This window comes from Bombus bifarius, unplaced genomic scaffold (genome assembly GCF_011952205.1).
Source record: "Bombus bifarius isolate JDL3187 unplaced genomic scaffold, Bbif_JDL3187 scf7180000010271, whole genome shotgun sequence".
NCBI classification, from domain to species: Eukaryota; Metazoa; Arthropoda; class Insecta; order Hymenoptera; family Apidae; genus Bombus; species Bombus bifarius.
Window position 1 is genome coordinate 59,040 of NW_022885586.1, and position 121,896 is coordinate 180,935.

Consider the following 121,896-nt stretch of genomic DNA (forward strand, 5'->3'; position numbering starts at 1 on the left):
TTGTCAACCACCTCCTCTAGATTCTCCTAACAGCCTCCAATCGTCTTTTGTCTCTACTGAGACCTGGACGCCCTCTGACGCTTACACACACATTCACGTGTACAGTGTAAATGTATCATCTACCTAACAAGATCATCAACGTAAAATCCTACCGTCCTCCCGAACATCATAAAACCGAAATAAATAAACAGATGACTGAAATGTTAAACAAAGAGATTATAGAACCCTCCGACTCTCCCTATAACTCTCCTGTCTGGGTCGTTCCAAAGAATATCGACGCATCAGGGAAACAAAAGTGGCGAGTAGTGATTGACTTTAGGAAGTTAAACGAACTAACAGACCAAGACGCGTATCCACTACCTGACATTGACGATATACTATCACAGCTAGGAAATGAGAAATATTTCTCCTCTTTAGACTTATCCTCAGGGTTCCATCAAATACCCATGGACGAGAATTCAAAGAAATACACTACATTTAGCACACCACAAGAACACTTCCACTATAATAGAATGCCATTCGGGCTCAAGAACGCACCTGCTACCTTTCAAAGAATGATGGATACCACGTTAAGAGGTTTGATTAACAATCATTGTTTCGTTTATCTCGATGATATCATTATATTCGGGCAATCGATAGAAGAACATACTAAAAACTTAGTCATTATATTCCAAAGACTCGGGAAAGTAGGCCTAAGAATACAACCAGATAAATGTGAATTCTTAAAGCCCGAATTAGAATATCTAGGACATGTAGTGACAGCAGATGGAGTAAAACCTAACCCTAAAAAGATAGAAGCAGTAAAGAATTTCAAACTACCAAAAAATCCTACAGATGTAAAATCATTCCTTGGGCTAGCTGGATACTATAGAAAATTTATTAGAAACTTCTCTAAAATTGCCAAACCTCAATCTATTTTTAAAGAAGGACATTTAGTATTAATTCATAACGATCATAAAGAACACAAGATAGATACTGAATGGCCAGGGCCATACACCATTGAAAAAGTGAAAAACCCCTTATTATGAAATAATAGTAAATCACTCGATTAGGAAAATACATGGTAACCGTATTAAACCTTACTTTCCAGGACGATCTTCACCTTCTTCATAGTTAGCTAAGCTAAACGTTATACCCCTTAATGGTAGTTCTATATATCAAGAAAAATTAGCTCATGCATACTTATATAGCGAATCTGTAAACGTAATTATAGGTTTAGACATTAAGGATATATATGCAAAACTCAGCGAAATTAAAAGATTTAGACTAATGTTAACAGAACATTTTATGTGAATGCCCGTATTCCAATGAAATGATTACACGCGCTCGCAAAAGAAATTTAGACAATGTAATCATGCATATTAAATTTATGACACACACTTGTTACCGAAGAGGGTCATTGAATTTTGTTGGATCCATTTCTAGAAGTCTATTTGTAACTCTGGATAACGATAATTTAGAATTAATGAATAAAAATATAGATAAATTTTTTGATGAAAACAATAACTTAAAAACCAATATAACTTACAAAACAAATTTCAAAACTATAGCTTTACCCTTAACTGACAGTCTAGAAGAAATCCTAACAAAAATTGAAAACGCTCCAAAAATCATTAATAATGTATAATCGTATAGAATGCACCTCAATCAAATTTCCAACGAAGTAAACTCTCTTAATTATGAACATAGAATTAGAAGTCTTAAGAAATAGGAACTAAGTGTCTTATAAATTATTAGTTATATTGATCTAGCATTACTAGGAACATATGTATATTTAACAAAATAGGATTATTCGATATTATAAGCAAATGCCTACCTTCCAAATTATGTATTCGCGTATTATGTTGTAAAACCAAAGAAAAAAAAAGACACAGGTATAAGCAATATCTCTAGACCAATAGAGACACCTAGCGCACCTTTAAACACATATTCCACACCTGAAATACAACCATTACGAGAATTACCTGAAGACACCAATTCAGTCATCCTCGAAGCAAGGCATGTAAGATTCCAAAAGGGCATACAAAAGGAGGCACTACACCGAAAATAAGAGTCTGGAGGACCAGCCGCACTCTAACACTGGGGGAATGTAACGTCAACAAATATCTCCAACCGACTCAGGAAACCTGAACCGCCTTGCACACGACACCGACTCCCAAAATAAAGGATTATGAATTCGGCACGTAGGCATAAGATAAACGAACATCTAGAAGGGCTGGTTCTTGATCGAGGCTTCAGTCTTTCGGTAACAGTTTAATCGCACACTTGTAATCCTATTATAGAATAGAGGTATCTCGAACTCTGGTTCAAGAACCCAACATTTTTTTATTATTATTTTCCCATTACTTTTACGTGACAAGCAAAGCGTAACGATAAACAAACTCCGGGCAAAACAATGTTGCCGCTACGTGCAATCGTCAACCGAGGTTGAATTTAAAGTTTTCGATACTCCCCCGAGTATAAATAAAAGAACACGATCGTTAAGACAGTTAGTATCGAACATTCTTATAGCGAATTAATATCGAACGAACGTAAGCATTACCTTGTATACACATATCGAGCAACACTAAGCGAACGACGACTAATTCTGTACTGCAAATAATTTTAAATACATTTGACTACACTAAGTATCAACTCGTCTGGTCATTAATCAACAACGCGTTTAATCGTCCTCCACATACATGTTGTATAAGCTACTATGTGTATATTTATTTATGTTTCCCATAGTACAGACGTATTCCTTATTTTATTGTAGCTGTGTAATTTCAGTAGTCTTGCATAAAGGACATCTGTTTTGTTGCAATTGTATCAGCTATTAATTGCAATACTGGAAGCGTTTGTATCTAATCGTCATGCATCTGTGGTGGCACTCGACCATGGAACTTTCCAACGGCTTCGCGACACAAAGCGCTATACCTTCAAAGCGTAAGGCCGACACGCCTAATGTACCATTGATATCCCTACAGTTCTTTCGCCGAATATTCGGAAGAATGCATACGCGGCAACCGTTGCGGACATCTAATAAACGCGTGCGTAGTGGAGATATCGAGGGGCAACAAAGAAAAGAATCCATTTGGTTTCGAATCAAAGATTCATTCTGCCCCGAGCTGCGGAGTGCGAAAGGTTAAGCGTCATAGCGAAGCAAACACAATTAGAGATACGTGATTATTGACTCTTGATAGTTAATCGTTAATCGTTAATCGTTAATTGTTTTTGATCGTTCATCGTTAACCGTTAATTGTTGTTGACAGTTAATCGTTAGTCGTTAATTGTTGATCATAAATTGTTGACTGTTGATTGTTAATAATTTAATTAACTTTTTTGTTGAACATCAAGAGTATTTCTTGTGGGCACCTTCACCCACTATCCACCTCACATCGTTATTCTACATACGGAAGGCAAGATTGATATCAAGTTCGAAGGACAGACCGCAGAAGTCTGGTCTCTGCTATTACCACGAGACCTTTCGAGACCGCGCAAGGTAGTGCCGGGCCCCTTGCAACTGGACCCAGTGAAACGAGACCAGCCGTCTGTAAACACGGCATGTGGCGATGGCTTTAGTATCCCGTCGCATTTTCGTGACGGACAGGGCATCAAGGATCTCTTTCCTTGTGAACACCGGTGTCAATATAAGCGTATACCCGTGCAACAAACTACGCGGATCCGCGAACAAAGATACGTACGAGCTGTTCGCGGCGAATCGAGTGGTCGAAGCAAACCGAAAACGCCTTTCGCGAGTCAAAACGCATCGTCTCTGACGCCACAATGTTAGTGTCACGACCGGCATACTTCAAATCCGATGGACTGACGATGGAGATAAAGATGTGGCGGCACTCGGCGACAATCGGCGGCAATATCGCTGAAGTGTCTAATGAACCATCAACATCCCAACGGTCCTTCCGCCGAAGGTTCTAGAAGAAACAGCACGTGGCAACGGTCGCGGACGCCTAGCAAATGCAAATGCATGGTGGGGATGTTGAGGGATGACAAAAGAAAGTAATCGGATTCGATCGAAAGTCAAATCATAAGAGCTTCAGTCTTGGAAAGTCACGCCTAGGGTTTGGAAGTGGATTGTAAAGTGAATTGTTGTTAGAAAAAAAATAAAGTTTCTTTTTTTTATTTACACCTCAAATTTCTTTTTTTATTTTGTTATTTTACGTGACATTAGCGCATCCGGTATCGGCAACAGCGCGTGAACGACAAATGGCAGCCGCTAGGATTTGTTACAAAATCTTTGTCTCCCGTGCGATTAATTCTGTATTTAGAATAATTTTAAATATATTTGACAATATCAAGTATCAACTCGTCACGTCATTATTTAAATCATCCACCACAAATCCAAAAACAGAATAAGGAAAACAGAGAAACGAACAAATAGAAAATTAAGTTGCTAACATGTTTTTCTATAATAATATTTTAACATCAATATTGTAATACGCAATGTGTTACGCCGCCTAAAACATCTGCACGCCAGCCCGCGCGACCGGACAACAACCGACCTGCGTAACGTCACTTCGACCCTCAATAAACCTAAGGACCCACCATAACTTTCACTTCCCTGTATTGTTTCGCCATGTGTCTTCAATCCGTTTGTCTTGAAGAATTTCTAAAGCTTAAAAATATTCTCGAAACACAGTCGGTTTTTAGAGAGGTCCTTGGGTTTATTAGTCGCACTTAAAACACGGAGAAAGCGGGTATGCACCCATTAGGAAAATCCGAATAGCCCTGTAATAAAACAAGCTAGGTTTTTCTCACGCACACAGTCATCTATCCACCACGATGGTAGGAGACTCCCTACTCATCCCTTCGAGCAGTAGTGCAAGTCATGACCAATCGACACCGCGGTTCGTTGCCCTCACTTTTCCTAACGAAAGTGGGAACAACGAATCCGCGTTCTTTAGGCACAGGGGCACACCCACACCGAACTTTTCTTCCGTATTAGAAAAAGAGCGACAGACAGTCTAAAAACTAACGCCTAACGCGGCAGTCTACACATAGCGCGAGAGTCGCATACTTCACGCAAATCTTTTGTCGGTTCTCGGTGTTGTCGAACACACATCTTCTCTCCTAAATATATTATAGTGCTAAGTCCATTAATACATTAATTTCCATTATAAGAGCCCTGCTCTAGCGTACATATCTATCGCATCTTCGTGCGACAAGTTGTTAACTATTTATTTCTCTACGTCAGTGTAAACTAAGTGTTGGAAATATATAATTTATAATTCTGTGAATCACAATGTTATACAAACTCAATCACCCCTATTATCTCAACGGAAATCAGGGAATCGATCAATTCGTGGTGTCGATTGCTATAATCGTAACGGGGATTTACGACCCCCGTTGACGTCTCTCCTCGCGATTACGTCACCCCGCAATTGGTCGAAATTTACACAATGTGAAAATGAAAAAATTGGAAGCAACCGAACTACGGATGAAACTAAATCACTTCGCTGCTTGTAAAGATAACTTTTAGTGTTATAAACATAAGTCAAGTAGCAAAGAGCATAAATTGAATTTACCCAAACTCTTCTTGAAATCTGACAAAATGATTCTTTATTTTGTCAAAAAAATCTTTACGTATTTTCCATTCCCATTCGTCGCTTTTTTCAGTGGCGTGTTTATCGCTACGTCGAAACTCCGTCGGGTAGCAGTTAATTTCATTTAAAGTAGAAAACTATTCAGAAACGTGTATACGTTACACAGCAACAAACCAGTCGCCCTGTTATTACCTCGTTCTCAACAGTTCAAATTTCAGAGACAACCGACTACTTAGTATCGACCCAGTACGTCATATTTACTCGCCAAAAGTATTGTAAACGAAAATTGTAACCAGACGTGCCGTTAGTAACTACCATTTTTCGCGAAACTTCTTTTTCATTTGGCGGAAATTTAAACAAACCCCGAAACACCGTGGCGTTTTGCAACTGTCTTTAATCCTTTAAGATAAAAAAGATTGACGCAAAATTTTGACGGGATGAAATTTCACGATATATTCAGGTGAAACGATGCGAAATTAGAGCGAAGCTTATAATGGGAATATAGTTTGCTTGTCTGTTGTCATAAAATGAGATATGCAGAATATATTAAAAAATAGAGTATATGTAATACGAAACTTTATATTATTCATGTTATTATGGACAATATATCACAATATGTTCATATATTTAAATCTCATCTGAAAAAGATTATTGTATGTAGAACACAGTTTAACTGTATTTTGAATTCTTGTTTATCAGATCACAATTGATAAGTTGATATTAGGATGATTATCCTCATTTGAAACAATTTTGTGACTGTTACTTGTCAATATACTTTATATCTTATGTACATTTTAAATATAGTACGCAAACTCGAAGTTGCAAGGAACATTAATAAAAATTCAATATTTCAATAACGCCTTTCATGATTATAATTAAATATTTTTTCAAAATGTCGCATCAGTGTTACATCTAGCACCCCCTCCCCCACACACAAAAGTTTACCAATTTATAATATATGTACTAGTAGATTGACAAGTTACGATTTACAGGTTATATTTACGGTTATATTTATATTTACGGTTTACAGAATTCTATTTTATGATTTTATAATTTTTCGTTAAATAGAATAATCAAATAACTTGCAATTAGTAAAATTTCATTTGTTTTATCGTCAAACTTGTGCAAGGGAACATATTAATGCTGGTAACTTTAGTGACTTGCAAAATTTCAATAGTGCAAGACAGGCCAGATATTCAATTGCAATTGGTTGCTATCCATATTTTCATCGGTCTTACAATAACCTTATATTATCAATTATGAATTAAAAAGTTAATGAAATCACAACTCACCCAAGGCCAATGGGTATGACTTCTTTTCGAAGATCGATTGAAATCTCGAGTTTGTTGTTTGAGACGTTCAGTTACCACAAGACAAAAACATCACTCCATTACAGCCGACGTAAACAAAACATGACAGATTCTTCCAATTCTCGGACAACAAACATAGGCTTACATACTTACTGTTTTAAAGTCACAGGCTGTCGTTGAACTTTCGCCAAGTAACTTGATACGTACATATACACGTCCCTCGAAATCAGTTTTCGACGAAAATACATACGTGACATGTTATGTTGCAACCGAACGTGAATTTCTCGCGGGAAATAGCCTGATATCGTTTATTTATGCGTCTCTCAAATACGAATTTTACTATACACTTCGTTTAAGGCACGCCATTTTGCAAAACGATTATCGAAAGATTACTGCTTACATCGAGATCGAGAATAGATTCGCAGGAAGCTGGATGCCGCGATTTCTTCCCGCGCTTTACTTTCTTCCGAAGTTGTGATTGGTTGATTTCCTGCTGCCATATTCGGTTTCGCCGAGAATCGTGAACACGTACGCTGGAAGCAATGCGGGGTAATTATTTAATTTATTTCATAATATTATTTAACATATATCGTGAAAAGTTCTGAATATTCGGATTCTTCTGTTATCGTTTCATCGTATGTTAGCATTATTAGCTCTCGATATCGAATTGACAAACAGAATTTTTCTCATACAAAGTAAGTCACATTAAGTATATGTATATGTATAGTCGAAGCAATGCAATTAAAAATTTTTCCATTTTAATTGGTATTATTTATCACAGACATTTTACCGAGCATTCATTTTATAAATCTTATATATATGTCGGAGCGGACATTAGAATTAGGGTTAGGGGCGTGAAACGAATCTTCGTTTGGGTTACACGTTGTCGTTATGCAATAGAGAAGACATTGACTAGTGCAAATACGATTATTATAGAGCCGGACAAGTAACCGTGGTAGTTAGGCACTTGAGAAACTAATGACAATGATCCTAGGTTCAATAACGAATCCGCGGTCGGCGGGATGATAGATGAACGTACTCACGAAATCTAAGTCGGATGCGTGATATTCGCTGGTCGTAAAGGGTTACTCCTTTCATCAGTGAGATCGCGAACGAGAATGCCTTTCCCGTCCCGATGATGCCACAGAGGAAAACTATAATGGGGTGTGTCTAAGGATACGAGATCATCGGATTCGTCGAGAAAAGCCTTCGTTCAGAAAGTAAGGGAAATTGACGTTGCTGCTAATTGGTCAATCTCCATATCGGTGGTTAGAAAAAGATGCTAGCCGCCTTCGAGGGAAAGTTGCTAGTGGGAGACGCCGCTCGTTGAAAAATATGTCTCCCCTATCTTCCCGTAGTTGGGACAAAGACTGTTTGTCTGTTTGAAGGACTTAGTTAACTAAACCTTAAGATTTATAACGGGCCCTCGGGCTAGCCGAACATGTACTGCGGAGACGCATCGACATCTGGCAATCATCTTACTTGAAGAATAGGGTCTGCGTGTGGCGAGCCACGGGACAGAAACCGTTGGAATGTTTACTGTCGAGTGTTACAACTATTTCCTTTTTAAGGAGAGCTATAGAATTATTCCATGCCTTTGTTAGACAAAGCGTTCATCCCGTGACCGCGGCTACGTTCGGCGACTGACTGTCGTCTCGAGCCCAAGCTCATTATCACAACTCTCGAACAATTACAATCGGATTGAATAACTACAATTGTTCAATTACAGCTATAGTAGACTCTAGGTTACAATGTTGCGGGATTATCCAAAATTCCAAAGGCTCCGGTGTTCTTTCATCTCCGACATATAAATAAGCGTAGCAACATAGAAGAGAGAGAGGTAATTCCTTAGTTCAGAGTTCCTCAGTTCCCCAGTTCTTGTTAGTCTTGTTAATCGACGTGTTTGCATTTGTCAATTTGTAAATTATTGCAAATCTATCAAATTAAAATCTTGTAATTAATAAGAGTGAAAACGTATTGCGAACGATTCGAGTAACTTCGAGTATTTGAAATTTCAACGAGAATTCTGCCAATATCCAATTAAAATATGAATAAACATTTTTTTGTGAAGAATATTTGTCTAATAATATAATAGGATTAAGCGAACATTTATTTTCACCAACTTTGATCTTCTCCCGTGCCAGTACTCCTGCGCGTAGCAGGTTAGCCGAAACGTGGAGTTTAATTGTCAATCGCATTAAATAACAGACAACACTACAATTTAATCTTAGTTCAAAAATTAACGGCAACACAACCAAAACGAGCCAAACAAAACGTAACACAAGACAACCAAGAAAACGAAACCTCAGCTTAACAACAATTGTAGTTGGATGAGTGTATGATTCTCTAGAGGAGCAGACTTTCGATTAAAATTTATTTCGATTAAAAATTCCAAAATATGGAACACTTGTAAGAGTGCTATGTGAAGCTCTTACAGGATGCTCTTACGTATGCAACTTTTACGTGTATATTGTTGAAAGAAGAAAAATAGAAGACACTGTTCTAAGGATTACTGAACCTTACAAGAACATATGGCAACATATTTATCACAATAACTACTATAACAATATCGATATGGATAAAACACTTCTGAAAAACAAATTGTGAGTATGTGAAACAACTAAAAAATATAAAGGTCTAACTCCATCACTCCAAACAATAAAACTTTCAAGATGTTAACATGCATTTTATGGAAACCACCATATTTTGTTAGAAGTATGGAATATGTTACGTCCGGTGACTCTCTACGGTCGAGGTGTCCATCAACTGTGCATATATATGTCGGGTTATCATTAGAATTTAAGGCGCGTAACGATTCTTCGTTTGAATTAGCCATTGTTTTACGAAACAGAGATTATATTTACGCGAATATACAAGATTTTACAAAATATTATGAATAATGAGTTTAATGAATGATAAGATTAACAAACGATAAGTTTAACTAATGATTAGATTAAAGAATAATAAGTTTAACGAATAATAAGGGGAACAAATAATATGTCTTACGAACAATAAATTTCACGAATAATGAGATTAACGATTAATAGATTTTACGAATAATGAATTTAATTAACGCTACTAACAATGTTCCTGGGTTCAAACGAATCCACGGTCAACGGGATAACTCTTTACTATGCGTAGAATAATTTTAAATACAAAAGATACGATTGCTGAGACACTCGGTAAATCGCTCGATGTATCACTTTCCAAGGCGATCACACGAATGAATATCTGATGAAAATCTTTTTCGCTATACGACTGCATTTGTTTGTTATATGCTCGCTGGAGGCATCGAGAAGGTTCCAATCGCCTTTGCTAGGCAGTTTCTGTCAAAAGTTTGTTGTATACTCTTTGGAAGCATCGAGAAAGATCCAAACGCCGTTGCTAGGCAGTTTCTGTCTGGAGTTTGATTCCTAATACAACGTGTGTCCCATTATATCGACATCTCCAAAGTACAGTTCTATGTGATTTCTAGGGAGAACAATATAACCGATCCACACCTTCGTCAGGCAAAACGTTTATCCCGTGACCCTGGCTACGTTCGGCGACCAATTGTCACCTCGAACCCACTTTCGCAATCACAAATATCAAACAATTACAAATGACAACAATTGCTTAATTACAGCTATGATAAAATCTAGGCTAAAGCATTAGAAAACTTTCCCAAAAGTTGCAAAGGGAAGGCTCCGGTTTTCCTTTCATCTCCGACATATAATTATACGGGTCGCAATAATCCTAAGGAACGGTCATAAAACGAGGCTTCTGGATTTACCGCTAAAGCCGTTAAGTGGCCTAAAACACCTTCAAATCGAGACATTCCTTATGGTTATTGTTCCATCAGGTAGAAATTGGGGAGTACTTGCTTCGGCATTACATATACTAAAATTGGAACGATATATAGAAGATTAGCATGACCCCTGCGCAAGTATGACACGCAAAATCGTGAAGCGATCCACACTTTCGGGGAACACGAGGCGGGTATGGGTTTTCAGGGCGTAGGACTATGCCCTGGGAAAGTGGTTCGTCGGTGCCTTTGGCACCCGCCAGTTTGCAGATCCGGTGCAGAGAATTTTGCAGAGGATGGATATGGCAGACAAGAAAGGCAGTAACGTTTACGGCGCAGGGAGAAGATACCTCAGTACCGGTGCAGCCGCGGGTTGTAAAGCGAGCCCCGCTGCGTCGCCATCGAGCAATCGTGGCCGTCCGGGGGTGGACCATCAGGCCCCCGGGCGTGTTCATGCGTCTGGTGAAGAGGACGTGCAACCAGAGGAGTCTCGGGGAAGGTCAGAGGGTCCGGATGTAACTATCAGCGGCCCGGGATCTTCGTCGGATGGGCTGCTTTCGCGGTACTGTGGCGGCGGCAGGGTGAGATTCGACGACGAAATGTCATCGTGTCCTTCCTCTACGACCGTTGTGAACGCGCTCGGCAAGCGATCATACCGGAAAATTACCCGGTCATGGTTGGCCTCACGGAGGGCGAGAGCGTCTAACGCTGAACTCCAACGGCGCACGTGGTCACCACCTCCGCCGTCGCCTCAACAATCGCCGATCTCTGTCGTCTCTGCATCCGCGACAGTGCCGTTGGCGACGACGACGTGCGGAAAGAGGATATAAAGATGGAATCGGATGAAAGAGAAGGGACCGAGAAGGACAGCTAACCGATTCACGGACATGCACACGCGGACAGCGCATATCTGCGGAGGAGGGTGCGCTTTCTGGAGAGTGAGGTCAGTCGTCTCCAGAAGACGGTGGAACGGCTGACCAAGGAATGTGTACTAAGAGGGCAGTAACAGAAGGAAGTGTAGCGACACTCGACAGCAAACTTTCCAACGGTTTCTGTCCCATGGCTCGTTACACAAAGACCCTATCCTTCGGACAAGATGATTGTCAGATGCCTATACATTATTACAGAATATTTTCAATTAACCTAAGGACCTGCTACAAATCTTAGGATTAATTTAGCTAAGGTCCTCCAAAGGGACAAATGGTCTTTGTCTTAACAGCCCCTATACCTACCGCCCACTACAGGAAGATACGGGAAATCTGCTTTTCTCACGTACGACGCTTCCTACTAGCATCTTTCTCTCAAGGATGGTTAGTATCCTTTTCCAACCACCAACTCAAAATTTAGTCCATTAACAACGACACCCACTTCCCTCACTTTCCGAACCAACGCTTTCCTAAACGAATCCGATGATCTCGTATCCTTAGACACACCCCATCATAGTTTTTCCTATCCAGCATCATCGTGACGGAAAGTCAGTCGCGAGACGCCTGTCCGAATTGATAGTTGATAGTTGGCAGCAATCACTGATCCGAGTTGCTCGACATCTCAGGCAATCATCGTCCGAACTCGTAGCGCATATCGAATCGTATCTACCCGAATCTACCCGAGTTCGAACTTGTAATCGCGAACCGCGAACCGCGAACCACGAACCGAAATTAATAACCGCGAGTTTTACGTCAAGTATACTCACCGAATATATTTTGTTAATAAATATTTATTGTTAAACATATTCGAGTGTTCCTTCAATACCTATCACGCCCATTACCTCAGAAGTAACGACGGTGAAGGGCAAGCGGTGGGGATCACCACTACGAGGGGACGAAAGGAGATGCTCCCGGGGCCCCAACGGGAATGATTATGGGCCATAGAATAAGAATATATATAAAAAATTTCCTGCAAAAAGTGATAATTTCGTGGATAGAAGATTGTGGATCAAAGGAAAACGACGAAGAAATATCTAGTACAGCAAACACTTATGAGCTGACAAGCAGATCATCCAGACTAGATCACCCACAAAGACTATCAAATTACGGAAAACATAAACTTATAAACATAGTGTCTAGTCGTCGGAGTAAAAAAGCCCCAAAACACCAATGTAGAATTTGCACAATTAAAAAAGAAAAGAAGTAGAATATGTTTTGTCTGTAAATTTTGCAATGTTCCATTACACAGAAGCGATTGTTTTGGACGATATCACATTTTAATTTTAAAAAAATATTAAATTATTATTTGCTTGAGGAAAATCATTGTATGGATTATGGAATATTATATAAATATTAATCTAAAAACGATTCTAATAGATCAAATAAATATCAATATAAATATTATAAGTAATTTCGCCAAATTTGAGTTAACATTTCTATAGGTATGAGAAAAAGCGCGTATATTCCCGCGCGATATCCTAGAGTCTAAACAGAGCTAGAGTCTAAACTGGCTTCAACGATGTATCTGCGACCGAGTGAGAGGTAGACAGTACATAGGATTTTCAACCGCTACTGGTCGGTAAAATGATACGATAGTAGACAACAAGTGTATAAGGTGAAACCGTGAATGTGCGTGCGTGCGTGCGTGCGTGCGTGCGTACGTGGATAACGATAAGGCGAAGCGAATAATATGCATAGTGAATCTTTTCTGTCTTTTGTGAAGAAAGGTTTCATTTTTCATTCTTTTGGTCTCTTCCCTCTCGTTTCTTTTTTCTTTTCTTCTCTCCAGCGTCACATGAAGCGCACAAATGTCCAAATCTTTCCACGGTTCTTTCTTGGTTCGCTATATTTTGCGAATGAAATTGTACTTCAAATCCACTATATCCAAACGTCTTCCCCTATCCTTTCCTATTTCTCTACCTATATGTCGGAGATGAAAGGAAAGCCGAAGCCTTTCCTTGGAAATTTTCGGAACATCCTCTAGTACTTTAGCCTAGATTTTATTATAGGTGACAATTGGTCGCCGAACGTAGCCACGGTCACGAGATAAACGCTTTGCCTAACGGAGGTCTGACGAGTGGTTGTATGGGTTTTCCGAGAAGTGTGATTGTGGCGGCATGCGGCCTCGAGAGCGGGCCTAGCCACGTGTGAGGTTACCTCGGAGGTGCCGATACAATGGGACATACATTGGCTAGTCCACGCGAAGAGTTGTCACGCGCCCAAAATTCCCATCTTAACCCGACATATATTTTAAATAACCCAGAGCGGTCGGAGCCTATATCGAATCGATAAAGTTTGGACCCACGTAAAAATAAGTATAAAGCTCAGGAGTTTGTCGTTTGGGTATTCAATTGTGTGTTCACTATCGTTACTACTCGCACTCCGCACTCGTACTACAAATCGACAAATTTTTACAATTTGTTAATTTATCAACCACGGTTGATCATTTTACAATCCACAGGAAAATGATAACATGCTCGATATTCTAGTTCGTGTTTGAAGATACATAAAAAATATATATTTATGCACTTCCTATACTACATATCTCATTGAGCATGCGAAAACTCGCTAGTAGAACGCTAGTAGTAGGTTATGAAAATACATCTAATTCATAAATATATTGTGAAAATTATGTAAAGAAATATAAATAGAAGATAAATTTGAGATAACAAAATGATAGCACGCGCCATACAAAATATATTTTAGAAAAAATAAATGATTTCTTATACTTTTTTACTTATATTTATTTACCTATATTTTTACTTCCCTTGTAAAATATCTATTATATTTCGATGTACTCAGTTTTTTAATATTTTCATGTTAAATTATATTATTCTTTCAGAGTTATATAATTTTGCTCTTTCACTATTTGAAACTATTTCCTTCCACGAAACGATTTCCTTCGACGAAAACCATGCCATACTTTGAAATACAACTTTTCAAAACATTTAATATAAAAAAAAGGCAGGTCATGATCCATACTGATATATACATATTTTCTCATTTGGAGTTAACATCGCAAAAAGTTCCTTCTTGCTTAAATTTCATTTACGATAAGTATCTTCTGTTTGTTCCTCAGTCATAATCACGGAAATAAATGGTCGAAGAGGTAATGTGCATCGAAATATAAATATAATATGCTCAAATATACTAGAACTGCTAAAATATTCAACAAGGGCGGTGGTATAGGCAATCGTCATCGAGAACAAATGACTAGCAATCGTGTTATCGTAAGTAGCTTGTTTTTTCTTGTTCTTTATTTTGAGATTCAGCTTCCACTCCTTACATTCATCAACTATTTGTATTCTCCTTATTTCCCCTTCCCTTTTCACCCTTTTCCACTTGCGGCTCATTTCTTCACCCGGAACAGAGTATGTAGCTGATTTTCATCGAACAAACCTGTTCGAACGTCTCACACCACTTTACGGATACTTGCATATAACTATAATACGCATCTTCATTCGTCTCTTATTCATTGAATGGATTTGAGAGACAGCGATTCTGGCGTGCTTTCCTCTAAGCATTATCGTGTTAGGAATGTTCCTACTAGAGTATATATGTTTCGTAACGGTGATAAATAGACCGAGTTCGATGGACTTTCAAATGGACGGAGCAAATTTCTGATGCCCAGATTTACTACTATAAAAATAAATCAATGCATCATTTGATTAAGCAGTTTCAGAAAACAGTCTGAATTTAATTTGGTAGGACCGTCATTTTAAAGATATCTTCAGGATACGCGGGACAGCGTACTCTATATATTTAGTATAGTTTAAAATGATATCTTATAGGATTCTCAAATCCGAGTCGAAATTGAATTCATGAGCAGTTGCAGTTTTCATACAGGCATGTATGTATGTTTTCACTTAAAGCCTTTTTGACAGCATTTCACAGATGAGGCATCAAAGTTTTCTCTGCACGTTGTCTATTGACAGTCTTGAGCGCAGTGAGATCATATTGGAAGCTCTCGAAAAATTAGTGAATAAAATTATTGCTAAACAGATCGAGAGAAAAGGAGCGTTAGGTGCTCCTCTTATTAAATTATCAGAGAATTAAAAGTTGTTTCCTTTTCATTTTTACTATTTATATCATTTCTAAAATAATACTAACATTGACAATAAAATTCGATTGGGTTAGACATCTTCGCTTTAGTGATAAATAGTTGTTACGCGATACATTTGTTCAGTTGAGATGTACTGTTGAATACAAATACAATATACAAATTGTATTATAATTTATAGCGTAACTATGGATAGATTTCAATGGTAAGAAGATTATTTTAAACTCGTACAAGCATATGCCTCTGCTCAAAGTGATGAATCTTTATGCTCTTGTTCAGCAACTGGCCTAATAACATTTATGTGACAAAAAAACATATACATCTAGAAAAATTGTATAATACACAACTCACTTCTCGATAAATGTGCGAACATGTGTAAGATGTTCGAATTTCGAATATTTTTCAGATATTCATCCACTTATGTGAAGAACGATTTTTCGCATGAGTCATCTGATTATTTTATTTTTTCTCCGAATGTCCGTACGTTATGTGTGTATTCTGTACATCCTCTGTGAACGCTTTCAGTCCTTCCGGCTTCAGTCCTTCGTCGTTTCCACGATTAGGTCGGTGTCGCTTATTTTTTTTTCAACTGCTGTGACTTGTATTCCCCCTTTACGGGGGATTACTAGCGTGAATAGCGCGTCGCGCGCTTCTCCGCTGGTTCTTATTTCACCATCCTCAACTTCCGACCGGATTATAACCACATTTCTCGGTGGTTTTACCGCCATTTGTCCGCTTTATTGCTGGCCATCTTCACTTTTTCCGCGTACGAGAGCTGTTTTGGCTCGGCCTTCGTTGTTTTCTTAACGGCCGTTTTAAGCCGCTTGCTGGCTTCCAGCGACTTACTCACAGCGCTTAATATCGCAGTTTCCTTATTCTTAGCTTTTAGCTTGTTCTAGCCTTCCGGCTAGATGACAGTTGTGGAGCAGGAGATTCTCCACAAATCCTCTCATATCCTTAAAGTAACGCATTATCGTTGCGGTTTGCCCTTGTTAACTTTGTTGCTCGGGTCGTGGCAGAATGGTAGGACCCTCTTTTCCATATCGCTAGCTCGTTCCCTTATGTCGGGTATTGGCCGCGATTCTTCTTTAGTATCCTCCTTCTCTTCATCAGACCGCTTCTTGATTTCTGGGCTGTTTTGCTTTATCGGTGTAGCGCTTATATTAATATCTTTAGGGGTTGACCACTCTGCCCCTTTTTCAGGCTTTTGCGTTTTCAAGGGTTGCAAAACCATGCTTGCATTCGTGGCGGGTGGCGGGTGGCGGGTGGCGTCTGCCCACGTGAAGACATCTGGATTACATTCGTGGCGTACTGTTTGTACACACGGACAGTGTACGAAGCGACGCGAACACAACCTATCTGCATGCCGTCATCTTGGGTCAACGCATGCTGTCAGGAGATCTTTAAAATGTGTCCAAGGATGTTGGCCGATGTAATTGTTAACAATGACTTGGCTTACTTAGAACCAGGCAGGCAACCGCCAGAGGCAATGGAGGTGAAGAGGCTCTACAAGCATTTCTGGGGTAGAGCTGCACTTCCAAATCCTATAATCCTAGGAAGTAGAGCCTCGGAGTTGTCATTATGTGAATACTTTCTTGTTTCACATGATCTAATAAACCAACACTTCTTTCAACTTTTTTTAAGAAACTGTTTTGAATCGTGCAACATTTTCGATCGATTGCGATATCTCTGGTAATTGCATAGTTTTATTTGTGAATATTACACAAGTAAATATTTCGTTTTTTCGTTCAGATAAACTGCAACGTGATATTATTTTATATCACTGTTGCTTGATCATATTGCACAATTTTTATGCCAAGAGAAACATGCTAAAATTCTACATGCAATTTCTTTAGAGACGGTTGTACATTCAAATCATACAAATATTTTTTTTAGGCCTTTTTTTTAAAAGGAGTTTATTGGGCCCAGAAAATACAGATTTTAAGTGCATATATTCACAATAAACATGAATTTTTGTAATGGTATGTTAGGCAAAGGTACCGATACGCGGCGGTACGACGTAGCCATGCTGTATTATGTGTCGGCGCTTTACATTTTTTGTTGTATGATGCGGTTTTTGGCTTTAAGCCTCTGGGGAGCGGAGCTTTGTTTTTATTTTTTTTTCTGTCCTGAAAAACTTGGTCGCAAAACAGGACGCTTCGGTAGTTTGCTTTTTGGGTGCTGTGTAACTTTGGGGAAGGGTGGGATGAGAGGGATGGTGCGGGTGGGGGGGGGACAAATAGGATTATTTACAAATATTTACAAATATTTACAAATATTTACAGTGTTTACATTTTACACCTGTGTTATGCGGTGTCAGAATTGAGTTCTGTCGGTTTAATGTTCTCTCTTACTTTGTTATGGGTTCTGTATCCACCAGTATTTTTTTGTGTTTCTTCTGTGTTTGTCTTTGGTGTCTTTCCGGGGGAGGGCAATGTTGTATCTCCATCTCGGGTCAGCGGTCTGTCCATTTATGTTTTCTTCGTAGAGTATGGTTTTGATCCCTGTTTTTCTTTTTATGTGATATATTATTGGGATGTTGTTTTGGTCCTGGAGGTAGTTTTTTTCGTCTAGGTATAGGAAGGCTTCTGGGGGGATGTGGCCTGTTTCAGAGTGTTTTTGTAATATGCGTTGTTAGGAAATAGGCAGCTGAAAACTAAGCTGTTTTCTTTTATTTTTGCTGCTTGCGCGAAGTGGTTTCTTATTAGCTTTAGGATGTGGCAGTCGATGCGGTGAATGTTGGCTAGGTCGTATATTGTTTTGTTTTTTACATATTTTTTGAATCCGCTGTGTTCGGATCTGTATGTGCTCAGGCAAGCCCTGATGCATTTTCTTTCGAATATGCGGATTTTTTCCATCTGGGAGGCTGATATGTTGTACCAGATTGGGCTGCCGTAGGTAATGATTGGTCTGATTAGTGCTTGGTAGCATAGTATTTTCACTTTGCTGTCGAGATGTTTGAAGTAAAATAGTCTTTTTATTCGCCAGAATGCTTTATTGGCCTTAGCAAGTTGGGTTTCGGTGTGCTGCTTGTAGTTTAATTTGTCGTCTATGTTTATTCCTAAGTATTTTACGCAGTTTTTGTGTGGTATGAGTGCCCCTTTGTTTGCTTTTTCTCTTACTTGGAATTCTCTGCGGTGTTCTCTTTCTGTTGGGCCGATTTCACTTAACTTGGGTCCGAACAGCATGGTTTCGCATTTGCTTGTGTTGATTTTTAGTTTCCATGCGTGGTAATAGTCGTTTATTTTTTCAAAGAGTTCTTGCAGTTCAGTTTTTATTGTCTTCGTTTTGCGGCCTGTTACGTAGATGATTAGGTCATCTGCGAAGGCTATGGAGCGTTTGTGGGTGGATGTATTGAGATTAAAGAGGTTCAGTAAGTCACTATTGTAAATACTGAAAAGTAGCGGGGAATTTACTGTACCTTGTTGCAGACCGTTTGTTATGGACAATTATTTGCTTGATGTGTTTGCACCTTCGGTCATTACGAATGTTCTGCTCGTGATCATGTCCCAGACTATTTTAATTAGGTGTTTAGGAAGGTTTATCTTGATCAATTTGTATATGAGACCTGGGATCCAGACTGTGTCAAAAGCTTTCTCGAGGTCTGTTAAGCAGGCGGCTACTCGCTGTTTTGCGTTTAGGGCCCAGCAGATGTCCGACGTAAGTTTGTTTATTGCGTGGATTGTAGAGTGGTTGTGCCTGAAGCCAAATTGATTTTCTGGGATTATGTCATTTTTTGTGCAGAAGGAGGTTAGGGGGTTATTTATGATTATTTCAAATACTTTGTTTATGTTGGGGAGGAGACTTATGGGTCGTAGGTTTGCGGGTGATGAGCCGTCTTTATCTTTTTTTGTTATAGCTATCAATTTGGCTTTTTTCCATTTTATGGGGAAATATGTGTTGTTTAGAGCATTGTTGAAGGGTACTGCGTAGTACCATTTTATTTTGTTCGGTAGACGCTTGAGTAAAATGTTTGGGATACCGTCGAAGTCGGAGGATTTTTTGTTGTTTAGTTTGGAGAAGATTGTGTTTAGTTGATTGTAATTTGTGAAGTAGTTTATTTCTGGATCTGGTTGTTTGGGGTTGTCTGCGGTGTTTTCGTTTGAGAATGTGCAGACTGTTTTGTTTAGCGTTTTGTCTTGTTCCATTTCATTTTTGAGTTTGTTTGTTTCGGCGATGATAATTCTGTTTAGTTTTTCTCGGCCCATGTGTTCGTTTTGTGTATGTATTTTGGAAAAGTGGGTGCCGATAATGTCTAGTTTTTCTATTGTTTTAGATATTATGAAGGTACCCTCGGTGTCTTTGATGGTGTTGTGTATCGTTATACCTGCTTCTTGGATGAGGGAGGCATTTTCTGGGGGCAATTTGAGAGGTGGGATGGGGTTTTGTTCTTTTGGTCTAAAGATTTGATTTATTTGTGGGAACATGTTTGCTGAGTCATTTTTGGAGATGTTTTTTATTTTGTTTGTCCAGTAATGGTTTATAGAATTTGCGAATTCTTGTTTCATTTGCGCTTTTATTTTGTATAGTAGGTACTTTAGGAATTCTAATTCTTCTCTTTTGTCGTAAGAATAGTTAAGTTTTATGTTGTTTATCTTGCAGATTATGTAGCTTTTGTCTCAATGTAGCTCTTTTAGTTTGTTGTTGATATAGGGCTTGCATGAGTTTTTATGTTTTATGTTTGGCACTGTTAGAATTTAATCTTGGAATTAGGATTAATAATCTGTGGAAGACACAATGTTTGTGTTGAAATAATACAATGTGATATTTATTAAACAATTATTACAGGAATTATAAGTGTGTGTGTTCTGGAATGTAGACAGTTGGCTAGTTATTCACAGACTGGCTTAGTGATCCATGGCCCTTGAAAAGGTTTAGAGCCCCACTCTCTATGCAGTAATGAGTGTGACTTGTGTGGGTGTCTGTGTGGCGTCACATGTGGCACAGAACCTTCTAGTAGCTTCTTGACGTGCCCATCTAGAATGTTCCATCCATATCCTCGCGTTTCTTCCGGCGTTTTTTATAAAAGCATGCACGTGCTAACTGCCGTGGTGCATCTCACGAACGCACGCTAGTGGGGCTGGCGCTGGGCAACGAACGGAAGAATCCGTATGATCAAACACTCTATCAGCATGCGACTGATATCGTTGTATTCCAACAGGCACAGATTTTTGGAGAGCGGTTTGTGTATGTTTTTCTATTTCGTCTATGAATGCGTCGATTTGTCTGTTTGTTAGGTTGACGTTGTTGCAGATCTTTAGGTCGCAGTTTTGTTCGAGTATGTTTTGGAACTTTTTCCAGTCTGTCTTTTTGTAGTTGTACCTGGGTATCTCGGTCTGTGTTTCGAGTGTTAGGAGGTCAGATGTTTCCTTGCTTACGTGAAATATTAGGGCGTTATGGTCACTGTCATAGGCTAAGGTTTTGAGGGTGTTATTTGGACGTAGGTTTTAAAATTTTAGTCGCGCATCTGATAGGCATATGTCCAGGTATGAGCGCCCTTTTGGGTAAGAGGGTAGCTCGGAACTGTACAAGTTTGTTTTGTAATGGATGCTTTTATTGTCTAGCCAGTTTCTAATGAAGTTGCCTCTCGTGTTGTTTATTTCGTTTTTCCAGCTTGTATGTTTTGCGTTAAGGTCTCCTGCTATTATATAGTAGTTTTCCGGTTTGTTGAGCTGTAAGAGTTCGAAAAGATTATTGAATTCGTAGTTAAATTCTTTCTGGTTTCCGTTGGTTGCGTAGGCTGCAGTGATGAATAAATTTTCCTTATTGCTTATTTTTATTTTTATGATCGTTGTTTCTAAGGTTTTGAAACTTGTTATTTTGTCAATTAGAATTGTTTTGTATTTTATAGGGTTTTTTCATGAGGATCGCTGTTCTTCTTCCTTGGCTGGCGTTCGGTCTGTCGTGTCTTATCATGGAGTAGTTTTTGAAGTGTACATTGTGTCTTTTGTTTAGTTTTGTTTCTGAGATGAGTACCATATCGGGGGTTTCTTTATTTATTAGGGTTAGCATACTGTATCTTTTTTGGTTTGAAATTAAAGAGTTAGCATTTATTGCAATTATTTTCAGATGCTTTAGGTTAAATTTATGTGTTTTTTGCTGTAATTGTTGGTTCAGTGGATTCTGGTTATTCTTCATCTGTACTATTGAAAGTGCTGAAGATGGCGTCGAACCTTTCTTCGTGCGTTGATAGTGTATTTTTTATTTCATTTAATTCCATTTGTTGTTCTTTTAACGCTTGGAGAATACCTTTTTTAAAGTCTTCAATAACGTTTATAATGTTTAGATAGGGGGAGTTATCGATTGTAATTGAGCTTTGGCTTGAGCGCGGATCTAAGTTTGTTAATTGTGATGTGTTTTCGATTATTTGATTTAATTTTGTTTGTTGTTTCACTACGTCAGAGAACTTTATTTCTGGGACGTATTTACGGCTTATTTGGGCAATTCGTTTTATCTTTGTTTCCTTGTCTTTTTTCTGTTTTTCAGCTAGCTTTTTGCGCAGCTCCACGAGTTTTGGACACCCCTTGTAAGAGGCGAGGTGTCCGTAGTTTTTGCAGTTAACGCAGAATATTTTCTCCTTGGTTACTGCTTCTTCTTTTTTGATTTTGCATTCGCCTGGGCCGTGGGGCTCGGTGCATTTTTCACAGCGGTAGTTTAGGTTACAGTTTTGTGCTGTGTGACCTAGTCGCTGGCATTTGTTGCATTGGGTTATATCGTTATTTTTTTTTATTATTTTTTCCCATTTTATTTTGTAGTAGTTAAAATGGTTTATTCTTAGGAGTTTGCTTATGTTGCTGTCGGGGGATACTTGTATTATGTAAATTGGGAGCAATATATTGATCTCCCTTGATCTTTTTGTCGTGAATCGTGTGTCTTTTGTGAATTTTACGTCGTCTATTTGCAAGGCTTGTAGGTCCGTGAGTATTTCCATTTCGGTGTAGCTATTGTCTAAGCCTTTTAGCAAGTATCTGTGGTGTTTCTCTGCTTTGGGTGTATACGTGTAGAAGGTTGTGTTGGCTGCCCGAAGCGTTTCTTTCGCTGTGTGGAAATCGGATAGATTTCGGAGGTAGAGAGCATGCTTACCCCAGTGTATCCTTTTGATATAAAACTGGTTGATCTTGGCTACTTTCTCTATGAGCGTTACTGTGTCCTTAGGGTCTTGTAACGTTATGTTGATAGGCGGCGGTTTGTATTCTCTTGTAGTGGATGGGGCTTTCGTGCGCTCCTCTGCAGCGTGTCTTGTGGGGTATCCGTCTGGGGTGGGATTGTGTTTTCCCATTTTGTCGCGTAGTATTTGGTTTTTTTGTTTAATTCGCTCTAGCGTTGTGTTTGGCGTTGGGTAGTTTGCTGGTCCCGGCTGTGACTGTAGGTGTGGTTCTGATTCTAGCAAGCTGAATCGGTTATGTGTTGCGATCGCTGGGGGCAAGGCAGCTTTTACGGGTCTCATGTTTCTGTCTTCTTTGGTACTTTCGTCCTGGGCGGAGGGGAACTCTTGTTTTGTGTTTTTTAGTATTTTTTCTAATCCTTTGGTTCTGGCATCTAGGTTTGGTTGGGGGTTGAGTTTACGCGTCTTTTGCGCGGACAGTCTTAAGATGTTGATTTCCTTCGCCGCTTTTTGCGGATTTAGTTTTCTTGTGGTGGGTTTTCTTGTTAGTTCTAAGGTGGGTTTCGTTGCCTTGCTTTTTGCATCATTCTCGGTAACTTCCATTTTTTTATATACTTTTATTTTGTCTTATTTTTTTTCTTTTTTTTTAATTTATATCACGATGATGTCACTGCAGTATTTTTCACTCTTTGTCGCTTTTTCTTTTAGGGCCTAAGCCTGCTGTCCCTTTTTAGGCTGAGGGGTCCGTCCCGTTCGGAGGTTTACCGTCAACTGTTGAATCATACTAATATATTCGTCTATAAAGTGATGAAAATTTCCATAATTAGGAGGTTGGTGTATGCTGCGTTTTATATCGCGCAGGAATAATTAACTCCATTTCTTCCAATGACGTCATTACAGAAATTCATACTAACCACATGGTCACCTGATTTAAGTGCACGAACGAAGGAATCTATCCGTTATTATTTTTCTCCTTCTATATAGCTATAAGTGTCATTTCTCCACTACTCAACATGTGCATATTCTAAACGTATCATGCGCATCTTCTTTCCGTTTCCGTCTCAAAGTTCGCAACACAAGTATATCATTTCTAATCTTTCCACTTTTCTTCTTCTTTCCTTTTATCTCAATAATCGTTAAGTACTACATGATTCTTAGGAACTTCGTGGATACTCTACAATGTCGCTCATCTAACGCATTGGAGTCAAATTATTTTCCATCACTAAATACATCCTTTCTTCAATACTTCCTACACTGCATACGTACTTTCGTAGTTTCTATAATTTTCCTCTACGGCGAGAGGCGAGTAATATCCAGTGTTTCAGTGTTGGATGAATGTTTCAAATGTTTACATCGTTGCAAAAAACGTTGATCGTTTAATAAAAGATTGTTTAATAAGACCTACTATTTTGGCATATCCTTTGACATTCGTTGATACCGGCGATTGCTCTCTGCTCACCCTTGTGTTATATTTTACAGATCTTTTTAAGGATTATGTTACCATGTTTCAATATCTATTAATGAATTTTGTAATTTTTAGGACGTTACAGTTATTTGCAATGTATATGTAGTCCTACTTTGATTGATTAATTGGTTTACTTGCAAAATTTAGTGAGAAGTAAAACAATAAAATATTGTGTAGAGCTGTATGTTATCATATTGCTTTCAAAATACTTTAATAGTAATCAATAAAAAATATGACAAGATTCTATTTAGATTTCCTTCTATAACTTTCATATCTTTTCTGAATGTATATAATTTATAAAATATAACATTTAAAAAATATAAACTCGTAAAACATATAATATTGAAAATGTTCTCATTTCCCCTTGTACCGTACATCAAACGTAGTGTCGAATTATACTACAATCAATAAAAATATAGCAGCAGAAATGGAAAATGTAAATAACCCATGGGAGAAAGCAGGATATCTCTTGTGAAGACACCACAACTCCCATGATCTATCTCAGGATATGCATATAACACCTGGTCATGCGATAGCAGTGAGAATAGACAGTAGCCGGATTCCCACCCGTGAGATATGTGAATCATAGTGAGGAGGTAAAGATCCCAGTCCTTTAGTCAGTAAGTCAGTCTGTATTTTGCTATTGAAGTATAACTTCGCCTTGTGAATAAAGTATACGAACGGGATATTGTTCATTCGCCTTTTTTTATATGTCAGAGAAACGTCGAGGATGGGGTTGGGAGCGTTAGATGATTCCTCATTGAAATTAGCCATTGTCGCGGTATAGTAACATTACGGTTTATTAACACAAGTATGGGTAACACAGGTTCAAACACGGCAATTAAGCGCTTGGGGCACTAGTGACAATGATCTCAGGTTCGATAACGAATCCGCGGTCAACGGGATGATAGATGAACGTTCTCACGAAATCTAAGTCTGAATAGTTGCTGATTGTAAAGACTTTACTCTTGATGAGGTCGCCAGAAAGAATGCCTTTCCCGTTCCGATGATGCCACAGAGGAAAACTATCACGGGGTGTGTCTAAGGACACGAGATCATCGGATTCGTCGAGAAAAGCCTTCGTTCAGAAAGTAAGGGAAATTGGCGTTGCTGCTAATTGGTCAATCTCCATATCGGTGGTTAGAATAAGATGCTAGTTGCCCTTGAGAGAAAGTTGCTAGTGGGAGACGCCGCTCGTTGAAAAATATGTCTCCCCTATCTTCCCGTAGTTGGGACAAAGACTGTTTGAAGGACTTTAGTCAACTAATAGTCTGACTAATAGTCTAATAACTGAAATTACTGTTACTCAACTAATCCTACGATTTAATGACGGGCCCTCAGGCTAGCTGAACATGTACTGCGGAGACGCATCGACATCTGGCAATTATCTTGCTCGAAGAATAAGGTCTGCGTGTGACGAGCCACGGGAAACATTCCAAACCGTTGGAATGTTTACTGTCGCGTGCCGCCACAAATATTTCTTTTAAGGAGAGCTATAGAATTACTCCATTACTTTTGTTAGATAAAGCGTTGATCCCGTGACCGCGGCTACGTTCGGCGACTGGCTGTCGCTTCGAGCCCAAGCTCATTATCACAACTCGCGAACAATTACAATTAGATTAAATAACTACAATTGTTTAATTACAGCTATAGTAGACTCTAGATTACAATGTTGCGGGATTATCCAAAATTCCAAAGGCTCCGGTGTTCTTTCATCTCCGACATATATATATATATATATAATAATAATGAATGATATAGGATTATTTATTCAGAAGTATTAGAAATTAGGATTTCCAATGATTTCTATCCTATGTGATAAATTTATTGATAGATGGATCTATTTACAGTGGATTAAACAGGTAACGATGGTCATATAACGTGAACTAAATACGGTAATGTGATATAACTAAGACAAATAAATTGACAACTCAGAGCCCACAACTAATAGTTTACAACTCATAACAATTCGGTAACTTTCTTTCGGCTCGCAAGTAATTAACTCCTCACAACTCGACTCTCAATTAACGATTCCTCGCAACTTCGACTCTCAGTTAACGACTGCCGCATAATTCGTCTTTCTCCCTTAAGCATCCCTTTGTCTCTTCTCGTATATCCAATACGTATGATGTCGATGGGTCATTGAAGTTTGCAGATATTAACTTGATACTCCGGACGAGAATTATGCTCATCTTCCGAATATGCCCACAGAGCTTCAAGTTGCTCTGTCAAGTAGTTTCCAACATACAGTGGGGTTCTCCTTGTCGCGGCTAATACGGAAACGAAACTGTTCGAATAGTGGTATTTCCAGATAATAAAATAATTTTTCTGACATGAAATTTCACTTATTCAAATACCAATTAATCGACAATTTCTTGAAATATTTATGGATGCCGTATCTTTTTGACTGTTAAGTTGTAATTCTTTTAATAAAAATAACTGCACGGAGTTACATTCTTTTTGTATATCAAACCATCGAAGCTGCCACGAATGTTGTTACAATTTGTTACAAGTTACAATTTTCCTTCGCAGTTTCCATTTTTGTAAAAACGCCATTATCATCGTATCTTTGTCGCAATAGAAGCATTTTATAACGTTAATGTGATAAGTGCTTTTCTATCGTCGCTATTCTCAGAATAATCTACGCGATTTACATAATTCTCATCATGCTTTTTACTTACTATGTTTACGTACAATGTCTGCGATTGTCGTTTTTCTAATAGCACGTCTTTTTTTGCGGTAATTAGACAAATTTCTTGAACGAGTTTGAAATATGTTATCATGGTTAACATTCTGAACAAATCTTTCCAATACACGTAATCGTCGCTCGGCTTTCTTTTACGAGATATTCGTAAAAATCATCAATTAAATTTAGTTTCTATTACACTTCACTCTGGTACATAGATGATACGCATTTTTACATAGATATAAATCGAAGTGAACTCTGAAAATATCTGGGAAACTATGGCCGAGCGGCGATAATACGTTTAAGAAAAGATCATACAACATACTGACAATTGAGATTTTTCAAGTTCATCAAAATCGATATCACCTGCGACTTCTCTAATCATGTCGTATTTTCTTTTGATAGTTGGAACGCTATTAGGTTCATATTAAGCTCTTACGATCATTATTCGCTCGATCGATTAAAGGAAATAACAAATAAACAGAAAAGGGTATCTGTTATTGGAAAAAAACTATGTTCCGATAATAGAACATTCGGATATTAAGATTTGCGTATTAAGATACGGATAATGAGTATTCGGGCCTAAAATACAGAAAACGGATAAATAAAACTCTACTATATGGCAACTGTCAATTACAAAAATATCATTTTGAGGGAATTTAGAGTTTAGAGTTTAGAGAGGGGATTTGGAGTTTAGTCTATTGAATAAGAGGTAAGTAAAATATGAAAAATCATACTTACATTTAATTAGTTATTCCTCTTCCTCTTCCTTAACACCTTCCTCTTTTTCGTACAGTCGCAAAGTAATTCTAGTCTCTTTGAATGTTACACTAATGTATGCGAAACATTACTTTTACTCTGCGATACAGCAATTTCCTTTAAATCTGTTTCTCCTCACTGATTTTGTTAGCATCTATTTGTCGCGAAGATTAGAAACGTACTTGCATGCTATTCGCGAGGCACTGCAGTTCTACTATAAGCTTATAGGCTTATTTAACGGCCTTGACAAGTTCTAAACTATAAAAAGAAATATTGGGATGCTTGGATTTTTATCAGCGCGTTGCTTCGTACCAAAGCTGATAACTCCATTGATATTGACAAATTAGGGCTTTAAAACGTTAAAACTCTACAAAAAATGCGACAAAAAGATATCGACACGCTATACAGGCCACTTAAACTGTAACTGTTTCCTTATTCATCTAGAGAAGAAGCAGTAATACGGTAACTACAATCTCGCGAGAATCTAGCTTCCGTCATCTTTTATCTTAAAAGCTAGAAACAAAGACACTTGAGAGTAAATTAAGCTCTCTGCCGCGTATACTGAGTCGTGCGTTAGCGGATGCAACAATTTTGCAACTGGAACGTCTAGTCCAGTGCAGTTTCAACGCCAGTCGGTACAGTTTCAGACGGGCAAAAAATTCTGGTGATACGAGGGAACAAAGTTGAAATCCGAAGACGCGTGCTATTCAAGAAACATATTAATTAAAATGAAGCGGGGAAAGGACGCTTGTAATAGGAGTTTAGCCTCCTCGTAAACTACAGAATCATACATGTTATTTAGTGCTTATAGTTAATTGTTCAGTTCCGAAACTTCTCCTTCCTTAAGATGCGCAATTATTACTTCATAAACGCACCGTTGCACACCGATTTCTTTATGTTCAGAAAGCCTAATATCTTTCCGTATGGGCAATGATTGAACGGCGCTGAGCTAGGATATTCCATCTGAATCAGTCACACAAGTCTCGAAAAAGAACAAATTCAACATTAGATATCTATTATCTTCCATGTATTATTTATTGATAAAATAACAATCCTATTTTTCTTAATGTTATATTCTTAACTACTTAACATTTTGTACAATTTTTTCCTATATACAAGGGGTGGACTACCGATACTACCGATAACAAGGATTACATGAGTTTACAAGCCCCGTGCGTGTATACACGAAGATACAAGAACTATCTATTTGATATAGGTAGTCCTTTTAATTCGGCAGTCAGGAGACAACCGGCAACGCTACGATAACAAGTTATATAAACATCAACAATGTTTTAATTTGACTATATTGATATATGTAATGAAAACATGAACTACTTGTTTCTATGAGTAAAATATTTGAACTACTAGTAAAATACATAAAAACAATATTCAACAGAACGTGTACCGCGCCTCGATATTATATTGAATTTCATTTGTCACACTCCGACAAACGTTCGTCGCATTAAATAATACGTCTATAAATTAAACAATTTTATAAATGCCGAAGTATACGTTAATAAAAAATTTTATTTGTGACAAATGAATGTTAAAATTGTGTTAGTCCTCTACCCTGGTTATCGTCAAATACAAACCGGTTGTAGGTGTCAGAACGAATGAAAGTGGATTATATTTATAAGGAATTAGAGTTTTGGAACAAACGCCAACCTTGTTTTTATGCAGGATTTTTATTAATCCAATTTTCGTTTGGTAGATTGCAAAACGTGCACCTGAAATAAATTATCGAATGTCAGATGTAAGTAAGTTCATTAGTTGTATTTTTTAATATATGTATTATGATACTATATATACTACACGCAACTTTACTAATCGTAATTCTATCAATTCTAAGTCTAATTCTCCGATGGCAGGTTTCTTGCGTTATGTTCGTCTAAAGTCACGCCTACTTTTTTTTCTACATCTCGATCTTAATCGCACGATCTTTCCGCTTGCATACTCGACGTTTAAAACTCCGCAATTCGTAATAATTCTTAGAATTTTCATTTCCAGAAATATATGTTTTTACCCATCCTCGTTCGAAGGATAAAATTATTTAAAGATATATTTCGTTTCATATCGCCAATGTCGATCAATTATTTGAATTATTTATCAAGAAAAAACCGATCGATATTTTGCTAAATACGTACCGACACAATTTCTCGGTCCATGTCCAAAAGGTAAATAATACATAGGATTCCTTTCTTTCATCTTATCCTCGGAAAATCTTTCGGGGTCAAATTTTTCTGGATCAGGATAAATCTCCGGGTCCCTGTGAATGGGAAAAACTGGCACCCATATCAACGTTTCTTTGGGAATTGTTACTTTCGTATTTTCGAACGTATAATCTTCGACTGACTCTCTGCTTAAAAATGGCAAAGCTGGATACTTCCTTAGTGTCTCTGTATATGAAATAAGAATGATAATTACTGGTATAAATGTAGGAAGTAGAAGATAAGCAGGTAACAGCAATAATGAGAATTAATAGTATGATCATGCTATATAGTAACTCTGAGCTAATGCATCTAATCTACACATATGAATAAACGATCAAGTTCGATCTTAGATGCAAGCGATTATAATATTTACCTTGAAACACTTTGTCCAAGTATTGCATTTGCTTTATAGTTTCGTACTTCCACTCTCCGTCATTTTTCTCCGCGAACTGTATGATTTCTTCGCGCAATTTGTCCTGAATGTCATGATTCAAAGCCAATTCGTAGAGAGCATTGCTGATCGTAGTCGATGAGGTCTCGAAACCAGCCGCGAAGAAAATAAATGTTTGTGCGGCTAACAAATCGTCCGTCAATTCTACAAGCGAAAAGATATACATATTACGATATTTGAAGCGTGTATTTCACTCAGCAGCGATATAAGGATAAATTCTTAGAGATATCCTTATCGCACCGAAGCTTTCTTGCAAATTATTTACGCTAGTGTACTAACTAATATCGGCGACTCTTTCAGGATGTCTTTTCAGTTCCATGAGTATATTCATAAAATCAGGCCTGACGATTTTATTCTTCTCTCTGTATTCGATCGTCTCTCTAGTGATTCCCATAATCATTTTCGTTTCCTCGTTATACGGCAGTACACGAGCGAGAAAAACGTGCAACGGTGGCAGGATCTGCCGTATTCTTATACGCAATATTTTCCAGAAATCGGTAGAAAAAATTTTTTTACCGATTCGACGGAAGTCGCTCTCGTTTTCCGAAAGCGAATTCATCTCGATGCCAAAGGCGCAGCTACCGATTACGTCAGTGGTGAATCTGGCGGCAAGTTCTCGCACATCGATAGGATCTCCTTTCTCTATCATCGTGTTCAAATAACTTTCAAGGTGATTAGAACACTCTAAAATTAAGGAAAAAGTTCCTCTAAGCTTGCCAGAGGTAAACACCGGAGAGAGTTGAGTCCTCAAAGGTCGCCATCTCTTGGCTTCCAGGGAAAATAGGTGATTAGATAATGGAACTGCCTGTATTCGTTAAAAACATGATACGATACGTCACGGTTACTTAAAAGTGATTCATAGATTACACAAGACTAAAATTCATTTGTTTTTCTCTCTATGATTCTATTTCTTTCGATTTAAATTACTCGCATTCTTTTATATTTACGCATACTTACCGGTTCGCTTTTTATGAATCCTCGATTCGCGAATTTGGAAAAGTCTTTAATCAGGATGTCTTTGATGAGATCAGGATCTTTGACTATTAAGACGGGTACTGTTCTTAAAAATATTCCAACCATTGGTTCGTTCTTAAAATCATTGTAGTTTCTCGTTAGCAATTGTGGAAGCGATTCCTTTCCAAACATTGACTTCATAATATTGCCGAAGAGGAGCGTGGGCTTTGGTCCGGGTACTCCACGGCTCGTCCAAAAATTGTAACGTATCGTTAAATAGCAGTAGAGCACAATGAGCGCTAATGCGAGCCCGCACAGTATTTCCAAGGTGATAAACATTGTATATTATACGTTGATAAGAAGTTATTTGCTACAGAATATAAATAACTTTTAACGAGGCGCGAAATAGGAATCAAACTTCATAAAATATACAGAAAATAGAATTTATACATACTGAAATTTTTGACTTCAGATAAACCGGGCAGCTGATATACCAACCGGATTTCGCGGGGCGTTCTAGTTCACGAACAGCTCAAATATTTTTCAAACTGAAATGGCATCGAACTTGATAGAACTGAAAAAATCTATAAAAAGTTCAATACAAACATATAAAAAGTCCCAGATTAATTAATATCGTAATTCCTCTAATTAAAAATTTCCAAAAAGGCGATATTATTTATGTAAAAAAAAAGAAGATAAACTCTCCCCTTAACTTTAATTAAAAAATAAAATCTGGCTGAAGAATAACGAACATTCACAGTTTAAAGTTTAAAGTTGAAAATTCACCTGTATCACTATCAGCGGTCTAATAGGTACTGTTCCAGTCTTTTGTTTACTAAAAGATATACATTTAATCGCAGTGCGCATGATCTACTGAGTCATGTTGGCAAATAATAATTCCTTAGATTTACATGATATCATTTCTGCGAGCTCACCACAGTCTTTGTTTCTCTCTTTTCGTTTTTCGTTTAAATATGCATGGCCCGAACGAATAGCACGTAATTTAATATTTGATAAGATAAATTTAATAGCGTGTAATAGCATGAAATTTATCATACACACGTACTAGACCGATTCTTAACTAAATTGTGTTCAAACCCTATTTTCTTGAAAATAGAGTCTTAAATAGAAAAATGTATTGTACGTTTTCAGCTTATTTTCATGCGTAGAATGATACCCTGTCGATCGATTATTTAGTCTTGTCCAGTCTGAAATTAGCCACGTTTAAGTATACTCAAGATACAGATCATAACGTGCTAAAATTGAACTTCGCGTGGATTAAAAACTTCACCTTCGTCCGTAAACTGTAAACGATTCATATAGCAACGATAAACGATGTGAACGCTGACTTATAACGTGATTTATAACACTTCATCATTCCTTTAGATTTTCCAAAGTTTCAACTTTTCTTCGACTGTTTAGTCTGTTATAAAGTATTATTCTTTAGTGATGTGATATATCGAGAAAAGACGTTCGCGCAATAAACAATCGTAATTGTTTCCCGAAAATATTCGTTGACAAATTTTGAATAAGAAAGGAAAACAGATGAAAATCTCGGTACTGATTGAATTACGAAACGAACGCTATTCGATACGTGTGAAACTGTAAAGCTGTTTATATACAAGTTAGTAGATTCAGATTCCTTTCCCCTCCTTTTCCTACACCTCTCAAACCGGTCTCACAGTTAAAATTCGTTGAAAAGAACATAGTGAGATGTTACTTGCCAACGCCCTGGCCACGCTGAGTACACTCGTTCCCGTCAGATCACGACGAAAGTTAAACAGCGCTGGGCACGGATAATACTTAGATGGGCGATCGCCTGGGACTCCGTGTGGCGTTGGCGAAGCGCGCTGGGCCCGCCCCCCCCCCCCGCCCCGTGGTGGGGTTCGGGCTTTGGGCGCTTGGCGGCTCAGCTCCTCGGGGCCGCCAAGCAGTCCGGTAGGGGAACCGGGCACGACCCTGGTGTATGACAATGGTGACACACCGCTCCATCAGCGGTGGTATTAAGCGCGCGGGGCAGGCCCCGTTGCGACGCTCACAGCGGTTTCCGGGCTTCTCTCGATCGCAGCCGGGACGGTTATTGTGGATGTTTTAGTCGGTTGGAGTCCGACACTACCTCGCCGCTTTCTCCAGAAGCGGCCTGGCGTCCGTGCGGATTTCCTCCACGTAAAATATAAAAAAAAAAGTGAGATGTTACTTTTAATATTTCATTGATATTACTTTACTTTACTTTATGGCCTTCGTTAGACTACAAATAAATTAATAATTAATTTAATTCGATTAATACATTAAACATACGTATAAAAAATTATTTATTTCATAAAATAATCTTATAACAAAAATACATTCCTCTTTTCCCCTAGTACATCATCAGAAAATATTTACAATAAGTTTACCTAGCCTGGTAATAATTTCCAAAGGAAACAAAATGATATATTACGTTGAATGTGATAATAATTACAAATAAATTATGAGAATATCATTAAATATCTTCTTTTGGCTTTCCGCTATTTTACTGCCATTAATAACTGATTCTTCATAATTGATTTCTTTAAAAATCAATCATAAAAATGAAGCTTTAAGCGAAAGAAAATTGCTATTGCGTACAGATTGCGTGATTTTCGTGGATTTTATCGGAGAGACATAGTCTTATGTTTACAACAGCTAACTTGAATATCGAAAGGGTTATAAAGTATTTTATTAACTTTCAACTTTCGTAATTTTTAGATCGAGTCCGTGTTTGGGTGCTAGCGTGAACGTACGTGGTTCATTTATATACGGAATTTGTGTTCGTTCACAAACATCAACCTTATAAGTACGGAGGATTTTTATCAGTCCAATTTTAGTCTGGAAGATTGCAAAACGTGCACCTACGAAAAAAACATGATACAATATTAATATATCGTAGTATCTTACAATTGATAACCAATTTCAATAATATGCCTTATATAGTAGGTTTATCGATTTGTAAATAATTTGCTTTCGCACGAACAACTGCACGAACAACAAGGTGATACTACATACCAACACAATTCCTTGGGCCATCGCCAAAAGGTAGATAATGCATCGGATGCCTTGCAGCTACTGCATCCTCTTTAAACCGATCGATGTCGAACACGTCAGGATTCGGATAAATCTCTGGATCGCGGTGGATACCGTATGCAGAAATAAAGATCCTAGTGTCCTTTGGAATTGTGAGCTTTATATCTTCAAAGGTATACTTCTCCGTATTTTTTCTCATTATGACGGTCACCGGTGGGTATTTTCTTAACGTTTCTAAAGATAAAGAACCTCTGTTAAAACTTGCAATTTTCTGCAATTCTATTAGCTTATTTTATTATTAACGCATCATTTTAGTCTACGAGCATTTATAAGAAATGTAAACATTCAACATATCCAAAAATATCCAACAAACCTTTAAACACGGCATCCAAGATTGGCATTTTCTTAATATTTTCATATTGCCATTTCCCATCGTTCAACTCGTGATGTTCCTTGATCTCGGCTCGTAATTTATCCTGTACATCTTGATTTTGCGCCAATTCGTAAAGGGCATTGGCTATCGTTGACGAAGAAGTTTCAAAACCAGCCACGAAGAAAAGGAATGCTTGTGCAACTAGCAAAGGCTCGGTTAATTCTAAAACGAGAGAAACGACATTTTCATTATATCACCACCTTAAAGTAGAGAAAATCGTTCTTAAGACATCCTGAACAGTAACGTTTTGTCACCGGTCTCGATTCGTGTAGGAACGAACCATTCTAATTGCGCGCAACTGTTCCCTAATTTTCCTCGACTTTTCTCACCAATTACTCACGACCGATCACGACCAATTACAAACGATCACACCAAATTTCTACAACGTCGAAAAGCATACACACGTACTTATGCTCAACTTCTCAGGGTGATCCTGCAGATCCATAAGAGTGTTAATGAAGTCCGGTCTAACGATCTTGTTCTTCCTTCTGTGCTTTATCATATCCAAAACAGCGTTTGTGAAGAAAATAGTGGTTTCGTCTTGTGGCAGTATATAACCCAGAAGAGTGTACAATGTTGGCAAATTCTCACGAAGTCTGTTTTTTAATACCTGCTTTAAACCAGGACCGAAGAATTCCCTTCCTATATCGCGGAATTTACATTGCACGTCTGACATGGCATTCATGTCGACTCCGAAGGCGCAACTGCCAATTACGTCGGTGGTGAATCTGGCAGCCAGTTCTCGTACTTCGATGTAGCTTTTTGTCGATATCAATGATTCCAAATATTTCTCCAGAGTGTTAGAACATTCATCGATCAGAGAAAACATGTCTTTTAGCTTGCCCGATGTGAAGGTTGGCGATAGTCTTGTTCTTAGTGGTCGCCATCTTTCTGGTTCCAAGGAAAACAAATGTTGAGAAAGTGGTTCTGCCTATATTGAAAAATTCGAATAATCGAAAAATAAATAATATAGAACTTAAAAAAAATATATATATAATATATAATTAATATATATTTAAATATATTATTGTGTTATATTACATATTGTAACATATATCATTGAATTTCTAGAATTCTATATCCATATCTACATTCGATATCTATTCTTAATGATCAAACGTATCCGTTAAGTGCATTTCTAATTTTATGATATGAAACAAATTGATCAAAACATTATATTATGATTAATATCGAAGCTTATCGTTTAATATCAGTATATAACACTATCTATGAACTTGAAATTACACATTAGCGATTATACGAATTATAGATAGAGTGCACAGTGCAATAGTAACTTTCACTGAATTCACGCTAACTTTATTCGTGCAACCTTACTTCGAACTTATTTAATTCTTACATAAAATTACTCCTTCGCGTACTTACCACTTCGTTCACAGCAAGACCACGATTAGAGAATTTGGAAAAATCTTTGATAAGAACAGTCTTGATTAAATCAGGATCATTTATAGCAAGAATACGTTGCGTTCGTACGAACAATCCAAACACAGGCTCATGTTTGTATTGTTTGTAAAAAGACATCAGTCGATCACCTATGGATATCCTCCCAAATATTACGGGAAAAAAATTTCCAAACAACAGTTGTGGCTTGGGTCCAGGTATTCCGTGCTTCTCCCAATACTCATAGGGCTTTACTAGGTAATAGTAAAAAGCAAGGAAAAGCACGATAAATCCGCAAAGGATTTCGAAGGCAGCCATTTTCTCTAAATTTTCGCCAAATTCTCGCAGCAATCAAAAATCCACTGACGAGAAACTGTAAAAGATACAAAATGTGATCTACGACCATCGTTATTACAACTTTCATTTTTACTAACCAAAAAGTGTAAAAAACGTTCTCTGATCTTTAAAATCACTCACTTTGGAAAATTACAAAGAATATAAAACACTAACAATCTAACTAATAGTGTGACAAAAATATGGACGATTCGTAGCAATGACAGATTTGTAGAGCTGGCATTCTATCCCTCTAGATCGTTAGATTCATCCACGTATTATGAATAATTTCACCGAATTTTTCGCGAACAATTATACCTTGTATAAAGGAAATAAACGAGACACTTAAAATGTGGATGAAAAAGAGCAATATTGAATTACTCAGCAAACACGTAAATGATGAACAGAAAGTTAGGAGAGGGCGACGATTTCTTTCAAAAGCTCAAAGAGTGAAGTTCTAAAAGTATGTACATACATGGAACACTGTAAAATTGGGTTCTTGGATTGCCGAATGGAATCACTGCGACGATTCGAACAGAACTAATCTCCTACCATTGTCTACATGAAATTATATATTTCCCCATATATAATAAAACTATCAGATACAATTGCGTCACAACACACCGACGATGTCTATCATTCTTCCTTCGATAAAGATAATATACAAATCAATCAATATGATTGTTGAAGCCGTACGATAAGATAAAAAAATGCTATTTGATAGAAATTATATACGTGATTTGAACGGTTTTTATTGTGTGTCTATCTCTAATTTATTTAAAAATGTAATCGAACGAGTTAGAAACAGTCGCGTTTACGGTATGTTCTGTACATTTGGAAATGCTGAATTCGGGTAGTTTCACTTTGACGTTTGTTGACGATTGTATAAAGAATAACCGAGTGCATTCGACGTGGCAGTCGCGAAACCGTTGAAGCTTGCTAACCTGTACGCTAGCAAGGGAGAAGGCATAATATACGGTACCCTTAAATGACTGCTATCATTTTCTAGAACCAGAGATGATGGAACTCAGGCAATCGCTATGTGCGTTTGCAGGTCGCAATCAATCCCAATGGTATCCTTAAGCGCTGACGCTTTCTCTTTCTACAGTCCCCGTTCGAACTTCCCATTTTCTCATACCTGCGCGATAAATTAATAATTCCCTAAAGCCACATTTACATTTAGCAAGTACAGCTTAAATAACTTGTTCGTTTAATCAAAAATAAAAGAATGGGTTATTTCTAATTCTCGTCTTTGTCGGGAGCGATTGGATTGGCCATCGGGAGTTTGGGAAAAGTCCCACTAGGGACTTGGGCTCGTAGAATTTAATTTTCCTACGAAAACAGATATGAATAAAATTGCAGTTGTAAATTATTTCTAACTGTCGCAGAAATAACGAAAAAACATGTATACTAGATATTTCCGTATTGGGGCTACTCGATGTAAAGTTTAATCAATGAACTGAAAATGGAAAGCCAGTCAAAATTTATGACCCAAACCGTTCCTGATCGTAGTTCATTAACAAAGCATATGAACAATCCTCGTCAATATTTCCATATCATCTTTTTATTATCTCATGTAAGTTGTAGTTTTCACGTATGACTGACTTGTTTCTTATTTATGTATATAGAGTCTGTGATATCGACGTGCTTTTTGTGCATAAAATCCATAATATTGATAATATTAGATTAGAGTTATATGCTATAAAATATAATCTATAAATTGTTTGATTATGACGTCTATCTACGCACGTTCGAGCGAATATGACATTTTGACATTTGCTCATGATATGCAAGATTCTGCACAAGAATAGTAAAATCACGTTAATTCTCATTAAAATTATACTTAATTGAAGAAGATGTTAGTAAATAATATTAAATTAGTCGGAATTTACTTCACGCAGATTTTAATGTTCCTTTTATTATTGAGTGATTAAAAGTTCAGAACGTCTCAACGTTTTTAAAAATTAATGTATAGAAACTTAAGCGTTAAATGCATAAAATGGATGGTAGAAATGTAAAACTAACTTTTCTCTTAAAGTTATTACATGTATTTAATAAAATATATTATCTAATCAACACTGTCTCCCTTTATTATCAACATATGCATTCTTTCAAAGTGTATAGTTTTTCACCTTGATATATCATATGAAAAAACAACAACGTATTAGCGACCAGTACTTAACAATTTAATTGTATTAATAAACAATGTACTTGACTAGCTTTACTTTGATTGAAATTTAGATTACGATTTAGCTTATTCCGCCAATATTACGACATTTTCAGATAAAATTGACCTAAAAGTAACTTCTTAGGTTAACTTATCTTTTTTCTCTTCTTATTGATGTAATCAATTCAGTTATTAATGGTTCCTTCAAAATTATTGCGATCTAAACATCATTAATAGTTATTAACAAAGTGTGAATTATTGAAGTATTATAATTAAGTTTGAAAGGGAAAGAGTAATAGAGAGTAGCTAGTTTCATTATAAATATTTATTCAAAAGAAGAAGAAAAGTCTTTTTTCGAATAAACTTATTATCCTACTATTGCTCGAACCTTTAAAAATACGAATAACGATTTGAACAGAGTCATTCATTGACAGTGCAAAACCATGAATGGACGGAGACCATGTGAATTTTAGAATACGCTACTTAGTATAGTGACTACTAATATTTGGTGACGTATTAATTGTGTGTTCCAAGGTTACTATCGTACAGTATGAATTCAAATGTTTCATTAATATGATTCCTTATATACATACATATATATATATATTTTGCATAACACAATTTATGTTTGTAGTATGAAAATAGAGGTTATGTGTATTTTTCGTTCTTTCTGTAGATAAAATTAACTAAAATTTCATAATATTGTAAATATTAGGAACTATATCTTGTTAGCTTATAAAATATTTATTATTTGTATGTATATCATAAATAAACACATTTTTGTATTTTACAAAAGGGGCTGCGCTAACAAATTGATGGTATATTCAAGGAATTGTATATTAAAATCTATTATAAAATGAAAGTTACCGAAGTATGATTTAGGCATTTGAATGTTTAAAGGAAAACGAGTGACGAATAGACAATATACTTAAAATATTCGTATGGAATAATAATTTTCGGCAAACATCTAATATAGCTACATATATACATATGTATGTGTATTATTTTATATATAGACGTAATTTATCAATTTTATTCATTCTCGAAATCTTTGATCCCTATTTATAAATGAACGTACGAATCTTCATAATGTTTCAAATAGTTAATGGCCGACATCAAAGTGACAATTGTTTTTTAAAGTTTTCAATCGTACACTTGTTAATACTTTCGTACTGTCTTGTTTAAAAATTTTCAGTTTTTGTTATCCTGCTTTTTCTATGTAACAAAACAAATTCAAAAGGTGTTTAGGTAAATTATTAAATCAGTATTTTAGGCATAAAAACATAAAAAATATGCACAGTTTCATACGAATAAAGTAGAACAATCTACTTTTTTAGGTTATTGTTACTTTTTATCATATCTTGTGTTTCTGTATTATTGCTCGACTTCTAATCAATTAATAATTGCTACAAAAAAAAAACAGTATATATTGTCAATTAGATATTAAGAACATCGCAGGTATTATTGTATTTTATCTCTTTTATCTTAATGTATTTATTTATACACCATTGTTATCATATATATTGTATCTATTATATATGTAAATGTTGCTGAAAAATATATATTTTACAACAAATGATAAGATATATATGTTAGGAAAGGTTCGCATCAATCATTATATATATCATCTGTAAGAGGAAAGTAACTATTAAGATTAACCTCTTAAATTGAGGAATGGCTCTTGGTATTTTGCAGTTTGCCTACAGGAATTTAGTCAAGTGCCCATTAGTTTCCACTATGGCAACATCTGTGTCAGTTGATGAGCGTATGTTAAAAGGAATAAGAAAAATAATTCCAAATTTGAATAATACCAAATATAAAGGACAAGATGGTAGAATTGGAATATTTGGTGGTAGTATGGAATACACTGGTGCCCCGTATTATGCAGCAATGAGTGCACTTCGCACTGGATGTGACTTAGTGCACATATTTTGTGCGAAAGACGCAAGCATTCCTTTGAAATCATTTAGCCCAGAACCTATTGTTCATCCAGTTTTAGATCAATATGATGCGATTAAACAAGTAAGACCATGGCTTGATCGTTTGCATGTAATCGTTATCGGACCAGGTCTTGGTAGAGATGATAAAATATTTAAAACAATTGTTGAATTAATTTCAATTTGTCGTGATATGAAAAAGCCACTAGTAATTGACGCGGATGGATTATTTCTAATTAGCCAAAAGCCTGATATTATAAAAGAGTATCCAGGTGTAGTTCTTACTCCTAATGCAATGGAATTCAGTCGTCTTGTTAAAGGAGTACTGGACAAAAATGTTCAACCTACACCAATGATTAAAGCTAACGATGTTAAACATTTGGCAGATGCATTTGGCAAAAATGTAGTAATTTTGCACAAAGGAGCGAAGGATGTAATTGCAGATGGACATAAAGGTACAGAAGCTGTGTCATGTGGATTAGCAGGTTCTGGAAGAAGATGCGGAGGTCAAGGAGACTTACTATCTGGCGCGTTGGCTGTATTTTGGTGGTGGGCTATTTGCGCTGGAAGTAGTGAAAGTGCTTTGTCACCTCCAATAGCTGCAAGTTACGCTGCATCTAGATTAGTAAGAGAATGTAATGCATCTGCATACAAGATAAAGCAAAGGGGAATGCTAACATGTGATATATTGGAACAAATACAGCCAGTTTTTGCTAGAATTTTTGAAACTCATTGTAACAAGTGAGCTACTTAGCTAAAATGACTATAATTCTGATGTAAAATATTTTTGTATGAAACAAAATTGTTTTTTCTATAAAAGTTTTAAATATAAAATCTTTATGTATATGTTGTACAAATCGGTTAATAATAATTAATAATAATATTGATATTGATTATAGAACATCTTCATTCAATGGGAGAAGTCGAACACGAAGCACTGATTCCTGAATTATATCTATAATTCCTTAATTTTTTATAGTACATAAAAATTTAGTATATTTTTGGATCATTAAATCATGAAGTGATATCGTTAGAAAGGAAAATTATATAAATTCAGGAATGTAAAAATCACAATGAATTTATTATAACTAATGATAGATCTTTTTAATGTCATTAAATGCATTACAAAATAAATAAAACATTTTATAAGCTTTCATAGACTTACTTCTACTAATTGTTCTTTTTTTAGTTATCTTCATATTTACAAATGGTGCATTTCAGTAATATCTTACTGTGAAAAAGTTTTCATTTACAAGTTTATACAGAAAGATTATCGAATTTATGTTTACAAAATGAATCGTTGATTTAATTCAGAAATTAATTAATTTAGAAATTAAAGAATGAAGTATAATAATAACTTGTTCAGTACTGAAAATTGTTTACGTTATTTTAGTGTTAATTAAATAATCTATGAGGCGTGATTTAAAACAATTCACAATTAAGCTTTGTTCTGTACTTTGTTTATACGTAACTAAAAGTTATATGAAACCAAAAAGAATATTTCCTATTCGAGCATCAGTAATAACGATAATAATTAATGATCAATAATAGTTAAGTACTGTATTATTAAGTATCGTATTATTTAAAATAGAAAATACTTTTGTAAAAATAAGTGAATCATATCTTTAAGCATTTATATAAGTTTTTTATGCAATCGGAATTTCAGTAACAAGAATTTTCTTAAGTAGGTACACAGCTCTATAATGAAAAAATATATTACTGATGGGAAGTAAGAAATATCTCGTCCTTCGTTGCTTAAGTATAATACTATACATTTAGATCAGTTAAAAAGACGTTAACATATAAAGTACGTCATACTATTATTAAATTATTTAGTTATACGTCATTAACTTCAATGCGTATTTAATGAAAATTTAAATTCTACTTTATCTGTCTATTGTACTATATGTCGTATTAATAGTATATGTTAAAGATAATCGTGTGTATTATCATATAAAAGTCATTGATCGCTAACTAAATAAAACATCTCCACGCTTCAAAGTACAATACATTCTAAGAATAGTTGTAGTGTATATTTCATCATTAACGCGTCCTAGAGTCCTATAAGTATCAAAGTTATGAGGCTATTACTTATTGATAGTCCCATATATTGTTGTCTTTCATTTCTACGTTAAAATAATCTCGTCAGCAAGTACCACCGGGCTTGACGTTTAATGAATACTGTATAAAAACGAAAACAAATCATAGTATCTATATAACTTTTGGCATGAATATACCGAATACTGTCTGTCCACATCAGAAGATGTCTTTGCTAATTGCGTAGACGTTTTCGTGATGTTATTCAACGTAAATTCATCTAGATACTAAAATTATATTATTGTTTAAGAATAATGTCGGTGAACTACGAGTAAAACGTTAAGACAGAAGTATGATTTCCGCGTATCAAGAGTGTTGGTGGCATATCTTTAGTTAAAGCTTCCAGCCACGCCATGTACAGTGGCGCTGAAACCGCTCCTTTCCTTGGCATTGGCAACGACCTGCAATTTAACAAAATCATTTGTAAATAACTGCTTGTTTGTTCGTTTATTAATTTCATAAGTCGTCTAGTAAAATATGCACTTACATTACAACCAACGTGGATTGACTGGAATTCTCCAATAATAATTCTCGCAGTCTGAGTTGCCGGTACGTCTTATCTTTTAAAGACTGAAGTTCAATTTCTGTTACACAACATTCTGCAACGAGATATTGAAATTATCATTTCAAGTAGCCTGATAATTATTGACGTTTGAAATGATCATACTGATATATTTCCTTTGAAATAAATAAATGATCTTTTTTCAATAGATATGTATATGTAATCTGGTAAAATACCTGTGTTGTCAGGCTCGTTTTTTCGGAAGTCAGATATAAGTTTATCGAAGAAATCTAGCGTTTCTTGCTTTGGTTGAACGCTTATGTCGTCTACCATTTTCAAACTGGTGTATCTTATCCTGAATTTTGCCATTATCTCGGTCATTCTGTAAATTATTAATATACATGATCGATGATCACATGGATTATTTCCAATTAAAGCTATTTTTAATTAAGGAATTCTTTTGTCGAAGATACGAACAAAAAATCACTTGTATTTAATCTACTCGATTATACGATTATTTATAAGTATATAAAATCTAAATCGAATCATACTTTTTTTGGACATTTAACTTACTCCTTCTCCTGGGCCACTATATCTTGTTTGTGATTGGCCAAAGCGAAAATTCGCATTTTACAATGCTCCCAATTCGAGCGTGTGCTGATTATATAAGGAAGAAGAATCGTCAAACCTGTTGAATAAAAATGTCTACCACTTAAAAATGAGTACACCTAATTGAGAAATTATTGAAATTATTGAAAGATTATTCTTCGAAAATTAATATTAATCTCATTCAGTTATCTGCTGGAATACGTCAAAGGTACATTGTTGATTAAATCATTTAGATGAAATAGAAAGACATCTATATCATATAGATTAATTAAATATAGATTAATTGAATACGACCAGATAAATATATCGATTAGTGATATTGATTGTAGACACCTGTAAACATTTTATGAATTACCTCCATCGTCGTACAACCACCACACGTCGATCGTACCATTCTTGTGCTTTCTTTGGAAAATCGCTAAGCGTTCAGGAACCGGTGTCATCGCATGCCGTTTCTCCCTGTAGAGATAATTTAAAATATAAAATAACATTTTCTGATTAACACAATTACCAAAAATACAGATGTAACGCTTAACGTCTGTAGATGCTCATTGAAATTAATCTTCACCTACATTAATTTTTCTATCGCGTGTTTTCGTTTGTTCTTCAAATGGTCACGAGCACTTCCGTGAGTAGGCGAATCTCTAACAATTTGTGGAGCGTCTACCGGCACGAATTGCGTTCCTGAAACAAAATTATATCGATCGGTATAATGAATTTCAAATGAAGAATTCCAGGTGGAGTTCGAACGCTGCTGAACATCACGATAAAGGTAGCTAAGGTAAAGGAAAAGAGATTTTTTAACGAATCTAATCATAACCTGATCAATCGAACTCATAGATACCTATTGTTGGCACGCTTTGCACCCTTGGAATTTGGCTGGACATTGACAAATTGCTATCCACGTGCATCAAAGTGCTTCCAGTCAAATCGTAGCTACTTTGCGCTAAAACACCATGTTCGTCATCCCCATTGGCGGTTGCAACTTCCGAACAATCTAAGCCCTCCGCGATTCGTAACATCGCTACCGCTAACTTCTGATCGAATGCGTTACTAGAAACGGTACAAAGTTTCGTTATATTCTCATTATCGCGGACACCGTGATAAACGCTAATTGACTTACTGAAGAACATTGAAATATTCTTGCAGATCCTTGTGGTTACACGTTGACCAGTGTGTTTTGTAACCCATTAAAACAACGTTCGGTGCCAACTTGCCGACACCTGTTGCTTGCATCAAAGCTGATGCACCACGTTCGAAGCTTAAATCCTCCACTACATGGTAGAACGACTTTATACGTTGTTGATGTAACCATGCATAACCGTTTCTCAGTCGCATCGATCGTAAACGGTACGACAAACGAGTCTGGAAAGAGACGAAAGTCGTTTTTGTTAATCTTGGGTGTTTGAAAATCCAATTTAGATTCTCGATACGAGAGGATTCACGATACTAGCATGACAGTGGAAGATAAAAATATCATCAGAAAATAACTGGTTGAAAAAATGTGGCTACAGCGACTAATCGGAAACGCAGTATTTTAGGAATGTTTAAAAGTTAAAGTGTCTAAATCCACTTATCTAAACCACGTACTGGGTGTATTTCACCGGAAATCAGTAGCGAATGGTTTTTCGTGATGAGATTTGCCAGATGCAGTAACGCTGGTCTGGCGCCAGGAGCTCCGCTCAGTGCCAAAATTTGTGGAGCATAATTTTTGACATGTTCGTCGATAGAATTCAATCTGCAACATTTAATTTGAACATACATTTGAGAATTATGTTATATCGCGAGGCAGTTGAAAATAGAAAGTACGACGTCAGATAAAATAAATTGGTAAATAGCGCGCTTTAAACGTGTCTATACGAAATGGTAACATCGCGTACATGGTACATATTTGAATTTGACCAACTTAAGAAAAATAATGGAATTATAATAATATTCTTACCGATAAACGATAGAAAGTGCTGTCTTGTAGGTTTGTGCTTGCGTGCTGCTACCCCAATTCACGTCTGGTTTCCGATACACCACTATCAGATACAATGCGAAGATGATGACGAACGTGACCAGCGAAGTCACCCAATCAATGAGGAACATTATGGACACGCACGTAATAAAACCGAACAAAGACAACCAGGTGTTGTAATACTGTAAAAAAGAAGCTTCACTGAATTTCCCTCCTTGTTTGATAGCCACTGATTATTCAAGATGTGCTCTTAAAATATCTGTTTACTTTGGTTACTCACTCTGAATGTGGGTCGCCATCCAAGCGGCCGAATAAGCGCCGCGTGAAAGGTGCAAAAATTAATTAACGCGTACGATGCCAGATAAAAGTTTGAGATTAGAGGCGCGACCACGTTCAAGTTTGCTGAAAAGTGAGATGATTTGTATTATTTCGCTATTTTAATTTAAACGCTAGAAGTCTAATATCGGCAGTTGCAAATTTCTCGATACCTATCAAGAGGAACAACGCTGCTACGAAGAACGTGAGCACGTAACCACGATAAGGTTCACCGTGTTTCCCGTAACTTTTGCTGAAGTAAATCAAACCGGGATAAATTCTGTCTTGTCCCAGCGCCTGTATCAATCGTGGTACCGATAGCAAGTTTGTCAACGCTGTAGAGAGGGTTGCCGCGAAACAGCCGGCGTAGATCAACGGACCCCATACCGACATAAGTTGCATCACCTACGAGCAAAGAATATAAAACCACACTGTAAATCTATTCGCTGGAAGTTCTTAGAAAAATAATAATCGGCTCGCCCTGCGATCTATTTAAGAAATACGAAACTTAAAACTAAAGTCAGCCGAGTGATAAGTTCGTAACTTAACGTAGATAGACGATAGCAATTTTTCCAACTTTCGCTTTAATTTCATTTTATTTTCTTCATTGTAATTTCTTTCTCCGTATAGTTTTGATTTTAATATTCGATAACGTTTTAATGTTAATGTGTTTTAAATAGTGTCACAGGAATTCCGTACCGAGTAACTGTTGTGTAATCCGTAAGTGCAGTTGACGTTCGGAATGCAGCTTACGATCGTATCATTTGCACCGACAAGCCCACTGGCATCCCTTAGGGCCGCTCCACCAGCGAAGAAGACAAAAGTGACATAACTCAGCATCGAGATTAGCAACGCAAGAAGTGTTCCGATCGGTATGCTGCTCGCTGGATCCTTTAAATCGCCGGAGATATTGGCGCCAGCTTGAATTCCCGTTACAGATGGAAAGAAAATGGCGAACACGGAGAAAAACGTTTGGTTGCTGTTCTCGGAAAAACGATAATCGGGGCCCAGGTTGTCCATGAATACTTCAGCTGAGAATTTAAGAAACGATTCGTTCAGAGATAATAGCGTATAAATAGGTTTTTGTGTAATACACTCCTATAAAGTAATCGTATTTGACGTACAGGAAAATCCAAGAAATCCATATGCTTCTTGCGTCGTATTCTTAGGTCCTATGATAGTACCAATCAGAAAATCGAAAATAGCTGCGACGATGATGGCTATAAGGAAGTTTTGAGCCTGAAAGAACTCGTTTTATCAAACATCTTAAAAAAAAAAGAAAATATTTGGAAGTTAGAAGCATCAAATTATTTACATATACAGCAGAGCAAAACACGGACTTGTACGACACACGAAAACGATTAATTTTTCTATCGAAATACATAAAATAAATACCTTTGACTCCCATTCCATTCCAATCGCGCAAATCATGATCATAACGATCAACGCGATTATTCCGACGATTCGAACGTCGTTTACCCCATTGTCAATGATTTGCATGTTATGCTCTCGTAACAAATCGTTCAGGGAGTCGCAGAAACCAATGGTATTCATCGATGCCGAAACTGCATTTGCAAATGCAAAAACGATCCCTACCGAGGCTCCAAATTCCGCTCCCAGAGTCCGTGATATGATGAAATATATACCACCTATAGAAATTTCAACTTATACGTCATTGGACTTAACGACTTATTTAGAAATATAGTAATACGATTTTCTTTCGTTTCTATGGAAGTAAATAGGGGGGGAAATGAAATTCGTGAGGAGGAAAGAAGTTTCTCCCGAGAGCTTTTACGCGAAGATCATCGAATTAAGATTTACAGCGTGTTACATACGAAAAATTTCGACATTAATTGAAATATTCAAAATCCAGTCTCTTTGAACATATAGTTTGAAAATGATGGCTCGTATTAGAATTCTGTCAGTTTTAATAAGATCGAAACGATATTCCATAAAAGTGGATAAGACAAATATTAGAATAGAAAGAGATCTATCAGTGGGAAATTTCTCATAATGTACATATTTGCATTTTTTTTATAGGCAAATCGTTGCAGCTGGGATATCGCGCGGTTATTTTTCAAGGACGACTTTCCACTTCGTGGAAAAACCAATTGTCAATGTTCGACTCTGGCGAGGCGAATGTAACGACTACAAAGTACATGGCACCACTCCTTGGAAAAAGGAAAAAAGAGGACGAGAAAGAACGGGGGACCCGTAACACACCTCCCTTTACTTCCCCATTAGTACTAATTGCGCTCAGGCTAAGCGTTGTGATGACGCAGACAGCTGCCGATATTCCGATTATGATGATGCTCTGCAGTATGCCCGCCTGTGCTACTACCCATGACAGCCGCAGGAAAAGCATTACACCCCATATATTGAGCAGACATGGTATGAGGACACCCTGGATCCATCCTAATTTTATTCCCGTGTGTCCTTGCTGAGTTACTCCGATCTGACCAGCCTCTATATTTGGGTCCTGAAATTTCCAAATTTATCTCTCTATTGCCCTCTGTTAAATCGGTGTATACGAGGTGTCATTCTTTTCTATAAAATTCTAATCGCGCATAGTTTCATCGAGATTTCGTATTCAACGAAATTCGATGAATTTTTCCAAATATTAACTAATTAACTAATTTATAATTGGAACATTTTAGGACTTCCATGTTACTTCTCTCAAATTTAGTATCTTTCACAGAAGCTTCAGTTAAAGAGGGATTCTCGTGCAACAAGACTGAAAAATCGATTTTTTTTTTTTTGATAAATCAATGATACAACACTTGGAAAATATGTTCCTAAAATGTTGCAGTCGAATTCGAAGAATTACGAATAAATAAACGTAGTTGACACCTTGTTTACACAAGTCGAATTTACGTCGTTTCACTTTGGAGGAACGGTGTAAATTCGGCTTTAGTAACACAATAATATGCCCGTGATGTTCGTGCAATGCAATATTGAGATGGATGGACAATGTGATAATCCGTACGTATGTGATCGTTGTTTATCTTTGAAGATTGCAACGTATGCGATAGTTTTCGCCAGAGGATTTGGAAATACAGAGTCCGATCTTCGTATTGTTTCGAGAGTTCAGAGAGTTCAGAGAGTTGAGAGTAGTTTTACATGGACGAAGAGGATACCAACAATTGCGTACAATTCGATATAACATTTAAAAGAGATAAATAAGACAAATTTTGTTAGTCTGTGAATGTATCTTTGTACCCGAAAAATGACAATCTCTTAACGTGAATAATTTACCGAAGAAAAATATGGATAAATAATAATCGGATAAACGCATTATGTCGCGTTTCATTATCAAACCTATTACAATGACCTTCGAGAACGACGGGGATTTCAAAATTGATATCTTTTCTAATTTCTCTCGCAGCTGGTATTTACTGCTGTGTAAACTTAATATACTGTCTCCCTCACGTCTCTCGTTATAAGTTCGATCGTCCTTGCCGAGGGAGGCAGCTCCTCCGGGTGTTATTTCACTCTACGACGAGACGAGTCGAGATTAGCTTTATCACTTCTAATGCACGCGTTATGCAACGTTCACTTCATTTCCTCGAAAACAGTACGTCAATCAAAGAATTTGGAGTATCTCGTATAATATTTGGCAATTAACTCTCTTCGTGTTGAAAGAGTTTATCCTGTTCGTTAGAGAGCACTCGACAGGAATTTTATCTTAAATGTACAATGGAAATGCAAATGAGAAGCGGAGAAAATAGTTCACCTGTTCGAGTCTTTTAAGGAACGCGACGATTCTTTAAACCGATTGTGAGTCATCGATGAAAAATACTCGGTTTCTACGAACAATTGCACGTATATATATATATCTAATGAATGTTGTTGCATTTGCATTTCTAATCCCTTCTCTGTCGCGCGTTTCATTCTCACATTTGCAAATGGGATACGTGACCTATATTCCTACACGCGTCGTTAACACTTCACCGACGTGTATAAATTTACGTATTTCCGATTATGTCGAAACACGAAGCCGACCATACTATTTCATCCCCTTTATTCACATTGCGCTAAAGCGTTTTCTGTTATAATATTTGAAGCAACCGTCGTTAATAACTATGACGTGTATGCGATTTAATAATGTAGCGTTTTACGTTACTTGGAGACAAACACGATGGAAATATATCACAAAGGATAATTATGACGTAAAAGTGAAAGGGAGAAATTGGCGAATCTGTCGCGAGATCAAATTTATAGAATTTTATGTTCACGTTTAACGGTGACTCCCGTTATACCCTCTACCCGTTATAATACTTTGGAAACTGCAGATTTTTTTGCCACGGAATTCTCGCGCGATCGATGAGACACATTATCATCGAACGTATTCTATTCAACGAATGAAAAATAATTAACGCACGGATGCGAGAACCTCGACGATTACGAGATATTTTTCGATGCATTCGATGATATTAGAAACAAGGGGTAGTACGACAAATGTCTACAGGGTGTGGCAATCTTACCTTTATAAGATTTCCTTCGTGCAGGGTGCTCAGCGATGGCCTCTTAGCACGACGACTCAATCTACAAACAGAAACGTGCCTGTGAATTTCGGTAATGGTATTAGTGAGCCTACAGCGGCTAATTAAGTTAGGATAAACTATCGAACGATTTGAGGAATGGACAATTAGATAATGTTCGGCAGGAGAATTTTTCACGAAATTGGGAACAGTATCCCTAAAATCATGGAATAATTAACAAGATCTTCCATGTAACGTTAGATGTGAAATGTACTTTTATCTCTTGCGTTTTATTATAATACCAATGGTTCAAATAATAGTTCAAACGAGATGATTTATTTCCAGAAGCATATCCATTGCTTTATCGCAAGCGTTTAAGATTTAATTTAATAAGAGTTACAAATTGTAGTTCTAGTGACAAGACTGTAGTTACATAGTTGCAGTTACATGGAAAGAAATTACAGAACATCCGAGATATCCACTACTCGGTGGTCGTATACTTTCTGTCAACTTTCAAAGACATTAAGGACAAATGCTACGCGAGAAAATCGATCTCAGGGAAAAAATTTGTCGCAACTGAGAAGGAAAGCACGTAGGAGGCAAGTACGTAGTAAGTGATACTGAAATAGACGTCGAGAGTTTCAACCTTGTTGAAAGCATATTATTGTTTAATTTTTGAAGATGAACATTTGATAGGAAGAACGACATACTTTAATTTGTTACAGAAATAATCTCAATTATAGAATCTTTGTTCGAACGAGATTTTACTCCGTAGAAAATAACGGCGAGACCTTTGAGAACTGTGAATTAAATATGTCTAATGATTTTTATTAACTGTGAAAGAAACAATTTAACGATCGATGTATAACCAAGTAATTTTATTGTGTCGCTAAAAGAAAAAAAAAGCAAATTATTTCCTCGTTTAGAGGAAACGGGTTTTTAAATAACGTTGCAAAAAATAGCTAATTAGATAGGAGATACGTCCCTCCGACCGATATTGAGAAATTAACTGTTTCGTTTCGTCAACAAAGTATCGGAAGATCATTAATCTCTTAAACGTAAAACAGAAAAGATACGTACACGTTATTGTGAAACATAGAAATAGCTTTTCTCGCTGGGACAATAATAATGGTAAAATTACAATAAATCGTCGTCTGTCGGACGAAGAACGCTCGCGCTGTATCCTTTAATTTAAAGTCGATTCTAAACGCGTAGCGTTATTTTCAACGAGTCACTGTGCATCTTTTCGGAATTTTTGAGGATTTATTTTTATATTCGATGTTATAACCTTCGAATAAACGCATACAGGTATTATTTTTACGGTATAGTTTCGCACGCCCCTACACACACACATACACATACACATACCTATAATGATCTAATCGTGGCACCACGTCCCACAAGCCGCTAACGTTTAGGGTCATTGGTGATCTCTTGTTATTTTGGCCTCCACTAATCACCTCATCATCCATAGTTTTAAGTACAAATCAACAGCGTCTCGTTGAATCTGCAATGATAAGGAAAAAGCGCTTTTAGTTTCAATTATAAGCCTTTACAACGAGATACTTGTATCACACAATAGACGCAGATAAAGGCGAGAAAGATGTTTGACAAATTGACCGAGATCGTGATCATTTTACGTTACGTAATTTACGCCGTTGATGTACATTCTGTAGAAATCTAATAAAAGATTTGTCAGATTGCTGGGACAATGCCAGTAGAATTGTAACCGAGTGCGTGTCGTTCGAGTGACGAAAATATGATCACCTGTGAAATCTAAAATATTTGGCAAACTGTCGCGATAAATGTGCCAAAGTGTGAGCGTGCGACGATAAGTTTATTATCATTCCCGGAAATAGGAAATTAGTAAAATCGAAATGTTCCTGTAATATCGCGTAGCGCGTGCACTTAGCGAATCGACTTAATCGTTTGAAAGGAATTCGCGTTTCGTCGAATCGCCAAATTTAACCCTTACTCGCCGCCGTGAACGTATCAATCGAGTTTCCAGGACGCGTGAAAAATCAAAAGAGTCTTTTATTCTACGGCGTAGACTCGCTACGCGCAAATTCATGTAATACATGAATACCGTGTAAAATATTCTCTAATTAGCAACACTCTTTGAGAAAATCCTCGCATTATCGTACTTCCTGTTTAACATTCGACGAGTATTAACGCGAAAATTTGCAAGATTATAGCTCTGTGAAAATCTACGTATCTATATCAAACGAAGAACAATCGTTTCAACGTTATATACCACGGTCATTTTTATCTTTCTGAAGGAGAAAAATGTGAAAGAGTCGAAGAACAGCGTTCCAAGCGTCGCCATCGATCAACCAGAAAAACGTATCAGTCAGAGTCGAAGAACTCATGATTCACCGTCCTTCCTCTTTCGATTATTCAAATCTGCCAGCTGACTTCTCGCCTAAGATAATGAGAGAGATGAAAAAACAGAAACAGGACGGTGCGCGCATACTCGCGCTGATTCCACCGCCTGTTCACCCGCTCATCCTTGTAGCCTTCGCGTATTTTTGAAGATCGTCAAGTCAGAGAGGCAGAAAGTGGAGTCGCGTGTGCGCGGAGGTCGACGGAAAAATAGATTTTCGAAGAAAGCCGCATCCGTTGCCTGCAAGTTCGAGCGAAAGCGTTCGAGCCCTCGCGAAATACTTCGCCTCTTCCGTTCGTCGTTGCGTCGTCGCGAGAAATTCTCTCGAAACTATTTGGCCATGATCCCGGAATTCGTAACGCCTGGCGAATGGCTAAACTCGAGTTTCATTCATCCTGACCCTACCGAGAATATTGACACTACGTTTTCAGAAAACTGTCCTGAGAACAGAAGGCTGGCGCCAATAAACGCCAGCACGCGTTTCTAAGTCCTCTTTAGACGAGGTGTGGTCGAATCGTTAAAATCTAATCTGATAATCTTTTATAGTAATTTATTGACGCGTACAAAGATTATTATAAATAGGACAATGTTCCTTTATTTCAATATTTCCAAGCTTCGTTCACAGTTTTAAGCGATTTTCGATATAGAAGCAAGGGGATGAAAATCGATTACCACGTTCGAATGCAAGTTAGTCGCGCGAACCGAAGGATCGAGGTAAAATCGACATTGGAAAATAATTAACCGCTATCAAACGACACGGTACTCGAGTTTTTGAAAAGTTAATGCTCAAAGAGCGTCCGTAATTAGTTCAGTTATTTGAAACAGCATGCAGCCTGTTGTATATATTGAAACGCAAGTGTCGCAGGCGAATAATTAAGCAACATTATCGCTACTTTTAACGCATATCTTTGCGCGTCATTTGCACATTTTTATTCATTACGATAGCGAACTCAAAATATGATGACGCATACGGTGAGTCATTTGAAATTACCATGGATAATTTTTGAATTGGATAATACTGGAAGAATTACCGTATCGAGTGCCAGTTACTCGTCTCGATACGAGATATTTATCACGCAGGTTTCGTCCGTGAGAAATTTTTAAGAACGCTATATCCTTAATATCGAGTTGATCTTCCATTTAAAAACATCTATTAATTTTGTTACTTCGCTTAGTTATAACTGCACGATATCATATGGTTTCTGTATCTCCGTATATTCGGTAAGCTTCTTTTACATCTACCTTGAATCGTGTGATGCGTTGCGGTGCGATGCCAAAGCAAATAAATTTTCGACACATTTTTCCTACCGGTTTCCAGCTTGGTATCTAGAATTTTGCCAAACAGCCCATGCCCATGACCGTGATCGTGAACGCGAACGTCAAATATAAATAGAGAAATAGAACATATTTCAAAATAAGGATAATTTGTATGTATCTTTGGCCAGTTGCGTTAAATTTATATTTGAGTGCCGTTGTTCCTTTATGTTCCATAAAATATATCTCTATACTACTCCAACGCAATTAAAGTTCAATTCAATGTTTATGAAATGCAACAGATAATCGCGAATTATCTTCAAACCTAATCTCTAAGGATTATTATTTGATTAATCTTCCAACACACTGTTACGCTATTGTTTTTGTACTTTACAAAATTTTTTCGATCGACAACTCGACGTTGCTTATCGTTTCAACTTTTCAATTGTGCTTCTCTTTGTACTGCAAATGAAACACGAGAACAATCGGTATCGTCGCGTCGTAATTCACTTTCTTTGTACGATCTTCCCTTCGTACATCTTCTGTACCATAAATATTAATAATTGTTACAAGTTTGATGGAACGATAGCATCGACTGATCGATTCAAATTCATTCGCAGCAGTCGAACTGAATAATCGAATAAAATCAGTAAGCGTGAACGAAAATAACGTAACGTTAAATGATGTTGACCGAAGAAACTTTATCATCCCTTTCTATGATGTTTTCACAATCCTTATCAAAACAATGGAATGCTGAGCCCGAACGTCTGGAAAGGAATGCGATCTAATCAATCGAAATAATAGTGCAATGACTATTTTTTAGGATTTTTAATAAGTGTGTCATTTATAGGAAATTTCTAATGGACGACATTGATGCGATCAATTCGAACTTGGAAGAAACAAGATTTCTTATGCGCCAATCTAATGATTCGATCGGCTCCTTAATGAAATTTGAAAAAGAATGAAAAAGAGAAAAGCTCGGCGACGTAACATCGATAATTAATCATCGATACGATCGACCATACGTGAAAATAATATTGGAAAAACAGTGCAAGGTCTTCTCGAAGAAATTGTAATTTACCATATCGTTGGTAAACTCGCAAACTGTTGGTGATTACTAGCACGACAGATAAAAATAGCGTTGTACTGTTCAAAAGCATTATTTAACAAGTCAGAAATTCAAGGCAAACTTCGGCTGTAGCAACGATATCATTTACGGTTTGCTGCATATTTCTACGTGAAAATGCCGGCAAGTTTCTCACTGAAAAATATCTAAACTCGATCTTCTATCCGCGTTATTATTTTCGTCGATATTCTAATCTATCAAAATTTTCAAGTTTCAAATTTACGTACGAAGACGTTTGTTTCGATGAATACAAATGCTGGAGTTTCTTGGCTTCCGAATGTCAAGCATCGAGTCGAATAGAAATAAGCGAGTCTGAACCAAAACCGATCGGAAATTTGGCCGATTCGGGTAGATGGAACTGATAGAAAATCGTGGTATTCTTAAAATTTGTCTGGTCTTCTTCGAATTTCATCGGAATATAGTTGCAGAGATAAGAATTTAAAAGTATAGAAGAAATCGAAGAGAACGTGGAAACAGTAATAATATAAAAGAGATATAATTACGGTAACATAAAGACACGAACGACTGGAATTAAAATTTGAAGAAGCTGGAGTTAAAATGTGGGTTAAAATTCACGGATACCGTGGCAAGGAAAAAGTTCGCGAGATTTCTTATTCGAAAGCATAACTCTGCGTTTAGCAACACGCAGATAACAGTTTACGCTAAAAAATTCTTGATTACGTTACGTTCTCTATGTATGTACGACCTTGTATACATTGTATACAGACACGTTGGAGGGTTTATAGTGGACTCAACTAGTTTCGAGTCTCGGTTTAAGTGCGTACGCCTGCAACTCAACTTCAAAGTTGTATACGAAACGTCGTGAAATAAGAATTAACACTGTAACATGCACTTATTTTTCTTTGGTAAATCGTTCTATTTTCGTTTCCGCCATAATTTTCGTTCTACTTCGGTATCGCTGATCGCGTGGGCGTATAAGGATTCTGTTCGAACTAACCCCGTGTAAATTCGCATGAACTAGTATATTCGTTTTAGCAGCGTTGCTCATTTTATTACATTTTCATTGTTATTACTAGAATATTAATTATAAATTGCTATTATCAATTTTATAGAATAATAATTAGAATATAAGATAAGTAGAGTTACGATTTGATAATGAAGAATTGTATTCCAACGAACGTGACGATTCTTCTCGCTATAATATTTCAAATGAAATCAAATATAATAATGTGTGATAGCGAGTTTAAAAATATTCGCGACAAACAGAGGCAAGACTTTCATTTAGAACATATCCACGTTGTTACAGTGTACAGTTATTGAGAATCAATCCGCGTACATAAATGGCTCAAATTAGCATCACAAAGTTACCTTGTCCCACAGTATGAACATCTAATATGTAAACCTCTTCGTTGTGAAAGTAATCCAAAATTACACTTTACGCAATGTGTAGCATCGTTTGATCGTAACAAGAGATAAGATTTAGGCTGAGTTGATAAATCAATCAACGTAAAAAAAATTTCAATATTTATTAGGAATCGCAAACTAACTTGTAAAATGGCATTAACCCAAATATCATACGTAAGTTTCTTTTCTATGTTTTTCAAAATAACGTAACTTTTCTCTACTCGGGATTAAGACCAAACGTATTCACTGGATTTTCCTCTTACGCTCGATTATTCTTTTATTCGCGTTGTACTTTACGATCCTAAAAAGACATTGCGCACGTTTGGATTAATTCTAAAAGTCTAATTACGTAGACGATTCTTGTTTCAAACGTAAACCTCGAGACACGCTCTCAGACGAACAACGCCATTTTACTTATCGATAAATTACGTCAAACTGTCGCGATAGAAAATCACCATACACCTGTCCACGTAGCCATAAGAGATTTGCACGTGTATAAAAAACGAATAAAGAACAACGCGTATCTCTTACATGCTTTCCACGCAATTTTCACCCTGTTGCGAGGCACTATATCGGGTATCTCTCAAATATCTTAATAACGTTAGATCTACGATGGATTATGTCAAAATTAGAAAAAAACTGCGATATCCCTTTCACTCGACGATGTTCTATCAAGCCGCAATTCGCGAGAGAGAAAAAAACGAAGCATTTCGGCGTTCAAACTTCCACCATTCCTCCATGCACTATGAAAAAATTGAACGTACACGTTCCAAACGGTTTACGAAACGAACAAAAGAGCACAGCACACTCGTCGATCTATCCGATCATGCAAAAGCACGGTGCACAAGATCTATGGCAGAAACGCGTGGAAAAAGAAGAAAAAAGAGAGCAGAACGCGAGAAGAAAAAAAAAAAAGAGAGAAAGGACATCCTTTCGAAAACGGATCGCAAAACGGAATTGTCACTCACGGGATGCCGAGGCTGGCAATCGAAACGGGAGCCTGGGAACACGATCGACCGATTCACGGATCGCACGCGATCCACTCGGCGACGGTAAGACCGATCAGCGGAGATCCAACGCGAGCCACTGAACACACCGTGCAACACTCGAATCCCTCGAGCCGGCCGACATTAAGGAAGGAAGCATGCGTCGTGCTTCCCTTTCCCCATAAAACTCTTTCAAACACACGCGTGCACATCTACTTAAATACACACGCGGTTGTATGCGCGCGCGCGTATATCACCGCCACCACAACGCTGTGTAACACACGTCATACGCGTGTCCGCACGCGGGGGCTTCGGCTTCGCAAACGCGCGAAAGAATAACGCGCCCGCAGAAAGAAGAAGGAGAAACTTGGTTTATTGGCGAACGAGTCAAAGACCCGATACCTCGAAATCGATTCCGTATCAATTAGTAACGTTGTATCGGCGTCGCCCAACTTTCCTAGGATCTCGAGATGAAGACAGGAAGGACGAGGCTCGTGTCACATCCGATCAAGGATAAAGCAGAAGGGGATGGAAGTGGAGAGTCGGGATTCGATTTACCGCGTAGAGGGTTCTTTTTTCCCTGGCAGCTTAGGGTTGTTTGGGCATTGCGGAGTGATTGACATTTTTCGAGGGTGCTACCGAAGTACTTCTTCGTGAGCCGAATGTCTTCGTCGAGCCGAATGTCTTCGTCGATCCGACCCTTTCACCCCGCTCCTTTTTTCTAGGCTTGTTCCTTATATACGGTACTATCGTAGGGTCGGATTTATTAAGGTCAGAGAAAGATCGTCAGTTCTTATATTTGAAGTTCGTTTTAGGACGCGGGAGACCAGTTATCGGTGAGGTGCGGATTTTTATGCGTTTAAGGTTAATTAAAACATATACACAGTTACATACAGAGATATAAAGAAAATATTCGAGGCAAAGTACCTGTTTCAACATTTTATTGGGCGAAATAAATCTTTTATTTATGCTAATAAAGATATTGAATTACATAAAAGTACAGTTGTCGAATATGTTTTTGTTTGCTTCGAATGTTGTCGTATTCGCGGAACGTTATCCATTTTATTTTGTTATCAAGCTAGAGAAATTATTAGCTAGCTAGTAAACTGTGTTTCGCAAACCTCCACTGGCAATATAAAATATATCGATTGGACTGCGTAAAAAAATTTTGGATATTAATTGGATATCAACGGAGAAGCAGGAAACGAAAGTTCGATAAACACGTTGTTGTCGGCGCGTTGTTTAAAACACGTGCATCGTTTCGTGATACGCGTTTCGAACGTAGGTGAGATACGCGATGAAAGTAATATTGTTTGTGAAATTTATGGGGGTTCATTTTCAAATATCGTACGATGTTATTTGAACGTAAAAACGACATTTCAAGCTTTCGAGGTTATCGCGTGTTGGCGTTGATAGTGGCATAACTTAAAACAGAGTAAAGGTCTTAAACATTTTCGAATAAACCTTTTATAGTTTACATCTATCGGTTTTCTACGTGTACCGTGAATGATATTCGAGGCGCGAACGATGGAAAGGATGACGTATCTAAAACGCGTATCTTTCATCCCCTGTTCGTTTTGAACAATATTTTGATACAAAGCAGTAGGACACGGAATTTATTTGTCGAATAAAGATGTTTACCCATAAAACACCTGGTTCTACTTTCGATCGATAAATTTCTACACATCCTAGACGGAGGATGGAGCATTATGAACGCAAATTGTGACGTTGCGCCTTAACAGGAGACACACCCACGCTTCTAAGCAGACCTTGAAGCGATACGTTATCGAACCATAGTAGAAACACGAACGTAATAGAATTATTTATCATGGCAGAAGACCGATCGTTGATCATCTTTCCACGAGTTTTTTAGTTTATCCTGGCGCACAGTTTCCCTGATGTAGATTTCTAAATTGTTCGGGCTACTTAAACGGAAACCGTTGTTTGGGCAACACATCCGGCCTAGCGGAGGGCAATCTCGCGAATTTCGGGAGCGTTAAACGTCTACTAAACTAGACTTATCGCGATGTGTTTCGTGATATGTCTGACTGATAGCGATGCAATTCGTTTTCGTTCGATAACGCCTTATTTTGTTTTCACATGCTAATCGTTTGATAGCGTCGATTTACTTTCTTCTATGACAATACATAGTCTCGTATGTCACGCTTTGTTATCGTTTATTCCAATGTATGTTTACAAATGAAAGAATTTTTTATTAAGTGGTCGGTATGAAACGTAATTCTGTATATCTGGTGTCTCTTTAAATCTCAGGTTCCTATAGGTTCCGTCTGCGAAATTTTCAGGAACGTCGAACGATTCTTGACAAAATCGCCCTCCACGAGAATGAATTTTCCGCGGGCAATGTTTCAAGTATAGAAGCTAGTGTTTAATATTTTACGACCGTTTAACCGTTTCGAACATGGCCATAACGTTGGAATGTTACTCTTCCAATCAATTACGCAACGTCTCGGTTTTCTTTGAAACTGATAGACAGAAAGTCTGTCAAAACTAACCAATCGTGTAGTGTTCGATCGATGATTTTCTTAATAAGCTGTTTTTTTCATCTTTGATTCTACGTAACGACTACTTTTATGTAACCGTTTCATCGCTTTCATTTCCCAACGATGGGAATCCCAATTGTCTATCGTCTTAGGAAATTCATTGACTAATAAAACGCAAATTGATTGCCTGACGCAGAATTTGCGAAGTCTTCGGCGGCCATCATCTTCCTCGTACTCCGATATTCTTACACAAAAGAAACGAATAAAGAATCGAATGATTTTTTACTATAAAAGTGGTGATCTTCCAGCAACGGTTGCTAATAGAATTAAAGAATTCTTTTTGGAAATTGCATGCGCGTCGATCATACCACGTGACTATGAAATAATCAAAATTAACCGCACATCGACCACTTAGCTGATTAAATTTCTGTCTTCTTCCGATTTTTAGTTGCACAGCCTGTCGGTCCTTCGAATTGTAGTTATTTATCATCTACGTTTGTTATATTCGTGTTACAAAGCTTTCGCTTATAAAGGAATTAAGTTCGAATCGATAAAAATCGACGGTAAGAAATCAACGGTCTATCGATCGTTGCAGTTAAACATAGAATTTTATTTCAACGATCGTTGCGTTTCACGACGATCCTCGCCTCTTGCAAGTATCGCACAGTTACTTCAGAGGATACGATTAACTGCGTACGGAGAACGAATGCCACTAATTGGCATATTTTTGATACTTTTGGCCACGTTCCCTTTTTCCTGAAAACGTAACGTACCGTCGTAAAGGATGTTTTAGCTACAGAGATCAAGTAAAATTCGTGCAAGCATCGATATAGACGCGTTCGCACGATACGTTTCAAGTACGTACAGCCGTACAACTAACACGATGGAAGATGGACGAGAACGTTAGAGCGTGGCTCGAAGCAGAAAGAAAATAACCGAATATTTCCGGTCAGAACCGATTTCTGCACAAAGATGCACATGCCAGTAACTTTTTTTTTTTATTAGCAAAGCGATTCGCATATACTAGCCGTGACTTCATCACTTAAGTCGTTAACGACGATATTTATGACGTCTGCATTCGTTGCCTTGCTTAAAACTATTGCCAGAAATGAGAATAAATTGCGAGAATGCTAGACCGTTGCTTCGAGTGATTAAACATAGTGGCGTACGAAGAATTATTCACGCGACGACGAAGCGACGATAGAATCGCGGTAAAGCAAAACACTCGTTGAGATGAAATTTTACTCGGCGCCGCGATTTATTGAACTTTTGCCGACCCCTTGTCATCCGAGCTAATGCGGTTATACAAACGTACACGAGTCATTTCGATAAACATAGACGTTTACAATCTTTTTTGAAAGAACGGAATAATTCCATTAAAAAATTACGGATAGAGAGACGAACAGACGGCCATGGAAACCTGGCTGTGAGGAATATTATGGTTTATGACAGGTCACTGCTATTTTTGTATAAAATAATGTAAAAATAACGTCGTTACAAAAAATGCTGGTCCGCCATACGTAATGTCGTTCTTTGAACAAATCTTCCTTCCGTGATTATTTAATTCGTACGTCATAAATGAGATAGGACAGATTATCCTAAATCGATAAAGAGATTATCGTTGTTAGATGCGAGAAACGATAAGAACATCGGGTATACGAAAGACAGTCTAAGCCTTTTAGTAAACAATTGAGATTTATAGTCTATCGTCTGCGCAAGAAAGTGACAAGTGTTGCGTTTGGTCGCTAATTTATTCCGTCGTTCATTCATAAACTTTTAATAACATCCGTGTGCCGTCGCTATAGTTCAACGAATTTGAATATTTACAAATTGCTACTTGCGCGTTACTACTGCTTGCTGCGTTCGAATTTAATTAGCCGAGTGCAAAGTGAAAGGAAAATCCGATGAAATTCTATTGCTATAAACGATACGATAATTCAAACTGTTTCGTCTTTATCTCTTTACTCGTCATTTTACACATCTATGGAAAAGAACGTTGCATTTAGAAAATTAACAAAAATCGTTTCGAAGCAACATCTGTTCACACAGAAATTAAGTGGAAAATTCACCTGAAACGAACACCGATCCATTGATAATCACCGTCGATTCAACTGCTGCCAAATAGTCAGCCGTAAATTATCGTATTTGTCAATGGGTAGACTCATTTCAAACCTCGTAGAGTTCAATCGTCGCTACGCGCGTCACCAATTAAAAACCAGTTGTCTGATTCCATCGGTCGCCACGAATACATTTACCGGACAACGAGAGATGTCGTAAGTTAGAACGGTCGATTGTTTTACCGGTTAAAACTGATACGTACTAGTCCATTATCGTTTGAAAGTCAAAAGTATTGTCCTCGATCGTACTCGACGATAACTGTTCTTTTTTTTTTTTTTTTTTTTAACACAAGTTCTCCGGTCAATTCCTCTTTGTCTTTGTCATACGATCCTCGTTAATCCTTTATGTTCGTTTCTCACGAGTTGACGATACGTATCTTTGGTGGCGTGTCTCCGGTCGGTTGCGATCTCGCTCATTAAACTTATTCATCGTTGCAATTGCACGTAATTAATCCGCGGTAACGCAATTCAGAGTATAATTATTTAACGCTAACATCGCGCATGCAAGTTGCCGCCCAGGCCGATGGATTCGTTCGGTAACTATTACGTTACTTACAACGAACAGACTCGATCGTGGGTTGTGTAATGGAAAATTATTTGATCATTGCACTGTTTACTTGGAAACATGAACGGCAATTAGGTTACAGCGTAGGATCTCGCACCTCCTTTTCGTCCGAGATAATAATTACTGGCTTGTTATGCGGTAAATAACGCGAAAGAGTATGTATATCGTACGACCAAAGAGGCTAACATTACGCAAGTCGACGTCGATATAGGAAATTCCGCGTTACAGGCAAGATTTCTATGCAACGATCGGATGAAACGAATATCGACGATCGACTGTTCCTTTCTCGATAAAGTAGAATCGTCGTTTCTATCTAACGATTCGTTATCCTTTAAATCGATGTTAATAAAACACAGCGTTGTTTCTCTCCGCTTCTTCGTACAGGTTATTCGATAAAGTAACTCTGACATAATAACAACAGCGTGCAAAAATAACCGCGTCTATTACGAGTGACATTCTCGTTCTCGTGTCGTCGGTTAATCTGGACATTAGAGTCCAAGTTTTGTTCGATGACGCGATTTAATCGAGATTAAATTTCCTAGAAACCTCCAACCCTGGTCATATAATGGAGATCATGAGCACACGTTTGTAGACAAGCCAGAAATACTCGTTCGATCAGGCCGAGTGGTAATATCCGGAAAATGTTAAGCGCGCGGAGGGTAGGTACCGCGAAGGCCGGATATGCGGAAGTTTGACGCGTTGCCAGTAACGCGAAATTGCCCGCTGGAGGAATCCTTAGGATTTGCGAGTGCTCATTAAAATTAGCTGCTCCGGAAATAGGAAGTCCACTGGTCGCGTTCTTTGTCACCGAGTAGTTTCGTCAATGATTCATAACGCACGCGAGGTCACTATGCCAAAAATTTGCCTCTCTGGCGCTCGTGCCTTAGGAAACGATGGATAGACAGATAGATGTCCGTTTCCCTTCGACGCGCTCCATATTTGCCTCGGTTCTTCGCATTCGAGATGTTTCAGGTGGGGCGATATCGAGAGGAGGAGATTTTCGAGTTCGGACAATCCTCTCGTCGAAGCTGACACATTTTCGGAAATCCTTCGAATAGGATCTTTTCTGCGTGGTATTTTTATCGAACGAACGGTAATCGACAGCTTTGACGAATATACAGAAAAAGATAGACGCATACGTAAAGCGAGACGACTGGTTATTTTTTGTGATGTCAGAGAATGTTAATAAGGCAAAGTTGAAATTCGTATTTCGATGGAACAACTTTCTCGTTAATCTAATCTTTTACACGTTTACAGAGGAAAATATTGCAGTATTTCGAAATCGTTAACGTCTTTCGTAAATGGGATTCGTGAATGTAAATGCGAGTCTATAAATTTAATTGACTACGAATTTAATATTTATGGTTGTAAAAGGCCAACGAAGGTGCTGGTTGATGGGAACACAGTTCTATCGGTTCAATAGCCGAGAAAACGATTCGGATCTCGTTCTTCGTTTCACATACGTTTCGCAATTAGCCTTTTTTCTTCGCTATGTCCTTCTTACGTTTTAAATGGTAGCTAGAGTTTCTTCTATTATTTTTTCTTTGCCTCTTTCAACGATCTTGCATAGTTACAGTCGTTGAATCCGTCGGAATGCGAAGGTTCGATTGGAAGGCAAAGACCTGTTCGCGTAGAAAAAGCAAACCGAATAAAAGAGATGGTTCACTTAAACGCTTCGAGATCGCCGGTTAACGTTTGTTCAACGTCGAAGAAGCGTTAATCGCGTGGATGGAAGAACTCGTTGCGGATATGTATTCCAGATTAATTAATAATAATCGGACGAGAAATTTCTGTCGCAAATATTTTCGTTCGGAGGGATGCGCTCGACGAGCGATTGCAACGCGACAAGCTTGCAGATAAATGTTTAAGCCTCTTCAACTTTATGCTTGGTTACGCGTTTAAAGTTTCTATGTACACATGGCCAAGCGCTATGCTCGTTTTATGCGTTTTCGAGGGGATTCTAAATAAAGCAGAAGGAATTTGGTATAGCGAGTTTAGGTTGTTCTTTCATAAAAGACGGACACGCGGCGTTCGTCGTGTTTACCAGCGCGCGTCTTGATCCGCTTGAAAGTATTGCTACATCACAGTCAGGCATTTGTCATATCCGGGAAAAACCTCTCGATGGAAAATTTTTCCGTGCAAACGTCGATCATTTTTACGATATCTCGTTGCGCTTGTTGCTTTAATTAACGTATTAATTTCGTAAACGTGTGCATTTAGTCACTGTACGTACATACTAATTTCATAGGCGAATATATTCGCGAACAAAAGATGATAATTTCTTTATAATGCTAATCCTGATTACGTGAAAACACGCGCTTTTGCAAGTTTTTAGATATGACTTTTAAATCAATCGGCCGAGTCGAAAGAAAGTTAGAAAGTTTATAAAATATATACTTTACGTGAACGTATATAATTCCAGACTGGACAGGACAAAGTAGACGGCAGGAGGTCACACTACGCGTGAAAATAAGTCGAGAACGTGGAATAACGTATTTCGCAAGACGCTTTGTTTCCGAGAGAGACAATTTGGAAATTTATCATACGCGTATACTAGACTCGACTAAACGCCTTCAACCGGGATTTTCTCGAAGACGAAGCCTTAAACGTAACGTTACGTTGCTCTATATTTTCGATTCGGAATTTGTTACTCGACCGGACCTTTTATCATATAGAACAAACATATGTACATATGTGTGCGCGTGCGTATTTACGAGAAGGTAGGAAAATCTGTTTTGAAAATTTCAGAAAAGCAACGTTGAAAACAGAGAACGCTCGTGTGAATCGACAGGCTCGAATTTGTTCAAACGTTTGTAAAACGATAATTTATAGAGATAAGAAAGCGGCTGTTGTAACCTAAGAACGTATTTGCCCGTACGCGTGACAATACGATCGATTTAACAAACGGTTTCACAAATAGATGAGATAATGGCACGCATTTTGAGCATCTTAACGCGCGTTTAAATTAAACTCAATTTGGAACTGGCAGAAACCTACTCGATCTAGAACTGATTCGAGTTTCATCTGGAACTTGATGCTCCGTAATGAAACCGTATTTAACTGCGTCGTGGATGCCAGTAAAATATAATAAAACGCATTTTCTCGCCTCGGCTCGACACATTTTGCACGATAAAACTGTTTCAACGATATTGTTAGAAGGTTTAATAGATTCGTGTTTTCATATTACGGATAGTTTAAATTCGTATCGCAACGAGCGTTGCATCGACACAGTCCTCGGCTACGTTTATAAATAATGTTTAGCGTAGCGGTCACTTGAGAAACGGTTCGATATTAAATCTCACCTGTCGGGACTGGTTTCAGAATTAGTCGAAACTGGCCCATATTGGCAACGATAGTTCTCGAGAAACGATCACTTTGAGCAAAACTGAAGAAAACTGAGTTACAACGTGACGTCCCGTAGCACATAAGACGCGTTATAGCGTTGCGAAGATCCGTGGAGGAAGAAAGGATTAAAGTTTGAGTTTGCCTTGCTATAAAAGCGTCAGTATAAAATAACACGTGTCGCGAGGATCGACCGTCTTTGCTTTCGTACCAGATGTCAATCACGATTGCCAGTTTTCTTATTTATTTTACAAAATATCCTGCGAAATATTTCGAAACGTTGGAAATCTACTTGAATCAAGCAACGTTCTCAATACGTAGATGGCATATGCTTAAAGTTACCATATTCTTCTTCGTTTCTATCGATAATTAATCAGTTTTTTCAATACTACGAGAAATGGAATTACGTATTTGGTTCATGGAAAAGTGAACAGTTAGCGTAAAGATGTTAATTAATCGAGCGATTTTGAGTAACGCGTTACGTTATCCGCTCGGTATTCGTAAAGTAACGTTTCAGTTTCGATAGAATTTCCGCAGAATTTTCACGCTATGTAGTACGAAGGGTTGTAATCCGCATGGATAAGTATCGAATCTCGATCTATTTAAAGAATGCTGAAAAAAGATTTGCATCGCGTAACGTACAAGCAGATACCGCTTGGGTCATGGTATGGCGCGTATAAACGATACTAATAATTGCAGAAACACAGGCATCGGTTGGCGTAAAAATGCGTCAGAAGTTTAACATTTACAATTTGACGAAAAGAATTGGCAGCAACCGACGTCCGAGCCGTAGCTTCTGCGTAAACGATTATTTCGCGAATACGCGCGGATCAATTTGCGAGTATATATTTCCTTCTACGACCGAGCAAAGTAACCCGGACATCTCGAGATCCAACAGCCCCAATCCAGTTCGAGCCAGTCCGATCCAGCAAACGATCTTGTAGACCACCTGGATAAGAGAGGGCTCCGGCTACGATAAAACTTCGATGGACTCTTCTCTGATAAATCAAACGCGTGACTATAACGAGCGGAACTAGTGGAGCACTACGACGATGCGACACGATGCCAACAATACGATATCGTACATCGTTGATCGTTGTACGATAGGCAGTCGATATAGCACGATGGAAAGAGCGAGAAAGATGGCGAAAGAAATGAAAGGAAAGAGACACGCACTTGGGATACTTTCGTCGTAGGCGAGACGAGAAATAAATACAGAGGAGAATTAAGAAATTTCTTTAGCGTACTTGTATTCACGGTACACGCGGGAAAATTAGAATTTTGGTTGATCGTTCGAACGATAGATTTAAATCGGTTCATTTATTTTCGGTCGTATTATTCAACGATGATATACCGTATGCGTGGACGTGTTACAATGGGAACGGTTATACGAATGATATTGCGATATTTTACATATTACGTTACATGTGGTGGTGGGAGGAAAATTTCAAGCGGAAAAGCTTTGTTACAGACAACGTATTGGCTTAGAGATTTAGATTATTGCTCCGCGTTTATGACAGATTTTCAGCCAGTTCGCATTACGAAGTCGATTTTATTTCTTTGAAAATGACACGCGTGTTATAATTTCGCGATACGAGATATCGCAAGGTCGAATGTGCAAGTAGCGTGTAATTTAAGAATTTCGTAACGCTTTTTACTGGATATTGTTCAGAGAAGATGAAATTGCGCGAAGCGCGTTCGATAGTTCGTTTGACGTTACTCGCTAACTTTGTAGCGTATTATACAAATCGTAAATAATTTTTTCCAACGTTTGTTGCATCGTATCTGTTGCTTTACTCGCGACTTATTCGATTCGTACGATCTAAGAGATAACTTACTAATCTCTCTAATCAAACTTTGCATACAATTATTAGAAAATTATACCTGGCAATATTAAACATATATTTCCTCGTTTCTTAAACTTGTATCTCGCGAGATTTTTATTCGCAGATAGTTCTCTATCGAAAGGTGGAAGTCCTACGTACTTTCAAATAAGCTATTTGGCATTCAAAGGTCAACGAATGCTTAAATAAACTAACACGTAAAACGATGGAAGAACCATAAATTCTCTTAACTTTTTATCGTATTTCTTTTTACGTATTCGTTAAGAATAATTGTCGTCGTATCGGTGCGGGTAGCGGAGACGGATGAGCGATGAAAGTTAAATTAAAAAAAAAAACTGTTGCAAGTTAAAGGACACAGCCGACGTTTACATGGTCAAATGTAAATCCAACATTTAAGATATCTAATTTGAATATTATGTAACTACAAGAAAATTGTGTCACGGCGAGAATAATGTCTCGACGAGAACGAAGGTTGCAGATTCAAAGACTTCCACGAGTTTCGTAAGAAGTATTTACAATCGCTTATTCTAAACAATTTCACGTATATTTTATACCTTTGTGTTAATTTATGTCTACAGGGTCATCCTTTTAGCTGCAAGTGTTTACGAATAGCGTATTATATAATTAATGCTTACGTATCAGCGACTTTTATCGTACCAACATCTTCAAACAATATTTGCATAGTAAATCCGCTACAACGAAAGCTTCGACTGGTCAATTAACCGACAAAGCACTTACCCAAACTCTGCTCTATCTTCGTGTTCTTCCATTTCAACGTAGCATTCATTTACTTCGATAAATCGTGAATTCCATTGTGATCTCTTTCATCCTACGATAAAGCTTTGGATCGGATCGAGAAGAACGAGAACGACTATGAAAAAATAGATTGCAAATGTATTTCAGGCATAATCGTTAACTTTTTCATGTTGTGGATACTTTTCGGTGTCTGATAAACGTCGTATTTGGGGCATAGTCTGTCTTGGTTAAAAATAACGCGTAAAAAAGCGCAGCTTTCAACGTACTGTAAACAGTACTTCTAGTTACAGCCCCGAACTTTCCTGTATCGATTAACGGATTTTCGGTATATTTACTGCTCGACTTTTTGTTAGTTTTGCGAGTCTTCTTGGAAAGAATAAGTGCACCGAGATTTTTGCAAACATTCGCCTGTTTTTCCAGTTCAGTTGATACGCGAAAGAACGTTTCTGCTGTTTCCGAGATTTGAGACATCATCTAGATTTCTACGTTACCTGGGACAAGATAGAACTATACAAGAGCGTCTCTAGTAGCCGGGACAAGCTATGAATTCGTTCCAAGCGAAGTTGGAGAAAAACCATTTGTACTGTTTCTTCTACAGCTTCCTTCGCGGATGCAGCGGTTCGGCTACAAAGCGCAAACGCGCTCTTTCTTTTTTTTTTACTGTAACTCTATATTTTTTTTCATAAACCGCCTGATGAATTTTTTCGTTCTCTGCAAAAATGTCTCGAGATAGTCGAGTCGAGAAATGATTGATTTAAGAGACGTTTCGTACGTCGCAGTTTTGCAAAATTTGACAAAGAAGGAAAAGTTTGCCTGTCTTTCGTGCGCTAAACTTAGCGAAATTAAAATTGAAATATCTTTTAAACTAAGCGCTTTCCGACCCCAGTATCTTACCGTTTCTCCCGCGGAGGATTAAAACATCCATTTGAAAGGAAACAGTGCGATCGAGCTTTGCAACCGCACCGATGAACTTGCGAGGAAACTAGTACGATGACGCGATAGAGCGTGCGAAACAACGCAGAATTTATCTCTGCGCTTTTTCGCTGCTTTCGCTGTAGCCTGACCCATTTACTAGAAACACCCTGTGTACGAAATCGACGTAATTTACACATTTTTGCTGACTATTTGTGCGTTTAACGTCTTTCTTCTCGCCCTCGACAACGATTGATGTACCATAAATTCGTGAAATCTTGTACTCAGCAATCTCGATAGACACGTAACCCTTCGAAGTCCCTTACATGGTTGTTCGTTCCGCATAGCAAACTCGGAGGGTGTGTGTACTGCGAGAAGGGAAAAAGTTACAACACGAGGATCTTTCTTCTTGCGTTAAACATTCTATATTTTCCGCTTTAACCCGGCGAGGCCAACGATTTCTCACTAAATTGCGGATAAAATATGAAAGGTTTATCTTATCTGTGGAATTTACATGTATACGAATTGATTTTCATTATAGATCTGCTTTTATCGTATAGAAAAACGAAATTATTTATCAGTTTCTCCTTAGAATGTGATTGGCATACGAAGCTTAAAATGTATTTTCTGGCTAGAAATTGTATATACACGAAGCTCGCCGGAAGTTTGTATATTTGCAGCGTAAACGAAAAAGGAGATTGTATATAGATTAATTTTCATTAGAGGTCTATTTTTATCGTATAGAAAAAAGAAAATAGTACGCGAATTTCCCATTAGAGTTAGGCGTTTCGTTCGAACGTGAAAAAGAACGTGAGATTTATTTTATTTCCTTAGAAGTCGTACACGAACGAAGTTTCGTAAGTTCATGTACGCGTATCAGCGACGAAAAGAATCTGTCGTACACGAATATTGTACGCTGATTCTTCGTTTCTACGTGAAATAAGGCAGTTGAAAGAACAAAACGAGCGTCGAACAATTACATTTATTTTGTTGGTCCAGCTATGCAGGTGCAATCGACACAGCTGTCGCGATAACTACGCGACCGAACACCATTATTTATCGTGTTTCGTTCATCAGCTTTCGATCTCTGTGATATTATTACACGTATAGTTTTATATCGACACATGCACGTTCGGTTTTCATTGGTTTTCCTATTAATTCTACACGCTCATTCGTCATTCTCGAAGGTATCGTTACGCGGCCACATTTTTCTCTAACTTCCTCTAAACGGTCTAAACATACATATTCCTCTTATAGCATCGATACTGAACATTTATATTATAATCGAACATTTAAATTCTTTTTTATTTTTTTTTTCTTTTTTTTTTTGGTACGTTGGTTTCACGCATTGCATTGTGCTGTAAATCTTGTCCACTTAGTTTCTTAAATAACTGTATTAACTTATTCGAGATATTATCTCTCTCTAATACTTTTCTATTATATTATATTAATTGAAGTAACGATTAAACTTTGGCAAAGAGATATCCGTAATAGAGTTAGCTTAAAATATTTCTGGACGAAATCCCCTTATAACGCGTAAGGTAAGTGTGTTGGGGATATGTACGTCATTCGTAACCGATAAGATATACGATATTGAGGGAAAAAGAAAATATTTTAACCGTGATCGACTACGTTTTAAACGTTATAAAATCCTTCCATCTTCCGTAAACTTTGCAAACTTTAAAAAGCAGTTCTTTGAATTTCAGGAATCGAAACTTCCAACGAGGTTGTCGTCGTTAAATCGAAAGAAGAAGTGGACGATATACTTGTAAAGAAGAATTCGATACGAAATCTTGATATATCCAACCATTGATATAATTAAATAAGATGTATATTTGGCGCGTTAACTGGTTTTGTGTAAGTCGGATATATCCTTAATCTGTTGGAATTTTCAAGTGGACACTTCCTTCGGCTTTCACAATTCGATATTACATAAAACGATATCACACACAGAGTCTTCTATACGATTACGACGAATGCGAGTTATTAGTTAGCGGTTATAACATTAAGTATGACAGAAATCCTAACGTATATCGATTACGTGATATATATTTTGCTCCATTATATAATACTATTCAGGAAACAGGGACCCACGTCTTTCCAACGCTCGAATACAATCGCATCGTTCACGCGGCAAATAACTTTGATAAGAACCATTCTCGTAATTAATAATGGCGTGGCGCATGAAATTTCTCCTTCGCTCGCATCGAAGAACTATCAATCGAGAATTCACTTCGTTCCAAGCATCGGCAAATGAGATCATTGCGCTTAATATTCCTACTTTCTCTTCGACTATGTCGAATTTTTAATCTCTAGACGCCTAACCGTCTTAATCCTTTGTAAAGGTCCTCTAAATGTAATTAATCCGAACGTTTCTAATCTTTTATCCTATGGCAAATGTTTATGCATTGTTACACCGACGTACAGTATCGTGCGAGAGGCTCAGGCTGTTTCTGTGAAAAAATTGTATTTCGCTTTTCATTTCGCAGAGACGACAACTAAAATTGATTAAGCGGCGTTGCTTCGAAATTTCCAGAGGAGGAGGCGAATGCTTCGGAGACAGTCGACTAAAGATCAAAGGTGGCACGAATCTTTCGCACGAAACTGTACGAAATTTTTCTTTTTATTTTTTTTTTTTTTTTGTTTTTTTATATCGACGGGCATCTCTGTGCTCTTAGACGTGTAAATTGTCATTGTCGTTTAATTCCATAAATGTGTATGTTCGATGTTCGTCGCGTTCCTCGCTGAAGCGTATTAGATTTACAATTTGAAAAATTTCTATCGTCTCTGTTCGATGATATTCTGGAAAGATGATGTACCATGAGTTACGTACTCTGTAGCCTCGACTATACGTCGACTCGTTTACCATATTACAGTACTATTACAAAGTTAGTTATTATGGATGTACTATACGTATGTGCTTAAATAGCGGGCTCGATAGAAGCTACGAAATAACCCTGTATTCCTGGTTTTGTTTTCTCACACGCAGCTTAATTTCAGCTCTTCGTTCCAGTTCTTTACGTGACGTTTCATACAAGTTGGCGAAATCGCTCAATCTCGACTGTCGGTTGGGGGAGTAGGGGGGCAATTTTCGTATAAAATATTCTTTCATACGGTTCATGACACTGGATAGTATTATACCAAAAATTTTGTCGATTTAACACTCATCTCGCGATGATTTCTAACGAATAAAAAGCCAGTATAGACGGCTGGTTTTGATTCTCTTTGATTTGATCTTGAAATTATTTGATCATTTTACAAGTTTATTAGCCTTTACGTTTAGAGAGATGGTAAACATAACAAACGGTACATTGCGTATATTTACATAATATTAATACGAAAAATTGGAAAAGTAGAATAGAAATAAATAATTATTTTGGTTAACAATTCGCTGACGTTAGAGGATATTCTATACAAATAAAAGACGAAACATTTAATTTCAACAAAAGCCGCAGTTACTCCTGTACATGTATAATTGCCATACAAATTGGTTTAAAAGATACACGGGATGACGGAAAATGTATAATTCGCGTGTTTCGCAAAAGTAAATTAATCCTTGACGAAAGAACCTATTTCTTAAGGCACACTCAGAGAAAGATCGTCGGTCAAAAATAACCGGTCGAAATGAATCATTAATACGATTGTTTACGTTCGTCGCATCATCTGATTGTTTTCAAATGCTGAAACGAAAATGCCTGATGGTTCACAGAAGCTAACTTTAACAGGGTTTAACGAAACCGACAAAATTTATGGGACAATTCGATGCGCTCCTGAAACGTGTTCGAAGTCTCTGAGAAAAATGGCGTGCGACTACGAACACGCTCGTGTAATTCCACGAGAATTCACGACACTTCCGCGTACGAAACGAACGAAAAATCTAACGGAATCCAACGATACAATTAATTTCTCCGTGTATTATTCGGGTTGGTTTCTATGTACAATTATAGAGAGCAACCTGCTACGAATCAAAGTATCTGTACAATGACAACAACAACAATAACAATAACAACAATAATACGGTAATATATATGTATATATATATATATTATGTATACACATATCTATAGCTGGGAAAAGAAGAGAGAAAAAAGAAGAAGTCGATCGTGCGATCTCTCTGAATTCTTACAAATGTAACGTCGTAAACGATTGCAATACTAAATAATAATTAACATATTTTGTATACATACATATATTTCTTTTTACATCGTTAAGACGACACTAAATACACACACAGAATTCTCCGAGAAAGGTATCTCTCGCTTGTTTTCCTTTTTTACTCTCGTTTGGCCATACAATGCCGGTTGCGGAATATTTTATCGTAAGAAATAATTCTTCCGCGATTGCCATATTCCGGGATAACGCTATTGACTACGAAGTATGACGCATCAATATTAAATATTCAACTATACCTAATCGTCATCTTATTTATAAATATATGTACGCAATACGTGTAATATATATACATATGTATATTAAAATATTGACAAAAAGAGACGAAATCCACGGTAAAAAAAGCTTTACGAAATTGAATAGGCCTAAGAAATACGAAGTTGAATACCGTTGACGGATGGTCCGGATATCACAAATTAATTTTCGCCTCTTCGTCCTTCGCTTGAACACGTTACCATCCAATTTGTCTCCTCTTCTCAGTCAAGACGTATTTAGAATAAAATATCGATTTTAGTAATACTCGACTGGTAGCGTTGGATCATCGGTGATTGCTTCGCGTCTCATTCCGATTGAGTTACTCGAATTAAGAATTTCCTACTTGTAATTAAGTTCTATCGTTGTTTGCACACTTTGAAAAATTCTGCTTTCATACGTGGACGAAATACCACGCAAAATTTCGTTACAAATTGACGTAGATCTGTTTGATAACTTAGTATTTGATGGCAACGTTCTCTTAAGAAATACCGAAACGTCGATCGAGAGGGCTAGACGAACGGATGGTAAGAAATGCTTTGAATTTTCTTGGCGAGATTGTCGGACGTCGAGAGGACGAAACAAAGGTCTCGAGCGAGATACAACCGTCGCTATGGTCCACGTATCACAAGTTAACTTCCTCCGTTCGATTTTCATTAGCTTCCTGTCCAGATAAAACTGGCATATCGTACGTCGTACAATCTCGCGGTTTCTTATCGTCTTCGGTGATGTTTATCGTTCACAGATAAAGCAGTTTTCTGCTACGACTTAGACTCGACGTCTGAACAGACGTTTCTTCGAAATCTCGAGCTGTTCACGTAGATTCCAGCACACCGCCGGCAAGTTTGGTCGCGTACAAATTTAATGCCTGAAAAAGTAAGATTCGCATTTATCTGACAAAATACCTCCTCCCACCTATCTCCGAACGGTACGGAATAATCATCTTGATAGATGATTCGTTTTTAAATATATCTCATTAAACAAACGAATCGTACGTAAATATCTTTCGCGCGCAGTTGTCACAGGGTTTCTTAATGAAAAATCGAGTATCCTTATGATCCCTTACGCGCGATCAAATACACGAAACGACACATTTTCTCGGAGTAAGCAAACTCGAAGGCAAGGTACAGGCAAGGGAGTTTAAAAAGCAAATTACCTTGTAAATGAAAGCGTATTGTTCTTTCGTCTTGACAGCTCCAGCACGGTCCCGTCTGATAGTGTAAACGACCCTTGGCACGTCCACAGTCCTCGTAATCTCATATTGTCTAATTCCTAGGTCAAGAGCTATTAACGTTCCCGTACGTCCAGTGCCAGGACTACAGTGGACCACAATGGGTCCAGGGCCACCTCTTTGGAGTGCCCTCGCCTCGAGAAGCACAGCTATTAACCCGGCACCGTCCGACTGCACTCCGTTCACCGGCCACAGATACCAAATATGATACACTTCTCGGAACGTGTTCTTCTCCAAATTCTGTAAAAGTCACGTTTCGTATTAGCTTCGCCTCTAATTTTTACTTGTAGCAGTTGCATCTTTAAATGGTCGACTTGGCGACAACGATGGATCCACCGATTGACGAGTGCATACACTACGTTAGAATAGTTGAGCGAAAAAGTGCTACAAAGCGTTACATTCGAGAACTGTCAACGACCAAAGCATAAATCTTGTAAGAAGAAAATCAAAAGGAGAAGAACGTGGGAAAGCATAATTTTTATAAGTTCGTAACGGTCCTTGATGTTCCTTACGTTTAAATGAAGCGTGGAAATGGCATATTTCTCTTTGGTTTCTCTCTTTTTCAGAGTAACTTGGAAGTCACCGTATAGCCGGCGACAGTCGGTAACTTCGGAGGGTGGGATGTACTCGGTGCATTTTTCCACCCCGTTCTCCACGAGATCGGTCAGCATGATGATCACTTTGCACTGTTGCTCCCAGATCATTCTCCAGAAGTCGGTAACGGTCGACTCCATCGGTGCTTGGCAAGCGACGTAATATTTCGTTGCGTTCTTCGGTCCCTGAAAATCATTTTCGTGACTTGGTTACAACGAACAGTTATGGTCTGCTGGCTGACAAAGAAATTACAATATTTATATCCGTTTCGATCTTTATCGTTTCGTGTCTACTTTAGCGTCGTTCGTCTGAAAAGGAAACTCGTAACTGTAACGCAGAATAATTACATAGGATTGGGATTAATTAGCGAGATGTTGATCAACGTTAGTTTGAAATTAGTTCTGGGATAGAATTCGCTTATTTCGAGCCGAATCGATCGCAGTTAGAATCAATTAACGGGCGCAATAATTGCGTTGCGCCTAGGATACGATATCGATCGATATTATCGATGGGGAAGGAACAGTCCGGCGCTAATTGCAAGTCCGAGAACGTTGCCCTCGGTACGTTCGATGTTCGTCAATGGCAGCATGCTGTGTAATTGCAACACGCGCAAAGTGGAAACGTTGAAAACGTCGGATCGTCTGCATCCGTTGGTTAAAGCAATTCTAATCAACTGCTTGTTATTTCTCGAAGGACCGTAAACGGTCTTTGAACGGGACGTTATGGGGTAGGATGACGAGACGACGGTGAGATTTTAAGTTGCTTATAAATGGAAATCGGCTGTTTAAACGTGAAACGTTGGAATAGCCGATGAACACAGTGTCTGTACTGTTATGTAACAGTACTAACTTCTGGAAAATGATAAATAAGCAACACAATGAGCAATAGGTGAAATAATCATAGGCAAGAGCGCGGACAACATACGTATGCGAGTACATGTGTCTGGCAATATGAAATCTCATTGTGTTTTCATTCCATCTTTCGAGAACCAGTGGACTAATTGATTTAATTAGCAATATTACATTTAGAAAAATCGCCTACTTATTCTCAGAGCAACGATTAACCATCGCTTTTGTCGGTACAGTGCATTTATTTAAATGCTCTGGTAGTTCGATGGAAACAGGTGTTGACGTTCGTCCTGCTTCCGCGTATTGCCGTGCTTCCAGCTTACGCAATAGTCATTCGTGTTCTTTGTAATGCATTATGCAACATCCTTTTTCTCACGCAGACAAAACGCTGCTTTAACCCTTACTCACGTACGATCAGATCGCTCGAGATACGCAACCAAGTGTTTTTATTAAGCTGATTTTCCGAGATCGCGCGGATGATTTGTTCGCTGGAACGAGAATGAATGAACCGGGCGCGTCGAGTACTCGCTCGAATGAAACGTAAGAGTAGAATGAAAAGAAACGTTTCGTTGCAACGAGATTACCATTATTTCCTTCTCACCTTTACTCGATATACCATAGAGTCTCGTGGGCAATTGGTCTCTTTCGATCGTAAGCATTAAAATCTACTTGGGAATCGAAGCAATATCGGAACTTGTGTTAAGGCAGCTTACCCGAACGTAACTGGCGTTGATGTACTCCGTAAGAGGATCGTTGTTGATTTTTTGTAGGAGCACTCTGGTCTCCGGAAGCGGTATCACGTTCGCGTATCTGTTCTTCACTTCCGCCCCAGCAGGCAATTCGTCTATCTTCGCTGAAACTTGTGGAATACCGGAGAATTCCTCGTTGATTGCGTTAACGTCGTTACAGAAGGATGAAAGGGCCGCGAAGTTCAACGGGTGAGACGGAATGGCGCTCTGCAACGAGGACACGCGTTTTGTAGAAACATGATTTTCCTGTATTTCACTGCAACGTTAACCGAGTTCAGCGGAGTTTCGTCCGAGCTTTCGGATCTTCTAACTACCATTCGTTTTCATGCCCCATCTCCTCGTCAATTCCAGCGAAATTAATTCCCTTCGTTGGTTTAATCGTTTCGTCCCATTAAAAGACGAATATGCGGAAGAAAATTTAGTAATCGGAAACTAACGATTTAAGAGACACTCTCCCTTCAACTCGATTAACGTTAAATGCTTGACCAGACTTATTTTATCTCTCACAGCGCTACTACACAGACTTTTATCCTTCGAAAGGTTTAAACGTTTGTCAAAGATTACCTGGGATAACGTACAGTGCATTACTTTTCCCTTACAGTTTTCTAATTGCAACGTCTAAAATAATGCCACGTTATTTTATGATAATTCGGTGGGAAAGTACTACGGGGAGACAATTTTCTACGTGGTACCTGAAGAGTTAATTTCTATTTACAAGAACGTGTTAAACGTATGCTACGAAGAAAGGAAGACACGTTTGGCCAGGACACGTTAGAAAGCAAAATGCTTTTGTGTGTAAGACGATACAAGATTAGATAATCAATTTATTCTGCTTGGATAAAAATGACTAAATTGTTTCGTTTTGACGATTTTGAACGATGAAATTCCATTTATCCGGAAGTTTTTTAAGGAAAAAAATGGCGGAAAAAGCACGCGCGAGTAAAATATTCTCAATTTGTTCCTGTCCTACATTTCGAGTTACGACACGAGCATAAGTCTGTCTTCGTTCTGGTTGATCTACCTAATAGAAAGTTGAGTTGTAAGAAAACAAACCAGTTCGTTTTTTAGCACTTTAGCGTGGGTAAGTAATTGTACCATTGGTTTCCTGTATTTGCTCTTTTATGAAAGGAAAACAAAACGTTTTAAACGGAACCATTCGCATCGATATTTTTATCCGTTTGCCGTTTCGTGCGATATGTACTCTATTTCTTAGGAAACACGTTCCACTCTTTAGCAAAAAGTCGTAAAAAAAAAAAAAAAAAAAAATGAAACTTACCGAATCCTCGAAAGTTGGATTCCCATAGCTTCTTTTCGAAGATCTCGTCACGCCTTTGCGTCTGACGCTGTTGTAAGCGGAAACACTGTCAAGGCTGTAAGCGTCTAAAGACACGGGACGACATCGTTCGCCATAGTTAAACCTCGTTTGCCTCTTCCTCATGATAAACTGCAAATAATTTTCCACCGAATTAGCACATCTGCTCTCTGAGCTTTCCTGAGAAACATGATTCTATCATTTTGCAAACTAACCACTCGTGGAACAAAGCGTTCGAAAGAAGGTGATTTTAGCGGCAGTATGAAATGCACTCGAAATTTCTCGCAAGTTTCTAGCGTTAGAATATGAAAATTTGTATTCTCCGATTGTAAGCTCGCGGTCACGGAGTTTACAGTAGCCGTTGTTCTCTACCAACGAATATTACGTACACTTCGAACGAATATCATCGAAACAGTTTCCAGGGAAATTCATAGAAAGTGCAACAAAGAAATATCTCCGTTTATTAACAAGTCTCGTTTTCGTTGCAGTGGCGAGTGCCGCTAGTCTCGTAATTTCAACGTTCATCAAGGATATCGGCAAGGATCGTGCTTCGTCTTAACATTAGACACAATCCTGTCATATCTTAAAAGCAATCATCGAGAAGAACAATCTGCTGTTTTAAATTGTCCTTATTTTGAACGAGACATAGAAAACTGAGGAATAATATCTGCCGATTCCTCGATGGACCTTTCTAATGTTAATTCGCATTGTTCTTCACGTGAGAAGCAAACAATCTTGAAACATCGTGCAGCAAGCTGTGTGTTTCTTCTGTCGAAACACGTTCCGACGATCAGTTTCGACATGGAAACACGCGTGAATGAAATACACGAGGCGAAAACCAATGAAGCGTTGATGGTTGCTCGGTCTAATAGCCGATTCAAGGACGAGCATCGTGTCTTTTGTAGCGAACAAACGACGAGGTGCATCGTGTTTTTCTCGCGGTTGGAACCGCAAATGATTTTGTCCATTTTTTTTTTTTTTTTTTTTTTAAGAAAGAATTTCACGCCCGACCGGAAACGAGTCTTTTAAATAGGAAATTGAAACGCGTTTTCGCGATTTCTTTCCCCTTCCTTTGATCTTGAGCGATCGTTACATCGTAACCGATCAGTGGCAGAGTTAGATTGATATGCAATTTTCTTGTACTATTAACGAAAGTAGCACAGTTAGCCTTATTTGCCAAGACAAGATAAATTATCCTCGTCTTCGTTACGCTCTCATTGCTTTTTGTATTTTTACTTTCCCGATAATTTCATTGTGAAAAATGATTTATTGCAATTTATCTCAAAATCGTGATTCCATCTTTCGTACACATAATTCTAATACTAATGACGATGCTACTAACTGACAGACGATGCACAAATGTAATTCGCTGTAGAAAGGAATATATCTCTGTCTTCGATGGCAAAGATTTCTAACAAACTTCACGTATCTGTAGTCATCCAGTTCGGTCTACGCGTTCAAACTTGAAATGCGTCGCAGTGGATGCATCGACGTGTAAGATTCGCGAAATTTGCATCGATACCAACGTCGAAACGCGTGTTTCAAAATGTCCGATGTTTCCAACTCCGCTATTATTATCGTTATCAGAGGAATTATAAAGAGCAAAAAATCAAAGACTAGAGAGAAATGGGCGAAAAGGTGATTAATGGAGAGAAACTGATTTATCGAGGAAATTTATTTCCCAACAAATTCTGTTCGATATTCTGACGTCTGCATCGATGCAAATTAATTTTGATGCCGATTCGCCGATACGGATCTACGTACATTGCCACATGACCTTTTTAAACAATTAAAAAAACGCTGTATCTTTGCGTGAAAAAACGGGACGAACACGGACGTAAAAGTGCAAACACTCACACGCACACGCACATGTATTTATCATTAGATGTTACGTACACTGGAAGTAAATCACAAGTATGGACGGATGAATACGTAACACGATGCGAAATGAGCTTAATGCAAGCAGGAGGAGGCCTTTTTCAGAGAGTATAGATCTTTGCTGACCTGCGTAACTGGGAATCTCGTTTCATTAGTCTTGAATGATACTTTTTCGTGCGAGTGGTGCCAGCCGATAAGCGTGCGACGAATGATAACATAGTTTCGCGTTCTTTGACTCGCGAACGTATCGACGAGATAATCATCGATTCGACGTGAATGTAAAGGAATGAGTTGATTTTGGGTGAACAGGATATTCATCCGTCCGAAAGTGACGGCAGATCGTACGGTACGAACGAGAGTGTTTAACAAGCAAAATGAAAAAAGCCACTTGTTCGTTAATTATCGTTAATTATCTCGAGTTAGAAAAAATTTAAGAAACAAATGAGATTTGACCGTATCGTGATCGACAAGGCGTGAATATCTCCATAGGATTCGAATATATAATATTATCGAATGTTCAAATGAAAAGCAGAGTGCGTTTTATTTATCTTGGACGAAAGTAGAAAGTATTGATTAATAAAAAAGAAATCGTTACCAGAAGACCGGTGAGAAGAACCAGGCAAATCAAGGCAACCGAGGAGACCACGACGACCGCTATCGCGTTTCCGGAATCTGGACCCTTTTCCTGTACCAGAAGAAATCTGTGTATCTGAAAAGAGTGGGTCAATCGGCGGAACACGTTAACTAAATTGTATTATGGACATCGGTTAATTATCTACAATGTGATGCTCGACACTGAACTCAAGTTTTGTTCGCTTTCGACCAAGAAGACAAGTAGAAATAAAATTACGGCGTTCAAATATAGCATCACAAAGCTCAGAATCGTTTTTGTGAGAAAATATTAAGATTTTGACTCTGTATAAATTATCAACGACAGATATATATGCAAATACACGTTGTAAAATTTCGTCGACAGATCTCTTATGGCTATAAATTACGATAAACTTACGGTAATCGGGAACTTGACGTGGTCCCGCGAATCCTCGTACAAACTGGGCAACATTTTCGTCATAGTGCTGTCGAACTTGCCAACTTCGTCGACGACGTAAATCAAGATGGTCATTATGGGCATGTCGGACGACGATGGCGTAGTATTCGGTGGCTCCTGACACGGATTTTGATGGAAAATAATTTGTTTGTCGGATACCGGCCTGTAACGGGAGACGACGAAGATACTATCTGTTAAACGTTAAACATATACCAGCGACGTCGAGAGGAAATTATAACGTGTATTAACCTGAAAGCAACGCACGATTCCGGAAACTCTCGGCTACGTGCCGCTGGTTATCGCGAGATTTGCTTTAGACCCACGATACTGCCAGTTTCTTTATAAATAAATTTATTCTATATCGAGATGAAAATCGACTAGGTCAGGTACTTTCTAACCTCCGAGTCTCCCTATTCCACAAATTTATTTACTCCGCGTGCACTCGATTCGTTGCTTCGTGACAGTTTCGTGCGTAATTTTTCCTTGCGATAATAAAAAATTGACAAATTTATTCGACAGTGGGAGAGTTCTTTACTTACGGAATAACTAAGGAGGAAGAAATTGCGACACTCACTTGTCCATCCCGGACGTCAAAATGTTCGCCAGGGTGTGCCTCAATTTGTCCATTTGTGGGCACACGTCGAGCGAGGTGCCTTCCACGTCGATTCGAACTAGCGACGTAATCTCCTCCTGGTCGGGTAACACCGTCGCGTCGTGCGCCGTGACCGACGGTATGTCGGAAACGGTTGCCGGGCTCGTGCTACTCGAAACCGGGGTCCTTGGCTCGAGACCGATCGGGACAAAGGGGCTGGAAGTAGCCACTCGCGTGGCATCTGTCGTGTAAACGTTCGGTATCGACGTGAATTCCACGGGGGACTCGGTAACGTTCGCCATGAAATAGGAATCCTTGGAATCCTTTGAAATCGTCTGTTCCGTTCTAATCGTGGTCGTCGCGACATTCTCTTCGCTCGTGGTGCTCCAAGAATCCGTCACGTCTATCGTTTTCTCAACTTCATCCAGGCTGGTCGAGCTGCTGTCGGTTTCCTCGTCGACGAAACTCGGCCGAGTCGTAAACTCGTCCTTGGACTGTATCGTTTGGCTCGGTATCGACGTAGGAACGATCGTCCGGTCCGTCATTGGATTACTCGTGGCAGGAATTTCGGTCTCGCTGATCGACGACGTATTCTCCGTGGTCGATTCGTTGCTCGCTGTCGTGGTGCCTTCGTTGGGCGTATTTTTTGCGAGTAGATCCTTAACCGTAGGCACGACGGAAGTTTCGTTTGGCAAATCGCGTCCCTTGGGTGGTTCCTCGGTAACGTTCCGCCAGGGAAAAGTGGTCGAATCGGACAGGCCAACGAACTCGAACTCGACGTTGGTAGTGGTAGGTACGAAAGTTTCCTCGGGGCTGAGAGTGCCACTTACACCGGAAGGGATTTCGTTGGTTCCGTTAGCGTCCGAGACAGTTGGTGGTTCGGTGACGTTCCCTACGGAAGTTTGTTCGATGGTGGTCGTGGGCAAGACGGTGGCACTGTCCGTTGCTACTTTGACGGTGCTCGTGTCCGTGGGTGTAGTGGGGAATATCGGCAACTTCTCGTCGGAAAAATTCCCTTTGATCAGTGGATACTCGGTGGAGAGCTCGGTGGCGTTGAGCGTGGATCGTATCAGCAGAGAACCAGCTACGTTCGTCTGCACGTCCGCGTTCGAGAGCATTCCGAGGTCCGTTTGCGGTTCGACGGGTTCCGTTGTTAAAGGTGTGGGCGTTGTCCGAACCGTAATCTCCTGCAAGGAGGCCTCGTAGGTTCGTTTATCGCCACTCTCGGGCTTCGCGCTGACTTCCGTTATCCCGTTTCCAGTCACATCGACGTTCCCCATCCCAGAGGTCTCGCGGCTCTCAGCCCACCGAGAAACGTCATTTCCCGCGCTCGTCGATTTTTCTCCGCTCTCGTCGATGCCCTTCTGTTCGCTTGATTTCTCGACCACGGTCTGATTCGTCGGTCTAGTTTCCTCTAATCTAAGCAAAGGCGCGGTCGTTATTTGAACGGACGGGCGTACCTCGGTGCTCGAGATGGTCGATGATTCGTTGCTTACTTTCTCGTAATAGGTCGGCTTAAACTGCTGGATGCTATTCTCCAACACGTCCGAACCTTCGGTTACGACGAACTTTTCTTCCGACTGTCCCTTGCCGATCGTGTTCTCCAAAGCAGAAGCTTCTTCCGTGGTGACGTCCAGCTGGTTACTGGCGTTACGAACTGGCGACTCTTTAGGCAATTTCGTGTAAGGATAGGGTTTCTGGTCCGCGAATCTGTCTGTGGCGTTCTTCTTCGCGACGATCGTTCTCTTCGAGCTTGCAGACTCGAACGCTATAGTTCTTCCTCTGGGAACCGGACTGGAAATTCCTTGAATCGTGGAAGATTCTTCGCTCGTCCTTTCGGTGGTAAGCCGCGCCAATTTCTCCTGATTTTTTTCCTCTATTTCCTGCTGTTTCTCGTGACTGGTCTCGTTAGCGTTCGCAGAATCGCGCAAAAAGTCCTTGTCCCGATTCGACGTTCGATTTAATTCGTTGGCAAGGCCAGCGTCCTTTGACGTCGAGTTTTGGGATTGTCGATCGATAAACCGCTGGATCACGGGCTGAGTCACGTTCCCGACGACCTCCACCTCCTCCTTCGGATGGTGCGACTCGTGAGTCACCGGAATCTCCTCGGTGATAAAATTTGTCGCGTTTTCGAGAGGCGTCCATTTGTCAGCCGAGTCGGTCTCCACGCTCTTCTCCGTCGAGATTTTCGAACGGTGGCTGTAGTTGACGTACGTGTCATTGATCAACGAGACGGACACGTCCTCCTCTTTTCTCTCGTCGGCCTCCTTTAAGTCCGGAACTTCCGAGTTCTTCACCGGACCCTCCGCCTTTTTCTTCCTTTGCTGAAACTCTCCGAGGAAACGAACTTTTTCCGGAGCTGACTCGTTCTCAGGGTTAAACGTTTCTGATTTTAGCCCGGAATCCGTGCTCGCCTCTTTCGAGGAACTCGCCGCTTCTTCCTTCGCGTCTGTCGCGCGTTCCTCTTTCACCTCCAAGCCATCTTCCGAGGATTTCTTAGCTTCTCTTGGTTCCTGCCTCGAGGTATCGTTGAAGCGTTCGACGAACCCGGTTTTGTTCTTCGTCTCGTCGACTTTTGATTCCTCCAGCGCCGGTTTCGCGGTTACCGTGGTCAAACCGTTGGTTCCGGATAGCCTGTAAGCGTCCGCGGATATCGTTTTCGTGCTAGAACTCTTCCCGGAAGTTCCATAGACGATTTCCTCGAGCTTGGATCCGCTGTTGGCTGAATCTACGGTCGATAATCTGTCGACTTGATCGCGCGACCTGATTCCTTGCAACTCGGTATCCTCGTCGATCGGCATTGGCACTTTCTCCTTGTCCACCGTTTTGGCATCTTTTACGAGCTTATCGTCTACCGTTTCGAAACCTCTTTTAGTCGAGTTGTACGGTCCGACGGCTTCGTTTTTCGACTCTGCTAAGGGAAACTCCGACTCGTCTCTCGATGGTATTTTGTTTAAGATCGTCTTGTTCTGTTCGAATATCGATGTTTCCGATACGTCGGGGGTGAGCAGCTTCTCCGAACTCGACGATGGGTCTTTCGTCGCGTCCACGGCGACCGTGCTGAAGAGCAGCACGAAAACACCTGAAACATATCGGTTAATACCGGACAATCAGTTTTAAATTGTTCGGAAATTGTCGAGAATGTTTGTTTGTAACTTTGAAATATGTAAATCGCGCTTTAAAATTGAAACGATTGATTTAGACAGCGTTAGGTATCGAGGTTACAAACGAAATAATACCAAAATAAAAAAAGAATTACACCAGATCAAATATTCTGCCACTGCATCGTCTATCGAGATTTCCAAATATTCGCGTAAATCGGACTATTTTGTTATTAACCAACGCCAGTGGTATTTGATTTTCATATTTGTGTTATCTACAGCAATTACGTAAATCAAACTAGTAGCGTGCTGCAGTGTATATGTACGCATATGTGTGACTGTGATTACAATCACGCTTATGGTTACTGTAGTTGAATTAGACGGGATAAACAGGAATTACAGTAAAATAATAACAAACTGAATGGAACTGGAAGATAAGAGCTCGCGCGTATATTTCGTGTAAACCTTCGCTTAAACTGTCTTAAATGTTCGCAGTAGACATATTTAAGCGATTAGTAACGTCGCTAAGTATTCTTCAACAAAACGTGTTTCTCTGTTAAGTGGTTCGAACGTGTCTGCAAGGTATATCGAAATTTACGCCAACATTGTACGTAGATTATATTATCTTCTTTCTTAAACGAAATACCGTTTGTTACGATAAAGACCAGATGTTTTAATAACAATATCAGGAACAGAATGAGAATGCGTATTTTTAGCTTCCTCGGAGTTATTCATGATGTTGCTATTACCTTATTTTTAGATTTACGAACATTTGGAAAATTGCTGGAAAAAACATAAACTCTACGTTCCACGCAGTCAGACGTTTAACGGATAAATTATTTTTTAAAGAGAAGAGAATTTTATAAACGAAGGCATTGCCACGAGTTCGTTTCAAAAGCGACTGGATTCTACAACCGATAATTCTAGTTAAGTATACGTCGAGTTAATTGCTATAAAATTATCGACCGTTAAGGGTTAATCGCTACTTTATCTTGAATCCAGTAAACGAGGGGCTGATCGTTGAATCGGTGAACCGTGAACAGTGTCGCGGACGATCGACGTATCAGCGATGAACACGTGCAAACGCCGAGCCAGGCGATGGATATTGACAACGGTGACTGGTTCTCACAGTGAGTTGAAATAAAAATGACCGTGGAGAGCGTGGACGAAGCTCTTAATGGATCTAAAAACCGGTTGGCCGGGAATTGCTCAGCCAGCCATCGAGAAACGATTCATGAACCTCTATGATGTAGTTTGCCGCGCATTCTACGCTACGGCGGATGGAAAAATGTGTATGCAACGCGGTGTGTATGTTCGCGTGCCTCTGAATGTTAAACAGACCACGGGATTATGCAGAAGATTTAAGTATGCGCACCTGATCTCTACCGATGTGGACAGGTTACGTGAAAATGTGTACATGGGCGGGTACGATTACGAGGTTTCTGTCGCGGGTTTCGATCGTGTTCGACGACGTTCTTTCAGCATCCCTTTCAGCAAGACGATCGAGTGTTGCGCAGTTACAGTCGTAGAAGTAATTCTATCGCTTCTGCGAATTCCGGCTTGAAACTTGCTTCTAACAGAGGAGCGAATAACGAATGAAGTGTGAAATAGCAATGAAACTAGAAAATGTTGACGCATATTCTACGGTAGTTGGCTAGTTCGATGCTTTGGAAACTGGCGATTAACAAGCAATGAGACGGAATAAAGTAAAGTAAATTAGAGGTTACTCGCACAGAGATAATTGTATTCCAATTATACGTACAACACTGGTGAATTAGTTATCTCGCGATTGGATTAAATCGCTTTTGGCAATTAGAAACTAGAATATTTGGGAATTAGAAATGTTGCCTTTGTCGGTGAACGTTCTTTGAAACGGTCCAAAAATCGTTCCAACGTAAGCATCGAACCACGCGCTTTCTAATTCTTTAACCGATTCGATTCTCGTTTTGCATTCTTCGCAGAGTCATCAGTTCGGAACGGATCATCCGGTAATAATACGGATTCGGCTGGAAACGCCGAAAGGAAACTTTCGATTTCGATTTGTACACAATGAACGGATATAGGAGACTTTCGATTTCGACGCCATTATTTCTTTTTCACATCGATCCCGCGGTCAACTTATTAATCGGTAATTACGTTCCTGTAACGTTCCTGTAACTGATAGCCAGCCACGTTTCCAAAAATTGTTCGTTTCGATCTTTGAGAACGCGAAATGAACTCACCGGAGACCCGGAGGAAAGTTGAACGACGTGGCTTGGTTCGAGCGCAACGGTAAATTCGTATTGTCAAGGCAAGTGTTACGGTTTCAGCCTGCAGTCCGGCACGGCATGGCGATTCTAACAGTACTTGATGGCCGAGCAGCGTGGTTCGTGTAGTCGCCCTCGATTGCCAGCCTTTACGCGATGCAACAGGATGCATTCGAGCGATTCGATTCTCGGTCCAACGGAAACGCGGATCGTGCAGTTACGCGCGCGTGAAAGTTATGACGAAATCCTTGCTGCGCGACCATTTATTTCTCAATCGTGACAGATACGCTCTCGCGGAGCTCCGTAGAAAGCGCTAGATTAAGAAAAATCACCGAGGTTAATGAAATCTTGATATTGCAGGAGAATCGTTTCGGATAGAACGCGTGCGTGCTTAGCTGTGGTTCGATCGCATAGAAATAATAATCTCAAATCGATAATACAGGTAAATTACCTGTGTAGTCTGTGTACGTTTCTGTTCGCTTATATTCTATCGCACTCCACGCGAATTAGATTTCGTACAGCGTGTCGATGATTTTTAGTATCAGAACTATCGACAACTGTAGCGTAAAACTTAAAATAAAAGATATTAAAATGGCAGGTAATGGGAAAAGTACGTAATGCAAGTACACGTTATGCGTTTACCGGTTAATGAATTGCGCAAATCGACCGATCGATTCAGCTTTGTTACGTATCCTTACCTGTGCATACTCTTAACACGAGTGGCACTCTTCTTCTTCCAGTCATCTCCACCGTTCGTTAGACCTCCTCGCGGAATCTGCAACGAAAATTACAATTCGATTTACACCTACTCGCAAACGACGTTTTACCTTCTGTATTATTTATTCTAGCAATTAGAGGATAGCGTGTTACCCGTTACATACTCATTTTCGATAACGCGTCGAGTAAGAAGCTGAGAAGCGTTTAAAATCCTACATCGAAATTTTACTGAATGTTACTTAATGATAGGAAACGATCCAAGTGGAAACATTATATCGCGAAGAACGATTAAATTCTTCGTTCGCTTCAGCTCAAAATGCCTCGCAGTTTATAGTTTAGTCGATAGCTATCCAATCAATGGTAACGAAGATGAACGCTTTGTGGTTTCTCGTATCGGTAGCTCCGTGGTTTCCGGCAAAAGTGGCGCGATTTCAATCTCGCAGAATGCTTACTGCAACAAATTGAATTCCGAACGTTCTACAGAAATAAAAAGATTCGTGTGAATGACTAGCGAATGCGTGCTCTAGAGGTAACGATCGATAAGAGCGATTCGCGAGATAAAGCGTGAAATAAAATATTCGACAGACCCAAAATCAGCAGCGATGCAAATTTTCCTCACGATTTCCATGAAAATCGTCGGGGGAAAAAAGAGAATAGTCGCAGTGGAATGCAATGTCGGAAGTAAAATTCGAGCGGAACTTTTATCTCGTGTTTCGCATCGACCGTGTCTCGTTCATTGAAGTTCCAAAGCTTCTATGGTCGAACCTTCTCTAATTTGACGTCGGAATTAGAATAACCAGACGTCGTTGTATTCGTTACATAAATCCGATGTCCCTCCGACTATCGATTTATAAATCGTCGTGTCCGTGTCACTGCCACTTATTGTCATTGACCAAATGATTGCCAGACCCTCCTACCGACGGCGCGTGCGGCCGCTCCGGGCTGATCACGCCGTCACTTTCTACTTGCACGCTATCGTTTCTGACGCTCGTACTGCATTTTCGTTTGCAAAGATTCATTTTTAAGCGCTGCACATGGTGAGGCGGTAATCGTAATACAACCGGGCAGTGACTGATTTCACCTAAAAAAATAAGTCGAAAATATGGAATACAATTTTTCAACGACGCTTCGTTTCTGAAAAAGTCCGGCTTGAAAATTTGTCAAGTATACTTCAACTTGGCTAGATGCCGGTTAGGTGAGAAAAAACGATAATGAAGCATTTTACGAAAAAATGTTACTCTACGTTTTCGATTTATTCTCAAACGTAGTTTAAAACTGGATTGACAAAATCTCAGTATACTTGTCAAATATTCAAAGTCGATTTCCTCGAAAACGAAATCCCTGCCTGATCGTGCTACGATAACCGCCTCGCTTTGCGTGCAAAGAAATCTGCGCTGTTCCTTTGCCTCGGTATCTTTTCTACGAAAGAAGATAAGTTAAATGACAGTTATAGTTATAGCTTAGGGACATACCTCAGAGACGAGAATGTTCGTACGACTTCGGCAATCTATTGTCTCTTTGAAGATAAAGCTCGAGCGAAATGTGGGAGGAAAAAGAGAAGGAACGCGGATACGTGTGACCTGGTTCGCGACACGATTCACCTCGCTGGCTTTAATCTATATACAGTTGAAGAACCAGCTGGAATGTTTTATAGAAGCATCTGGCGATCGTACGACGAGTTTCCGCCCGATTTCGGCTTTACATTCCGGCGCATAAACCTTGCTAAAAGAAATTTTAGTTAAAGGCTTATACTTGGCAACGTTAGTGGATTAGAGATTGAACTCGAACAGATCTGAGAGTATTTCGTGGTAGCTCGAACGGAGGTAAAGTTTCGAAGCGACGCTGATTAGGCAGGAAATGCGGAATCATGCGGAGAAACGTCGTGAAAATTGTCCGCTTCCTACGTTTGATTTTATTTATTCGCCGTATGTTTCGAAGGCATCAAGACCGTTCGCGTCATAAGCCTTGACTTTCTTTTTCTTCCTAGTTCGTTCCAGCACTTGACACTAGGTACTCGTCTCAACACCGGAGCTTGTTTTAATTCTGAACGCGGACATTTTGACTTTCCTTCGTTTTTTCCCCTCATTATTTTCCTACTTTTAGTCCTAAGACTTTTATGCTCGATGACTTTCTCGTATTTTCGTTGGGATGCAGTATACGCTGCTCTGTTTACTGTAAATATCAAGCAAAATTTTTCGATCACAAGCGAACGATATATGCGATAAGACTACGTAAACGTAAATTTCCAGCTTCGTTTTTGTAACGTCGTATGAAAAACGCCTGCCTGAAGTACGGTTAATTGACATTACAAGACACATGCATACTACCGTACGTGAATGAAGCGGCACACACGTGGACGTGTACTATACACGAACAATCCAGTTTCTTTGCCCTCGCCGACCCGTATCTGTCCTCCCACGCACGAGATTGTTACTAATTAAGAATTCGTGAATTCAGCCATGCCACGACGACCGACAATAAGGACACTGTGAATTTAAAAGAAAAAATGATGTCAGTCTAAAAAGCTAATTACATTCGATGGTCGTCAGCTACTTAAAGCTATGGACGATTTTGTCGCAAATAAATATCCCATCAAATACGACTACGCATACACATATGCAATTGCAAAATGTCGTTTCTTGAAATATAGGTATAGTACTTTAATCTCGATATTTTACACCTATAGTTTGCACCTGACACGACATTCCGCTGAATTGTGATAGATAAGGTTGGCTATCGAGATCATAGGGTTTATGACACGGACGCCAAACTAGGCTATTTTCTAGGAAAACGTTAATCGATACTTTACAGAAGACTGTTCGAGCCAGATGTCAGGGCCTAGAAACGGCTTTATGGTCGCAGAGTGTCAGCATTTCTGGGTACTATACGAACGACTGGGCTGGTCTTGGCGTTTGAACCCTCGGTAACGATGCACGTGTCATAAACCCTTGAAACCGCGCACCAGTTCGCAAACACTAAAGTCGTTTCTCCTTCGACCTAGTCACTCCATTCATTTGTGCTACCATCTTACTAAATTTTCAGTCGTTCCGTAAGAACCTAGTCAAACGCGAATCGTTCATTTCTGGTAGATTTGTTCTTTAGCGTGGATAACGATTGGTTGGTAATAGAAAATTTAGCAAATAGTATCGGCCCGTCGAGTTCGGACATGGAAGAAACGACGTTTCATACGCAGATCTTTCCTTGAGACGAACAACGATCGTCTAAAATATGAATTATTTTCAAACTAAACGATTTTGAACATTTCCTGGGGCAATGAATGATTCTCGATGCAAATATTTAAACAGCGAGTACACGATGGAATGCAATTAAGAGTCGGTTAATTATAGAGTACATTTACAGACAGTGAACGCAATGGGAGCACGTGTATACGTCGATACGGTGTATGTGTTGAAAGCTTTCGCACCGTCGTCCGTATCGTTTATACTTGATGACACGATACTAAATGGAATGCGAACCATTCGACGTTTCGTCATTCCACATTTGTCACGCTCTTCTTTTTCTTTTCCCTTTTCCTTATTTCGTTGGATTCTGCGTTTCTTTTGTCGCTCTGTGGGGACAATCGAGTTTTACCAAGTGTCAGGAATGCTACGAATTCCTGATATTTGAACGTTTTCACTGACATCGAGAGGTTCTTATAAGATTTAACTTCGTAAGATTTCCATCTTTTCAATGTGTCTAGATATATAGCGTTAATCCTTGGATCCTTTCGTTTCCAAAATTACAGCAAAATAAAAGTTGCTGGTGTTTTCTACCATATTTTGTAGCAGGCAATGATTCATACGCACACAAGCTACATCCTCAATGTACCTCGTAGGAATCATTTAGACGGTCGTTCAAAGGAGGTCGACCTCGAGATATGTCAATTAAATTAATACAAGTTAGACCGGCCGGGGAACGAGCTCTCATTTCGTGCGACGTTCTCTCGTACGAAGAATTTTATTTGCCTTCTTGATCTGACAAACAAGATCACTTTTCATTTGGACACATTTCTTCATTACGCTACGCGACGTATATTTCACAATTTGTGACCCGTGTATCTCGGCGCTCGTTCCACTCTTAAATTGGTTGATTATGCTACGCCTAAGTAACGCAGACGCCAAATTTATTTGTTATTTTATGCTCATCTCATTTCATTTCATTCGAAGAACATACGAAAGCCAGGCCCGAGTAATTTATGATACGGTTATAAAACGAAATGAAAGCAGCAGGACTGCTAATAAAGCACGATTATCTTTTATTCCTTTTCTTTCGATGCATTGAAAATACTCGCTACCTGCTACGGTATATCTTTTTATCGTTTTCGTTTGAAATTCAAACTCTCGTTACGTTATTACGTTATTATATTATATCTTCATAATTAAATTTTTATTATACATTGGTTGCACACTTGCTACGTTAACAGATAAAATCTTCTCGCTATATGGAACACTTCATTATGTAAATTAAAAACGCTCTTTGTATTTTATGTCTCGGCAAGTATCCTCTGATTCGGTATCTTTTAATTTTCCTCTTAACGGTGTTTTCCTTCGTAGATGGATGTTACAAGCCCTTCGAGAATAGTTATTAATAAAGATATATCGATAAGCATCATCGTTAATGAAAATATTGCTCGCATTATGGAAATGTAGAAACAAAAGCTAGAGAGAAAATAATGTTCTCGTATCGTCTCTTATTTTAGTCGAACGACTGCGTTTTTCGTGGAAGTTTAGAAAGTGCATTTGTTTGTAACACGACTCATATTTTTGACGAAGATATAGCATTCGGTGTTTCTGGCCAACTTTTTTCATTTCGGCCAGCTGTAGTTGCACAACAGTCGTCGTTGTATCGGATAACTGTTCAATCGGCGTGCTTGTGAGAACTCTCGACTTAGAAGCAGCGCATTAAAAGCTGCCTTTTCCGCCTCCACCCTTTCACTTTCGCGCTCTTTGTCCTCGCCGATTGGATTGCTCTTCTCACGATGATAGAAAAAACCATTGCATTCTGAGCGTGCCATTCACTGCCGGAGAATTGGGCCATAGTGCCATTTATTTCGCAGCATCTTTACGAGAAACGCGAGCCTAGTTTCGTGTGTCTCTTGCTCTCGAATTTTAAATCTAACGAAACTTATTTCTCTTATTTCACAACTCGTTTTATTTACGAGGAAGCTTGGTAATTATATACGAAACGCGACATCTGTTATTAATAAATTCTATATGTTATTTATTCTGGAATACCAGTGACCGTATTGAATTAAGATACAGCGACGTTGAAAATGTTTTGCAAGGAATTGCAATGTCTGTTTAACATTCATTTTTCTCTTTCAATTATTTTTCCCAATTTGTTCGCAGCCATTCGTTTTCCATTTATACAAAACGTTTCTATTTATATCCGTGAAACTGCAACGCAGCAGATACGAAGCAAGTGGTTCGCGTGATTAAAAGAGAGAAATATATCGGTTTTCAATTAGCTCGAAAAATATTGTTCGTAATACGCACAGCGTGTCTGTTTTTCTTCATTCTGCATCGAACGGGATATCCACGCGGCGAATAGAATTTTTCCACGGTCGGACTGAATTTCATCGCCAGATCACAAAATTCAGCAGTTCGAACCGATAAATTAACCGAATGCATTTTGAGTAGACATCGAATAATAAACAAATGGAGAATTTCCGATCGATATGAATTCGACTCTGACGAGTGTATCGTGTCGCATCACGCAGAAATGGAATTCGATGGAACTGAAACAGGGCGCCGTTCCCTCGAATGAATTCGACGATGATAATTAAATCGCGATGTGATCAAGGGGGCTTATTAACCGAGATACTGATCACGATCCACAGAAATTAACAGCGAACGAACAAAAGAATTCTCTACGCGAAACGTATGGTCTATCGAAGGAAATAAGGAATAGCATGCACGAACCATATGAATATATCAACAACAATATTATTATCATTATTAGGTATACTTCGTCTAACGATCAGGTCGCGGTATAATTGTTGCTCACGGGTATAAAAATCAGTACAGTTATTTGAAACAACGAATCACAACGTGTACAACGAGGTCTCGTGAAACGCGTGTCACCGTGATCGCATCTCGTCCCTCTTTTATCTCTACTTAATTATACGCCTCTCTTACTGTCGCGATACAAGATAATACTGTAACGTTGAGCCACTATTTTCTAATCATTCTTCCACGAGAATTTATCGAAATTTCAAGCTGCCAATTTCAATTTCAAGCAAATTTCAGCTGCCATGTTTTACAAATAATGGTGTTCGTTGTTCGAAACGCGCAGAAGAAACTCATAATAGTGTGCGTGTGAAACTTTGATAGCGCGATTAAATAATTTTTATGAAATCCAATCAATTCAAAATGAATCTTATAGTTTTACTTTTAATTCCGAATATTTCCATAAACAAAGCAATCTAGGTACAAGATAATGTTAATTAATTTCAGTTACACGTTTCAAGAATATCGCAACGCTTGGCGAATCTGAAACGGTGTACGATAACATAGAAGGCAATTAAATAACAAACGACGGACGATGACCACGCTAGCACGAATAAGGATGAACAACAGTTACGAGTTCGTTCTCTACAGGTTTACGAGAAAGAAGTGCACGGTAGAACGGAGTGCAATTCAATTCGTTACAAAGCGACGCGAGCTTTATTTGCCGTGAAACGTTTCCAATTTGTCGCTGATAAATTTGTTTTTTAGTACTTATGGTAAAGTGCGTGGCCATTTTATCGCGTTTTATTCTCCCTGCGGAACACGTTCCCGCGTTTTCACTTAATTAAATTTATCCATCGCTGCCGCCTTAAAAAAAAGGAAAATAACGTGCCAATTGCATTTTCGTTGCCTCGACAAACCATACGAACGCGTCAGAGATATCTGTTTTATTCGCCGTTCTATTTCATATCATCGATTCGATGTGCGGAAATTTCGGAACGCGGAGCCAGACGATCGCCAAGACCATTGTAAAAAAAAATTGTTATAAAATCAGAACGAAATTAGTAGCTCGCGTGATTCTAGCACCAGCCAGCGAATTAATGGCCGTGATGCTATTTTTTGATCCGTACTTTTCCGCGGAAAGTTTCTCGTTCTAATAAACCGGTTTACTTCGATCTCCTTTGAATATGCAGAACTCTCTCCGATACACTCTGTTCATTCAGTTTTAATAGACAATAAACTTAGTCATAGACTATAGGAAGCAAGAGAGAAACAAATTCGAATATTCTCAGCCATTTCAGCTCTTTTCAAACCCGTGACGAATCCCTTGAAAAGCCTGAACCACGGTTTCAACGTAACACGTACAACACGTATTTCTTTCATTCCGTGTATCGACAGGTATGGAATAGCCTGAAACGATCGCATTTTGTCACGGATATTCCGAGGCGAGAGAAACGCGGTACTCTCTCTCTGAAATGCATCCATGATGCACGAGGCAAAGCACATTCATAGCCAAGATGGCGTGTCGATATGTACGACACGTCGATCGATGGTTTCTCGTCGAAAACATTGTATACCTTACATTTTTCCTTATCTCATTCAACTTTTACACGCCTGTATCGCTAATCTTTTTCCCTTCGACTCGAGTTTCGCCATTCTTTCCGTTCTGTTTACGACCTTCCTTCTTCGCTCTCTGCACCTTCGTTTTTATCTTTCCCCGTTCTATTTATTTCGCTGTTTTTCATTATTTTCTCGCGATTTTTATAATTCCACTTTCATGTCGAACTCTACTTTCTTGCCGGTGTCGATATCGCTCGCAGTATCCACTTCGCATGATAATTACTTTACACGCGTTTCTCCTCCTTCTTTTTCTACTTTTTCTTGGCAAATCTCATTCACGGTTAGACGTATTTCGTTATATTTTTAATTCAATGTATTCAAGTTTCGTAGTATAACATCTTCGCGACATCTTTTTTTTACGTGTATTATTATTCGTCTCGTTTTTCAATGTTTTTCACAAGTACTCGCGTCGTTTAATTATTCATTCGCGTCTGTTGCTTCAGCTTCCTCTATGACCGCTCACTCATCTTTGTAAGCAACTTTTATATCTTCCAAAAGTTCAGCTTTTTCAAAGAAACGCGCCCCTCCTTTGCCTTTTGCGCGGTAAATATTTTCTGTCCCATTCTATCCACCTTTAGCCCTATCTTTTGTTCCCCTCCGTTCCTTCTTTTTCACCTTCCAGCTTCATGCCCCGTCTCTTTTTTATCGTTTATTGTAACAGTGTTTCATGTACGTACGAATCATTAATATTTATGTCTCCGATATTTAAACTCTTCTTTCTCCCGTTTTCTTTGTTATGTGATCGACGAGGTACGATAGCTAGACTATAGACACTAGTCATGCAGACTTGTGCAGGTATTTTCCAACCATTGTAACGCAGGTCGCCCCTTTTCTAGCGCAATAAATCGTCTACGAAGCAGACGCGTCGCTCGAAAATGCACGAAATCTCGGGAATCCGACTCTCGACCATTTTTTGGCGTCCAAATGTCGCGCCTAGCTTACGTTTCCAATGCCGACGTCACTGGGAAGGCGATTCTAGAGGTCTAGATTTGGTCAGGCACGCGATAACATATGCAAAATGTCCTGGAGACGGCCGGCATCTTCGTCGGTTTCTCTTTTCCACATTTCCATGAATCCGAGTACGAGGGAGGAAAATTTGCTTCGAAAGGAACGCGCTCTCGAATCTACACGCTCCAGCGTAAATCTAATTACGATCCGAGTCTGACTCTAAGTCGAACTTTAAACCTAACTATGTAAAATCTAAAGTTAGTTACGTGAGTAGTTAATAAGCACCTTTAGGAATAAACTTTAGCTCCGGCACGGACACTCGGACCGACCTTTTAAACTTTCTTCTTCAACGCTGTCGTTTCCTGTCGAAGTTACTATATTCCAGGATAAATTGCTCGAATGGATCGCGCCGAAATAAGAGACACAATTTTACTACGGTACGTAACACTCCGATTACGTTTACACGACGTTCTTTAGATAATAAATCGATTTTATTATAATTTCATGATACAATTTCATTTTCTATTTTAAATCAGAGATAGCTGACGAACGTCGATATGCAATAGACGTATGCATATTTAATTTTCCAGGTAGCTTTGTCTAGCCAGCGACTGAAATTCTCGGTATACATAGTTGGAAGGGTTGGTTTGTGAAGTGACCCGTAACGTCACAGCTCGGTGAATGTGAAATTCTTAGCCGCAGAGTCACGGTGTGCTAAGGGCGTGGTATCACATTCTCCCCGAATCTCTAAAATTTCACTTCCATTCTTCTACCTTCACTTTCGCTATCTTCTCTTCTCACCACGATTCTCCCTTCCCCGTTGTTACTCCTCCACTTCCTCATGTTCCTCGTTATTCCACTCTACTTCCTCTTTCTTCTTCGTACTCTCCTTCTTCGTTTTCTTCTCTTTCGAGTTGCAGCTTGCTCTGTTCGTCCTGTCGTGCTCCGTCATCTTTCTACTCTCTCTCTCTCTCTCTCTCTCTCTTTCTCTCTGTGTCTGTCTCTCTCTTATATTTGCTTGCACGCGGTATAGAGTCGCGTTACTCGACTTCCTCAATTTGCATGCTAATAGAGGCGCAGGCGAATCGCGGATAATTAAAGGCCCATTGTTGCATGTCGCGGAGCAAGCTCGCGCAACCGTGTAAATTTTCCTGCATTCCGTCAGCACACTTTCGCCCTAATCCCTCGCCATCGCCAAACCATCCGACGTTCGTAGATATTCCATGATTCTTTCGATCGACGTCGAATCACTCGCGCGCGTCTCATTAACGATTCGATTGTTAATAACAATACGAAATACGTGGGAGAAGACGACCGATGTATCTTTCGTATATCGCGTAGTTGGCTCGGTCAAATACAACGTGCGTGTTACATAAAAAATCAGCTTGTAGAAATCGGCATCGTTGTATCACGCTATGCCTACTGAAGCTACCTGCAATGCTGATAAAACGTCGAGATAAAATTCTTAATGGCCATGGCTTTAACACTCCGGAAGCCTGGAGCAGCAGTACGTACTTGCACGGACCCAGGACGTAAAAACCAACGACTCTTTATCCTCTATAAAATGGAAAAATGTGGAGAAAAAGGGAAGAAATTTTACTGTTTGCTCCGACGAAGTTATCTCGTTGTGTCCAATACCGCGTATCCAGTTACGTAAAACACTACATGCACAGCTTGCTAATACGAACTTTTCCTCCCTAACACATACAGAGTAAAAAGGAAGAAAACTTTCTTTCTTTTCTCTCATCCAGCCGAGTTATTTTCCCTCCTTCCTATGTACCCAGTCCGTGTCATAAAAGCATTCATCGTCGGTTAGTTTATTCTTTTACAACTTTTTACAACTTTGTCGCGGTAATAGCCGAGTACTCGAACGAGACGATAAAAAATATCGGAGATCGTAAATTCGGAAGGCACCTTGCGCTACCTTAGCCTAGTCGCTAAAGGTGCCTGATGGAAGATCAACGGCTCGTGACCACCTGTTCCACAATGGTGTTCCATTGTTGTGTTCGTGGCAGGCCAGAAGTCGCAGTTGTTGGCTGGTATGGTGTTTCGCCGGATACGGGATGCGGCTACATGCTCCACTAACTTTTCCGACGTCTTTTACCATCGCGGCCTTTTCAAATACCGATACTGACCCAAGGGCTACTTACACGGAGATAAAAACCATAAGCGTTGCTTTGGCTATTCCCATGACTTACCGTGGTATACGATTATTGTAACATGGCGTTACATTTTATGGCCATATAGATAATTCGATTTCGTCGTATAATTTCGTTAAGGATCTTTGTACGTCGTCCCAGTTTCCTTTAACTTTTTCTAACAGTGTATATATATATCGTATAAACGAAGGATACGACGATGATAGCTTTTTAACCGAATAAATATAATCGCGTTATCAACGTGATTCACGTGTCGGAGTTCGTAACAAAAGTTGAATAAACCGATCTTGCGCGAGTAAAACCTTGATTCGATATTAATTATAACAGACCGGATGAAAGCGGTAATGGAATCTTTATGAAAATTTAATTAATTGATTTTGTGCGAGATGGGTATTAAATTCGATGAATATTAATTAGATAGCTAGTCAACTGGAAAGCGTTACGTGCTAATCGAAAGCAATTAAAGAGAAGAAGAATAGATCGACGTTAATTATTTTGAAAAATAATAATACCGATAGATCGACATTGGAATATTTGATCGGTCGTGTAAATCCGACAGAGATGGATCGCTAAGAGAAGCGAGCCTACGTATATCGTTTCGAAAATATCTGCTAGACGCGCGATGTGTCGACGTTACTCTGTTACAATGAACGCGAACAAGCGTTTTATCAAGCTTTGCTGAAAGTTGCTGTTTTAATATCTGCTAAGCTAACAAAAATTCTTTTTACGTAATTTATAAGAAACAGACTAAATTTCCTTATTGTAAATATTAGCTATTCCCATAAGGACTCTAATAACACATAATTATGCCACATATTAAAATATAGCGGTATATAATTACGTTATATAACCTGCTGAAAGATGAATTTCTACCAGTTGTTATCCCAGCCGTCTTCCAGACCTATTCGCTTCCGCACTATCGGTAGCAGCTACCATCTTTCTCATACGAAAGTCCGCTTTCTCGAGATAATGATATTCGAAGAGGAAAAGGCAATCCTGCCGCGACACAATTCTAGCCGAACGCCGACAAAAAGGGTTGCTCGAGCCTCGAGACGCGATCCAATTACGACGCGAAACAATAGGCTAAGAAATTGGTCTGAAATTTTGATGCGTTCCTGTACCCTTCTCGTCCGGTGAGACAGACCGGAAGAATCGACAAAGGCTACCGTTTAAAAATTGCAAGAGCTGCGGGTCTACTGGCTGGCACAATACGTTATTGTGAAGGGCGATCCGCGAAGAAGCCGAACAGCGGTAAAGTTCAGGGAAACCATAGCTACTGGGCCAGCGAAACGAAGGCAATCGAGTGCACAGCCCTACCAGCTCCGACTTCCGACTTCCACTTCCTATATAAATTATCGTGAGAGCGCTTCTAAAGGCCCTCGCTTTCAACGGAATCTCTGAGCTCGAGATCGCCTTACTTTGATTCCGTTTTCACGTTTACAATTCGCCGTACACGTGAATTTTCGTCCGATGTATAGATCGAACGATTTTGGGAAAGTTCAGGTCTACGATCGAACTGCAAATAGCATGCAAATGCAGTGGGTGTGGAAAATATTTGTACGGTCTTTAGGACGGAATAAATTTTCTTTTTTAATTCGGCCGAAAGACACGAATGATTTTGAGAAATTAGGAAGATTGGTTTACTATGTGATGTGGGTGAAAAGAATTTTGAAAAAGTTGCGGGTGATCGAAATCGCGAAGAAAAAAGCAATTAAATCATCGTCGTAAGTACATTAACGATGAAAACGAAAATGAATCAGCTTGAAAAATTCAAGGACGATGAATGGGAAATCCGTAACGTGAAAAAAATGCTTGTTCGTCTATGATTGTACAATTAGGGAATAAAAGATTTGATCGATCGCAGCTTAAGTCGCGTGTAATCGATTGTCCTTGTTACTACAAGAGCAGGCTTCACAATGCTTCGAAATAAAAGCCGAACTAGGCGACCGACAAAAATAGTTGATTAATGGATTCTTGTTACATGGATTCGTTGTGATGTAATTGGTCGCGTCATCGCGATGGAAAACCGACTATACACATCATTTGGGCATGGATTTTCTTCCTCGCGCATCTATTATGTAACTTGTTATAATAACGTGTACTCGCGATGTAAGAGAAAGCGTTTATTATAATTTGATTAAATCGAATTGTCTTAATACGATTAGTGCGGTTTTATCGACCATACATCGACACTCTATGGCAGCTCAAATGTTAAAGCTTCTTTGCTCACACTCGTCTAAAATTAACTGAAATACGTCACGTTAAGGAGTAAGACAGAATCGTAAGATTGCAAAAGAATTTATCGATTGCGAGACATGAAGGAACGTTTGAAGAATTTTAGAAATTCTGTACAATCTGTAATAAAATTCTTTTAAGTACCGGAATTTAAATAACTAATTTTTGAAGTTTGAATATATACAATTACCTATTATAATATTATAAATGTGATTCAAGTATCACAGTATCGTCGATAAAATTGTTTTCATTTATTGAGAATTCCCCCAGAGATTGAAACTTGCATCTACAGATTTATCGTTAATGTAGCCTATAAATTACTCTAACTCGTCAGTGAATGGATGTGTGTTAGCAGTGCGTGTAATTATTATATTGAAATGTACACTCATCTACTACTAATTAGTAACTATACATCAATGAAAGATTAAAACCCGATACGAAAGCTTATCCATCTAACATTCCTATATAATACTTCTACGTTTCATCTTCCTTTTCGCAGAATTATTATATAAAATTAAATCTTCTTTACGGAAAATATCACCGGACAGATAAAAGCTTGCTGGTTTAATCTTTTTATCTAAAAGATTAATAAGAACAAACATCGTTAACATCATATGGATTTAAGGGAGCTTCCAATATTTGCAGAAAAACGTCAATGAAGAAATCACTCAAACCTCTTTTTTCACGAGATCACGTAGATATTTCGTGGAAAAAGGATATTTCACCTCCCTTATTCCGGTCTGGAACGCGAAGGGGAAGTTCTCCTCGACAAGTTCTCTTTTCGAACGCGTGTAATTGACGCTGTTTCATGGAAGAAGTTCGAAAAGTGGCTGGAAAAGCAACGATCGTTCGACCAAAGGAATACCCATCGATTTTCCATTATGTTTGCTCCTTTCACTGGAAACACGTTCTCCGATGGTGGAAAACTACGCGCTATTTTCTCGATAGTTTGGCCCGGCGATCCTGCAGTTAGTTACATCACCGAAGAACCGATGTAGCGGCGGCTTTATTCGCTGAAACGTCCAACTTGATCTCTTTCTATTTACCCATCAGTGGGCTCTTCCAATTGCACGAAAAATTCCATACTTTTTCTCTATCGATTCTCGGTATCAATTGCAATCAAAGGTATCGACCGAAACGGCAAGAACTGGTTAGGGTTATCGATGTATTAAACGATTGGTCCATTTGACTTGGTGAATGCAGCCATTTAATGCTCGAGCATTTGCCCTTTTTTGCTTGGAAAGTGGACCGGTCTTTCGAAAAAGAGGCTTTGATGGAGAGCACTTATTAAATTATATTTGAAATTGTTTTAATTCTTTCCAATTAAAATTAAAAATCTTTTTTTTTTTGGAAGGAATAATTTCTAAAAGCGAACGAAAAAAAGTTGTTCGATAGGAACATGTAGATGCTGCGATGAACGGAGAAGGCAATAGATATTGGGAAGAGAGTAACAAAAAGATATGTAAAATTTGTGAAGAAAATGAAGAAACATGGCACATTTGACGAAAGAATGCAAAGTAACGGGAAGACTAGGTAAAGACGAAGGAGTAATATGAGGAAGAGTGGATGGATCAAACTGGAAGTTAAAAACAAAGATAATAAGGGGAAGGAGAAAATAAACGAACAAAAGAATAGAATAATAAGAAGAAATATCCCGCGAAGGGAATCATTATCTTAAATAATAAAAAACAAAAAGCTGTAATTATAAATTGTAATTATACGTTCGATTTCAGATAATATCCAATAATTTACGGGGCAAAGTGTAATTAACTGTTTAATTTATGTGCTTTGGTAGATTCGCGTGTGAGCAAATAACGATACCGGGCGATCATTATACGAAATTCAATTCCCCGTGTTTAAAACGCGCCACAGCAATTAACCATTAAACATGTTATCACGAAACGACAAAAGCAAATTAATTATTAAAAATGCAGAAAGATGACACGCGTCAAGCTCTTAATTAAATGAAGCGGCATTTTCCCAGATACTCGATGCCCTACATTTAGCGAGGACATCGACTTCCATCAAATTCTCATCAAACTGATCAAATTTTCCTCAGAAGCATCGAAGCTTCCCTACTGCATGATAATAATAACAACAATATTAATAAATCGACTTTATCGTGCGCAAAGAGAATCGTTGACAAACGAGCAGGTGAAATTAAAACGAAATAGGGCGCGAGGACGAAATTCGCTTCTAAAACCTGCCCTAAATACATTGCTTGACATTTTCATTGGCCGATAGCTTTTGTTACGATATATTTTGTTAATATTTTGTTACGATATATATATGTACAATGTAGTAAGATAATAAATAACGAAGAATGAATATGGCAAGATGTCGTCGTTGATAATCCCTGTATACATTTTTATCCGCCTAACAACGCAGACTTCGGACTTACAGAAGCTACAGAAGCTTAAGAAGAAAAATAAATTTCGTATACGTATATTCGTGTATTCACATATATTACTATCACATATATTGCCCAGGATTATTACGATATTATAAAACAACGTCTAAGAAACAGTACACTTCTTCGTACGAAATGAAATCCGAACATTTTATTTCAGCAGAGTCTTTAGAAAGTGCGGTTGCAAAAAGAAGAAAGGTACTAACGCAGGGCATGTAAACTGGCTGAGTATATGCTGCATGAGATTATGCAGAAATGCTCCATATACAATTTCGTATAAAACGTCGACGGAGGAGAGGGAATATAAAATTCTATATTTATCGTCAACCGGTCGAGCGAGACGAAAAATTTGTTCCCAATATTTGAAAACATCGCGTTAACTTTTTTCTATACGAATTTTAGATCAATTACAGGCGAAAAATATAAGTAGACACTCACATCAGGATGTTTCAATCGATGGAAACGCAAACGTTTCAACAAACGGTCCATTTTTCACTCGCTTTCAGATGCCTCGAATATTTGCATCAATTAAGACGGCTATCGTGATCAAGTTGATAAAATTTGAAGCCAATCTGTGAATGTATATCGGATCAGAATCGACGTTGCCGCGAACAAATCCGTGCTCATCTTCGAATTGTCCCGTTATTTAAAGCTAAGCAGTGCGTTGTTGTGAGTGTTGCGCTGGTGGCTCCAGTTCGAAATCGTTTCGAGCCATTATTCCATGAAGAGCGTTGCATCAGAGAAACATGCGTGGCTATGAATACGAATATCTGCCGCGGGTGCAACTGTCACTGTCCAATTATCCAATGACGAACCACGGCCTTGTCGCGCCTTTTCGAACAATGACGCCTATTACGCTGTTTTAGTTTGTTTGTCGTCGAACGACGACGTTTCGTTTTGCCCCGCCCGTTTGCTCACTCCCTGTCAAAGTCGCCAACGATCGAAAACCGCGAGTCCCTGGTACGAAAATTCGCAAGAAATTCACATTGGACTAATACCTGTAAACGATGTAAGCGATAGGAGCAAAGATTTCCAATTGAACCAAAAGACGTACTTTTGTTAAGAGACGACTTACTCGGGACTTGCCACTTTCATAAATTCAGAAGGGGAATAAAATACAGATTGATCTATCTCATCTGCTAGATACTATAACGAATTATATATCCCAGTTTCGACAATTTTGTACTTACAAACTTCTCGCGGCATAAAATTCCGCAGTCTGTTCATCGACTTATTATAAAACGCGAACCGTGCCATCTGCTATACCTTGGAAACCAACTTCTCTTACGTTTCGATCGATCCCAACGTTCCCAACGTACGAAAATCATTCACGGCCGTTTTGCTAAGGCTTCTTCCCTCGCGATTCGTAATCTCGTCACTTTCGCTCCTTCTTGAACGCACGTACACTCGCAAACGTTACGTTATACCGTTCGAGGGACCGGGAACGCATTGTGTCAGAAGAAGCCTGTGAGATTACGTCGCGCGGGGCCAATTGCAAAACGGCGCGATCCGCTCGCCGAGAATTATTCATACGGTGGTCGTGTGGTTATTGTTGTCTGGGAGCGGGCCAGGTAACGAGGCGCGAGTCCGTGGAAATCGTTCCGCGAATATTTCCACGGCTACCAGAATCGTCTGATTAATCGCGACGCGTAATCGTCCCGCAGATTTGTCACGGCTGATAAATCTTGCTAATTACAGGCCGGCGCGTTTCGCGCCAGCTAACCTCTGGCAAGAAACTGTTCCGACTGTTTTCGACCGGTGCGCTAATTAGCGGAACGAGCTAATTACGTGGAAATTATAATCGATCGGACCGCTAGTGTAACCTGCCGATTCAGCTTGCAACGATTTGGTTGGGTCGCGAAAGGGTTGATGCAAGTGATTTAGTGACGCTCGCGTCCATCCGTAATTACGTCGGATAGAGAATTAATGACATTATGTTAAGAGAAGAACTCACAAGTTGATATCACTATACTCTATACAATCGATATATAGTATACATTATACGATCAAGAGTTTATAACTCGCATTTATATCCCCGGTGACTATTGTATCGACAAACGTGTCTCAGAACGTGGATAGTACTTCTGGGGTTTTGAACGTCTTTGCCACTTAAAGTTGACAAAGTAGCGGTGTAGGTCAACGTAGAGACTAGACCCAGAGGGGAAATGAACCCCGTATGAACACAGCGTGCGGATACTGCAGCTCTCTTGCTCAATAACTTTCCAACTAATATTTTATATTTGATATTTTTCATGCGCCAAAAGATGCTGATAAATACAACGAATGAAAAAATGACATTTGAATATTATTAGGACGTGATTGGTTCATTTTCTTCTTTACACAGTCACTGACACAAGATTGAAAGGCATGAATCATGCATTATGTGAAGCAGCACATCCATTATGTAGACAATGCGAAGTGTCTGCTTTAACTTGCTGCCGGATTTTAATTTTATTTATCAGTTACGGCCTACACGGAACCTAACATTTTTACATTTATTTTTTTTTTTTTTACAAACGCGTTAATTTAAAGTAAAAGCGCAAAGGTAAGGTATCTGCCCACGATTCGTATCTTTCGTTCAATTTTTTGTCCTAGTGGCAGAGTAGTTTTATCCGAACTCGGTAACTGATTGCGTCACGTGTTTATCACGTAATCAGAGTTTGATCGTGAATGATTTATGCTTTACATAACGAGCGTTTAATAAAACAAGCCAAAGGAGAATAATGCAAGCATTGGAGATGTTGACACGTTCGAAAACACGGAAGCTGCAATTCAATTGTTACAATATGTAAAAATCTCTGCGCAGATTAAAAGCTAACGCGAAGAATCGCGTTATACGGCAACTTGTCAAGCAGCTGCAAGAACAGCGTCAAACAAATGTGTACATTAGTCGTTCGTAACACATTAACAATGCGGAATAAGATTTCCACATTGTTGGTGATAAAAAAGACAAGCGTGTTGTTATAGTCAAACATGGATCGACGTCGTACGTATTGTGTCGCAATAAATTTTCAAATGGTTTTAAACGATCTTCCTTCTTTTGTGAGCAAATAACTTTTTTACCATTGAAATTTACATCCTTCTATAAAAATCTATTCACACAGTAACTTGTTTGATAATGCGAAATAATATCTTCATAAAGACACAAGTTACTTGAATAATAAAGAAAGTATCTGATCGCAGAATAAGAAAATACGATCGATAGATAAGCAAATCGCTTTATATCGTCGTACCATTGATATTATATTATATGACGAAATAAATAATTTATAAATATTGGATTATAAAATAATAAGACGCGATAGAGCAATGGAACGGTGATAAAATATAATTTATATCATATTTTGCGTTACTGCCTTGCTAGTAAATACTCGAAAACTCGAATAGGAGATATATTACGCAAACTAAATACCACGGGACACCATAAGAAGAATCGAAAAATTCAACCCGTTTTATGCAAACTTGAGTCAGTCATCGTACTTGAGAGCGTAGTTCTCGGCTCTGGATGATCCACAGTATCTAGTTGATGTGTCGACCAACCGTTCAACAACCAAGTTGCTATTTACATTAATCTTCAGAATTTAAAAACTGGAAATTTACAAAGTTGCGAAATGTAAAGCGTAACGTCGTAGAACTTGAAAAAAGTCACGTTTATGTAATTAAACAGAGTATCTTAGCGAAATAGAAAAGCCTTTAACATTTCGTACTGCAATAACGATTTCGTGATAACTCTGTTATATCTGAAGAAAGAAAGACTGATAAGAAGATCGATTAGACGCGAACATCAACACATTATCGTAACAATTGCATCACGAGTATCGTTATTATTTGTTATTACGATTATCTGGTTTAATCGTGGTAAGAAGAAACAGAATGACGATTGGCAATTCGATATCCAGTCACGGAGTTGTCGCGATAAAGTCTGCATGATGCGGCCAATCTGCGTGACTTTGGAAAATTAATCCCAATGTTGAACGAATCGATCGAAATGAACGCGTAGACGAGTGTAGAGCGTGTATTTTATTGCAAAGTATAGACATATCGTCGATCTGAAACCACGTGTATTCTGTTCGAAAATTTACACGCGGTAAACGAGTCGATTCGCAGAATTATATAAATATAGTAATTTCTCTTAACGCTGGTAGCTACTATTGTTATTACATCCAGAGTTAGAACTATGAAAGTTACTAGCAAAGCCTTATTCGAAACGTTTCGTTTAATAATTTATCTGCGAATAGAAATCTACAAATGACTGATAGTCAAAGTTTTTATAATATTCTTCATAAACTTCCGTATTAGCGTCTCATTTTTGTACTTCGAAATTGCAAGTTTCCCGGATGAATAACCGTGATATCAGGTGGTCTAGGAATTGTAGAAAGCAATCAGGTTTCAAAAGTTAGTCACGAAGAGTATAATTCTTCCAGCCAAAATAGGTTAATTGTGCAAAGTAATAGCGTGAGCTAGCTACGAAGTGAAAGGTCCGGGTTCGAATCACAGTAGAACACACTGAACTGTTATTTTGGATTTACCATTATCCCGAGTTCTAGAATACAGAATGAAATAACTAGACGAAATAGAAAGAAACTATAGTTCCATTTCATTCAGCTTATTATCCGTCGCACGCAGTAGAGAGAAGCTTTTAACGGATCGTCCCACTTCATTCTGGTCATTTACATATTTGCATTTATCGTCGCTCAATTTATCATGCAGAGTTGAAATTGTTAATCTTCCTATTTACATGCATGCGATTAATTTTCACCATTTTATCGTTGAACACTCCTCTTCATTTTACATAATCTTTTTCCTTCAATTTTTCCTCTTTTCGAAAACTAGCGAAGTTGCGGTATAGCGAGTTACGCAATGGTCATTTTTATGATGCATTGGGAAAACCTGGATAACGCGATATCATGTTCCTACTGAATAAATGATGGAATACGATACGTTATGGTTTCGTTGATACGAAATCCGAATTATGTTTTATATGCGAAACACGATAGTAATAATATCGATAGTGCATTAACTTTATCGCGAATATCAAAAATATTTTGCTCGGAGATACGCTTACAAATTTTCTTCGAGAAATTACTCAAGTGTAATTACTTCCGTAACGAAATAGAAATATGCCTCTATACAATTTCGATGAGTATTTTAGCAGTTGTGTATTTTGCGGTTGTTTCTGCATAAATATTCGTATCTCACTCGCCAGTTAATCTTTGCCAGTGCTAGTCGATAGAGTTTATGCCGTTTAAAAGTAGCGGATATTGAGAAACGGACGAAGCAAGAAGAAAAGTAGGTAATTCGACGCTTGATAGAAATTGCTTGTCGGGTAAAAAAAGGGGGAATGAAAAAAAGTTTATGTCATGACTCATAAAATATCGACTAAACGGCGAAGAAAACTTGCAGAAAATCGTTTACGGCGGTTTACCATAAATTACAAAGTTGCTTAAACTATCTACCCACTTGTCTTTTCCTCATAAAACGTAACATTATTTTCTCCACGGTGCTTCTAAAATAAAAATAAGAAACTAATCGAAGTAATTCGTTATTTCAATAAATAAATCGTCGAAAATGTATTCCTTTTATTCTAGAAGCAACATAGGAAAATTTTCATAAAAATGTCAATCCTCCAAAGATAATTTTAAACAAGACCCTAATATATAAGAAATAGTCAAACCTGATCTTTATCACGACCTATTATGCAGACATCAAAATAGATCGATGGATCCGATAAGCAAGGAGATACGATCGACCTGGTTACGCTATCTCGATGATTTAAGGTGTAGCAGTCATTCGAGTCACTCGATGAATTGAGAACAAGTGATCGCGTTAAAGGCTGATAGATATTCACACGGTAAATCGACGATGGAGTCTGTTTTCGAATTGTGCGCCTCTGGTACAGCGAATTGCCGGACGTGGTTGACGCGCGCGATTGAAAATAGACGCTTCCGGTTTCTCCTGGACACGTGCACGGGATTCAAGGCACGTAATGTGTGCCACGGAACTTGACCGAACCTCACAAAGCGAGAGTTCAATTGAACAGCCGTTGGCGTTCTTCGCGCGATTTGCAGCTGCGAGTAACCGGCACCGATTACGAATTCGTTTTCAACGCCTCTCGTCTCTCGACTCTATTGTTAATAAGTGACGTTCATTTCCTCTATTAGGATTGGAAAGCGAAACGAAGCGATCTTGGAATTGTTCCCGAGCTCGATGCAGTTTCGCAATTACCTTTCTGAAAGATTCTACAGAGAGAGGCAGAGAGAGAGAGTGAAATACTCGAATAAACTTTTTACCCAGATTCTTGGCATAATGAGCCATTTTCATTCGTATTGCTGCGTTGTTTGTATAATAATCGTGTTGCTGTTTGTGGGAATAATTATATGTAATTATATATAATTATCGTATACAATTGTTTCAATTTCTTTTATGGATTTATCATGTCGTTCCACGATCTTGATGCTGTTTTTTGACGATATCGACCTCAAGATATTTACTATCAAATAATATCGATAAAATTATCACAAAGACGCGAGAGAAAAAATACATATAGGAATGATACGAAAAAAAGTTTCAATTAATTTTATCTCCCGTCTGTTTTTGCAAAGTTTGAACACATACGTGTGAAAGATGTCTTATATCAATTAAAAAACAATCCTTGTCATTCTAAATCTGAATCGTCATTACATTTACCTATGGTTTTACCTGCCATTAAGATGAAAATGAAACAGTCCTTGAAATAACATGGATATAGTACAGCGGACTGTTCGAACGAAAGTCACGTTGAGCAAACTTGCTAATTCCATTTGTCGTATCAAGGTAAGCAGAGATTGGTGCAAATGAAAAATCGGATACGCGTATCGACGAGTTGACAATTGGAAAATTGCGAATGCAGAATGCTTTCATATTAGCATTGAGAAAATTTGAAAGAATTACTTGTTAACATACGATAAAAATCCTATCAGCTGCGAACGTGTTGAACAGCTTTGTGACGCGGTTGGTCTTATCTTATCATCATGGCCGTTGTGACGTTTGCACCTCAGTTCGTTGTTGAATCTCGTAAGCTTCAAGACACCGATGAATCGAGCATCCGGGCATTAAGTATCGAGAAATCGCGACTCGCTTCTCGGAAGTGAATCCAGTGCAAGAAGGGTGAAATCAACTTCGTTGATTGCTTTTGATATAACAATGACTATACTATATATGGAACATAGACTCTTAAATATAAAGAGGATAATGGTTCTCTTAATTCTTAATTCTCTGTCGTATAAACTGTGAACGTTACGTAACGCGAAAGATACTGATTTAAACAATATGAAAAAATGATTCCAATGGTCTGTAAACTCGAAATTCTGATATTGTCATGGTAATCTAAATGCTGTGTAAAAAATTAATAAAACTTACCTAATATCTAAGAGAGAAAATCTCTGTTTAGAAAATATCTGTGTCATTTTATCCAATGAAGCGGTAACTGTACTTATTATACTTATTACGCATATATTTTTACCATTTGCTAGATATTTATTGATATTTCCACGACAGGAATAGATATCGCGTTTTTCTTTTTTTGAACGTCGTTCCGGAGACTTGCAAACTTTATTTGTTAAAATTTCGTTACCAAACTACGTACTACGATAGTTTTGATACAGTTAAGCGCTATACAAATATTTTTCACACCGATCGTATCTTTTTTCTCATTGAAACAGCGAAAAATAGAACGATGAAGCGGATACCAATGAAAATCGCAATGGTAGTACACGTTCATTCACTGGAGTCGCGAGATTATAACTTTATTTCGCTGCTATTTGCGCAACTGTGTTCGCCGGTCGTAAAATCGCACGGATAACATTTAATGGATGAAAATGTTAAGCAACGGAACCTACGATCCTGAGAAACAGTAAGGAATACACGCGCGAGATTACACGGCGGGTGTTCGATGGAAAATGTCAGAGCTGGGTGCGCCGTGGTTTGTTATGTGTTTGTTTGCGCGCTATTGTAACACCGTGCAATGTTAAATGCGAACCAAAGAGACAATCCCCGGGCGATTGTTTGTTCTAGAACCTTGGTAATCACGAGATTTCGCGAATAAGCGCTCCCCTGGGAATAATTAGAAGCACAGCGAATCCGTGAAAACGGAGAAATATTTTAGCGAATCTCGGAACACTGGCAAAGTTGGTCTTCTACTCTGCTATTATCTACCACTAATTATACTGCAGATCTTCCACGAGATCTTCGGAGACTGAGAGAGATCTCGCAGAGACTGTCAAGACATCTCGTCTAAAGCAATCGACGACAGTGCGTATCGATGTGTATGGAGATTTTCGAATGCAACAAAGGAAACAATAATCGACTCTTCGATTGTTTCAACGTCTCTTCAAACTTGCCGTTCGTATAGTTGCTAAACGCTAAAGGCAAATTCGATGGTTGGAATCTCGCGTTTCAATCCGAGTTGACAAACTCTACGGAGAAGTTGAAACCATTTCGAAGCTGGATTGTACGAAAATACCGACGTGTACCAGTCTACGGCTACAGAATTCAATTAAATGGGAGACAGTACGGAATTGTTGGGCGCAAGCAACGGCACTACGGCAGAGAATGGCAAAGATCTAGGTGCGCTAAAGCGTCTGCGGTGAAATAAAGTATACGTAGAAGGACTGAAACCGTAATCCGGCCAAGCGAGCCAGTCTCTTGACCTGACATTTAATGCTCTTACACAAGTCGCAACTACCCGTTGCTCTTTGTCCGCCAAGATGGTGCTATTCATCGAAACGATACGAGTAGGCCAAAGGGAGGGACGGGCCAATGATTTTATCGTGTCGCGTTTGAATGTGCTCGACGCACCGCAATTTGCTATTTTCCACGGTATATGTACCATATCAGTTGCGAAATCGACGTTGGTATTGTCTTGTCGGCGGAGATTTGTTGGAACAGACTTTTGCGAATACGACTAGTGATCGTTATTATCATTATTAGCATAGTCCTGAATCGGATATGAGAATTCATCGAATACGCGTGCAATAAACACCCTGTATAATCAGACACGTGCGAGTTCCACCGTGAAATTGAGATTTCCACGGTTCTAGAGGCACGGCGAGCAGATATGGGAAACCTCGCCGGTTACAACGATGGATTGTTCGCACTAGCAAGTCGTGTTCGTCGGGGATTCCAATTCTGAAATTGATTAAATCATTTGACTTGCGGTGGCACACGTCCGGTGCTTACTACCAAGTACAAATCCGAAACACTTGCTAACTTTGATAGATTCGAAATCGAGTTTGACCGGAACAGAATGTGCGCGACGATGTCTTGTAGACGTATCTATACGTTGTACAAGGTTTAATTGGAGTTAAGTGAAACGAATTACTATGTAGTAAACAAATTAAGTATAGCGGTGCCGATGTCACGGCACTGGCTGATAAAGGAAATCGAATAACTGGAGAATGAAAAGAGACAATTTTAACCTGTGTTTCTTCGCGATACGGAAGAAAAACATGAGAATTAATGGTACGATGATTCAGAGTGCGTCGACTATCTTTAACTGCCGCTCAGCAGCGAGACCGTTCTCAAAATATTTAATTATACGACCAGTAGGTGAGGCTTCTTTCAACCGTGGAATCTTTTCCAAGTTCTGGCAAATAATCTTTCTTTAAAAATAAGAAATAAAGTGGATTCCTATGTAAAGAAGCTTTTCAAAAAATTATCTTCCAGAGATAAGTAATCTAAGCGACTGGTTAACTGGTGCGTGTTGCACGGTTTAATGGGTTAACGGGTTTCGTTCGATGCGACGACTTTCGACTATCGTGGCGAATCAACGATCAGGAGAAAACCGAGTAACTTACAGGATCAGAAATGAAACATTATGATAGTACGGGCCTCGTGCGTTGCGTGGGTCATTGAGAGTGTCACGCGTGACGTGGGAGCGTGTGTACGCAGAGGTATGTCAGAGAAAATACGGCGGAAACACGCACCAGCCGGCGGCACCAGCGAGGGAAAAGAATGAAAGAGAAGGGACATCGTCGAGGAGAAAAGAAGACCACGTACAAGCCAGACGGTAATTTTTCTAATTTGTTGTTATCCCCAGACAAGTTGAATTATGGCATGGGAGAGTCTGCTACTAGAAACCCACTGAGAATATACTACGTTTATATCACATTAGAACAGGAAAATATTATTTTATTGTATCATGTTGATACTTGGATTTATATGCTGTTTGCTATTAAAAGAGTCGTTATTATTGGAATAACGATCAAGCGATATTAACTAATAAATGGAATAGAGACAAGGTAATCGATAAAACAAACGATTCGTAGAATGTATATACTTTTTTCAAATCTACAAAATACTTTGTACGTTTATCGCTAGTTTTCTGAATTGTCTTTTTATTTACTACAAGGTGCAATGTGCAGTGGTAGTTATGTTCGTTATAGAATAATTTTATGGCTAGGATATAATGGAGAAATTGAACAAAAGGATCGCGAAGGACGACGAAGAATGCATTCCATACATTGCTTCGAAATGACGCGTCCCTGCTTCTTTTATAACCACAGGATTTTCTCAAACACATCGACTTAATGAATCTTTAATCGGTCATTGCGCCTACGCTAAGAAGTATTTCTAAAAATAACGTAAAAGCTTGATGTTACTTGAAGATTATGGTTTTCAAAAAATAGAAAATACGTTGCACTATGCTTGCCCGAATAAAAATTTTAAATTTCCGATAAATGAGTAAACATCCGCGCTATGACAAACACAGTTGCTCGAAAACTACGAATTATAGGAATCCAATATTCCAACTACCAACTGCATTTTTCATGCACTTCCTACAAATACCATTTTGCTTTTAGATCCATACGCTGGAATATATGCACACACATACTGAAGGATCGCAAAGGACCAAGCAGGAGAAAGAAGTAAACGTTGCTGGCGAGTCGAAATCTTGTATTCGCTGGACTAAGCCGAAGATATTTATCAGCAGAGATTAAAACGGGACTTTCCGTGTGTAACTGCATAAATTTAACTTTCCTGCTATGTATATGCACCAACACATATCCAGATACCGTAACTTTTCGGTCCGGTCGACGAATACCACGAGCAGCATCCGAGACAAGAATTAATATGACAATCTCTACGACTTAAATCTCGAATGGTCCTCGAACGAACAATATTCGAGTATATTGCAAGCAATACAAAATACTATACTACGCTATTTATAACACAAAAAATATTAAATTATATTACTGCATTATTATCTGTATTCTATAATACATATTCGTACCCTCATAGTTATAGAATTAAAACGATTAATACCTTTGATGATACACGTTCAAAAATGTTTATAAACGAGAGAGAGAGAGTAATTTAGGATTGTAATTTACAGTTCGCAATCTATATTTTATAGTGCAATAATTTATCTTAACTCGATATGTCGTTTATTATCGAGCAATTTATATGCTACTACGTGCGTATGAATCAGAATCGAACAGAGCTTATCAAGCAGGTATTCCTTTTCTTCCTTGTCGTTATCGCGATTGATTGTTTGTACAGGCAATACCAGTTAATAAAACATTCCGACAAATGCTTAGCTGCTAATATCACTCGTAAAAGCGTTACAAGTAAACGTAAAGATTCGATTTTACGATGCTATTAGGTTTAGAATTAAGGAAGTAAGTAACAGAAATTATAACGAGGATAATAAAAGGCGTAAAAACAGTTTTTGCCTATCAGATACGATTCATATAATATAATAAACAGAAGCGTAAATTATTCGAGTTCGATTTTCGTTACATTTGTGCAGAAAGCGAGGAGAGAATAATTTCATGGATTAAACAGCTGACACTTTTGTATCAGTGATAAAACCATTCTATCTGATAACGATAAACGAAGGTTAGAAGAAGGATTTCGACGATGACGAAGATACAGAACTTCAAAAGCTTGGAAATATTCAACAAATATTAAGAAAAAATCGGAAAGATAAATACGAATCTATTGGATTATATTAAAATTTCTGCTGGAAATTCTTTGGTTTAAATATGCAAATCTACGTTTAACTACTTAACAGTTACAACATTCGCATAATGCTACTTTTCGAAAATATTATCGATGTAAATGCAGATTTTGGAGAAGGATATTTTATATTATTATATAATATTTACATTATTCGCGAGGGGCAAGGCCAATTATTTATGATTTAACAATAAATATAGTCCAACAAAATCTCCATTAGTATAATATCGAAACCTCGAAGGAATATTCCTAGAAATTTCAGGAAACTCCGCAATTTATAATATTTTAATTCCATTAAAATTCCATTAAAATTCCATTAAAATATTATAAATTCATTCTTCGCTCGTAATACGCTCACACGTAAGCTCGCACTTTTTTGCAAGTATTTCTACTCAATCCATCACGAAACAACACCCTGCATAAAGCTTCTAGCTGAAACAACCCACCCACGATAAGATCATCACATGTTAACGACGTTTAATCGCCATACTATTAATCTCCGCGTTTACGACGATCGCTAAGAGTTTAAAACACGGTCGAAACTTTTGACCACGCTATCGCTTTCGATACAGTTGCTAACACGATAAACTTCCCCTATATTTTCTCATTGAGTGTTGCATATATAATGTATACATACGTGTACGGCCACGGAATCGTTCCGCAACGATGAGAAAAAGCGGATGAGTCAGCTGCTTCTTTCGCAACTTTCTAACGTCATTTACACGCTCGCCAATCCATGTCCGATCGTTCACATGCAACTCCACGATGAACACAGACTATCTATGCAAAACGAACGCGATCCTTCGATAATTCCATGTATTCTATGTTTTCGTTGCACGAGAATTGAAGTTCAGATACACGTGATTGGAATCGAAACAAATATTCCAAATCCATTTGGTCCATTCCTCCGAATATCGGCGTAATATTCGAATAAAGTTCGACACAAATGTAAAGTCATCTTGTTGCAATGTTTTATAAAACTAAGAATTTTAGGCGCGCGTTGCGACAATTTTTCGAAAATAGATGGAATGAGACAAAGGTCTCTCGAATAAAATATCGTGACAAAGTGTCGGAAACTTGTGGCTCGCTATCCGTAGAATGCTACTGGCTTAATTAAGCCAACTCGCCTTCAGATTAACGTTTCATAATGAAATTTGTGACTCTAAAATTTCAATTATATCCTAAGGATTCGCGGGAGTTTCATTTCTTGAAAAATTAAAAGGTCGCTAAAGTCCTGGATCGCCTTAATCACATTACCCTTGAATGCGAACTGAGAGAAAACGCTACAAAACGTTTCACGAAATGCCCGTGGCAGAACCAGTAACGATCGCTTTAATTCCGAGATTAGAAGTATCTTGAAATAATTTTTAGAATGTAAATTAATTTAAAAAAAAAAATCGTACGATTAAAATAAACGCGCTCGTCGTAATACAGACGTTACAAGTAATTTAAACGTTTCTTTCTATATTTTGTGCCCCTATATTAATTAAATAAACGAGACGTTTAGAGACGCAGTAATTTAGAATCAAAATTCTTCTTTAGAAGTAGCAACTCTATAAAAGACTTTTTATATTTTCTTTTCCTCTCGTACGTGGCACTCGAGCGGAGCAGGTCGAGTTTCATCAAAGAAAATTGCTGCTTTGATAAAGCCTCGTTTTTCACGTTTTCCTAACGCGCCATTCAAGGCATGAACTTGAAATAATCCAATTACGTTAATTTGACGACTCTCTTCATACAGAATTTCAATAAAGAGGATTCTTCGCCTTTTAGCTGCCTTTTCACAGTCCTTTAAATCTGAAAATTGGACATTATTCCGTGACAACGCCACAGATTCACTTTAAATTCCATCGGAATACCCAGACTAACAAAAATAACGCATCGAGAATTGTGTATAAAATAAAAAAAAATATAGTAGAACTTTGATCTCTTTCGTTGCTCACATAAATTCACTACTCAGGCTAAGACGCTAGAAATTATGCAGAGAATACTATCGTACCTTCGTACTATTCTCGATTAAAGTACTGCTACAAGTTGAACACCTCGCATATTTCAACGCTACAACTACCAACAACTAAAGTATAAACTTGTACCAAAGAAATAAAAAATGAAATGCGAAAAGACACTCTAGAGACACTATGGAGTTCTACGAGCTCTAGCATTAATACGACCTATCGATCACAAAGAAGATATGCAGATAGAAAGACTCGTGTCGTAACGGTTTATAGCAAATTGTCACGGCCTGTATTGTACTTTCTATTGACCGACTAGAACCAACTGGAAACATCCTTGAATATATCGGGATCATTTACATGCATCCAGTTCTCTTTTCACCACAGATACTCGCGGTTAACTTTGTGGTTAATTGCTCTCGTGGTTCGCACCTTTATTTTTTAACTTTTATTTCGTCCAAGGAAGCATTTCGACTCGATATATACAGAGACCAAGTCGAACGGTTTCTTAGATACCTGGTCGGGACTCGGCGAAGCGAGTCTAACGAGACCCTTAAACTTAAATCACTCTGTTTACCGATACTGTATTCACGTTGTTTGCATGCGTATAATAAACTGTGAATCGAGTATTCGAGAGGAATTTGCAATGTCGTTGAAATTTACTTTTCGCAATTTTCTCTTTAGTAGATTTGGATCGAAGAGCAGTTAGAAGAAATAAAATTTCATTTTTCGTCATTCCGACCAATTGCAACGTTTCCAAAGTTTCTTTACGCGTCATCTGATAGATTAATTCTCCTAATTTCTCAAAAAAAGACTCGTTGTTCGATCCAGTTCTAAAAAACGTTATTCTATAGTTTAAGAAAGCGTCCGAGTATTAGTGAGACTGACTGTATGAAAATATTACAGTAAGTACAATGGTGTGCGAGTGTTAGGTTGTCCGAAAAGTGTCGTCCTTTCACTGACCCTTCTTTCACAACGACGCATCTGTATACAAACATGAAACCTAATCCGTCGAACGTTGTGATCTTTATTTTGATAGAGCGAAATGAATCATAAGTGATTCGATAAAATAATATAAAACGGAAAATGTTGTGCATCCATCATTACCTTACAAAACGAAAGAAACTTTCCGGACGACCTAATACTTTTTGTAGCCATTGTAAAATAGCCATCTACAGTCTGGTCGTGTCATTTGTTTGATCATGGTCATAAAAATTTGAATTTGCATAAAGATCGGTAGCCTCAAGGACGCATTGTCAGATACGCGAAGGATACTGATTTTTCTGTACTTACTACGAGCAGATCTGAACGTGCTGCTGATGAAGGCGGAAGCAACGAGTCCGCATTATTCTCCCTCTTTCTCTGCCCGGCTCTCGCTGCCCTCTCCTCGACGTGACGGCCACGAGAGAGTAGCCTTTCGAAGTCTTGGCCGGTCACGCTTGTCCACGCGTTCTATATCTTCCTTCTTTTTCTCCCGTGCCTTTCACTCTTTCGCCTTTCTTCCTCTATCACGTGATCTCTGTCCCTCAGTTTTGTCTCTTCCCTTCGATTACGGGGTTCGCACTACACCCGCGAGCCACAACACACGGTACCCATGGCGACGCGTTCTCTCGCCATTTACGTTGTCTCTCCTAATGTTCTTCCGCTCCCGATCTACGAAATCGTCCCGTCTCTTTAATTCATTTGCATCCAACGGTATGGCACACAACCGACGACCAACGTAGTTACAGAAGACAAAGAAGGTATAATACTCGCAAGGTTAAGCGTGAACCGATGCGGAATATGAAAATTATGGAGAAAATAAATATAGCGAGGAAAATCGTGGAAGAGAACATTCATATTTTTTAACGAACTATGTTAATAAAAAGACGATATATCTGTTTTACTGACACGTAATTACACCTAACCGCGAACTTTTTCAATTACAATGAAATACAGGAAAGTTTACAGAAAAATATTTCTTTGCATCGTTACGAACCATAACAAACGTTACTTATTTACCGAAAAATTCTGCTTCCAAGAAACATTTAGAGCTATTTGGTAATTAGCTGAAGCAGTTTATTACGTATACTGATATTGGTCAAGGTTGCTTATCGGTTTACCGAATCCTTTCTAATATACCAAACAACCTCAACCATTAATCGGTCGAAATTTTCAATCCGATCGATCGATTATTTCTTACGACTGGCGAGAATCGATCGTGATCGATATCGAATACTTAACCGATAGTATATATCCTTCGCACGCCATTGTCATAGCAGTTTCTTTCTTTGTTCAACATTATTAGTCAGCGATTACCGAGTGAACGCTTGTCGAGGAGGAAAGTTTTCTGTCGAGGGAACTTGTTGCTCGATCATTTAAATCTGTGAATTTCTTACTTCGATAACTACAGCATGGTATCGAGGCAAGCGTTTCTTTCCTCGATACGCGTGTTCATCGAACGAGATCATATAGAAATCGATACTCTTACGCCTAGATTCACAAGCAGGGAAACGTCGATAACAGATCGACGGACAAGCGGTTTAAATATCGAAATTCATCGTAATTATCGACTGAATGAAACAGAATTGCACGGCTGATTGTTAATCATACACTTGTTCGAGTACATAGCCAAACGTTGGATTTCAGACTAACAAGTACAGATATAAGTAGCTAAAAAAGAGAAAAAGTCTCGTTGATGAGAGAATAGCGACTAACAGCGCGAAGAATTTTTTTCATTAGAAAGAGAAAATTGAAAAGAATTGTTAAAAATTTGCTATGTAAACTTCGATATCGATACGACGCTTAAAATGTTCTAAAAAGGCTATTATATCATTGTAATATTACTTTATTTTCGTGCACAAGAATTATATGTAACCAGTAGATATTTATGTATATATATAATAATTACTACTATTACAACATGATACACAGAATATGACTTGTTACTACAATATTGTGATACACTATCGCATACATCGGTACGGCAATATTATTATTGACATATAGTGGTAATTACGCTATGGCAATCATAACATCACTACCTTCGTTACTTCTGTAAACATAATAGTAAGTTTCTGAACTAGCCGATATACTGTGGCAATAGACTTGTGGCAACCACCAAACTATTCTCAAACAAGTGCAACAGATGAAAATTAAAGAAAGTACATCTTTAAAATGTTTCTACGATTCTATGAACCGAATAAAAGTCGTCATCGGTAAAGAATTCGGAAATAATCGAAAGAAACACTTTTCGAAAATTCTCGGTATATCAGAGAGAGAGAAAGAGAGAGAGAGAGAGAGAGAAAGATCATAGTACACATTCCTGAAATAATAAGAAACAATCGTGACGCATACCCGAAATCCATAGACAGAGGTCGACGCAACGTGAAAACCGAGAGACATCGATAATCAACACGCTGCTGACCGAAAAAAAACAATGCCCGCGATTTGGGTTAGATTGCACAATGAGGCTTTTGTCACAATTCCTTCGTAAAAACAGATAATAAGCTAACCTTCGAAACGTCTGTGCTTGTTGGATGCAAACGAATTAACGATCTGTTGACTTTCGTCTGCCCCACGCAAGAACCGTCACTGGTCGTCTGTCATGTGCACACGTTAGTATCTTAGTTGGTTTCGTAGTTGGCGGAAGTTTTCAAATTCACTGGTTCGAAGCGCGGACGATACTAAAGTTCAACAATGCGCACTATAAGACGCTCGGCGCGAGACTGACTACGCGAGTCGTGCACGTACCCTTGCTGTTTCGGAGTGTCGCGCCGTCTACCAATCAGTGCCATGGATTCCTGCGTAGGTATGCGTTCGCGCATGCGCAACGACGCGTCGAGCGGTCGCTTGCCGATCGCGAGCCCGTGATGCCACTGTTAAGGATAATAGTACTTTCTGAATTATGTATACATATTGCGATTAATAGATCGTAATTTAATAGGCCGTGTAAGATCCAATATACTAAATAGAAACTTCCATATCGATTATTACCAAAGTTTTTCTTTCTTGTTTATCTCCTTTGTTAAATGTTCCTAATTCTCGAATACAATCGATTACAGCGGTGTCTCAATTATCGAACGATTGATATGGGCCGAACATATCTCGAATAATCGAAAAGTCGAATAGTACGGAAGGATCCATGGCTGTTAATAAATCGTGCAACAAAATTGTAAAAAACATTCTGGTCGTTTGTATATGTATTTAAGTTTGATTAACTATTTGATTGATTGAAC

At 38.5% G+C, this 121,896-nt stretch overlaps 4 protein-coding genes, 1 non-coding gene and 1 pseudogene across 9 annotated transcripts; 3 read left to right on the forward strand and 3 right to left on the reverse strand.

Annotated features, from left to right (window-relative positions):
* The first annotated feature begins 10,705 nt into the window (after positions 1–10,705).
* Positions 10,706–10,812, forward strand: LOC117216639. Its single transcript, XR_004489396.1, has one exon. It is a non-coding gene; the product is annotated as a U6 spliceosomal RNA (small nuclear RNA).
* Positions 10,813–29,142: 18,330 nt separating this feature from the next.
* On the reverse strand, positions 29,143–36,982 carry LOC117216420 (cytochrome P450 6a2-like). Its single transcript, XM_033463122.1, has 11 exons — positions 36,932–36,982; positions 36,109–36,496; positions 35,134–35,656; positions 34,666–34,887; positions 34,275–34,526; positions 33,956–34,120; positions 31,254–31,597; positions 30,576–31,101; positions 30,219–30,440; positions 29,780–30,031; positions 29,143–29,362 (listed from the first exon to the last, which is right to left on the reverse strand). Exons 2-11 carry the CDS (start codon positions 36,439–36,441, stop codon positions 29,193–29,195), a joined length of 3,009 nt encoding a protein of 1,002 aa, XP_033319013.1. The 5' UTR covers positions 36,442–36,496; positions 36,932–36,982; the 3' UTR covers positions 29,143–29,192.
* LOC117216638 lies at positions 32,973–33,093 on the forward strand (annotated as a pseudogene).
* A 2,736-nt stretch (positions 36,983–39,718) lies between the features above and the next one.
* Positions 39,719–41,724, forward strand: LOC117216312 (ATP-dependent (S)-NAD(P)H-hydrate dehydratase). 3 transcript variants are annotated; one of them, XM_033462927.1, is made up of 2 exons: positions 39,719–39,871; positions 40,319–41,724. In XM_033462927.1, exon 2 carries the CDS (start codon positions 40,361–40,363, stop codon positions 41,303–41,305), a length of 945 nt encoding a protein of 314 aa, XP_033318818.1. In that variant the 5' UTR covers positions 39,719–39,871; positions 40,319–40,360; the 3' UTR covers positions 41,306–41,724. The 3 variants fall into 3 exon arrangements, with proteins under 3 accessions (XP_033318818.1, XP_033318819.1, XP_033318817.1); XM_033462928.1 differs by lacking the exon at positions 39,719–39,871 and adding an exon at positions 39,993–40,081; XM_033462926.1 differs by lacking the exon at positions 39,719–39,871 and adding an exon at positions 40,143–40,224.
* Positions 41,725–41,981: 257 nt separating this feature from the next.
* LOC117216311 (bumetanide-sensitive sodium-(potassium)-chloride cotransporter) lies at positions 41,982–57,812 on the reverse strand. Its single transcript, XM_033462925.1, has 19 exons — positions 57,621–57,812; positions 51,893–52,031; positions 50,528–50,588; positions 48,267–48,522; positions 47,439–47,692; positions 47,168–47,282; positions 46,743–47,074; positions 46,217–46,448; positions 46,009–46,130; positions 45,711–45,910; positions 45,359–45,506; positions 44,892–45,133; positions 44,613–44,821; positions 44,341–44,452; positions 44,124–44,227; positions 43,733–43,847; positions 43,396–43,541; positions 43,145–43,256; positions 41,982–43,058 (listed from the first exon to the last, which is right to left on the reverse strand). The coding sequence occupies exons 2-19, from the start codon at positions 51,994–51,996 to the stop codon at positions 42,923–42,925; spliced, it is 3,000 nt and encodes a 999-aa protein (XP_033318816.1). The 5' UTR covers positions 51,997–52,031; positions 57,621–57,812; the 3' UTR covers positions 41,982–42,922.
* A 12,831-nt stretch (positions 57,813–70,643) lies between these two features.
* Positions 70,644–121,427, reverse strand: LOC117216606. Of its 3 annotated transcripts, none has more exons than XM_033463448.1 (11): positions 121,174–121,427; positions 118,973–119,332; positions 88,395–88,471; positions 82,332–85,431; positions 81,719–81,920; positions 81,305–81,394; positions 78,796–78,963; positions 77,484–77,726; positions 75,841–76,107; positions 75,254–75,568; positions 70,644–74,965 (listed from the first exon to the last, which is right to left on the reverse strand). In XM_033463448.1, exons 3-11 carry the CDS (start codon positions 88,438–88,440, stop codon positions 74,912–74,914), a joined length of 4,485 nt encoding a protein of 1,494 aa, XP_033319339.1. In that variant the 5' UTR covers positions 88,441–88,471; positions 118,973–119,332; positions 121,174–121,427; the 3' UTR covers positions 70,644–74,911. The 3 variants fall into 3 exon arrangements, with proteins under 3 accessions (XP_033319339.1, XP_033319337.1, XP_033319338.1); XM_033463446.1 differs by having other exon boundaries at positions 81,305–81,418; positions 121,174–121,426; XM_033463447.1 differs by having other exon boundaries at positions 81,305–81,418; positions 121,016–121,426.
* Between the last annotated feature and the right edge of the window lie 469 nt (positions 121,428–121,896).

Excerpts from the sequence above, each read along its gene's own strand:
- LOC117216420 (XM_033463122.1), bottom strand. The coding sequence starts at position 36,441 with ATGGCTGCCTTCGAAATCCTTTGCGGATTTATCGTGCTTTTCCTTGCT. Across the intron at positions 34,121-34,274 it reads TGGCCCAAGGAATTGTGTTG|GTGCACGTTTTGCAATCTTC; the intron begins GTATGTAGTATC and ends TTTTTTTCGTAG. Across the intron at positions 31,102-31,253 it reads GATTCATAAAAAGCGAACCG|GCAGTTCCATTATCTAATCA; the intron begins GTAAGTATGCGT and ends TAACGAATACAG.
- LOC117216312 (XM_033462926.1), top strand. The coding sequence starts at position 40,168 with ATGTTGCTGAAAAATATATATTTTACAACAAATGATAAGATATATATG. Across the intron at positions 40,225-40,318 it reads AGATATATATGTTAGGAAAG|TTTGCCTACAGGAATTTAGT; the intron begins GTTCGCATCAAT and ends GGTATTTTGCAG.
- LOC117216311 (XM_033462925.1), bottom strand. The coding sequence starts at position 51,996 with ATGGATGATGAGGTGATTAGTGGAGGCCAAAATAACAAGAGATCACCA. Across the intron at positions 45,911-46,008 it reads GATGGCGACCCACATTCAGA|TATTACAACACCTGGTTGTC; the intron begins GTGAGTAACCAA and ends TCTTTTTTACAG. Across the intron at positions 44,228-44,340 it reads CACGCGATAGAAAAATTAAT|GGAGAAACGGCATGCGATGA; the intron begins GTAGGTGAAGAT and ends TTATCTCTACAG.
- LOC117216606 (XM_033463446.1), bottom strand. The coding sequence starts at position 88,440 with ATGACTGGAAGAAGAAGAGTGCCACTCGTGTTAAGAGTATGCACAG. Across the intron at positions 81,419-81,718 it reads ACGTCAAGTTCCCGATTACC|ATACACAGATTTCTTCTGGT; the intron begins GTAAGTTTATCG and ends CACTCTTTTCAG. Across the intron at positions 78,964-81,304 it reads TTCTTCTCACCGGTCTTCTG|TTTATCATGAGGAAGAGGCA; the intron begins GTAACGATTTCT and ends AATTATTTGCAG.